This window comes from Juglans microcarpa x Juglans regia, chromosome 5D (genome assembly GCF_004785595.1).
Source record: "Juglans microcarpa x Juglans regia isolate MS1-56 chromosome 5D, Jm3101_v1.0, whole genome shotgun sequence".
NCBI classification, from domain to species: Eukaryota; Viridiplantae; Streptophyta; class Magnoliopsida; order Fagales; family Juglandaceae; genus Juglans; species Juglans microcarpa x Juglans regia.
This window is the reverse complement of record NC_054602.1, coordinates 21,760,170-21,902,712: the sequence shown is the minus strand read 5'-3', so window position 1 is coordinate 21,902,712 and position 142,543 is coordinate 21,760,170. Positions and strand designations below refer to the sequence as shown.

The 142,543-nt window shown below is 35.8% G+C and overlaps 4 protein-coding genes, 1 long non-coding RNA gene and 1 other non-coding gene across 14 annotated transcripts; 2 read left to right on the top strand and 4 right to left on the bottom strand.

The window, feature by feature from the left end:
• Nucleotides 1-9,328: 9,328 nt before the first annotated feature.
• On the bottom strand, nt 9,329-10,413 carry LOC121265553 (inactive protein RESTRICTED TEV MOVEMENT 2-like). The gene is made up of 2 exons (XM_041169217.1): nt 10,284-10,413; nt 9,329-9,665 (listed from the first exon to the last, which is right to left on the bottom strand). Exons 1-2 carry the CDS (start codon nt 10,375-10,377, stop codon nt 9,358-9,360), a joined length of 402 nt encoding a protein of 133 aa, XP_041025151.1. The 5' UTR covers nt 10,378-10,413; the 3' UTR covers nt 9,329-9,357.
• Nucleotides 10,414-32,643: 22,230 nt separating this feature from the next.
• Nucleotides 32,644-32,749, bottom strand: LOC121266664. The gene has a single exon (XR_005940885.1). It is a non-coding gene; the product is annotated as a small nucleolar RNA R71 (small nucleolar RNA).
• A 3,477-nt stretch (nt 32,750-36,226) lies between these two features.
• LOC121264913 (double-stranded RNA-binding protein 1-like) lies at nt 36,227-50,117 on the top strand. Of its 3 annotated transcripts, none has more exons than XM_041168275.1 (6): nt 36,227-36,422; nt 37,108-37,449; nt 41,641-41,778; nt 42,248-42,483; nt 42,667-42,886; nt 49,638-50,117. In XM_041168275.1, exons 2-6 carry the CDS (start codon nt 37,161-37,163, stop codon nt 49,982-49,984), a joined length of 1,230 nt encoding a protein of 409 aa, XP_041024209.1. In that variant the 5' UTR covers nt 36,227-36,422; nt 37,108-37,160; the 3' UTR covers nt 49,985-50,117. The 3 variants fall into 3 exon arrangements, with proteins under 3 accessions (XP_041024209.1, XP_041024210.1, XP_041024208.1); XM_041168276.1 differs by having other exon boundaries at nt 36,227-36,500; XM_041168274.1 differs by having other exon boundaries at nt 36,420-37,449.
• Nucleotides 50,118-60,617: 10,500 nt separating this feature from the next.
• On the top strand, nt 60,618-71,929 carry LOC121266022 (protein DETOXIFICATION 24-like). Of its 2 annotated transcripts, none has more exons than XM_041169713.1 (9): nt 60,618-60,641; nt 68,199-68,448; nt 68,920-69,461; nt 70,474-70,560; nt 70,653-70,709; nt 70,816-71,054; nt 71,153-71,271; nt 71,494-71,580; nt 71,679-71,929. In XM_041169713.1, exons 2-9 carry the CDS (start codon nt 68,203-68,205, stop codon nt 71,739-71,741), a joined length of 1,440 nt encoding a protein of 479 aa, XP_041025647.1. In that variant the 5' UTR covers nt 60,618-60,641; nt 68,199-68,202; the 3' UTR covers nt 71,742-71,929. The 2 variants fall into 2 exon arrangements, with proteins under 2 accessions (XP_041025647.1, XP_041025646.1); XM_041169712.1 differs by lacking the exon at nt 60,618-60,641 and adding an exon at nt 65,214-65,376 and having other exon boundaries at nt 68,200-68,448.
• Nucleotides 71,930-76,708: 4,779 nt separating this feature from the next.
• Nucleotides 76,709-100,032, bottom strand: LOC121264856 (nucleolar MIF4G domain-containing protein 1). Of its 6 annotated transcripts, XM_041168170.1 has the most exons (16): nt 99,838-100,032; nt 99,648-99,736; nt 99,476-99,540; nt 87,359-87,394; nt 87,126-87,226; nt 86,192-87,032; nt 86,021-86,088; nt 85,475-85,557; nt 83,894-83,993; nt 83,705-83,790; nt 82,823-82,905; nt 82,222-82,349; nt 82,027-82,128; nt 80,262-80,555; nt 80,063-80,185; nt 76,709-77,291 (listed from the first exon to the last, which is right to left on the bottom strand). In XM_041168170.1, exons 4-16 carry the CDS (start codon nt 87,360-87,362, stop codon nt 76,908-76,910), a joined length of 2,397 nt encoding a protein of 798 aa, XP_041024104.1. In that variant the 5' UTR covers nt 87,363-87,394; nt 99,476-99,540; nt 99,648-99,736; nt 99,838-100,032; the 3' UTR covers nt 76,709-76,907. The 6 variants fall into 6 exon arrangements, with proteins under 6 accessions (XP_041024104.1, XP_041024103.1, XP_041024108.1 ...); XM_041168169.1 differs by having other exon boundaries at nt 99,648-100,032; XM_041168174.1 differs by lacking the exon at nt 82,027-82,128 and having other exon boundaries at nt 99,648-100,032.
• A 20,765-nt stretch (nt 100,033-120,797) lies between these two features.
• Nucleotides 120,798-139,192, bottom strand: LOC121265966. The gene is made up of 3 exons (XR_005940715.1): nt 139,182-139,192; nt 126,217-126,220; nt 120,798-121,265 (listed from the first exon to the last, which is right to left on the bottom strand). It is a non-coding gene; the product is annotated as an uncharacterized LOC121265966 (long non-coding RNA).
• Between the last annotated feature and the right edge of the window lie 3,351 nt (nt 139,193-142,543).

The window sequence follows — 142,543 nt, the reverse complement described above, 5'->3', positions numbered from 1 at the left end:
CCTAGGCAACTCCACACCGCTAGGGCTTGGGGCTGGTTTCTACTGCTCGTTTGTTTTCAGAGATGAAATGAGATGAGATAAGATGAGTTTAGATTAAAGTTAAAAATTTGAATAAAATATTGTTAGAATATATTTTTTAATATTATTTTTGTTTTGGGATTTGAAAAAATTGAATTGTTTATTTTATTTTGTATGAGGTTTTTTGAAAATTGTAATGATAAGGTGAGATGAGATGAGATGAAATAAGATGTTTTTTGAAAACGAACAAGGCCTAAGATGAAGAATGGTGAGCTTGGGGTCCGTTGTACCTCCGATGCTCAAGTCAGTTTCTATGAGGGAGAATATTAAGAGAGAATATCTTAAGGAGAATGATAATAAGAGTGTATATCAGTGTTAACCCCTCATTGGTTGTGGGAGGAGGTTATTTATACCGCAGATCACTCAGGCCTGATGGCGATTGTTCCTGACACCAAGATTCATGTTGTGGTGTACCGAGCCCCGAGACGCATTAAATGCAGCGTGGCTTCTTGGAACAACCCGATCCTATATTATTAGGGATAAATTATGGATAATTTTATTAGGCTCAATAAATGAGTTAAAGCCCATAAGAGAGTTATCAGATAAGTTATATTTATTTTAACCTAGAGTTAAGCCTACATTATTTTTCTTCTTTAAAAAACTTCAAGCTCGTGAGTTAGAGTCCAAACATTATTATCATTCTTCTTTCCTTTTCATAATAAAACTCCTAACTACCGGATTTCCTTCTATGAATTACAACCACGCACGAAATGTAGTTCCACTCCCATGCACGTACGTCTTTTTTTTCCTTCATCACTAGGGTTTTTCATTGGTCTATATATAGAGGCTCAGTACGTCCAACCCACTGCCCCTCTTCTCTCCCTCTATTGTGAACCACCATAGAAACCAGATCCACGCACCCAGCCACTGCACACCACCCTCACCGAGAGTTCCTCCACATTGAGACCTCGCAGAAACGGCCATGCATCATGTTGCCATGCACATGCCCCTCCAGCACGAAGCCTTTCCCTTCACTACAACACCTCAGCATGTGGGCGACCCTAAGTCCAAATCGTACCCCATGTGCAACCTTCCACCACCCATGACCTCCTCTGTGATGACCACTGAAAGCCACAACCAACCCCGATTCATGCCAACCCCGTATGTTCAAGCCATCCAAACAACCAAAGACTGCACCTTTCAGCCATCTCCAGTGTTGTCCCTACACCACCACCGTAATAGCCCACTGCTCAGCCATCGCAGCCAACTCTTAAGAGAGCCGCTAGATCATCCTTAAGCAAACGGAAAACCAGAAACAGCCAACAGCCATCGTACCTCTGTTTCTATCCACCCAAAACATAGCATTTTACTCAACTAACCCACCGCCCGTTAGCCACTGCCCCACATGTTGCCGCAGCCACAAACAACACTACTGAAAGCAGACGACGCCGGAGGACAAGCCTCCACCACTTGCCGCTGCCCAACCACCTGCCGCTGCCCAACCACCTTATTGCCTCCGCGTTGCTGCCCTCTCAATGAGTATCCCATGCGGTCTCTCTCACTCTCACGGCTTACTCTCTTTCTCTCTCACTCTTTCTCTTTCTTGTGCCACACCACTGCCCATAGAAGCCCAACAGGATGCCAACCACTCCTAGCCACCGTGAAACTTGGCTAGCCACCACAACCCTTTGTCGCACTCAGCCTCTCTCTCAGTGAGCATCGCACAAGCTAGTCCTATCCCATAAGTTGCTTTTCTCCTTCTTCTTTTTTTTTTTTTTTGTGTTTTATATTAGACTTTCCCAAAAGGCCCTTTAAATAACTTTGTAATTACATGTATGCCCTTTTGACCCTTGTTGCGTAACCCCTAAATCTCTAATTCCTTGCCCCATTTTTTTAAACTATAATGGGCCCTTGGGCCTTAAGCCCACGCGAGAGATTCCCAAATACATGAAATGCGAATTTTAGGTGGGTTTGTTAAATTACAAAAATGCTCCTGTTTTTTAAGAGATTAATAGTTGAGAATAATTTAGTGTTTGGAAGATTTTAGGTTTAGAAAATATTGGATATTTTAGTAGTTTAGATTTTAAGTAAAATCACATGTCTAATTAGAAATTTATGCAAATTACGTATTTATTTTTAGAGGCGACTGATTATGCGCCAAAAATAGTGGATTAGCACTGCAAGGTAAGTAGCATGATCATACACTTACACGTATGTACGGTAAACTTCTTGTCTTTTACAAAAATATTATGCATATACGCCCTCCATTGGAAGCCCCTTTTTACGTACCCAAGACATGATAAAATTATGAAAATCCATGATTTTATGTGAAAAATTATGCATTAAGTTATTTATGAAAATTCATGATTTTATGAAATGAGTTATGCATCAAAAGATATATGAAAAGTTATGATTTTATATGAGAGTTATGCATTAAAATATTTTATGAAAAACCATGCAAGATTTTATGTGAAGATTTATACAATAAAATATTCATGAAAAATCATGATTTTATGGAAGGAAATATGTATCACAGAAATTATGAAGGAATGTGATTTCATTTAACATCTATGATATGATATGATAAGATATGACAAGTATGCATGCGATTTCTTTTGAAATCTATGATATGACAAGTAGGCAAGTATGATTATGATCAGATATGTAATGACCTATGTTTTGCTATGAATACGGTACCTATGTTATGAGCATATTGCATTGTCAGGTCGTACATGCTTGTAGTGCATCTATTATGTCTTCCTTATGTATGGATTCCACAATCCGCGGCCACGGACTGAATCAGAATCTACTTAGATTCACTAACCCTAACTCACGGGGGTTAACAATGGGTATCGGCCTATGATAAGTGAAATATAAGTTCATGTTCATGTTATTTACGTATGTATTTATGAGTATGCACATTTTTTTAGAAACCTTATGTTTACTGTATGATGTGTTGTTTATTTAGTATTCGACTCATTTTTGTATATTTTTATGTTTTTAAACCACCCCAGGTGATGATATTTATGAGGATGAGACTGTAGGACAAGACTTGACCCCGGGAGGCGAGGCAGAGGCCTAGATAGATTATGTTATGATTAGTTTTATGGTTTAAGGTTTAAATAAATTATTCTGATAAACACATGAGACTTTCTTATTTTTTTAAAAAAGTGATTCCACAGACTCTATTTGGGATTTTAAATATTTATTAAATTTCGTTTTATTTATAGAATCTTTTGTATCTCACTCGTTGTTAAAAAGAAAGTTTTTAAGTTCAAGTTTAGTAGCAAATTGGCTCCCTAAAAATTCTAAAATGTCTTTATTGGGAAGCAGGGTGTTATACTTCTCTTCAAGGTTTTCTCTGTCTCATTAATACAGCGTGGCCTCAACCAAACATCCCCACTTCTCTGACATGTCTGGGCACCGAGGTTCAAAGTCAGGGGATGTCCGTGCTTGTCGGCCAATGAGGGTGTCAGACTATCCCTCCTGTTACCCTTTTCTGAGTGTACCCTGCCTAATCATTCCTTTTCTTGGGCTTCCTAGGCTGGGCTATATCCATGGTCTTGGACCCAGAGCCGGGCCTAGGCCTACCCTCCGAGCTCGACCCTGGGGAATTATTCAGTCACAATATGAGTTTAAATGTATTTATGGGAAGTTGAAAAATGATGTGGGTCCCACATGTAAAAATGTATTGAGTTGAAAAATATTATGGGCCTCACGTGTAAAAAAATCTTGAGTTGAGTGATGCTTAATGATTTGGGAGTCGTGTGTTTGGATATTGGGCTAGGCTTAAATTTGAACTCAACTCAGATGAGCTCAGTTGTTTCCATGTTCCAAACGTAGCTTCAAGATTGTAGTAATGGGTCATAAAGAGTTTTGCTACTGATCATCCTCACACACCACACATCACACTTATTTTTATTTTTATTTCGTTTTATTCTTCTTAGACAAAGGCTACGTTTGGATGTTAAGCTGAGCTGAGCTGAACTCAGTTCTTTATAAATAATAGTGAGTTGAGATAGTAGAGTGAGTTATGTGGGACTCATCTAAGATGAGTTTAGATGTGTTTGGATGTTAAGATGAGTTTAGTATTAGTTATGATAAATTGAAAAAGGTATGGGACCCACCAATGATTGTAAAGTTGTTGTAATGATTGAATAATTAATTTGTTAAATCCTTTATTCATAAATAACATAAATCAAACATAAATTTCCTCAATGCAAGTAAAAAAAAAATTACAAAAAAAGAAAAACAAAATATTCCCAACTCTATAAACACAAAATTTTCATATTCTAAATTTATAAAAATAAAATAAAATAATTATTAATAAAATTACAATAGTATCATGCCCACATTTTATTCTATTATTTATTTATATATGATTTAATTAGCAGGAAAAAATACATGTAATGCAGAAGAATTTTTTTTTTTTTTTGAGTCGCTAGCAAATAGACTCACTCGATTCAACACTAGAGACATTTGTCTCCCGCTTAAGCGAGCTCTCCGTCGCTCGAGAATCGAGCTAGATAAATTTTTCTCCCTCTTGAACGGGCGCTCAGTTGCTCGAGAATCGAGCTGAAATGCCTTTTTGGTCTGCTAATTGGGGAAAGAGAAATAGAGAGAGGAATTGAGAGAGTGAAAGTTAGTGGGTCCCACAAATTACTTTTTGAAGAGAAATCGAGAGAGAAATAGAGAGAGAAAGTCAGTGAGTCCTATTACTTTTTGAGGGGAAAGAGAAATAAGCAGAGAAAGTCAGAATTTTTTTGGTTCTTTTGTCAGTGGGTCCCACAAATTCTCAAATTGAAATGGTCTAACTGAAGACTCAAAGTATGTTTGGATGTCAGACGAAGTCTAAAATTGAGCTGAGTTGAGCTGCTTTTGACATCCAAATGAGCCCTAATTGATTTCTTCTACTTTTTATCCATACACCACATATTTGGTAAGATAGAAAAAAAAATTATATTAGGTGTATAATATGAGGATGATGAGTATAATTTTTTATAAATTATTCGAAGGCCTAATTGCCGGTGATAATACAAGTTCGGCTTCGTTTGATTTTATTTCGGCTCAAGCATTTATTTAGAGGATATTGATGTTTAGTTTATAATTTGGGGTTCTAAGAATTTATAAGGCCCGAGCCTAGTCTCCTAAGGTCGGATGAGAGAATTGAATTCCATACAAAGCCCACTAGATAATGGTATTGGATAAGTGGATCCGAATTTTTTAAGGATTTGAGGAAGGGTTTTAATTGAGGATTGTATTAATGGGCCATAGATTATTCAAAGGCCCCATTGATGGTGATGGGCTTCGTTTGATATCATTTAGGCTCAAGAATTTTTTTTTTTTTAGAGTATGTTGATGTTTAGTTTCTAGTTTTATCTTATAAAAAAAATTTATAATTTGGGGTTCTAGGGATTTATATGGCCCGGGCCCAATCTCCTAAGGTCAGATGAGAGAATTGAATTCCATACAAACCCACTAGACAATCAGTGCCGCACAGCAAAGCCAAGTTGTTTAAAAAAAATAAAAAGGACGGTATCCCAATTTTATTGATAGACTTCACTTGTGGCGGAGGAAAACTGTGAGTACAACCGGACACCAAGGTGATACAATTAAAAAAAAAAAAAAAAAGAAACAAACAAACCCAGGCATCAAAAAAACCATAGCAACTCCAACCAAAATACAATATTTCCATCAAGTTCAGAACACAAAAACTAAAACAAGAAATAACACATGAACATGAACCGCAAGAAAACGAGAAACAAAAAACCCAATGCAAGTAAAAATATCAATACCAGAAAAAGCCAAAAACGTACCTGGGACAACTTTAGAGATGAGCAGATAAAGAAGACCAATTCTATTCATTCTAAGAAGACCAAGTAACCGACGAGGCAAATCACAGTCCTCAGACCAATCCATATTTAAACCCTCAGCACCCCTCTTGGAAAGAAAATCAACCACAACATTTCCTTCACAATAAAAATGGCTAACTCGGTACTCCATACAAGCAAAATAACAAAATAAATCGTCCCAATAATCCTCCAGGTACCAAATATTACAATCACCTTTAATAATCTAGTTAACAAGAATCTGAGAATCCGTCTCAATCTCAACCCTAGAAAAACCCATCTGATAGCACCTTCGAACCCCCCACCAATAGACTTCTCATTTCAGCAAAATTGTTAGAGCCTTGAGCTAAATGAACAGAAAAAGCTAGCCGAAGCCTACCACAGTTATCACGAATAACGCCCCTCGCACCAGCCTGCCTAGGATTACCCAAATTACTACTATCCGTATTGAATTTCACCCAATCTTGACCAAGTTTCAGCACAAAGCCAAGTTGTTGTTTCCAATCATCTGCAATCGAGAACAACAACATGAATTAAGCAAGCAAGACCAAACTAAAGCCAGACATCAGCCTTTGTGTTTCTTGGAATTCATGCCATCACCCTTTGTTTCTCTTTCCACTTTGCGTCTCATCGTCACTGATCTCTACCCTTCCTCTAGCTGCCAATGAGATCAAAGCCAGCTCAAACTCATGTGACCCTTTATCCATCTCTACACCAATGCTCAAAGCTACATCATCATGAACAAGCCTAAGTCCACCTATAGGTTGCATCTTGAAGTCAAGCTACCAGTTGTCATGAAAGAAAGCCTTAAGTTGCACAAAACACGTCACATGTGGTACAACCCAGTTCTTCCTCATGACAGTCAATTCTTTCTCCCTCACAATTTTTATGACAAATTTCCTATCATTACAGATCGACCAAAAGGTCGTTAAAATCCTTAAGGCTAGCTAACCCATTCTACCCTGTTGATGCGGGAAAAAATTACACAACAGGCTAGAAAGAGAGAAAGAGTAATTCCTGATCCACTGAACGACTTGGGCCTTGATCGGTGTTGTTTGGAGCCTCTGACAGTGTTTCGATGCGGTTGCACGGTATCAATGCGTACGTCCATGACGGTGAATGAAAAAAAAATGCAGAGATAATAAGAAAAAGGGACACATAAATTTACATGGTTCGGCATGTTGCCTACGTCCAAGAGCGTTTGGAGAGGGGGAATCTACTATAATATACTTGTTTACATTCTCTCATGGTCTCTCATTTATCACTGTACAAAAAAAGCTGGAGATCTTCTTGCTGAAAAAGATGTCTCCCTCGAGAGGTTAAAGAAGAAGAGAGTCACGTTGGTCATTTGGTCCCTAGCTTGCTTTTATCTTAACTCCATTATGCATGTCAGCCTGCCATGATGTGACTGGTCCCTTTGCGTATCTATCAACAGAGGTGAGGTCTAACCCTTGGCATGTGTCAGCATCCCTTCCTTTTCTCCCTCTCTTCTGACCCCTCCTCTTATACCTCCTGCACTTATGGTCACTTCTTGTCTCACACTCCCTTCATCTCTATTTTGTCCTCTAGTATGACTTGGTGGATTGGGTCTAGTGTTCAACAGGTCGGATATTTTATCCTCCACATACCCAGCTTTCCTTTTCTTGTTGGAAGTTTGGTCTCACTCTCAATATTTTTGTCCTATATATATTCTACTTGAAAAAATTTACTCGGATCCTAGCCCTCGGCTCTGATCATGAGGTTTAGGTTGGATATATAAACTATGGCTGGTAAACGTACAAAATATATAGCATGCAAGGGACACCGAAGATTCTATTCTACTTTACCATTATTAATGTCTCACTTAGTTACACAGATGAGATAAAATAAGATGAAAAATTTATAAATAATAGTGAGATAATTTATTAATAGTAATGAAATAGTTTAAATTAAGATTTTTATGGAGTTTTAAGAAATGAGAGAGAAAATATTGAATAAAAAAATTATAAAATTAAAAATTGTAGTGTATGGAGATTATGTGAATAGTAAGGGGTTGTGTAGATTTTTTTTTAAAGTAAAAGTATGTAAAAACGAGAAAAGGAAATTGGTTTGAAAGAAAAAGAAAGAACTGAAATAAAGAAGTTATGGTTTATCAAATGAATGTTTATTGATAAAGTTTATGAAATGAATGTGATTATAAATAAAGAATATGATAAAGTTTAGAGTTGATTTATTGATCAATACTTATCATGACCATGCATGCTTTTTACGATCAATTTTGAAGTACTCTATTTACTTCTTAACATAAATGCATATTTTATTTATTTTTATATGTTTAAACTCAAAAGTGTAAAAATCCATGACAATCACACGTCTAATTTATAAAATTTGAATATTGAGATGTAAATCTCACCATAATGGTCTACTTGTAGTTTTAGTATTTATCGGTAGGAAAATACTAATCTTTCCGTTGGGATTTTTTTATTATTATTTTTACTTCGTAATTAAGGAAGTATTTTTTAATGATGTTGTGAATTTTTTTATTTATTTTTAAAAATATTTAAAAGTGTTAAAAAAAATATGTAAAAAAAGCAAAAAATAATAATAAAAAAATACACTAACCGGAGCTCCCAGCAGCAATGGTAGAGCCACCCTTATCGGTAATGCATCTGCAGATTTTATAGAGGAATAGTGAATCTCACACTAAAGGAGGAGGCTGATAACAAGGATGACTAGGAAGTACAGAGTCACTTATGTAATTATGTAAAAAAATGTTGTATAATAATGTAACAATGTTAGTTGTACTCGTGTTAAAAACAATTGTGTATTTATATTGGAAATTATGGGAACTCCACAGTGACAAAGGTAGTTTTGTAGATTAATGGGGTGAAGGGTATGTTGCACATATTTGATGGTTTCTAGTATTTATCTTTGAGTACTGCTGTTTTAAGGCGACATTTATATCACATATTATTTATATGATATAATTTAATTTAAAAGTTAAATTTTAAAATTTAAATTTTACAAATCAAATCTTATCATTTAAGTGATCTGGATACACACTCTATGATAATAGAATAATAATTTTTTTATTGACACCATGTGTCTGAGAACATCTCAACTACTCTTGCACTGCACAAATTCATAAAAATTATTTGTACTCAAAGAGATTTGAACTTTAGACCTAAGATAAGCATACCCCCAAGTCGGGCCCGTTTGGATAACGAGATGAGATGAGTTGAAATAATTTATGAATAATAGTGAAATTATTAGTTAAAATTAGATGAGATTGTTTCATCTCACCTCTGTATCCAAATGAGGCCTTAAGATTTTTACCAATACTCTAGAGATTACTTACCTTACAAATATTAAATTTTGAGAGCAAAAGTCAGTAAAATACAAATAATTATCAATCAAATAGATCCATGTTGCTTCACAAGGTCATCCTTTTATATATTGTTTGTGATACAACAAACACTTCCTTTCCTCTAAAAATATTCATTTAATATTTTTATACGTAGCAGCGGCCACAAGCAATACTGACTCCCAAAGCAAACCATATAATGATTTCCACATTTATCTTTGACCCAAGCAGATCAAATTTGGCAGCCAAAGAAGATTTCTTGGGCATCATTATCCTAACAGTGCCTTTTTCATACTTAGTTTTGATTGCATTTGCCTGGTAAATGTTCGAGACTTTGACCTCTTTTCTAAATTTCTTCCATCTGGTACGGTATCCATCCAAAGGCCGTTCTCCAGTAATTGTTAAAATCCCGCCATTACTCTTGGGGCTGATCTTTACTTGTTCTTCTACAAAACCTGCATAGATTAAAGGAAATAATTACTAATCAAAAGAATAAGGACGCCCTAAATAAAGAGAAGTACTGATTTGACTTTCTAGTCCTAGTTTATTTTTACAGATGAGATGAGATGAATTGAATTGAGATAAAAATTGAAAGTTAAATAAAATATTGTTAAAATATATTTTTTTAATATTATTTTTGTTTTGAAATTTGAAAAAGTTAAATTATTTATTTTATTTTGTATGAAAATTTAAAAAATTCGTAATAATTAGATGAAATGAAATGAGTTAAGAAATTTCTTAAAAACAAACGAGATCTTAAAATTTTACTATTGATCTCTAGTGAGAAGAGTATTAGGTAGCCTCGAAGTATTAATGAAATTGTAGTTTCATTCTATCACAAAATACTATGACACTAAATTAAATTGTTTACCTAAATACTAATTTTTAACGATATGACGATATAACATCACGTGATAAGATGAGAGTATAGCGTATTCATATTTAGAATTTTCGAGCCATTATTATTTCATTTTAAACTATATATTAAAATAACAATGCATGTAAAATTCTCAAATGAAAATAAATGTGAAAAGATCTCTCACGCTCTCCAGTTAAGGGATACGAGAAAATACCGTGAAGATGGACCACAAGAATGTCACACTTTTCCCCATATTGCCACTTGCAATAGGGTTCGAGGTCTTCTTGATCAAAACACTTGGTTTCCATGGAAGATTCTTACCACTAATTAAGGTTCATTGAGCATGCATGTTTGTCTCTTATTTTATAGAGAGCTCTTTCGATTCCAATAAAATAATAATAATAATAATAAATAAATAAAGCCTTTGAGTTTACTTTAGGAAAAGAATTATTCATGTTTGATGTTTGTTTACGAAGGTTTTTACATTCTTCCTTTTTTGGGCAGTCATTCTTAACCTTTTCTTGAGAAACAGTACTTGCACTAGATTCAATGCTTTGTGACAAAATATTCATTTATACCTAGCTTTATAAAATATATTTACTTCGACTCAAATCCACCAAGCTTTTTATCAATAAGATATTATTAATTTTTTTTTCTTAAAAAAATAAAAGATATAGTTCTAATATTTAATATGATATCCGAGAGAAAACGAAAGTGTAATTGAGTAGAATGAATGAAAAGCATAGGAAAATCTGATAAGATAAATTTTTTAAGGAGTTTTAAATTCACTAATGTGTAAAATTAAACAATAATAATAATAATGAATAATGTAAATTAAAATACATAATCTTTTAGAAAAAAAATGAATGACATAGCACCACGATGACATAACTCTAGACGGCCACAAGCTGCTGCCATCTGGCAGCTAAAATGAAGCAAGGGAGCTTCACCTACCTACTTCTTCCTAATTTCACTTCATCTAGGTCTATAATCTCGAGAACAAAATTATAAATAGGTTGTGCAGTTATGATAAGGCCGTTAATAAAAAGATAATAATACTATTGGAGAGACAATAAAAACTATTCATATAAATACTGGAAGAATATGTAGGTGTATGAGAGGTATCAGCCTCTCTCGTTGCAACTATGAGTATTCCACAAAACTTGACGAGGAATCACCCTCTCGGTGAAAACACACACACATATATAACCATTGGCGATGAATCACCCTCTCAGGACGTAGCCCTTTCTTTATAAAAATTAGATGAAAACTCAATAGTACTATTATGACAATGGGTTACTCATCTTATATAATAGAAAGCTTGTAAAAACAAGTATTGAGTCAAGTATGATCCTTCGTTGCTCATAGGTGCACACATTTGCTCATAGGCACACACTTGCTCATAGGCACACACTGAAACTTATTGTCCCGAGGATGCTACTCTACTCGACTGAAACCAACTTGAAAACACCAGCACATGATATACTAGGGATTCTACATCCTGACTATCAAGTGAGATCAAATACGACATTTTTCCACCATACTCACCACGAGGCATTCTCCTTCTCGTGTGATGTACGTGGTAACACTTCGTGGGATGTTCCAGGGGTAGTCTTTGTCCCGTACTATGATTCTAAACTCTCGCTGACTCCACAGACACTTACATGCACACACTTACACACACTGGCATCTAGAGTTCTCATCCATAATATCGCATCAGAAGTAGAAAACAATTAAAACATTGAAAACATCGTAAGCATAAAAAATCATTGAGTAAATTTAGCTAAAAACATAGTGTTAGAAATATTTATTCATGCTTATAAAAAATGGAAGAAGATTACAAAACTAATGCAATGTCTCTCATACACAATATCCATCCCACATTACCAAATACTGTCTTAGAAGCCGACCTATCTTCCTATGTCGAAAGTCCTCTTGTTGCTTTCCTACTCCTTGATTTTTGCAATTGTCACATTCTTGAACTCTTCAGCTAATAAAATCTCAAAAGTGAGTTCTTGTGCTGCGTCTAGATCCTTTAAATAGAGTGAGAATGTCAAATGTCTTTTATGACGTATCACTAACTCCAAATATGCTTGGATATGAGTATTCATCCTTATCCTGTCATACTGCAGGATGACAGAGACAGGTAATCGAGGATCGAGGTATGGTCCGCACACCCTATGGTCTGTCAACTCCTCAGTTCTACTTTGAACGAGGATCCTCCACATGGCATATACTTCTGGGTCTTGGCAACACGACTTGTCCAGCCTTCACCTTTAATAGCAAAGCCACTTCATATGAGACCTCTCAAATGGAGTGTGGACTTCTGCACGTGTTACTGACACTTCTCCGAACTCTTCCATGTTATCCCAAAAAGCTGCCATGAATAATTGTGTTAGTTGTTGTTCGTAATTCCTCTTTAGCAAGTGATCATTTCTCACCTTGGATGGGTAGCTTGTAACTTGCCTGAGCTCATCAGTCCCTTCAGCTTCTCGTTCTCATCCCCACAGGAGACGACTTTTCTAGCTTGTTTTCCATGTTCAAGTTCCTCATCTCTAGCTCACTCTGGGACATGTCAGCCAGATTCTTATGTGGTGCCTACTCGCCTAGATGTTAGACTAGCTGCACCCGATGTGTCCTACTGCTGGTTCATAAGACCATAGGAATACTCTTCGTCTTTGCATTTCCTTCAACTCCACGAATTGTCTATCTCCTTTCGCGTTCGGTAGAACCCTCACATCCCTTGTACACAAACACATTATTTAAATTTTAGAATACAAATACCTAAAACTCGTTGCAAGAGAAGGTAGAAGGTATTGGGAGCCCTTAATTTAGCAAATTTAAGTAACTTTTTTTTCTAAACTCTTGATTAATATAAAAAGAGTAATGCTAGCTAAATATAGTCATAAGTTGTGCAAAGTGTTGCACACTCCTTTTGAAAAAGAATGTATTTCACTATTAAAAAATTAGTTTTTTCATGTGCGTCCCATGTTTACTCATTTTTTTTCAAAATGAGTGTGTGACGCTTGCACACTTTATAATTGCAAATATCAATTCTCATATAAAAATTGACATTTAAATTGCTTAATATTTGAGTTAATTAAGGTTATAAGTTGAGTTGATGATAAAATCTAGAGGCGTTACCATACCAGATCCCTAGAATCAAGCCCTTAGAGGCAAGATCCCTATAATCAAGCCTTCAAGGCGTCACCATATCAAAACCCTGGAATCCAACTCTCAGAGGGGAAATTCCATATTGAAAATACATCGAAAGATACGCTTTGAAAACTCTTTGAGAACTGAATCATCCATAACAATATTATCTTTTCTAACTTAATCATCGGAGGTTTCCCTTTCAGGTCCCCGAGTCTTTGTTCGTGGAGGAATATGCAAAAATTTCACGACAAAAGTCACTTGTATGACTAATTAAGTCCATGAGTTTGTTGACACTAATTTTTAACTAGAGAAAATAATGATGAAATGGTATATTTTATATATGTTATGATGAATTAGGGTCTATGTAGTGAAGGGTGAAATGGGATTTAAAATGAATTATAAGATGGGTAACTTTCTGTCATGGTTGGGTAATTGTAACCCGTCATGTGTTTTTAGGTGAAAATGAGAGTGAAATGGAAAAAAAATGATAACAATAAGTGTGCTGGGTTATGTTGAGGTGATCTCAACTGATTAGTAATCTGAGTTGAGCTAGAAATAGTAGTATTTTGTGAGTCTTATTGAGATATGTTTGAATGTAAATATGTTGATATATGTATTTGAATGTATGAAGTAGATTGAGATGGGTTTAACTTTTTATGTGAAGTCGAAAAATTAGTAGGTCCCATCAATAATTGGTTTGAGATGGCTGAAGATGATCTTGACATCTAAACATAGTCTAAATAGATGAGTTTCGTGCATTATAGGATTTAAAGGGTTAAAATGCTTTTAAATAAAAATAGACATAAAATGGGTAAGAAACGGATAAAAAAAAATAAAGAATAAAAAAGAAGTATAAAATGTTTTTAAATAAAAATGGTTGAAAACAAGGTCAAAACATAACCTTATAAAGTATTAGGACTAAAAATGTAGATAACAAAAACTGAAGGGAAATATTATAAACAATCATAAGTTAAAGGGCATAATCAAAGATGAGTTGAAATGGGTTGAGATGGTTTGTGAATAGTAGAATAAAAGTTGAATTATTTATTATATTTTGTGTGAGGATTTGAGAATGTTGTTTTGGGATTTAAAAAAGTTGAATTGTTCATTATATTTTGTATGAGAATTTGAAAAAGTTGTAATGATGAGTTGAGATGAATTGAAGTGGGTTTTAAATGCAAACAAGGCCTAAACAAATGAAATTGAATCTAAGCAAAAAGCGAGGAACATGCATTCCTGTAAATGAAGATAATTGGTAAGTGTCTCTTGTGACTTGAATGAGCTTTTATGATAAACATTATTCATTTGTTTTTAGAGGGACGTTACTCATCATCTAACACCACACATTTTATTTATTTTAAAATTATTATTTTATTTTATTTTATTCTTATTAAATTAATTGAGTTGTTCTACTTATCATCCGTACATCACATACTTATTATAAGAAAGATGAAAAAAAATTAAAATAGATGTGATGTGTAGTGTATAAAGATAATAAGTAGAATTATTCTTATTTTTATAGTCAATTGCAGATGGTATATTTTCACGCAATAATGCCTTTATCAAAGAAATATGTTTTAATATTGTCATGAACAAGTGTAAAATAATTGGACGTGGTAAATCTACAAGAAAGTCAAGAATCACAACGTAAAGTTAAAAGATGGGAAATGGAATAAGAATGAATGGTGATATGATTGTCGATGATTGATTCTTTTATAACTATTATATAATGCTCAGAAATGCTACGTACAGTCTCTATTTGGAGATTGTTCATGTAAGCTTAGTTAATTTTATCTTTAAAATTTTTTAAAATTACAATAATGTCATTCTCAAAATGATATTTTTTTCTATTTAATGAAGAGTTTGCATGTGCAATCCTGAGTAGAGACTACAAATAGAATTTTTCTATAATGATTAACTATGAATGTATATTTTATGTGATGCCCTCAATTTTCGATTGTGGTTGGGTGGTAGCCACGACATTAGAACGTGCACCACACGGGTCACATCCCTCATTGTGTAGTGGTTTGTATGCTCAATATATGAGGGCATAAAAAGTTTTCACAACAGAAAGAGAAGGATATGGAACAAAATTATAAATGTGAGTGCCAAAAAATTTAAGAACATCAAACTTAAATAAATATCCATTAAAATCCATCATAAATCTCCAAGTTATCTAAACTATTTCATGCCAGAAATTGTTCATCAAATCTTTAGAACTTAAACAAATATATATCTAAAGAGTCTGACTAAAATGGGAACAAGCCCTCGCCTCATTCCTCGGGTAGGCCTAGGTCTTCATGCTCATACTCGTCCTGATCGCCTACATCTATACCAAAGTCTACTATTCCCAGGGATAGAGTCGTAGTGGTCCACCATGGTGAGATTTCAAAAAATCTCAATAAGTAAGGGTCATACTAATAGTTATAAAATAAGAGAGATGACTAAAATATGCTAGATAAATAACACTCGAGAGACCACCGGGTAATGGGCTCTACTTATCGAGGAAAAGGGTTGAGCAACCAAAACTAGCGTCGGGGAATGCAACACCCTAAGCAGCAAAAGGAAATCTCATATGTGCACTTTTAAAATTTGAACAAGGAAAGGAAACCGAAAAATGATATTCATAACTCATAATTAAGAATTTGAAAATCAAGCATCAAAGTTAATACCATCTTGAAAATCCTAAGCAAATATTAGTAATACTATTTTAATGCAATAAAGCCATCCAAGCATCCCGAATTCAATGATAAATCTAAAGTTTCATAAAATTTGAGAAACTTTAGTTCTCCATTTAACCATAATTCACTCTGAGGACCGTAGATCCGTCAACTCATCCATCTTTAAAACACTCATTTTTAACATATGCGCCACACTCTTCCTTATACTATTGTGCACACATCCTGGTTCTTTTCGTCACACCACGGGTAACAATAAGTGAGGGACCTTTTCACAAGCAACGCCTGGCTTCACGTCCAATTCCTTGATCACAACATTCTCTAGCCTCTACTAGCAAAGAGGCAATGACTACGGTATGAGAGCTTTACCTTCCCATCCGAGCCCATCGTCGACCCAAGAGATGTCACTCCATCATTACATGTTCCTAAGTGACCAGGAGAGTTTCACCGAGATAATGGTCAATCTTGACTTGGGATCGTGAGACACACACGCACACACACCCAGTAAAACAATCTACATCATTCTTGTAAAAATTTAATAGAAATCTCAGATATAATATTTTTAGGAAATCTAAGTAAAAATCTCTTTCATAGGAAAAGTTATGAAAAACGCTTAAACAAATCTTTGTATGAATGACACATGAGTAAGATTGCATTCTAATCAAAGATATGGTATGAGGAATTGCTAGGTAATGAAGACTATCCTTAACAGACACGTTGGGCTCATATGCGACATCATCATTGTGGCACCCCGTCCCTCGGTAAAAGACATAGTGATGAAGATCCGTGGTGCCAAGGGTGTTAGCTAATCAGTAACACCCAAGGCTCAATCGGGTTATGCATGCAATATTCACTAGGAAATGTACATATAAGGAAGTAGATATCTGATTTGCAGTAGAATAGTAAACCATTTAGTCTAAAGGCTAAACGTTATAGTACCAAAAGTCTAAAACCATAAGTACATTCTCATAATATTTACAAGTCACTTCATTCCTTAAATAATTATACACATGTCTAGCGAATTGGTTCGAATCCCCAAAATGAGGCTGGCTGAACACATATGGTCACCTCCCTAGTAATTATAAGTACAACCCTTAAAATGGACAAGCTCTATATCAGGAAGGAAGTCTACTCACCTATTGCTCGGGTTAGGTTGCCTTTTCCTCCTTGGTTATCACTCACAGGTCTATTTTTGCATCAAAATCTATGGTTCTGATACAAAAATCATAGAAAGATTAGATAGATATGACAAGACCGCTAATGAGAAACAATACTCGTGAATATGCAATGAACAGTTTCATGTGTAATAATGAGAGAATGCATGTATTAGTGCGTGGCGAGGAATCAACCTCTCAAGCAAAAACATATGTATTATAAACATGGTGAGGAATCACCCTCTCAGTAAAACATTTCTAGATAAGTATGGCGAGATATCACCCTCTGGGAACTACCCTCTACACAAAACTCAATATATATAAATATATATATATATATATATATATATATATATGTGATTGTACATGTTGTCAAGGCGAGGAATCACCCCATTCTCCAACACATAAAACTCGTAATACCAATCACGTAGCAGTTTACAATTATCTCCTTTGAAGTCATTTGCTTTTTTGAAGAATCTAAAACCAATGGCTCTCATATGTTTTACATTCTCAAAAGTTACATTTTGGATTTTATCGTAAGTCTTTTATAGCACGAGTTCATAAGGTGTCCTTCTAACGTCCTTTTGACTCTAGGCATGCTCTAATAGGTGTCCTTTAGTCTCGATCGTCCCATTGTAGGATGATAGAGATAGACTGGCAGGGCATAGTTCGCATGTCCTTGTGGCTTGCCTTAAGTATGATTCTCTAACTCTTTTCGAGTGAGAATCTCCCATGTGACATTGGACATACCTCTGACTTCAAAAGATATGTTATGCCAAGTTGTAATCCTTTTTGCATACCCATTCCGAATGTGACTCTTCAAATGGAGTGTGGGCTTTTACGTATGACACTTCTACCTTAGGAGTGTTTTTGTGTAATCCTAGAAAGCTCATACTTCCGTTGGATTAGCTGCACTTTATAGACCACTGCTACCTCGTTCTCCACCATGTCAAGGGAAGATCATCTTTGCCTTCCACTTGACAAGAAAATGCTCTCTTATTCGCTTTCTTTTTTGCTCCTGTATGGCGGTCTGCCCTCTTTCATTGTTGCTGTCCTCACATCCTCCCCTCCTTAGAAGGAATTTTGGTAAGGATTCTCCCTTAACCTCACCATCATGGACTAGCATTTTTGCTATTAGAGTTCTTGCCCTTCGAGAACTCTCTTCGTCTTGGCAGCGCTCCTCCTCTGCTCGTCAGTGTTCGGCCTCCAATCTTGCTACTACACATCGTTCTTCCAAGAACTGTCACATTATTTTGGGTAGTACAGCTACCTTTCATGCTGTTATTTTCTCTTGCACCATGGTTAATGGTTTGAAGGCTTTAAGTGTTATGGTCCAAATGGGTAAACTACAGGTTTAGTTCTAGTTATTCAGACCCTTGATTTGACTAATTTACCCTAGTCTCGAGCGTACAATGCACTCATTATGGCTCAAATAAATATGAGAATTATCCTTGCATGACCCGTTACTTTTCCAAGGTTTCCATCATCTCCCCATTACACTTTCACCAAAGGTACAACTTTAGATTGCAATACCTACTCCTTCCAGTTTATGACTCCTATTGGTCTTTCCAAATAAGTGAGATTCGGTTGTAGTGGAAGTAGATCCGAACTAATTACTTGGGTTGCTGATACATGAAACTTTTTCTTAACTAGAAAATGTGGAATTCGTCGTGAATCCCTTCGTGTTTCGTTGGTAGCACGACTCAATACTCTACTGGGCCTAATTTTTCCATCACTTGGTACGGTCCAACATACCATGGGTTTAATTTCCCCTTTAGCCCAAATCTTTTAACTCCCTTCATAGGTGATACCTTGAGGTACACCCAGTTACCTTCCTCAAAGGTGAACTCCCTCCTCCTCACATCAGCATAGTTTTTCTGCTTACTCTAAGCTTTAACCATCATTGTTCATATGAGTTTGACCCATTCTATCATCTCCTAGACAATCTCTGGTCCAATAACTCTAGCTTCTCCTACTTCATCCCAACATATACACGACCTACATTTTCTCCCGTACAGTGCCTCCTAAGTGGTCATTTGGATGGTTGCCTGGTAACTATTATTATATGCAAACTCGATGAATAAGATGTGGCTTTTCCAAGGTCCCATAAAACCCAATACACATGCCCTTAGCATGTTCTTCAACATTTGAATGACCCTTTTCGATTACCTGTCGGTTTGGGGATGACAAAAACTACTGGATTTTAGCTTAGTGCCTATCACTGCTAGTACATTCTTTAGAAAATGAGATGTAAATCGTGGGTCTCAATCTGATACTATAATCACAGGCACTTCGTGTAACCTGACTCTATCTCTTACATGCAACCGAGTGATTTGCTCAGAGTGTCCGTAGTATTGATCGGTAAAAGTGGGTACTCTTAGACAATCGATCTATAACTACCCATATGGTATCCTTACCACTGGGGGTTCGAGGTAACCCAACCACAAAACCCTTGGCGATGTCTTCTTATTTCCATTCTAGAATAGACAGGGATTGTATATTCCTAGCCGGTCTTTGATGCTCAGCCTTCACTATATGACATGTAGTGCATATTTCAATGAAGTGGGTGATGTCCCGAGAATCCTCTCTTAAGATCTCGGTGCATCTTTGTACCTCTAAGGTGTATTGAGTATGGCGAGGAATGCGTTTTTGCTAGTATTCATTCTAACGTTTCTAAATTAGTCGAAACTACTTTCCATCATCCATACAATAAGGTTACATCCTTGCCTAAATTGAAATGCGCAAGTCCCCTACCTCTACGAACTCTTCGATGAATCTCAAGCAATTTTGGGTCATTCCTCTGATGTTGCTACAACTCATTAAATTTGTTTCTTCTCAACTGCTGCATGGCGGTGAGAATCTCCTCCTATGGTAAATCCTTTAGTAATAGGTGTCTCATTCCCTCCAAACGTGACTCTACCATCGTGGAATCTTTCACTCTTTGAGTTTGACTTGCAACTTAGTATATCGAAGACTAGATCAATAGTCACTGATGGTTGCCAACCATCTCCATTCCCTCATTTGAGATTCCTTTGGGTGAAGAGGTGTTTCAAACTATTATAGTCTGTGTACACCTCGTACTCTTCACTATATAGGTAGTATCACCAAATCTTCAGAGCAAACACTACAACTACTAGTTCCAAATCGTGGGTAGGATAATTCTTCTTGTGGTCCTTCAATTGCCTAAATTAAGAAGCCACTAATATTGCTTCTTGCATTAGGACAACCTAATCCTTACTTTGATGTGTCGCTAAACCCCACAAATGGTTTCTGACGTTCGGGCAAAGCAAAATAGGGATTGTGGTTATGCTCCTCTTTAGTTCTTCAAACCTCCACTAACACTTGTCTGTCTAGGCGAATTTAACATTCTTCCTAGTTAACTCAATGAGAGGATTTGACAATCTAAAAAATCCTTCCATGAACCTCCAATTGTAACCAGCTAAACAAGAAACTCCTTATCTCATGTACCGAGGTGGGTCATTCCCATCCCACTACCACCTCAATCTTATTTGGGTCAACCGTGACTCCTTCCTTTGGCTATCACATGACCAAAGAATCTCAATTCCTCTATCCAAAACTCACACTTGTTGAGTTTGGCGAAAAATTGATGGTCCTTTAGTTGTCCACTACTAATCTCCAATGGTCATCATGTCCTCTACATTCTTGAATACATTAGTATATCATCTATGAATACTATCACAAACAAGTCTAGGAATGGTCAGAATACCCTATTTATAATATCCATAAAAGTTGTTGGCGGTATTAGCTAACCCGAAAGGCGTCATCGTAAACTCAAAATGGCCATACCTTGTTTGAAAAGCTGTATTTGGTACTTGTCTTCCTTAATCCTCAATTGGTAAAATCCTTACCTAAGATCAATCTTAGAGAATACCTCTACTCCTTGTAGTTGATCATACAAATTGTCTATCCTCAATAACGGATACCTATTCATTATGGTTACCTTATTCAATTCTCTATAATTGATACACATCATAAGGGTTTCTCCTTCTTCTTAACGAATAACACTGGTACTCCTCAAGGTGAGATACTAGGTCTATTAAACCCCTTCGCCAACTACTACTGTAATTGGCTCTTCAATTCTCTCAACTCAGTTGGAGTCATTTTATAGTGTGCCTTATGCACTAGAACTGTCCTTGGTTCCAACTCAATTGAGAACTTGACTTTTCTAGGAGGGAGTAGTCCTGGTAATTCTCCAAACACCTTCGAGAATTCTCTTATTACGGGTATACTCTCTATCTCCATAGGTTCCTTCTCTTTAAGTACAAAAATGCACTAAGTAGGTTTCAACCCCGCCAACCAACTCTTTCTTGGCTTGCAACGAGGTAATCATTCCCGACATTGACTTCAACTTACTTCCTCGAAAATCCTATCCTCCATTCCAGGCACACAGAATGTTACCATCTTCTACATACAATCTATACTCACAAAGTACCTAAACAATCAGTTCATGCCTAAAATGACATCAAATCCCAACAAATCAAATACCATTAGATCCACTTCCATATAATTCCATCTATTTCTAAAGGGCATTATATAATGATCTTCGTGCCATTTCTTCATCAGGTAACGTTATCGAGACTCCTTATCGCATCAACCTCATTCACAGAATAACCATCCTAGCGAATGTAGCGAACACAAATGACTGGGACACATCCGATTCAAATAGTGCACTCACGTAAAAGTGCAATAATCTAACTCACCCTAAAATGAACAACTAACTTACCACTTAATCTACGCTCTTACGAATGCAACTTAATCAATTGCAGGTTGAAGTCACATACATGTGATGATGCCTGCTTCCTTAGTCTCTAGAGCGTCTTCATCAACTTCTACAAGAGTGAGGGTCTGTTTGTGATTTTCACGTCCTCCATCATGACCTGCTCGCTACATTGGTATTGCCTAGGGGGCAATCCTTGGCATAGAAACCAGCCCGCTTACGACGATAACACAAGGTTGGGGTCTGATGGCATTCTCCCTCATAAGCCTTATGACAACTACCGCATACTGGTGTTCTCTCCCTCATATGTGCTTCGCGGGTATTTGGTGGTCGTCCTCCTATTCTAAGTATAAACTTCTAAGGGGCACCCGAATTGCTTCCCTCGCCAATAATCGTTCTCCTTTTAAGACTCGCGAGGACTACCAATGAAATGCATTGTTCTCGCTCAACTATGGAGGCCACGTGCACCAGTTCTTGAAAATCCTTAATCTTTAGGCACTCTACTTGAGCCCCAATTCACTTTTGAAGCCCATCCTAAAATCTTTCTGCTCTCATGCTCTCAGGAAACAAGGTGTGGGGCAAACCTCCTTAATTCCATAAATTTAGTAAAATACTACTCCACGAGCATGCTCCCCTGAACCAAGTTAGCAAAGTCCTTCAACTTCTATTGTCTCACAATAGGGAAAAGTAACACTATCAAATTCCTTTTTAAATCTTTTCCATTCCATGGCTCCTAGTTCCATGGTAAGGAGTTGACTTGGCACCTCACCATAGTGCGGCTTCACCTTGGAGCAAATAGCTCGCATACAAAACCTTCTAACTTTTAGTGTATGAACTCATCTCGAAAGTCATTTTAATATCAGTGATCCAACTTTTGCCCTCATCGGACCCTCATTACCACAAAATCTCAGCTAACGGTAAGCCAAAAATTGCGTGTATCAACAGCCCCTATCCTCTTCCTTAGGATAATTAACTTGCTAAATTTCCATATGTCGGGCATAGAGTTCGTGTTGTTACTGCAGTAGGTCCGAAATATGATTGAGCACTCTTGCTAATTTGCTTTCTCTTCCTTCCCCTGATGACTCTCCCTCGCGACTACCTATCGGCAGCTTGCCACACAGAACTCTCGATCGGACCATGCTCGAACCCTAAAACAAAACCCAAACCTATCACATTCTGACTTAACTACTACTCGTTAAACAGTTTAAACCTATCATGCTCTAAGACTCAAGCCAATGATGCTAACAATCAATTCCTATATTTCTAGTACCCTTCCAATGTGACAATGTAAGTTTACCCAGAGTTGAAGGCCCATATAAACATGCTCTATCCAACCGACTTAACATCCTATAAATATCTCTCATTCTCCTTCACAATCCACTTTCCAAGTTTTCAGTCATTTTACATCATTCTACTTCTTTTTCCCACTCATCATTATGTTGACAAAATTTGTGGATCTCGGCTCAACCTTGTAAGAATGAACAACATTACAAGGCTATGAAAGTTGTGAGAAGTCACCTTGCTCAAACGTTTCTAAGACCTCATTCGTATGCCGTTCACGGATCTCTAGTAAAGTCCATTTAGTCATGGTAGTGCACATTCTTCCGCGTTTAACACGCCTACGAATCACATTTTTTCACACTTTCTTTTGTCAACCAAAAATAGAGGAAGACAAAGGCTGTTGTGACATACATTTCCTATATTAAATTGCTACAATCGTGCAGTTAAAGGCCACTGACCACTACTCGACCCTCCAAACAAGGAAAAGTAGGAACAAAGGCCTTTGTATCTTAACCCCGTAATCATATGCGTTATTGTTAGTAAGTTTCCTTGCATTCTTTCTAAAATCATGTATTCTCTCATTTTGCATAAAAACATGTAGACTGACTTTTGGACCTAGGGTTAGAGGTTGGAAGAGTAGTGAAATAAAGAAAAGATGATGTAATGGATATGCATAAAGGCAGTGTTGTAAGAATAGGGGACCTAAGTTTATGTGTGTTTTGGAGTAATGTAAGTTTTGGATGTTAATTGAGGAAAAACAATAAAGAGTTAGGTGAAAAAAGGCACAAAAAGAACTAGGCAAGGAAAGATTTGGGTATAAAGTAAAGGCAAAAGAATTAGTTGAGCAATGTAAACTAGGTGAGGAAAAGAGAAAAAACCATCTTGAGACTTCATAAATGTTATGTGTAACGTATGATGATTGAGAATACTTACGACACTGTTTAAGTTATTACAGGTACAGTTTAAAGCTTGGAGGTATGCACTGTTAACATAACTCAAGGACTAAGATAAGTAACTGTGATCATGTTCTTCTACACATAACTTTATGTAAACTATAAGGTCTCTTTGCAACTTACTTATGTAGTAAATATTTATGAGAGTATCTATACATATGAGTCTTGTTGGCAGCCCATTTTTATGAACCTTAATTATGATGAAGGTAATTGAAAATAATTCTAAAGTCTGCATGAATGATGATGTGACTGAATCTTATATAGTATGAATATATATTTTAAAGAATGAAATGCGAGGTTGGTATGGTTAAAGAAAAAAAATGGTATGACTATATGTATTTGATGAGGTAAATAAATGGACCATATGAGGATGATACCATGAGGTTAGGGCAGGTTGCAACGCCGAATGCATCACTAGCAGTGTACAATTAATGACCCATTCCTAAGGTTCAATTCTTATCCATTGGCTACAAGAAGAACCATTGATCGCAAGGGTCACTAACCCTAATACACAGGTGTTAACAATGTGTAATGGCCATAAAGAATGTGATTAAAATAAATGGATGATTAATGCTTAAGCATGAGGAAAGAAAGTTTTCTGAAATTCATTGTGGTAAAAGTATTTTTTTTTTAATGCTCCAAGGTAAATGTCTTATGCTCTAAGGTAATATTTCTCAATAATGTTAATGTTAACTAAACCCTATAATTTTTATATTTACTGCATTGTGTGATTCTTACCGAGTATTTAGCTCATTTTAATTTGTTTTTATGTTTTCTCCACCCCACCTGAGGGAGATTACGAGGGATGCTATGGGTGGAGATGCTATTTTGAGGAATGACAATGACGTTGAGGCTTAAGTAACCAAGCAATGAACTTTATGTCATTATTGATTTTAAGTGAAATCATAGTACTAAACATTTTATTGTTTATTACGTCTTTTCGAACAAAGTCACTGTTTAAGGGTGGGGGCTAGAGTGCTAAACTCGAGGACTACCCTATTCCACACCTTGGTAGTCACAATGTGGCAACCCATGTGCTAGTCTCAAGGGTTACCTCGTCGCAAACTTTAATTTTTGCAAAGAGCGAGGGCCTGAGTGTTATACCTTAGGGTTGCTCCGCCACGCATCTTTTCTTTTGTAAGGTGTTGAAGCTTGAGTGTTAGACTTGAGGGTTACCCCACTACATGCTTCATATTCTATAAGAGAGTGAGTCCAAGAGTTAGGCTCGATGGCCATCCTACCACATGCTTAGGTAGAAGTCGTGCGAGGATTGACGTGTTGGTCTTGAATGCCTTATGCTTCATCTTCTTGTTGAAGTACTCCACAGTATCGCCTTGATACATCACAAAAATCACCTTGGCCTTTTTCATTTTTCTCTTAAAAAGTCATAGCTTCCTTCCAAGCCCTAGTCATTTGTCTCTTGGCTAAAATACTTCACATGATAGCTAGGGATGTTAATCTCAACGGAAATGACCACCTTGGTGCAGAAAGCCAAGGTGAAAGGTGTCTCGCCTGTTGGGGTTTGACTGGTTGTCTTGTATGCCCACAGTACTTACTCTAAGAGCTCATCTTTCAAGGATCCCTTGTGATTTTCCATCTTCATAATAATGCAGAATATGGTCTTGGTGGCCACCTCTACTTGCCCATTTGCTTGTGAGTGAAAGGGAATGAATAACGAACCCTAATTCCCAACTTTGAGCAACAATCCATGTATGTGTGTCACAATCAAATTGCCAGCCATTGTTTGTGACAAGGGAATGGGTTATCTCGAATCAACACACAATGAATTTTCCAGAAGAATTTGACAATGTGGTTCATGGTAATCGTTTCCAATGCCTCTTCCTTTGCCCACTTTGTGAAGTTATATATGGCTAAGACAATGAATTCACTCCTCCTTTCTCGAGCGGCATGAATCCAATAATATCCACTCCTAATCTTGCAAAGGACCAAGGTGCGGACATAGTTATCAGCTCTTCTACTAGGCTTCAGGGTAAATTAACACGTGCTTGACACTTCTTGGGTAAATTAACATGTGCTTGACACTTCTTAAACTTCCTCACGAACTCTTTCATATCCCTCTACGCATTAGGCCAGTAATACCCTGCTCATAATGGTTTTAGCTCTATGGCTCTGCCCCTATAGTGGTTATTGTAAATTCCCTCATGGATCTCCACCATCACGTACTGCACTTCCTCCTTTGACACACATCTTAGGAGTGGTAGTGCGAACCCCCTCCTATATATTAGGCTATCTACTATCGTGAACACGGTTGCCTTGAACTTTACTTTTCTTGCTCTTTTTGCTCCTCTAGCAAGTCCCTTGTGGTTAGGTACCTCAAAATTGACTGTGCCAACTCCAAGGTAGCTATCCTCACTTCCAAGGCTTCAATCTTAATTAACTGAGTTTAAGACATGCATTATGATGTTCTATGGGGGAGGGCATTCTTCCACCCCCACCAATATGTGCTAGTTTTTCCACCCACCAATTCTCCTCTCGATGTATTTGCTTAATGCTAAAATATCTCACCACTCCCATGCTCGCTATAGGTACTACTTTAGCTTGTCGCCTTTTGCCATTTACCTTCCTGCCACTTGAGTTTCCACTAGTTGTGAGTCTGCATGTAGTTGAACTTCACTCGCCCACTCTTTGCCATAACGAGTCTTTCTAGTAGTGCCTCATATCCTACCTCATTGTTGGTTACTTTGAATGCCAATATGATGTAGCTAACTTCTTCCCCCTTTGCTGTCATGAGCTGTCAACGTATACCCATCATGGGTTCCTTCTTGGCACTTTGGGGAGCTACTCTGGGAAGTTGTTGAGTTCGAGGATGAAGTTTGCAAAACTTATCCATTCACTGCATTCCTCAGTTGGTAGTCTAAGTTGAACTTGTTAAGCTCAATTAACCAGTTGACGAGCTGGTCTGAGGTGTCGTGTTGGCACAGGGCTTTATGCAATGGTGCCTTAGTCAATACCTTTACAATGTGTGACTGAAAATATAGCCTCAGTTTGCAGGCAGCCACCACCAACACAAAGTGAATAATTTGATTCATTGATATCAAGTCTCTACTCCTTTCAACACTTTGCTCGCATAGTACATAGGCTTTTGACTCTTGTCTTCTTCCCTCACAAATGTGGTATTGATTGCCTCCGATGTGACTGATAGGTAGAAAGGTAGAGTGTTTCGCTAGGTTTAGTTTGGCTAAGGAGGGGTGGGCTTGACAAGTAAGTTTTCAACTGTTCGAATGACTACTTATGCTCTGTCCCATTTTTGGGTCTTTCAAAGTATGCGAAACAAAGGAAGGCATTTATCGATCGACTTTGATACGAATATATTTAGCATCATTATCTTACCTGTAAGCTTTTGCACCTCATGCAAGCTCTTCAATTACTTCATTTCCATTATCACTCTAGTTTTCTCCGGGTTGGTCTCTATCCCTCTTTTGGAAATCATAAAGCCCAAAAACATTCATAATTCAACACCAAAAGCGCATTTTACCAAGCTGAGCTTCATGTTATACTTTCTTAACACGGTAAAGGCCTCCCTTGGATCCTAAAGGTGTTGATTACTTTAACTTATCTTGATTAGCAAGTCATCGACATACACCTTTATCTTATTCCCAATTTGCTTTTTGAACATGAGATTGACCAGTTGTTGATACGTCACCCACACGTTCTTTAGACCAACGGTAGGACTCAATAATAATAGAGTCCTTTGTCTGTGATAAATGATGTATTTTCTTGGTCACTCTTACAGAGCTTGATCTGGTTATATTCCGAGTAAGCATTCATAAAAGTGAGCATCTGATGTCTTGCAATCGAGCCCAATATCAAAATTATATGTGGTAATGGGAAACTATCTTTACATCAGCCTTTATTTAAGGTTGTGAAGTCTACGCACATGTGTCACTTCCTTCTACACCAACACAATGTTTGACAAACATTCAAGGTAATGCCATTCCCCTATAAACCCATCTTCGAGCAGGCAATCAACCTCTATCTCCATGGCTATATATTTCTCAAGGTTGAAACTTCTTTGCTTCTGCCAAACCTTATTCGTCACGGGGTCAACATAGAGACAATGCTCAATTATAGTCGGGTCTATCCCAGGCATGTCTTCATGGCTCCATGCGAAGATTTTCATATATTCGATTAGGAGCTGCATCAATCGCTCCCTGAGTTCCAGGGGCTTATAGGTTCCTATCCTTGCTATCACCTTTGGTTATACGGGATATAGGGTGACTAGCTCCAAATGTTCTATGGCCTTGCCTTGCTTAAATTTCTTCTTGTCCCGGGCTCAATCGATCTATCCGCTCTTCTCCCTAACATTTCCTCGACAATACATGTTCGCTCACACCTCTTATAAATCTACTTCAGTTGGAAATTTCATTTTCAAATGGTAGGTTGACGTGACTGCCCTTATCTTGTTCAGCGCAAGGCGCCCAATAATGGCATTGTACGATAAGGTGTCACATACCACAAGAAAGTTTGTTACTACGGTAGTGGTGAAAGGTCTAGCCCCGTGGTGACCAATGAAGTTATTACACCTAAGGGTTTTACCATCTCTTCTGTAAAGCTCTTCATAGGGTAGGAGCTAGCCACAATTGTTCTTCTTTGACTCTCATTCTTTTGAAGACGTCTAATATAAGACCTTTGTCGAACTCTCGTTGTCAATGAAGATTCTGTGAAGGTTGTAGTTTTCCACAAGCAGCATGATTACTAGAGCGTCATCCCAAAGGATATAGGTGTCTCCTCAACCTTTGCCAACTGCAACTTTCATCCCACTGTGTACACCTTTTTATACCTCGCCCATCGGGCATGCGCCTTCCTTATAGTTGATATGGTGCCTCCACCAACAAGACCCCCCGTTATGGTGCGAATCCCTCATTAGGGCTCTTGCTATCTGGTCAGGCTACGCTAGGGTGGGGAGCCTTCTCCCCTTGTTTCCTTATCTCTCCTCAAGTTTCCACCCCATCTCACATGTGCTCCTTGTGATCTCTCCCTTTGCTTGTAGTCCTTCATTTTGGCAGCATTTGGTGTTTGGCGACAAACATTATAGTTCCTTACTTTTCCGCATCTCTTTAATTATGTTCTTGAGGGTACAATAGTCCTTTGTGTTTTGGATCTGTGTTTTGTGGTAGACGCAGCAATTTCTTGATCTTTGTGCATGTGTTTCTTTCCTCACCTACCCTCTTCTGGGGCTTTTCCTCGGTTTGTACATTGTACATTCATACTTGTGTGTATGGTTCTCACATTTCGAGTGAAAGTCTGTGAAGTATTCTCTCACCCCCAATCACCTCGCACATCACTTCTCCTCCTATCCTCCTTCGGCCACCAATCGTTTTCTCACATTGATGCCTGCTTTCCTTTCTTCTCAACCTTTCGGACCTCCTCCCTCTGCCTTCGGTTTATCTTGGCATTGATAAAGTCATTGGCCCGCCCCATGAATTTCGCAAGGTCATCGGTGTTTCGCAGGTTAGCTCTGACATGAAAGAACTCCTGGACCATACCCTCCCTCGTCGAGTACATTGACCAATATGATTTTTTCGTCCTAAGTATTGGTTGTCAGACACTCTTTGTTAAATCAAGTCATGTACTCATCAAGGTCTCATACTCTTGTTGCTTCATGATAATAAGGTAGGTAGCTGGCCTCCTCCTTCTGCTGGTCATGAACTACATGAATAATTGTGAGCTTATTTTGTTAAAACTCATGATCGACCCTATTTCTCAGGCTTTCGAACCACCTTTTGGTAGTTCCCTTAGTGGTTAAGGGAAATGCTCGGCATGCTATCTCTCCTGAGAACCCATGTAACATCATGTGAGCCTTGAAAGTTTCTAGATGTTCAATTGGAATTTGGATTGATTATAGAGGTCCATTTGAGGTACCTTGAATTTTTTAGTGGGAGGGAGACCATCATTATCTCTCTACTATACGACATATCTGTGTTATTGAGCATGATGTTTACCGACAATGGCGTCCTTACCCATTTTACCATCTTTTCATATTTCTCCATTACATCTTTGATGCTATTTTGTATCTTCTTCTCCTCGCACTCGTTTTGGTCTAGTCTCCATTCACTTTGGGATTCTTTGTCATTCTGCTGGTCATGTTTGTGTTCTTTGCTTCCCTTTTACTCCAGTGTTTTTATTTTCCAAATCTTGCTTAAACTCCTTGTTCTCCCTCTTGAGCGCTTCCATGGCTAGGGTCATTTGACGTAGTTTTTCCTCTATTTTTGAGAACCTATGTTTTGCTCTGTTGGCCATTTGTGCTTCTACTGCAACTGTGTCCGGATCGCAGTAGGTATGGGAAACGAGTTGTTCCTATAGACAACGCCAATTGTTGAGGCGATTTCCAGTTGGTTTGGCAATGTAAAAAACTTCAGCAGTGTCCACCTGCAATAATGGAGAAAAAACACCATGTGACCCTAGTGGAAAAACTTCTAATGCCTAAGTTATATAGTAGGAAGATAGAATCCTTAAGGAAAATATCTCAAAGTTAGGTAGCATTTACTTGGGGAATATTTATAGGATACAAACGATGTCACATGGAGTTATCCCATTGGTATGCACTTCTATGTGAATTGTCCATGATGACTTACATAATTTAGTATATTTTATCATTCTTAATTTTTAAACTTTAGTCTAATTTTATTTATTTTTATTGATTTTAGGCTTCATTGTTGTCATTTAAATTTATTTCAGATTTGAAGAAAAAAGGAGATCGTTTCCTTGTTATTTATGGAGCTGGACTCTTGAACGCGGGGGCCTCTTTCAGTTTTACTTGGCTTTATACGTTAGAATGAAATACGGGCCAGTTCATGTAGAAGGTGCGCGAAACAGAAAGGGAGCAATTGGCTAGCCTTGGGCTCTTGGCGTCTGCACGCACGAATGAAAAAAAGAAAAAAAAAATTGAATTCTGGTTTCCAAGAAAGAGAGAACGATGTAACAGAGGGAATAAAAAAAAAAAAAAAGAATGAGTCGGGGACGCAACGGAAGAAATTGGAGTCTTTTGGTTTGACTTGGTCCTTGGGAAGATTTGCTTTATCTTGTACAAGCTGGAACAGATTGGAAGGAATTCAAAATTTAATTTACTTTTTGCACGTTTGGACGAAAAGGCACGCACGGACGGAGAGGATTTTTTTTCTTTTTTCATGGGAAGACGTTGCGACCTCTCTTTTCTTCTTGGATGCTGCGACTGAGAGGTGGACTGATAGGAGTATTTTTTTTCAGTGTTCATTTTCTTTCATGCTTCTCAGAAAAATTATGGTGAATCCGTTTATGTTAAATTTAATTTTTAGCATGAATTAAATTTTCTTTATTCTAGAAAAACGATGTAATCTAGTTCTGAATTATGCTTGCTTTTGTATGCTAATTTGAAGTAATTCTCTTTCATGTTTGTCTGATTTATTTTGAACTTATCGTTTCTAATTAACTGGTCATTAATTAGATGATTTTGATCTTGTGATTTGCTGCCGAAAGAGGGAATTATATGATAGATCTTGGATATTTCGGCATAGGTAAATATAGATATTGAAAGACTTATATGAATCTATGTAGTATTAAAATCATTGGTCTTAATACTTTCTTGTGTTATTAATTTGCATACTCTTGTGTAAAATGATGAACAAGAATAATTTCTAATTGACTATCGAAAGAGACTTTTGGATGTTTGTGGAGATTTGCTAACAAACAGAGAGAATTAAATTCAATTAGTTAGATGAGTAAAATATAGTGAGAGATTAGGTGAAATCGATTTCCTATAAGTCTTCTTTCCCATTGATTTGATCTTTGAACAACATCTTTCTTTTCCTTTGAGTATTTTCTTTTCTTTGATTTTATTTTAAATTACAATTACAAAAATTTTAGTGACTTTTCTAAATAAAGTCAAGATTAGTATAATTTCGGTATTTATAAAAAATAAGTTACCAATCCCTAAGGATGATACTCTTCTCATCAATTTACTATAAAACTACAATACTATACACTTGCAGTTTTGCACCGATCAAGTTTTTGGCGCCGTTGCCGGGAATTGATTTCTTTTTAGTTTTGCCAATATCGATACAAAGTAATCTTGGTTTTAATTTAGAATTTTATTTTATTTTATTTTCTCTCAAGATGTGTTTTTGATGTTGGATGCGCCGTGCTAGAACTCGTGACATTACTCCATTTGATCCGGAAATTGAAAGAAGTCTTAGATCACAAAGAAAAAAGAAAATACTAGCCATAGCTGACAGACAATATGATGCATATCCACGCACCTTGAAGGATTATATACGGCCAGTGGTGAATGACAACCACTCGAGTATAAGATATCAGACCATTAATGCCAACAATTTTGAGCTCAAACTAGCCTCGATCAGCATGGTGCAACAAGCCTAATTTAGCAGATCGCTACTTGATGATCCCAATATTCATTTGGTGATGTTCTTGGAGATTTGTGATACTGTAAAGATCAATGGTGTTACTGAAGACACCATTAGACTGAGATTATTTTCTTTTTTTTTAAGGGACAAAACAAGAGGTTGGCTACAATCTCTACAATCGGGAAGTATCACTAGTTGGCAAGATATGGCTGAAAAGTTTCTTACTAAATTCTTTCCACCTGTAAAAACAGCCCAACTCAAGAGTGAGATTGGTCAATTCAAGCAAAATGATTTCGAGTCATGCTATGAAGCATGTGAAGGATATAAAGATTTGATTTGACGCTGTCCTTAACATGAATTGTCGGACTGGTTGCAAGTTTAGATATTCTATAATGGGTTAAATGTGCAAACTCGAACTATAGTTTATGCTGCTTTTGGTGGAACTTTGATGTCAAAAACAGCTGAATGTGCTACCTGTCTTTTGGAAGAAATGGTCTCAAACAACTATCAATGACCAACTGAAAGAACTATGGCTAAAAAAGTTGCTGGGATTCATGAATTGGAGCCATTAGCAGCCCTTTCAGCTCAATTTGTTTCTCTATTATCATATTTCAACTTTAACAACTCAAAGGATACCACAAAGTGCAAAATATGTTGCAGTTACAAGTATGACAGTTTCGAGTAATGAAGCGAGTCAAGAACAAGTTCAATACATCAACAATCGGAACTACAACTATCATGGTAATCCTATGTCAAATTACTACCATCCAGGATTTCAAAATCATGAGAATTTATCTTATGGAAATACAAAGAATGTGTTGCAACCTCCTCCAGAATTTGATAGTCAACCAAGCGAGAAGAAGATGTCACTTGAGAATGCCATGATTTCCTTTCTTGAGGAGACAAATGTAAGGTTTAAAAATACTGATTCACGGTTAGACAACATTGAGACTCATTGTAGCAACATGGGAGTTGCTATAAAGAATATTGAAGTGCAAATTGGGCAACTAGCCACAACCATCAATGCCCAGCAAAGAGGAATTTTTCCTAGCAACAAGAAGTGAATCCAAAAGAACAATGCAAGGTTATCACACTTAGGAGTGGAAGAGAAATTGAGAGGTCACATCAAATGAAACCAAGTCCACCCTTACAACTGAAAACAATGGCCAAAGCAAGAATAAAGTTAAAGAAGAAGAGATTGTTGATGATACATTAAAAGAGATTGACATGCCTCTAGCAATTTCATTTCTAGACAATCCTCTTATTCTCCCTACTCCACTTCCTTATCCTCAATGTTTTAAAAAACAAAAATTAGATAAGCAATTTTCTAAATTTTTGGATATTTTTAAGAAAATTTACATAAATATTCTTTTTACAGATGCCTTGGAACAAATACCAAATTATATCAAATTCCTGAAGGATATCATTTCCAAGAAGAGAAGGTTGGAGGAGTTCGAAACAGTGAAACTTTCAAAAGAAATTGCCTCAAAAATTAAAAGATTCAGAGAGTTTCACTTTGCCTTACACTATTGGAAATTCATTTTTTGATAAAGTTTTATGTGCTCTTGGTGCTAGCATTAATCTTATGCCACTTTCTGTTTGTAGGAAATTAGGACTTGAAGAGATGAAACAAATAATCATTTCTTTGTAACTAGCAGACCGATCTATCAAGTATCCACGTGGAATCATAGAAGATGTATTGGTAAAGGTGGAAAATTTTATTTTTCTTGCTGATTTTGTGATGTTAGATATGGAGGAAGATGAAGAAGTCCCACTAATTCTTGGCCGACCATTCTTGGCTACGGGAAGAGTTATAATTGATGTTTAAAAGAGTGAGTTAACATTGAGACTAAACAAGAAAGATGTTATGTTCAACATCTACCAAGCCATGAGAATTCTAGAAAAGGCAAGTACTTGTTTTAGGGTAGATGTCATTAAGCAATATGTAGAAGAAGCCTTTCAAGAAAATGCACCAGCCAATTACCCAGAACGAGCCTTGCAGCAGTATACATCACTTAGCAATGAAGTGGACAGGAACTGTATACTTATTCCTCTTGGAGATCCTGATTGATGAAGATTGAAAAGTCTGGCTGTAGACTTTAAAACAAGTGCTTATGGGAGGCAGCCCATAGAATTTTTTTCATTTATTTATATTTATTTATTTGAATAATTTAGATTTTGATGCAGGTTTATTTAGCATGAATAAAGAGCTGAAAATTATAAACTATGACTGATTCATCATGAAATCAGGGAAGTTCCTTTCATTTCTTTAGTCTTTCTCACTTTTGAATTATAATGACATTGTTTAGTTTAAGTTTGAAGGTGTAAACTCTTATAGTCATTTGGTCTCCTTGATTGCTATTTATTTTATTTTACTTGTGATTCTAGATGTCTTGAATTGTTAGATTCTAGATGTCTTGAGTTGTTGGATTTTTTCATCATAAAATGATGAGAAAATTAATGATAAATAGATTTTTTTCTTAAAAATAAAGTATACTCAATTGAGTTGTGCATCCAAACGAGACCTAAACAATTTTATTTAGAAAAATGATATTATGCTCCACGATTTTGTACTCTTATTTTGGCCGTTGATATATATTTATTTGTTTTTAAATTTATTTTGCTTGATACGGCGGCAACCCCCCCCCCCCCCCCCCCCCCCCCCCCCCCCCCCCCCCCCCCCCCCCCCCCAAAAAAATGGCTCTCTCTATCCTCTCTCTGTCTCGCGCCTAAACCCTAGCGCCGGTCTCCCTCTGCGATCTCGAGTCTACGCCGCCGTTCCCCGACGCCTGTGCTGCCGAGAAGCCTGGCCTGTCTCTCCCTCTCCGAAGGACCGAAACCCTAGCCTCTCTGAAATCTCGAGCCTCCGCCACCGTTTCTCTCTCACCGGACGTTTCGGTAACTTTCTCTCTCCAGTTTATCTCTCGTCGGCACAGAATATTTGAATAGGGATCTTCCTTTACTATTTTGGTTGAATGAAATGAGACTAACTTTAGAGTCGGACCTACTTGAATGAAACCACGTAGATGCGTGCATCGATAAATATTTTGTTCTTGTTTCTCCTTTTTTGGTCTGTTATGCGTATTTCCTGAATGAAATCATGTAACTTTTTGTCTGAAGGAACTCGGATAGTCTAACTTTGAACATACCGAATACTCATTGAGCACTTCTTTTAAGTTTTAAGAGACACCAGTAGGCTTAAATATGCGGGTGTTCAGTCATTTTCATGAAAATATGCTTTCAATTTTCATTTGAGTTACCTATTTACTTAAAAAAAAAAAATTGAATTACCTATTCAAATGGAACCCACTCTCTGTTAGATGTTGAAAATAATTCACAAATCAGTAGATAAATATGCGGGTTTTCAGTGATTTTCATTAACCCCTTCCCCACTTCAGTTTTCCTTTTTGATGAGTGAATTCGGGCGATAAATATGCTACAGCAGTTATTGAGATTGATCAAAATGCTATATATATGTGTCCTGCTCAAACATTCAAATGAGATTTGTTTGAGATTTCAGAATTTCATAGAACTTAGTTTGAAATTTGTTTGTTACCCTCTATGTTTTTTGCCTTCTCTCCTACCAAGAAGTTTTATCAGATTAACATTAACACTTTGAAAGGCCTTTCCCATAGTCGTGGATGATGAGTGTCTGACTTGCTATTTTTGTGGATGCATCTGGGTGTTATTCTTTTTATAAATCTCAGAGCTGTTCATGTGAAAATAGAGTAATAGTCTCATCCTCATTAAGACTTGGGGCCTATGAGAAGGGAACTATGATCAGAAACCTAGAAGAAGCAGAACGTGTTAGTTCATGTGTTATGATATTCCATACATGAACGACGCAAGACTCGGAGGGTAACTTCATTGTGGTTGGGGGATGCATTCTTGGATTCACTGCAAAAGGAAGAGATCTTGAAGAGGCACGGGATCAAGCTTACCAGGCTATTGATGAAATTAACTGGTCAGGAGGATTTTGCAGGCAGGATATTGGTTGGAGAGTTCTTCCCCATAAACAATTTGCTACAAAAGGGTGAATCAAATGCTTTGTGAATATTTTAATTGCTCATTATATGAATTAATATCATCTTTAAAAGAGAGGAGAGAAACGGTGAGTTCTCTTGTGGGCCTTGACCGTATTAGCTACTTACTGATCTTCCATGTCATGAGACCTCCATCTGCTTTGTATCCATGGATTGAATGACATTTTAGTTCAGGATTTCTCTTGTCCAAAATGAAAGAGACGTGTAAGCCAAAAACAAGGGAAAAAAAAAGGATGCAGCATGTTTGATTGTTTGTTGTGATTTTAGTCTTTTTAATTGTTTGACGTGGTTGGTAGTATAGGCGTGATGGTCTGAATGGTGATTGTTATTTTTGAAAGAAAAGAAAGTCATGAGAAGAGGAACGATGATATAATGAAGTTTAACGTACGTATGTTTCCCTTGCACAATGATTAGAGGAAAATATATATGAGAAGAATAGAGAAGTGAATCCTATAAAAAAAAGCTTTTACAAAATTCAGGTACAACCTGGGTACCCAGATTTCGGGTTTCAAAAACACGGATTATTCCGAGTACTGGCCCGAGTCATAACCTGGGTTAACTGGGGCTGGTAATTGGATTCAGGTCCGGGTATACCCGAGTTCCTGGACTTGGATCCGGATGAACAATCCTAGTCTTTTTTTTTTTTTCATGTTTTTAATTAATCTACGTGGTTAGGTGTGTTAAAATTGAAGGCTGTGTGGATGAACTGATAAACAAATAGGAGAGAGATGTACAAGTCAAGGCTGCAAGAGCTCTGCCACAAACGATCATGGAGTGTACCGGTTTACACAACCATAAAGGATGGCCCCGACCACAACCCTCGCTTCACAGCCACTGTGACTGTCAATGATGGATTTTTTCACACGCAGAACCCTTGTAGAACATCTAAAGAGGCTCAAAACGATGCTGCTTCCGTTGCCTTCCACCACCTTACTAACCCTAATCCTCCCCCGGCTCAGGCTTCCATTGTCTCATCTTTCGGTCATTTCCCACAGCCTTCACTTCCCTCTGCACCAGGTAAAAGTCTTTATAAAAATTGCTATTTTTTTGTTTCTATAGGTTCCATAAAATTTGTAATTTGTCTATTTGGATGCTGAGTAAATGAGGAAATTGATTATATGATTTGATTTTCAATTTTGTTTTTGTTTTACTTTTTTTCAATGGTACTTAAGCTTGATTTGGCTCAGGTTTTTTACTTCATGATGTTCATGGTGTCATATTCATACGCGGTGTTGTTTTAACGTACATAAATATGGTTATCATGATATGGCATCCATTTATGAAAATTAATAATCATAACATATGTGAGTGATTTTCATGACATGGCATCCATTCCATAGAATAGGTAAACAACACTTTTTTTTTATGCAAAATAAACTAATTACAGCACACATAGGCTATAATAATGTCTCTTACGTTATCTCCTCAGCCTTGAGAATCAACTAAGCACGTCAATCAAGCACCTATTAAGTTATATACATATCCACGTCAATCTCTACTCAGAACTCATACATTTTGACTAAGATATGAACCTAAACTCCATAGTGTTGCTTGCTGTCTACCTAGTGACAGTGAGTTGAGTAAAAGCTAACTTTGGGTCACGTATTCACTATATGCTGTGTATGTATGTGTAGACATGCTATTTGGCCCACTTCAGCAAACACTTTTTGATGTATTATAAGAGATTCATGAACTTTTGGTAAAAACAGAGGCTAATATGCTCAAATTTGACTCCCTAGAGTCATTTGGGGTTGTTAACAGCAACCCTTTTTAAAACTTTAGAGATTTCAAAGAATTATTATGCATGTCACATGTCGAGCATCACATAGGGTTTCAAAACCTCTATTTTCTGGTCTCTTCTTGCTGTGTATATCATACAACAGCTGCTAAATCAAATATTAACATGTCAAATATGCAGGAAATTTTGGTTTGAGGAATTTTTGTTCAGTCTTATGCTCCGTATGCTAAATTTTTACCTTTCAGAAAATCTGTGTTTTTAGTTATGAATATACACTTAAAAACATGTACATGCTGAGTGTGGGTGATATACATGTGATTTAGGTGTGCCCCTTAGATCTAGACACGTCAAGCATGAGAAATCATGGTTTAACGGCATGCTGCTGTGATGCTCCTGACAGCATGTGTTTTGCATATGTCCTGCTTTTGGTGGTATAGTAGCATGTATAGTGATCTCCTGTGCATGCTTTTGACTAAGGCTATGTCTCATAGAAGCGAGTTTAGACTCCTTGGACTACATGGATTTGTAATTACACGACTCACTGCATATAGGAATTTAGTAGTATTATGACATGAACCATGCAAGAAAGTTCATGAGATTGAGAGCACACTCACCTAGGGCTTTCAGCCACACTTAGGGCAGCAATCAAGCACCCTAAATTTAGCCCCTTGATACTGTAAAACATAGAGAGCAGTATTCCTTAGGAGGCATAATCAAATAGCTCGTAATTCACCCAAGGAGTGCATAAGTTTCTGAGAATTACTTACTTTAGAGTTGCTGTAATATTGGGTGAATCACAGAAGATCGAACTCTTCTATTCTCAACCTGGACAGCTGAACTATGGGCAGATTTAGGGTGCGTTTGGTTACCAAACTCACCTCAGCTCATCTCAACTCATTATTACAACTTTTTCAAATCCCAATACAAAATATAATAAACAATTCAACTTTTTCAAATTTCAAAATAATAATAATATTAAAAAATAATATTCTAACAATATTTTATCATCACAACTCAACTCAACTCAACTCACTTCAACATCCACACACACCCTTAGTGCATTAATCTGACACATAACACAAAGAATAGGAAGGAAACGTTTATCTAGTTTATTCCTCACCTTGGTTGCAGTAGTGTTTTAGGAGAATCCTTCCAATCTCTTAGCAATTAAACTCAAGAGTTTGGCTTGAATGGGGCAGTACAGAGGAGGATTAGTGGCAGCAGGCTCCTATGCACTTAAACTAGAAAACTTGGGTGAATAGAGGGGAGTGGCTGCACTGATTTCTGGCTGCTCAATTCTTTTGGCTTCCCTTGGGAGTGTAGATGGGTTAAGAACAGAAGTAGGGATATCGAGGAATTTCTTGAAGGCTGGTGGCACAAGCAGGAACTAGTGTTTTATTGCTGAAGGTTTTATGCTTTGTGTGTTTCTCGTTTTTAGGAAATGGCAGCAGCTTTTATCTAAGGTTAAATCTAATTGGGAGGGGTGGCACATGTGCATGCGGCTGCTTTTGTTTTGCTGGCAGCCCCTTTTTGGTTTCTGAAAATCTGGTTAGGGTCTCATCCCATCAAAGCGGCGACGATGGTGCTGGATTTCCTGTCTTGACTTATTTCCTCTAGGCTTTCCGTGGGTGTTCTCTTCCTTGTACAATTAGGTTTCCCAAAATTCCAGAGAGTCGGCAGCCACTTATTCAGGGCTTTTCTTGGACTTGGAAGCCTGCGTCTTGGGGGGTTTCTTGCTTAAAATTAAAGGAAACTCTCTTAAATTAGTTCTATGGTGCAGCAAGGTCAAAATATGGGCAGATATCTCTTTTAGTATTCTTCCCGTTGGCATGAATGGCAATTAAGTCTGGGCACTAAGCTGGCACCAGAAGGGAACTTTTGGGACTGGCAGTAGGTCTCAGACGGGCGACATTAGGGGCTGACTGGCTTTTATTGCTGGCTGTACAGCTCTGCCTAGAAGATTTCTAGAGTCAAATCTCTTTCCTAATTAATCCAAATATCTTGGCAGCCTCTTAATGGGGAATTTCCTGGCTGTGCGAGCTTGCTGTCAAGTCAACTTCTGCTATAAAGAAAAAGAAACTTTCCTTATGTATTACTATGTGTTAATGAGTGAAAAACTTGCCTAATATGCTCAGAAATTTCAATGTTCTGCTGCCCAACAGATTGCAAAACTTCCCATCTGTCCCAAGTCCTATTCCCGGTAAGAGAAATTTTATTTGCAGTCCGGAGTGGGGGACTGCGTTAGCAGTCCCATTGATGAATGTGGGTAAAAGGGAAAAAAGTATCATTTTAAAAATGATATTATTGTAATTTAAAATTTTTTTTAAACATAATTACATTGGCTTGCATGAGCAATTCCCATTTGGGGACTGTATGTAGACTAACTCTCCTGGTAATCAAACCACCTAATACCTTCCTTATTTAATTAACAGAAGTCTTTGAAGCTTATGGCTGTCAGCAGCCCTATGAAATATTCGCAAAAACTTGGCTTTTGTGTGGGGAAAATATTCAATTTATATAAGTCAACGATTTTAAACTACTTGGGCGCCAAGCTGGCACCACAAGCTTTCCAGTTGACTGGACAGCAAGCCCACTATCATAAACCACTTACTACCATGTGAAATAAAAGCCCAAAACCCACTCCATCAAACAATAACAAAATATAAAAAGTACATATCAAAAAATTATATATATAAATTAAATCATAGAATTTTAATCCAATAAGACAAATCTGGCCCATGGGCCCTAGTTGAAGTTCGCCCAAACTCAGAATCCAATGCTTAGGGATGACATTTATGGTTCTTAAACGTCAATATAATTTTCAGCATGTCTGCCTTTACACACTCTAAGGTTGAGTTTGGTTAGCAAGCCTACCTTAATCCATCTCAAATCAATCATTGATGGGATCAACTACTTTTTCAACTTCCTATAGAAAAGCTAAACTTATCTCAACCTACTTCATATATTTAAACACAAAACTCAACATATTTACATTCAAGCACATCTCAATGGGACCCACAAAACACTACTATTTATAAATCAACTCAGATTGTTTGAGATCACCTCAACATCCAAACGCAGCCTAAATCTTCTCAATGTGAGTATCAAATTTATTTTTCAAGTTCTTTATATTATCACCAAGGATGAGTCGTTTTTGTTGTCTTCGAAGTCCTAGAGTTTTTTTAACAAATTGTGTATATCAATAATATTTGCTACTTTTCATATAGTTAATTTATGTCTAACTCTCAGTTGATTCATTCTTTTGGCTAACGTTTCATTCTTGCACTCTACTGCTATGTGATTTGCTAGTTTACTTGCCAATTATCTAGGATTTTTTTTTTCCTTCATAGGAATTAGTTTGTTATGATATATTTATCTCGAAGTTCCAAATTTTGCAATCTATATGCGTGAGCAATTTTCATACATTAATATTGGGTTCTCAAAAAAAAAAAAAAAAAATATTCCTGCAGGTTCTTTAAGTGAAAGTACTGATTTGGATGTTGTACTCACTACTGAGCACACATTGCAACCAAAGATAGAAGAAATATGCCAAACTCCTCAAGTCAATGGCACTGCCTTACATGTCAATGATGATAATAGATCTAGAGGTAAGAAAAATTTTAGTGGTTCAGAAATCTGAGCCTAAGTACCTTAGTTGCAGAAATAAAATTCGTTGTGTATCATACGCAAAGGTTATAAGGAGTCAGTAGATCTTCTATTGCATAATCTTGTTCCTTGTATACTCCTTGACGCTCATTTAGGCCCCATTTGGATACGGAAACACTCTCAACCTATCTCATCTCATCATTACAACTTTTCCAAATTCCCATGCAAAAAATAATAAACAATTCAACTTATAAGAAATTACTTGGCTGTTGCCTTCATTTGGAAAAATATTATTTTGGTTTTCTAATAAAAAAATCATCTACTACTGTATCTTGGGTTCTGGTTACTGATATTTCTTAAATTGGTTTGTCTCACTTAAGGACTGAACTTATATTTTAAACATACTATTCTTTGTTTCATGATGATTTATTGTATAAACTTACAGCTTTCAATTTCTTTCTTGGGTCATAGATATGCAACATTTGTACAAGAACCAGCTACAAACCTATGCTCAAAAAAGAAATCTAATTCTACCTGTCTACTCTTGTGAATGTGAGGGCCCTCCTCATGCTAGACGCTTCAAGTGTAATGTCACAATTGATGGACAGACCTATGAAAGTCCAGAGTTCTTTTCCAGTATTAAGGATGCTGAACATGCAGCTGCAAAATTTGCCTTAACATCTTTGTCGCCAGATGGAGTTAGAAAGGCTAGTCTTCTACATCATCTGCCCTTTTATATTACTTCTTTTTGTATTGTGTTTTTGTTAGGTCACTTCTTTTTGTATGTTTATTAAATCAGTATTGCACTGCATCTGCAATCTCTCTCTCGGGGGGTGGGGTTATATTCCTTTTTTCTTTTTTTGTTTTAAAATTTTCTGTCAATATTTCAGGATGATTCTGGACTCTACAAGAATCTTCTACAAGAGTTTGTTCAGAAAGAAGGGTTGGGTTTACCTGTTTATGATACAATCAAATCCGGTGAACCTCATGCACCAATTTTTGTTTCGACAGTGGAGATAGATGGAAAGGTTTTTAAAGGACAAGAAACAAGGAACAAAAAGCAGGCAGAGATGAGTGCGGCAAAGGTTGCTTTCACTACTATGAAAGAATGTAAGTGTATTTTTCTTCCAACGCTATTATCTACAAAGATTGATGTTAACATTTTTCCTTTTATTGCTTTTATATATATATATATATATATATATATATATAACATATATCATACCAGCCAAGCCTGGCAAGTGGTTTCCAGTTTTAGGAAGTATTAGATTGCATATAGATTTTTCAAGTAATATTCATAATGCTAAATTCCAATACCTAGTCTTATGAAATCGAGTGAGAATTATATTCTTATGGATGGTTTGAGAATTAGATTTTTGTGCTTTTTGCATGACCAAACGAACAAGCTAGATATAATTAATGCAGAAGCTGATAATTTGAGGTTTTATATGCTGAAGTTCAAAATAAAGCCTTTCCTTGAATAGGGGATCTTTTTTCTATTTATATATTTATTTTAATGATAAAATCAGAAATATGTTGCCCTGGTGTTGTCTGATGCACATAATAGACTAACACATGCACCGTTGTTCTTTTTACACAGAAATTCCAGTAACAGTTGTCTTCATCTTTTCCAAATATATACTGATCCCGTAATCTAAACTTCTCAGGATTTTGAAATATAGTGATGCCGGACAGAATTAGAATTATTTTGGCGGCTAGTTTTTTAATCAATAGGAACTGTAAGATTGAGGTTGAAAACAGACGTAGAAACAGATTGGAAACTCTGAAAGAGATTCAAAAATCAAGTTCTAAAGCCCATAAGCCTGGCTCAAATTGTTATAGAAACCCGAAATTTTGAGAATTTTTGCAGAAAAGGCAAAATTCTAATTATTGCTAAAAATTAAATGCATGACAAAATAAGAATTCTGAAACTGGAATCAAAATCACTTTTAAAAGCCAAAAAGAAATGTTTCCTTACAGAGCAGAAAGCAACGTAAATCGATGATTTGAAGGGGAAAACAAGTAATTTTGGGGTCGAAGCGTGGACCACCAGGCTTAGCACGGTGAACATGACGTGCACGCCGAAAAAAGATTACCAAGTTGGGGTTTTATGCACAAATTCTACATTGATAGCGCTCGACTACCTTATGTGGGCAGATCATCGCAAATATGGCAAGATATGGTGAAGATTCCTCATATTGGGGAATTATTGCACATGTATAAGTATTTTGGCCATAACTTTGTCTACAAGGACAAAAATCGCTCATAATACCCCAATTCGGAAGTTCTTTTCGAATTGGCCATAGGCTCTTTTCAAATGCATCTCCAGGCTGTATTTTGCCAAAAATTGGCTAAAATCAGTATCAAAATCACCTCTAAAAGTCAAATGAAATGTTTCTTTAAAAGGGAAAAAAACAACGTAAATTGATAATTTGAGGGGGAATTAGTTGATTTTGGGGTCAAGATGTGAAATACTAGGTGTAGTGTGGTAACCATGGCGTGCGTGTCGAAAAGAGTTTTCCGAAATTGGGTCTTATGCATGATTTTAATACTTGTCGCCAAAGTTATGGCTAAAATACTGACACGTGCAATAATACCCCAATTTGAGGAATCTTCACCCTTTTTTCCCATATTTGTGTTGATCTACCTTCTCAAGGTAGTCCAGCGCTATCAACGTATAATTAACAATTCTGCATCACCAGAGCCAAATCTCCCTGCATCACATAGTTTCTTTTCCACTCTTGAATTTTGAAACTATTGAGGTGGTCGGTTTATGTTGCACAATCTTAGAAAGTGTATAAAAAATCATGTCTTCAAAGAAAGTGTTAATTGTGCTACTACAATGTCCATGCTAAACTACAAAACTTCTTAACAGTTTAATTTAAGATTTACTTGCAATGTACAATTCATGGTCCAAATTGTGTTCAAGCTAACAAGTTTATGGGTTAGGATGGAGGGATTTTTCAAATTTGTTCCCACTAATATGTTCATTTTTTTTACAAGTAAGAAATTTATTGAAACCATGTAATTAGGCATAGCCCAAGTACACAGGAAGTATACAAGAGAAAAAACACCTAATTACATGCTATAGCTGAAAAGCAGCACAAATTTGAAAAAAAATGAATAGGGCTAATCCCATCCATTACAATAACCAAAGCCCAAAGCAACAAAGTATGAAAAAAGAAAGCTCTAATCCCATCCACCAAGCGTCCCCTATTATCGAAACAGCGACCATTTCTCTCATTCCAAATACACCACGTAAGATAAATTGGAACCATCTTCCAAACAAGCTGCTATTTGACAATTTCCTTGAATCCCTCTCCAACAGGCCAAAAGATTCACCACACTATTGGGCATCACCCAAGCAATGCCAAGCTTAGTAAAAACCTCATCCCACAAAGCGTTCGACACATCACAATGAAGAAGAAGGTGATCCGCTGATTCTCCACACTTTTTGCACATTAAGCACCAATCTATTGCAACAATACCACTCTTTCTCAGCTTATCAATAGTAAGGATTTTCCTGTGAGAAGCCAACCATCCAAAGAATGTCACCTTGAGAGGCACTTTGCATCTCCAAATATATTTCCAAGGGAAACAATCAGTTAAAGGATGTGACACCAAGACCTTGTACAAAGATCTAACCAAGAATTTCTTATTACCATGGTGATTCCAGATTAATCTATCCTCCCCTCCAGATTTTTTTTTTTTTTTTGATAAGTAATAAGTAAGTTTCATTGATATGAATGAAAATAGGCATAGCCCATGTACACAGAGTATACAGAAGAAAAAACCTAAATACATTCTAAAAGTGCTAAATTAAAGATAATAAATCATGCACTTTGTTTCTATTAAGGACAATGGCTGAAAACCACAGGAGTAAAGTGTGTAGGAAAAAATTTGGAAGCTCTGCCATTTGTTCTTACCCTATCTTTGAAGCACCGCGCATTGCTTTTCATACATGTACACCACATAATGCACAATGGGATCATCTTCCATGCTGCTGCCACCTGGGGACAGCCTTGGATACCCTTCCAGCAAGCAAGCGGGTCAGCCACCTTTGACGGCATAACCCAAGCGGCATCCACTCTACTAAATATCCCATTCCACAACTCTCTTGCCACCTCACAATGCAATAATAGATGGTCCACTGATTCTCCATGTTTTTTGCACAGATAACACCAATCCATCACAATGAGACCCCTCTTCCTTAAGTTGTCCGTGGTTAGAATACTCCCAAGAGCCGTAGTCCACACAAAGAAAGCCACTTTGGAAGGTACGCGAGACCTCCATATGCGTTTCCACGAGAAAGAAACATTACCTTGTGAAGCCAGTATTTTATAATATTCCACGAGAAAGAAACATTACCTTGTGAAGCCAGTATTTTATAATATGCCTTAATTGTGAACTTCTTGATGCCACTGGACCTCCACTGTATCCTATCACCCTGTGCCGTTCTACTTCCTGAGGAGTATATCAAGCTGAAAAATTCTGAAATGGTAGACAATTTCCTCCAGTCATGGTTTTCCTGAGTGAATAGGATATTCTACTGTTGAGAACCATGGGCAAACACAAGCAAATCCGCCACCGAAGCCTCCCTATTAGCTGCAATACCATAGGGAGCTGGGAAGACCCTCTCCAAAGAGCGCTCTCCACACCAAACATCCTGCCAAAACCTGATTCTAATGCCCTGCCCAACCACAAAACGGATATTATTTTCGAAACACTGCCAGCCCCCTAATATATCTCCACAAACCCACACCATACCCCCCCCCCCCCCCCTTTCACTACATTGGTACACCAACCACCCCAAGCACCTCCATGTCTAGAGTCAACAACTTCCTTCCACAATGACTCCCCCTCCAAGTGATACCTCCATAGCCATTTCCCCAATAACGTTTTATTGAAGGTCCCCTCCAGAATTAAATTTAAAGCATAGAGTAAGTTGTAAAAATCAGTGATGTACCCACCTCCCAATCGTGGGCATCTCTAATAAATCTTACCGACCACTAAATAAAATCAGCAGTGTTGTCCATGTAATCAGCCACGAAAGTGCCTTTATCCAAGGCAATTCTAAAGAGGGATGGAAATGCAATCTTCAAGGCCACGTCTCCACACCATAAATCATGCCAAAAACTGACTGGTTATCCCTACCCACTTCAAATCTGAAATTTCTGAGGAACTCCCCCCATCTATTATGAATGATTTTCCACACCCCCACTCCGTAAGCCCCTCTTAACTTCGTTTGAGCACCAACCATCCCGAATTCTCCCATATTTGGCATCAATAACAATCCTCCAAAGAGCATCCCCTTCTTCATGATACCACCACAACCATTTTCCTAAGAGTTCTCTGTTGAAAGTTCTCAACTTTCTAATCCCAAACCTCCCAAATATAAAGGAGAGCAAATCTTATCCCACTTAAGCAAGTGGAATTTCTACTCATCCTCCAATCCACCCCACAAGAAAGAGCGGAATATCCTTTCCATTCTATTAGCCACTATACAGGCAAAGAAATAGAGATAGAAAATAGGTTGGGATTTTAGATAAGGTGCTCTTGATTAAGGTGATTCTACTGCCTTTGGACAAATAGATCCTTTTCCAGCCTACCAATCTACATTCCATCTTCTCTAAAATCTCATCCCAAATTGCCTTCGATTTAAAAGGTGCTCCTAAGGGAAGGCCCAGATACTTAATAGGCAAAGTTGAAACCTTACAGCCCAATATATCAGCCAAATCCCCTAAATTATTGACAGAACTCATGGGAACCATTCCAGATTTAGACAAATTGACTTTTAAACCAGATACAGCTTCAAAACATAGCAAAAGTGCCCATAATGAGCGGATCTGATCAGAATTTGGCTCACAAAGGATCAAAGTGTCATCCGCAGAGTAAATGAGAAATATTAATGCTGCCATGTGAGGAACTGCCCACTGAGAAGCCCGAGACAAAACCCCTATCCACCACCACCTTCAGCATTCTACTTGGCACATCTATGACTAAAACAAAGAGAAAAGGGGACAAATGATCCCCTTGTCTCAGTCCCCGGGAGCTGTTAAAAAAAACAGCTGGAGTGCCATTAACCAAGACTGAAAATCTAGCTGAAGATATGCAATGCTTCATCCACTTACACCATTTCTCCCCAAAAGCATACCTACCAAGGATATATACCAAAAAATTCCAATTGACATGGTCAAAAGCCTTCTCCATATCCAATTTGCAAAGGATGCCTGGAACACCGCCTCTAATTCTACTCTCCAAGCATTCATTAGCAATGAGAATGCTGTCAAGTATTTGTCTTCCCTGACAAAGGCATTTGAGACTTTGTGATGATCTTCTCCATAACCACACTCAAACGGTTGGCAAGCACCTTCGAGATGATCTTGTACACACCACTAACAAGACTGATGGGTCGAAAATCCTTCACCTCCAAGGGCTAGATCATGCCCTCCTGTTCAACCAAGTGAAATCTCCCCCTGCCAATGGTAAATCAACCAAGCCCATATCAAAGATTAAATCAGAAAAAATAAACCATGGCCGGACTGATACGAGAATCCCTCGACATTTCACTCTGAAACCGAGTAATGTTAAAATCCCCACCAATACACCACGGGCCTCCCACCAACTGCACAAACCAGCAATCTCATCCCAAAGGAATCTTCTATCACTGTCAACATGGGGTCCAACTGGACTACCTTGATAAATTATAAGAATCTATATTTATCAGGAATGTTTAGACTTCCTCTTCCAAATTATTTTTAATACCTGTGTTCTGGTTTTGAATCTCTTTTAAAGCTGCTGGTTATAGTAATTTAGATCTTGAAGTAGTCACTGCTTACTGTTTTGTAATTATCATAAACAGACATCCTACGTGAAATTAATCAATCAATGATGATTTGATGTCAACTTAACCGCATCAGAGAAAAAGGAGAAGGAAAAACAATTTAAAATGGGGATTACGTACAATCATGCACCCCTGCCTTTCCTTTGAAATACAGTTCTTCATAATATTTTGTAAGATACTATGCCTTCCTCTTAGGTAAGTCAGGTCAGAGCCCTTTGAAATTTTCGCCTGCTCAGCAACAGTGGAAAACACTTGAGTTTTCATCTTCTAGCCTACAACCAAATTTTTGTTCGACCCAAAGCCCCTTGGAGTATCAATCTATGCACTATTAATGAGGGACAAGCCAAGGAACATAGAGGTAAATATAACCCCCTGAGATTATGAATCTTGCTTTTGTTTGGGGTATGCTCCCCCTAGGTCTTAGGTTCAAACCCTTGACTGCAAACAATATCTAGAGGCCACGTCCTAGCAGTGAAAAGCAGATTATTTACCTGGCTCATATGATGTGGGCGTATTACACAGATCTGGTATTGAACGTGCAAAAGACAAGGTGAGTTTGCACTTTTTTCAAAATTCCTTGTCAAAAAATCATTCTTTGTATCAGATTTGGTTTACATTTTAATAAATTTTCCTTTTATCCAGTTGATGGGCTCATGCTATTTTCAGGAATTGCATTTGAGATGAATGTAATTGCCTGCTGTGGCAAACCTCATGAGCAAAACTACCAGATCCAAATGAACATAAATTGGGGTCTTTAAATTAAAATTAATGTCTATAACCTAATTTATATAAAATAAATAAAAATTTACAAAAACTAAATAATTCTACCTCTTGAAATGCTGCCACTAATTAATGCTAGTATGGTTTTGTCAAGCACATGTTTGTTCACATGCGAGATTCATTAGATTTGCATGTCACTCATCTGTTGGTAAAATGGCATCCATATTGGTACTAACATCAATGGTGTTTGTTAATGGAATTTATGTCTCTAAAGCCTTCTCATCTGATTGATAACAGTTAGTGCTGAAGTCAACTGTTATCCGTCCATTGTATCTTCTGGACCCGATACCGTTACATCGAGTGACAGAGCTTCATTGTCATCTGACTCTTCACATGGCTGTGCACCGGAAACATCCTTTTCTGCCCCATTCATGCCTAAAACTGGCCTACCTTCACATTCTTCTTCATCTTCAAACTGCTCAACTGATTTTGATATGGAAAGTCTCGTGACGCCAGTGGGAATGAGGTCCTCATCCTGTAAAACGATATATGTTTTCCCACGGATGCCAAACATGACAACTCCTAAAGGCTGCACCGTGTTGCCCATGAGTGATGATAAATGGGTTGCTTTCTCCCCTGAGTAGCTAAGTTGGTTGGTTGACCATCCTTTATAGAAGTCTGTCACATAGATACTATTAATGAACTGTCGAATTGTGTATTGCACATATGTAAATATGTGAATGCTGGATCTATACAAGAAAGCTATATTTTCAATCACAGGATGGATTTGATGATAACCTGCTGTTCCGTATGAATCTTTCTTCTAGAGATTAAGCATGTTGGCAACTGGAATATTTACCTTCTAACTGCTACCCTGATTTGGTTATAGAAGGTCTCTTGTCGCTAGCTGGAATGAGTGCCCCATGCTGTAAAAGGGTATATGTTCTAGCTCGTGGTTTGTGTATCGGTTACATTCTTCTCTGCAAGTTAGCTTTCTAAATTTGTCCCATCTTTATGTTCTTCATCTTCTAATTATACACTGATTTGGTGGGAAATTATTATGCTGCTAGCTGGAATGAGTTCCTAACGTTGTAAAAAGAATTCTTCTCTGCCCTTTGCATGTGTGAAATTGTCCTATCTTCACTTTCTTCAACTGATACACATGAAAAGTCTTGTGCCGCTGACTGGAATGAGTACGTCATGTTGTAAATGAGGATCCCGTCATTCTCAGGATGTTATAGCATGTAGATTTAAGGTTTTTTTTTTTTATTTTCCCCCAAATATTTGGGATTTTGTCACTTCCGCATTGACCACCTTTAAAATGTGCTAAATATACATCACATTTCGATGAAATCTGTGGGGAAGATTAGCAATAGGCCCACTGAACTTGTACGAAGCCCAAGAAGACCATTTTGGAGACTTGCCATCAGGCCATAGGCCTTAGGCAAGAGAGAATATATGTTTACTCTTCTTAAATTGCAAGAACTTTGTCATCGGTACACATGATGTGGACTATATCTAAGCATATAATCCTCACATCTAAACTCAAGTTGAACGTAAATGGCAGAGCCTCGGCTAAGAATAACTCACCCTTCACACACAAATGGGCCAGGGTTTGGCAAGCTCGGTGACACAGAGAGAGAGGAGAGAGAAACAAGTGTGCAAAATAGTAGTGGCACCCCGGCTTCCAATTCCCTATCTAATTGGGTCGTTGAGACTTTGGATGCATAACATGTATTTATGGTCATTGTGTACTATTAAATCTTATGAAAGGTGTGAACTATTCTTTAATAAATATAAGTTGCAGAAGAAGCATTGAATTAACTAGAGAAAAGTAAACTAATAACCTTCAGATAGTACAACATTCATCCACAACTATTAAAATTTTAATAAAAAAATCTATGTCCAACTTGAGCCAGCCAACATAGGCTCCCTACTATCCAATACATATAATATATCCTACACTCCATTTGTAAAAGCCTAAAATGTACAGTGATAAAAATATTTACAATACAACATTGTTTAAACAGACAATTTACGTAACGGTATGAATTTTATAAGAAAAATTATTCTCATCAGTCACTATTTATTACTCCACACTCCACATCCTATGAAAAAAAAAGTTATAAGTGTGAAATGTGAAAGTGAATACTAGCCGATGCATAGAATTCTTCATTTTTTAAACACTTACATTTTTGCAACTACAAGGCTTTAGTCCTCATGGTCGGCCTTATTTTGGTTGGAAAATAATAAGGTTATTACCCTCCTATTATCCATTTATTACTCTTTTTGTATATGATTTTTTTTAATTTTTAATTTTACTTAATGGTTAAGAAAGTGACTATTAGTAAAATTATATATATTTTTTATTTTTTCTTAATGATTAAAAATATTAAAAAAATACTTAAAAGAAAATGATAAAAAAATAAATATACTGTAAGTAGTAAATAGGTAGTAAATGAGTAATATATCACTATCCATTTTCGTTACCCACTTCCACGGTTGGGTCAATCGTACCGGCATTAATATCTATGATTTCGTTTACTGGCACCACAGATTAACTTCTACAATGATATTTACATTTTACATTTGAATTGTGTTTTGTACTTGCCAAGATTTCAAACATAAACATTAAATTAAATAGATAAAAAGTTCACTGAGAAAAACGCAACCTTATCAAAATGAACATGAAGTAATCATTAACTCACATAACAGCATATTCTTTCATTTTGAAACCTCACTATTATAAATTTCATTTCTTTCTTCCCTTTCTTCCTCTTTTGTACTTTTGTATTAACCCACATTGCCATGACTCTCATACTATTTACATGTCTTGGTTCTGTCTATTAATCCTCACCGAAAATCATTTTACTTTGGTTCTCGGCCCCACAAGAACACCATGGCTACCACCAACAAGAGGGTAAGCCCGAGGCTCGTAAGCTACACCCAATGTCGTTGATTGTATGCCATCAACTCGAGATATACCACTTTATTTTTACTCACTCTAAAATAGTTAGGGGAGTTGCACTAAAATTTCCTCTTATCGGCACGCAGGGTTATGATAGAACTTCATTATTTCATTTTCGCAATTCGTCATACATTTATTTCAGGAAAATACTTTAAACACAAAAAAGTTAGACAAAAGTAAACCCACAAACTGATATTGTTTGATATGGTACGTCCAATTATAAAACTAATTTTATTGTAAAGTAAATCTAACGAATACCATGAAACTACATCAGCTTGTGAATTTATTTTTGTGTATGTAGTACTTGTAACACCCGGACCCAGTCAAGTCCGCTTTACAAAATTTTTGAGTTTATAGGTAAGAAAAGCCCACTTTGGATTAATGAGTATTTTTTTTATAAGGGCCTCGAGCCTGGATTTTTTTTGTGGGCTGAGAAAATTTATAAGAAAAGTTGTAGTGTTTTTTTTTTTTTTTTTTTTTTTTTTTTTGAGTTTGAGTCGAGGCCAATTCACGAGAGAAGCCCAAGCCCATGTTACCTTATTTTTCCACGTACTACCCGGTTTCATGTCTTTTTTTTTCCTCTTCATGCACGCATCTTTCTCTCATCTCTAGGATTTTATTTTTGGTCTTTCAACTACCTATATATTCACATCTTTCGTACATGATGAAAACCCAAAATAGTGTTGTTGTCTCCTTTCTCCCATCTCCCTCGTGCGCAACATAGCCACACACGGAGTCATTTTTGCTCCCCAGTTTTTCGTCCAACCCCCCCCCCCCCCACAGCGCATCCCTATACCACCACCGTGATAGCCACTGCTCAGCCATCGCAGTCGCCTTCCCAACGAACTTGGTCTGCACCTCCATAAGCCGCCTTGACCCATTCAGCCGTCAACCGCTGCACTTTGACGTACGAATCGAGAGGAAGCCACGTCTAGCGTGTGTACCGTAACACTCCCACTTAGCACTGCCCACGCCCCTTCCATAAACCGCAGCAACCCACTTACATGGCCTCACCACCACAAGCCGCCAGTCCCATCCGTTGATCCATATCCCTCAGCCGTTCAACACAGAAGCGCAGCCTCACCAACGCCGAAGGACCTCTATTTTTGCTTCCCGAAATAGAGCCACCCAGCCATCCCCAGCTCTTTCTCGCTGTCATCAACCACGATAAGTGTATACAGAAACTGTCGACGAAGACTTCCCGTCACCCCAGTCCGTTGCACATCGCCTCAGGCCCAGGTAAGCTCAAGCCGTTTCTTTTTATTTTTTTTATCTTTTCTCTCAGTTTCTCTCTATCCCTCCCTCACTTTCTCATCGTGTGCTTCTCTCGTTCATCTCTCTCTCCCTCTCTATCATTTTCAATTGCCCAGGCGCCACCCTCACCGCCGTTAACCTCAGCCAGTTCCCTACGCCATCACACGGTCCCTTCTCGGTGAGTATCTCGTACCCCTGCCTCACCGACTATTGTACCACGTAAACGCATGAAAACGTTTTCTTAAGAGGCTACGTAAATTTAGTTTTATATATTATTTGGATATGAAATTACAATATTGCCCTTATTATTGGATGGTTTCAATTTGGAATTATGTTTATATTAAATCTATTTTTATGTGGTCTTTGTGGGAAGTATAAGAAATCGTACATAAAATAAATAGGATTTTTAAATTGTACTATTGGTAGCAAATTATTTTTATAGTAAGTGTGTAATTTTATTTTGAACATTTTAAATATGATTAAACCTATTTTTTTTATTTAATGAAATTCTTACTAGTACTTATCTTAAATGTTAATTGATATCAAGGAAATTTAGAGAATGAAGATATTTTAAGGTTATGAGAATTTTTAGGTATTGAAGAATTAAAATAGATATAGTAGAAGCTTAGGCTTAAATGATGTAAATTTGTGATTGATTGGAAATATACAGAATTACGTGATTATTTTATATGTGACAATTTATGTTGACTCGACATTTTTTTGTAGGAAAATTCTGAAAAGTTAAGAAGTCTAAGTAAGCGGAGTTCCTATACTAGATTTTGCATAAAATAAAAATGAACTAAGATTGATTTACGAAAATGTGCATCATATGTTTTGAAAAGAAATGTGAAAATAACCTCAGTTATTTATTCTTTATTACTCATTGTACTCTGATGAAAGAGAGAGCATTTTTGTTATGATTGGTGTATATATGAGATTATTTTTGACATTCTATTTCTGACCTATGCAAAAAGAGCGAATATGAAAATTTATGCATAATTATGTAAATATGCTTTGGATCTGCTTTGATTACGAAGATGATATGATTTTATTTAGTACTCTGTTTGGATAAGATGTAATTTCTGAAAATCTTTGGCATGACTCTCTGATTCTGAATTTGATTCCGTTTCCGTTCTGTTCAGTTACGCCCCTACCACGGGTAATAATAGTGACATAAGGCCCAACCACGGGTTATAATAGTGGATACGGCCCAACCAAGAGTAATAATAATGAATACGGCCCAACCACGAGTTATAATACTGGATACAACCCAATCACAAGTAATGATAGTGGATACGGCCCAACCACGGGTTATAATAGTGGATATGGCCCTGCCACGGGTTATAGTAGTAGTCTCTGTTTTGAGTGCACACCTTGGTGACATAATGATTTATGTTCTGCTTGACTATCCCCAGATGCACAACCCTACCACGAGGGTTATACATGGCCTCTATTCTGATATGATGTTCTGATGATGATCATCATCATTTATGCTATGCCAAATGATATTTTTGAATGAATTTATTTCTGAATTTTCGCTCTGATATTTTGATAACATGTTCTGCTTTCGCACTTTGAAAATGGAAATATTTTGTTCTACATTCTAATTTCTGTAAATGCTCATGTTTACACACTAGTATATGTTCTCTGCTTACTGAGTTGTTGATAACTCACCCTTTATGTGAGATTCCTAATTTTCATGTATTTTTAATTCCTTATTACTTTATTTAATTGTGTTATTTTATTTATGTTATTTTAATTTTTATTAGTGTATTTTCGGATTGGGCCTTTGTTTTTGTAGTGTTCTTATTCTTGGTGGGCTCTGTGTGTGTTTTTAATTGTGTTGTGTGTGATGAGAGGCCCAACCCGTGTGATTTGAACCCAAACCAACCTCTGTATGTGTTGTGTTTGACCCAGCCCGAGTGTAGTAAGCCTAACCCTTGTGCAAACAAAGCCCGAAGCCCAGCCCGTAGCCCAACCCGTGCATTTTAACCCAACCCCTCCCACTATCTGAAACGGCGCCGGTTTGATGGAGTCTAGAGCTCCATCTCTTTTCTCCTTGCGCCACACTGCACTTCTTCTTCCTCCTCCTTATTTTCTTCTTCTTTCTTCTACATTCTTCTTCTTCTTCCTTCGAACTTCTTCCTCCACGTAGCTGTTGCCATCATCGGTTGGACCCTAGTCATGCCTTTCAGCCGCAAGCCGCAAGCCGCCACCTCCTTCTCCCACTTTCTTCTCGGTGTCGTGCGGCAAAGGGACTCTGAAATGCTTGTTGTCGAGCTGTCGCTCCTTGCGGCCACCTCCTTCCACCATGAGCAGCTTCGTGTCGACCGGTAGTGAGTTCCATGTTGCACTGTCAGCTGCCGCGCCATTCGTCCGCACGAAATCGCTTCTCTTCTCCACGGCTTTCACAGCCATTTTCTCTTCTTTTACCCGTGTGACACACAGGTACCTGCCACAGCCATTCTTGGTCTATTTATAGTCCACGGGTTCCTCAAATTAATTCTTCCCAGTCACTCATCTTCTCTCTAGCTTAAGCTTTTCACATCTCTTAGTGTTTTGAGATTTGTTCTGTATTTTTGTTGGTGAATCCGTGAGCTTGTGTTGTTCTGCCGAGCTCTATTTGTTCTAAAATTTGTATATTTCACTCGGTTTCTTGGTGAAATTACTGATTTGTAGTGAGTTGAGTTGATTTTCTATCCATTTGTAATTTTACCCAAATCCGTGAGTTGAAAGCCTTTTTGGCATTGCTCCGCCGTGAGCTCCGCCGTGTGCCGCCGCTGTGCCGTCACCTTTGGCAACATTTCATTTCGTTTGATCTTTCAGAAATACCCATTTTCGTGTGTATGTAATTTTTATTATGACTCGAGTGATTTAATTTGACATTGTGAACTGTTGTTTATTTGATCTATTGGTTTGATTGGAAATTGGGCCTTGGGCCGCTGAAGTATTGGGTTGTAATTGTTAATTGGAGTTGTTGGAATTGGGTCTTGGGCCGGATTGGAGGACGGGATTACGCGTGTAGTTGGTTGTAAACTGTATTTTTGTAATTATTGAGAAATTGTAATGAGTTATTTAAATGTATTCAAATAAACTGTTGTAATGCATATTTATCGTCTTTAATAAATTGTGTTATTGATGTCACGCTGTCTGTTTGTAAATGAGACTGAATATGTGGGTGCGTGTGTATCACGACCCCAAGCCGAGATGTGGGATTATCTCAATGGAGTTCCTCTGGTCACTCGGGAGAGTAACAGACTGACGTGACATCCCCTGAGTTGTCGCAGGGTGATGACAAGAACGGATGAGACGGTAACGCTCTCGTACCGATTCCGTGACCTTTTGGCTGGCGAGGTTAGAGGATGCTTGGCCATGTAAGCGCTGGGTGCGGAACTGGGCATTGCTCGTTACGAAGTCTCATGCACGGATGTTACCCTTGATGTGACGATGAGAGCCAGGGTGTGCGGATGGTCCATAGGGGAGACCGTGATGCATGCGTAATTTTGTAATAATTATGATCGGGGCCAAAAATGTGATTTTTGGTGAGTATTAAAAGTGTATTTTTGGAAAAAATGAATGTGGGTTATTATTCTGCATATTTGTCCATATGGGAACGCGTGAATTTATTAATATATTTTAAATCTCCTGAATGTTGTTTTGATTAATTACTTGCTGAGATGTCATAATCTCATTGTGGTGTTTTACCTTACGATTCCGTCTTATGGTGCCGTAGAGTCTAACGCAGAGCTCGAGTATGAACCCGAGGGATCAGCTCCGCCGGAGGTCTGAGTTGCTGAGCTATTGTTCAACGTTATGGGATTTGTTTCTCTTATGTTATTTCCTGTTTTTAATTTATCTGTCGGATGACTGTATAATCCTTGTAAAGTTATTTTACTATTTTTGAACAAATTCTGGTACTTAATAAAGAAAGAACTTTTCATTTCTCTGTTGCGAATATTATTTTGTACACTTATTGTATATTGTACACACTCTAAGCATTGGTCGTTGGGGTTCGTGATCCGTGTGGTCAACATCCCGGTGTCACAAACTCCACAAAAATAACACGTGAGGGTCGAGGGCGCCACACCTTATCTCCAAATATTTTTCAGATAATTTTGATGGTTCAGCTAAATGACAAAAGTATGAAGTTTTAGTAAGGTGATGATTATAATGGAATAAATGCCTAAAGGTACAAGTTTATTGGAGAGTCTTATTTGATAGGTTTATGATTTTATGTTAATTGATATTTGGAGTCCTAGATATTTCTATATATTTATGGAGTTTTTTTTTTTTAAATTATCTCATTGAGGTATTTTTTGGTGTCCTAGTAGAAAACATATAATTTGGTTTGAATAAATAGATTTGTACTTTTTGAAAATATTGGAGTATTTTAAATATGTTATGGAAGTTAGATTTAGGTTACAAGAACTAACTCTCCGGTCCTCCAAGAACGAGACGTTACAGTACTTCTCTTTATTCAAATATATCATAACATGCTTCAAATACATCATTTTATAACTCATTAGAAGATTAAATTTCAAAAGCAATCAACTACTTCGATCAAAAGCATGCGAGTTTAGTTTAGGGATTTTATTTAATGGTGTCTTTAGATTTCCATTAATCCTTCGGCCTCCTTGTTTTCTGTGTAGTCGATATAAAAACTATTAGTTTACAATTTAACTTTGCAAAACTTTTCTAAACTTTATAAGTTATGAAATTTCAAAATTTCCCTTTACTTTCTATCTATTTATGGTTTTGCCATTAATTTATAATTTGCATTTTGGCCACCAAAACTTTACTAAACTTGCATTTTAACCCCTATTTTCATCACTTTTCTTACTAACTCTCTTTATATTTCTTACCTATTCTTATACTTATTTTTATCACAAATTAATGCTAACACCTTAAAAACCAAAGGGGTCTATACTATATTTTTAAATTTTTGTTGCACTTTGAGTTTCCTAAATTTTATACTTTAATTTAAGTTGAGCCTCACTATGGGATTAAATTTAATTATCATTTCAATTTGCAAAACTTAAGCAAAACCCTAAATTCTCTAATCCCCAACTAAAAATCCTAATCTTTTGGTGTCTCCAATTTCATCCCAAATCATATTTTATGTTCAAAATTAATAAACCTCTAATCCTATAGTTTATTCACTTAATTGCATAGTTTATTAACTGAAAGTTACAAACACTCTACATCTTAGCCAAAAACCTAAGTATTTGATCCTTCTCAAAGTTTCAACCTCAAACCGTGATCAAATACCCAAATTTACACAACCGAAGCTCTACATCAAAATTTCTCCAAAATCTTCCTCGTCAATTTATCACATGATCTACTCAACTACAATCAAGTATTAGTACTATCAACTAAAAATTTGCAAAATCTTGAAAATGTAGAACACTTTTACTAAATGGTTTTTAATCTTCAAACTCATCAGCAAACCTACTGTGGAGTTAATTTTAGTATATGTTGGTTGCAAGCTCTAACTACATTAAAATAACTTGTAACGAGTTGGGATGAGGAGGCAATAGAGGGCTGGAAAGTGGAGAACAGAAGCCAAAAATCAAAACAAGGCTGGGCATCGGTATGGGTGGATAAGAAAGAAAAGAAGAATCTATGGGGTTGGTCCAAGTGGTAAAGGTCTTGATCTTGGATATTACTTCTTTCAAAATTTAAAGTTTAACTTCTCATAGGTGCAAATAATCATTTGAAACCACACTCCCTATTGAAAAGTTAACGATTTAATCAGTTTCGTGTAAAAAATTTTTAATAGTGTGGTTGACGAGATCAAAGTTTAATGTATAGAGGTAGGTCCGAAGAATCTGCCTTCTAGAGGTTCAACGACACAAAAAAAAAAAAAAAAAAATCAAATCAAGATCAAAGTCCTCTCACATTACACGCCAGACATCTAGTCATACTTTGCCCACTCACAATGATCTAAGGGTGTTAATTAATTTTTAAATCTGACGAAATTCAGACCATTACTTGGTCTATTCTGATTACAAGTGGATGCCACGTGGCATGCTATCATGTCACCCACTTTTTATAAATAAATTTTTAATATTTTAATTAAGAATAATTCAATTTTTAATATTTTAATTGGATCCATTTATTGAACCGGTTTTAAAGCACTCTCAATGATTTCTTCATCCTATTCTTTAAAATACATTATCAAAAATCATTTTTTTCTATTTTACAAACTAATTTTTACAATATACCATACATTAACTAATCTATTTTTTTTCTTGATATCATTTAAATATTGTATTTTTTAATCTTTTTTATTCATTTCAAATATTTTCTCTAACTATTAATAATATCCTCATATCTTTTGATATTTGCAATACTTCCCTATATACAATGTCATATAATTATACTATTTTAAATTAATCTAAATTTATAAGCTAAATTAAAATATAAATTGATTTAAAAATAAAAAAAAATTATATAATGAAAATATTCTTGTTTTATTTTGTTTTGTAGTCAAACCCAATTGAATAATTATAGTTAGGTACATCACAAATGAGAACCTTTGGATCTCTTTAAAACGTAAGGGTGGACATGAATATTTCCAACATGCTAATATACTTAGGAGGAGGAGTGAGAAATTAATTAAATATATTTACATTGATGAATAGAATCCTATACATCTAGCAATGTCCTGTAATAAAATGGCTTTAAAATAAAAATTCTAATAGAAAGTGTTTTGAGAGTATTTCTTTATATTTTAAAAAAAATATATATTATACAACATCCGTTGGAAGTGCTCTTACTTCCGTTTATGCTTTTCATTTTAGGTGTAAAAGCTACGTGGCTTTTAAATTTTTTTTTTTTTTTTTATTCTTTTCTTCTCACCGTGATCCCTCCCCTACCCTTTTTTATTTTTTCTCTTACCAGCCCCTCGACCCCTCCCCTCTTCTTTTCTTTCTTTTCTTTGTTAACTCCTTGCAGCACAATTGCTTCTTCTAGCTCTCCAAAATTGAAAGCAGATCTTTCTTGATTGCTAAACAAGAAAACAACTAAATGACCTCTGTCAGACATGATGAGCAGAGAAGCAAACAAAGCCAAATCAAGTTTTTGCTGAGAAAAGAAGTGATTTTGTTTAGCAAATAATTTAAGATTTTGCATTACTAAATAAGATTTTGATGGAAAACAATGAAGAAAATTGTTCTTATACATGAAACTTGAGGAAGGAGCATTAAATCCATGAAAAACTGCATAAGGGGGACATGGTGATTTGAAGGTCCTGAGTCCGATAACCCGGTCTCTCCAACTCTATGGCTCGCCATGCAAGACCACCTCAGACTATTTTAATTTGGAAGGAACTGAAAGGGAACATGTTTGCATAAACAAAAACTATAAGAAAAACAGAAAAACAGACTATTTTCATTTGAAAGTGTTTTTTTTTTTAGTGATGTTGTAATTTTTTTTTTGAAAAAAAAATTATTTAAGAATATAAAAAAAATGAATGAAAAAAATTCAAAAAAAAAAATTTCTTCTCAAAACCGGTCTTGTGCACTACTCTTAAATCATTTATATTTATCTAAATATTTTTTTTATTAAAGTATAGACCCAGGACCATATCTTCTATCAATAAGTGTGTTCAATATATAAAATATTTAATTAAATAAGATAGAACGTAAAGTCAAGATTCGAACTGAAGACCTTTATTATAATATCATATGAAATCATTAATTTTTTTAGATATTTAAATTAATAAAAAAAATAGTTTTAATTATTTATATGTATCTTAACATTTCATAAAAATTCTATTCACAATATTTAAAATTAAGCCGACTTGGCTAAAAAGATTTGAGTGATTGACATTTTTATATAATTTAAAAAGGGGTAAAGATCAATTTAGAAAACAGTGAGAATATCCTTCAATGTGAGGGCAAATTCCCAATCTATATATATATATAGATTCATTGACTTCTTACCTGATATTCAAACACAAAGCAACGACATTAGTCGATACCACTTGCCAGTCAAACTTCCACATTTGTACGACAACTTCATTTTAGGGTAAAAAACGACGGAATCATGATCAGCCAATTAATAATACGTGGCACTGCCGTTGGCTACGTGTCTTCTGCATGAACAGTCGTAAGAGAGACCTAACAATGAAGAGCCGTTGGACGTATTAACACGAGACCTTTCTGAGTCCCCCCATAAATGCCTTTTAATTCAGTACTAAATTAATATATAAAAAGAGAGAGAGAGAAAGAAATTAAGCAGTGAATGGGGTCCATTATTAATTCTAAAAGCAAAGAAAGTCCATTGTCATAATTAAAAGCTTTTCCAGCTTACAAACATACATTACATACAAGGAACGATCTCAAATTCTGACCACTTTAATTATAATAATAATACAATTTATTATTCGTTGACGGATTCTGGCCGGTTCTCCCATTTTCTGTTGACCATCTAGTTTTTGTGCCATATAACTACTATTTTAGGTAAGTATTTTATTCCGAATGAATAATGATAGGCGTGTTACTTTTTATTATTTATTTATTATTTTATAATATATTTAAAAATTTTATTTTTTTAAGTCTTTTTTTAATATTCTTAATTATTAAAAAAAATTTAAAAAATATATAAATATATTAATAATCACTTTTTTAATTATTAAATAAAAATAATAATAAGTAATACTAAGATAAAAAACCTATCATTATCTTTTAAAATAAATCACAGGCACAATTTTCTAAACATCTTTGCTCGCCAGCAAATTAAAAATTCAGGTAGCAATTGGAAAATGGCTTCAGTGAGCTGAGCCGATCGCATATATACTAGTACACATGTACCATGGGGATTCTGCTGTCTTGTGAAGAAGTTATTGGAGGTCTTAAATTGGGAGTTTTGAGAAGTGTGAGAGGTCTAGGGTTAGGTGCGCTCTGTGGAACACTGGAATATAGCAGAATTGTTTGTTAGAATTCAAGACTGTGACATGCAGCTACTTGTCTTGAAGTAATTATTATTTATATTTTATTTAGAAATACTATCTCCTTTTTCGTAAAATAATTTATTAAATAAAAAAGGGAAATAATGGATGTTTCTCTTTGTTGTCGATTATCACAAATTCACAATTACCACCATATCACAATTATGATCACCATTTGTCAATACCACTTTTTTTTTCTTTTCTCTAAACAAGCATATTATATAATATTTAACATTTATAAGATACAAGAGTTTAAAAGGTGGGAGGCTCTAATATTCATGTAATTCTTTTTAAAATATATGATATGTACTTCTTTCATTTTAAATGAATTAATTAATCAAACAATTCATGTAACGAGTGCTCAATTCATTCATAAAATTATAGGTATAATCAGTCTGGTTCGGTCTAATTTTAGATATATTTTAGAACCGAATTAATATACACTGATCTTGAGATTTAAAAAATCAATTATGCGTTAGTTACACCCCTAAACCAGTACTTTCGATTTTTCCGATATATTATATATATAGTATATAATAATATAGTTATATATATTATAGTATATTATAGTATATTATAATATATAATGATATTGTATTAGTATAACTACTAAGAGTTCCTCTTTGGACCGGTGACACCGATAAGCAGCTATTATCGGAGACGAATAGGGAACTGCCACATAAGGGTTCCTCAGGAAAACATGAAACATGCAAAGCAGGGGATCACTTTCTCTCACCCCTTCCCGCTCGAACTCCATACGTCTCCTTCTCCTTCTTGAGTCTCTCTCTCTCTCTCCTTCCCTCTCCCTAACCTGATCTTCATAATCTCTCAAAACAAATATTGAGATTTTATCAAAATGACAGACTTCTTGTGCGCTATTAATACCTGTTCTTTCACTTATATTATATTTTCACTTTTTTTGTTCGTTTATTGTATTAAATGCTAATCTATATGATGAAAACTGCCAATGAGGTTGAAGGCAAAATTGTCATCGACTCTGGAGAAGATGTTTAGCTACTTTACCATTGGTACTCTCTAAAAGTCGTTCTTTCTTTTTAAAAAGTTAATAAATGCATTTTCATTTCTCCTCCAACATGGCCTACAACCCCTTTCTTTCAATGATGTGGGACCTCAGCAGGACCTTTTAGACCCACTTCTAGAGAGAAAAATCCCAGATACACGATTCCATCGGCATGAACTGTATATAAAGTCATCCTGGGAAACTCAGGATTTCTAATAACTCCATTTTGTCATACTAAGGACTGTAGCAAATGAACTATTGGTAATGATCTATAATAAAATTGAAGACAAAACCCATGAAAGCTCTGCATTTTTTATTGCTTATATGTGATTTCCATTTTTTTAGGTGTGATTTTTCTGTTTGCTTGAGAGAGAGAGAGAGAGAGAGAGAGAGAGAAGACAGGTATTTGTATGTTATATTAGAAGAGTGTTTGTTCAAGATTGCATGATGACATATTTTATGCAGAAGGGTATTTATTCATATCCTGAATGACCGTGATCCAGAGCAGTGCAGTTCTCGTGGACTTTGAGGGTGGGATGGCCTAAACGAGAGTTGTTTCTTACAGGTTTCATGGCACTTGCAGGTCTCGGAGGTCACTCCCAAGTCACGAGAAGGAAGGAATCAGAGATGGAGTGAATGATCTCGACAGGCAGCGTGAGGGAGGGTGTTCGCCCTTCGGTTCAAGAGAGAGAGAGAGAGTGAGAGAGCAGAGAGGAAAGAAAGAGTGAGAGAGCAGAGAGTAAAAATCAAAATCAGAGAGTGAGAGATCAGCTTTCTTTTCGCCTTTCGAGATCGAGAGAGAGAGAGAGGGAGAATTTTCGCCAGAGGGAGGAAGGGTTTTCATTTAAGGTCTGATTCCCTGTTTGTGCACCTCTATTATTCCTTCATGTACTGCACACGTGGCCAGTTGCCATTGGTCTCTGATATATGAGGGTTGTAGGAGACACTTGCAAGAAGTTTTATAATATATAGTATTTATATAGGATTTTCAAATTTAATGTTATCTTAATTAGTAATTTAGCATATAATACAAGATTATTTTATGTATAATTTATATATTAAATATAAAAATTATATATAATATAAAAAATCATATAAAAATATTTTATATAATATAAAAAATTAAAAAAATATATATTTATATGAACCAGTCTGGGTCCAATGTTAAAAAGAGGAAAATCATAATCGAATCTATTTCGACCACTTTTAAAAAATTGAAACCAGTATAAGATACAATCGAGATTTAGAATCAGATTCAACTCATCGGTTCGATCCGGTTTGCTCCGGTTTTTTTTTTTTTTAACCCCTACATAAAATTAATAAACCAATTGAAAATAGAAATTGTAGACGAATCCATAACCCCTTTTGTGTTGGAATGAAATATAAAGAGAGTTTAAACATTTATAATATAATATTCGATTTGACTTGACTCTGATTATCTCAGACAGATTAGGGGAGAATGGAAATCGATAAGGAGAAATGTAAAAGTAAACTAAATAATAAAAAATATAAAAAATAGTATTCGGCCAAAAGCGTGCCCTACTCCTGGCCACTATTTGTTCGACTAGTCAAACACGCACGCAAACGCACTGTGCGTCAGCCACTCCCTCGCGACGCATGATATCTATCTTTTAATTAGCCTCTCGGCATTGCTAGCATATATACCGAAAGGTTTTCCTCCAGCGACCAGTTTATAAATATAACCAAGTATTACTGTCATTCCTCATTCCTCTCTCTCTCTCTCTCTCTCTCTGCGTCCGTCTCCAAGGAGCGTTTACAGGACGGGCTCCTGATACGAAAGTCGGTTCATTCAGAGAAGCATATACAAGGGCTAATCAAGGTAAGTATATATATATATATATATATATATATTGATTTCCTTTTCATGTAAAACAATAGCTGTTGCTATCTATCTTTAGTTCAGTTCAGATTAATGTTGCAGTACTTGTTTGTGTTTCTGGAGTTTTAAGTGCATATACGAACACTCATGAGTAAGCCAGGGAACCCTGTTCTCATAACCAGTTATATATATATAGAGAGAGAGCCAATGCTACGAAAGTAACTCTAAAAATTATATCGATCAACGTGCCTCGTCTCAAAAACTTGAAAAAAAAAAAAAAGACGAGTTCTTGGGTTTAAGAGGAACTCTCTTGGTTTTATTCCACATGATCTTGATAACCGGCCTGTTTAAACCTCCGATCATAATACGGGTCTGCACAGTATGAATCAACAAAGAAGTAGACCAAGACGATGTTCATGTTTTTTGTCTGCATCATGTTGATCACTTCGCAACTACAAGTTTGTTTGTCTGCACTCGCTCAACGAATGGTAGCTGCAATTATTTCTTGTGTTGTTTCTTTGTTTTCTTTGTTTTCCCCCGCTTTTTTATTTTATTTTAATTATTTGTTATTTGGTCATGATCACTTTTTTGGGTAGGTAGGCCGTAGGTACCCAAAAAAAATGGAATAAGCAAGATTGCCACGTTTCTAGCATAAAAAATTAATTAAGACATGGAAAGAAATATGAAACGAACCAGGATGGCAGGCCGGGGAAAAAAGTAAAAGAAATTAAATATAAAATTCTTCTACACTATCTCATACTTTTTACATTTTATAAAAAATATCCTTATATTTTATAAAAAATATTTTCATATATTATAAAAAAATTATAGATGTAAAATGTGATAGTTAATAATGACTAATAGATAATAAATCACAAAATAAAAATAAGAAAGGAAAAGGATATTTAAGGAAGAGAAAAAAATGTGCATTAAATTGACTATTTTCTAGACTGTAAAGCGCGCGCCTTGTGGTCTCTTCTCATTAATTTTCCAATTCCGGCCAATAAAAATGTCGGTAGTTCACCTTTTTTTATTACTTAACGATTGCACTAATTAAGGGCACCCACCCATTAACAAACCCCATAAAGACATTAATTTTGCCAAAAAAGAAACCATTATTTAAAGAACTAATGATTATATTTATGAAATAATACTTTTAAGAAAAATGCTTATTATATGTTACAAAAACGACTATTTCTTACGAAAATGAATTTATTCTCATCTACGAATAATTGATTACAAATATTTATTTATTCATCATAAATATTCGTTTTTAATGCTTGAAATCTTCATGCTATTTTTGTTTTTGTTTTGTTATCTCCACTTTTCGAATCTTTTATTGCACTCCATTAATTCGTTGTCTCTTAGTTCAATGAGTACGTACGTACCTAACTTTGAATTAATTAACTGATAAAAATTTTCAAAATTATTTTTAAATTATTTATAATTTTTAAATCTATTTAGTTTTTCGATTTAGAAATTTCATTATCAGGGGAATTTATGTAATTAAATTTCTCGACTGAAAGGTTTTAGTGTAAGAGTGGGTTCCGCTAGGCGTACCGTCTAGTAATTTTTTTTTTATTTTTTTAATACATTTAAATATTTTTAAAAAATAAAAAAAATACATTATCAATACACTTAAAATCACTTTCTTAATTATTAAGTAAAAAAAAATTTGACCAACAGTAAGTGTGGGGCAGCAAACTAATTTTTCCCTTCAGTGTAATCTCATGGTATTCTACTATTTTTGGAGTAATTGCCATATTTTATATATAGCTAGATTATTAATTGAGTAATAATTCTAAGGGGATTTATTTTTTCGTGCTCGTTTCCTTGTATTATTGAGAGAGTATGTTGTGAAATACATTAGAAAGGAAAGAAAAAGGGTGACCATTCTAGGACAATTCCAAGGAGAGCACCATATTTTGGATTTTCTTTTTTTTCTTGGGGGGGGGGGGGGGGGGGGGGGGGGGGGGGGGGAACGGGGTGGGTCGGAGATATAAAGGGGTTTTGTCACGAGGAATGATTCTTTACAAAATGAGATTGTTAAAATAAATTTATAAATTGATATATCACATTAAACAACGCAAATGAGTTTACATTATCGAATAGACAAATAATATTTGTAATGGTGAAGTACGCAAGCGTCCCGTAATTCTTTAAAAAAAAAAGTAAGTAAATACAGGATTTATATGAAAAGAAAAAAATTAATTTTTTAATAGTATATTTCATTCTTTTTTAAAAGGATTGCGTGGTGCTTACACACTCTACGACTGTATCTAGTATTGCTCAAACTTTAGATATGGTGTGTACTAATAAAGAATTTATAATAAAAAAGAAATTAGCTAAAACTAATATTTATTATATTGGTGACGTGTCAACCATTTACACCAAGTTTGTTTTATTTTTATCTTACAATTCTTCTTAATGTGTTAGAAGTTCACTAATAGTATTATGGCAAATAGTACTTGGATTGTATTTTATTATTAAAGAAATAAAATTCATGATTCTCCAAATTCATTATATTCAATTTAGATTAAAAACAAAAACCGAATTGTTCTTTATATATAGATTGAGCATTGTAAACATATATCGTTCCATGGAATCATTGAACAGGGGCGAGGCCACGGGATCAGAGGCCTTGGCCCCGAAGGCTGCGGGAAGCCTTTGTTCATGACTCAGTATTTGTGCTTTTGTTCATGACTCAGTCGGGACGAGCAAGCATTTTTTTGCTACAAGTTTTATGAGATAATGTCATTCCCTTGAGACCTTTAAAACCCAAGTCTATAAATGTAAGACTTGATTTCCATGGTCTTTTGCAGAAGAATGGTTAATACAGGGGAGGAGAGGCTTCTTGGGTTAGAAGCACAAGAGCAAGTTGGTCTGAAAACCAGGATTTGGGTGGAATCAAAGCTTATATGGAGGATAGCATTTCCTGCCATGTTGGCTAGAGTAACTTCTTTTGGAATGTATGTGGTGACACAGCTTTTTGTTGGCCATGTTAATGAACTGGATCTGGCTGCATACGCAATTGTACAAAGTATTCTTGCACGTTTCGTGAATGGGATACTGGTAAGCTGTTTCTTATCTATTTCATTCTGTCAACCTTTTCAGTGTCAAGAAATATCAATAGCTCTTCAAATGAAAATTTCTTATTTTCTGTCAACCTTATCTGTTTCTTGAATAATAATTTCCATGCAAAAATATATTTTCATTACCACTTGTTGGATGTACACTAAGAGCTGGATTCACATTTCTCTTATTTAGGATCTACCATTGTGTTAATTAATAGAGAAAAAATATTTGTAACCGTAAATTGTGTAACGGCCGTGTAATCTCTTTGAAAAAAGTGAATAAAACATGGGATCCATAAGAAAAAAATTAATTTTTTAATAGTGGACCCACTCTTTTTCAAAACGATTAGGCGGCATTTATGCACTTCACGGTTGTATGTAGAATTACTCTAATTAATATTACCAATGTTAAATGAATTCACACATTTTATCTAACTTTTCTTTTTTATTTATTATTTATCATTTGAAGTTGGGCATGTCAAGTGCAACAGAGACATTATGTGGTCAAGCATTTGGAGCGGGACAGTACAACATGATGGGCATTTACTTGCAACGATCATGGATCGTTGATGCAGTTACAGCAACAATACTGCTCCCGCTATTCATCTTTGCCGCTCCCATCTTTAAACTACTACAAGAGGAAGACGCGATAGCAGATGCATCAGAAGCCATCTCTTTATGGTTCATTCCTATATTATACTCGTTTGTTTTTGGCTTAACCATCCAAATGTTCCTTCAAGCACAACTCAAAAACATGGTTATTGGATGGCTCTCTGCGGGGTCGTTTGTAATCCATGTACTTTTGTCTTGGATCTTCGTGAACATACTCAACTGGGGGGTTTCTGGTGCCATGGGTGCCTTCAACATCTCTAGTTGGTTAGTTGTCATTGGAGAGTTCATCTACGTCTTTGGAGGTTGGTGCCCAAATTCATGGAAAGGATTCTCCACAGCTGCCTTCAAAGATATCTGGCCTGTTGTTAAGCTGTCTGTTTCCTCTGGTGTGATGCTTTGGTAATTCCAGCTTCTTTTCTTTTATTTTTTTCTGAGCCTTTTTTCATATTTTCTTTCACTATACTATATGATTTGTCTTGGTTACTAGAAAGAGATTCTCTTAGGCACAGAAGTCTCACGTACTATATGGTTTGTCTTAGCTACTGATATTAAAAAAACATAAGCTTTTTTTGTTTCTAGAGCTACCATGAAACATACCAATTAGAAGAAGTTTGACTCAATATGTGATACCCTAATTTCAAGTATCTCCAGATTTTGATGATGTGCCAAATAGAGTGGATGACTGTGAAGACATTTTATCCTTTAGATTAAAAAATTGGATGCGGTTAACGCTTTCCCGGATTGTGACTATATTAGGATGTGTTTGTAGCATTACTCTTTCTTACACTTCACATCAACTATAACATGGCCATCACATGATATCATACAGAAACAACATTTTACTAAACTCTGTTATAATCTACTCTGCTTCTCCATTCTTTAAGATAATCTACAAAGCATGCCTTTGAAATATAAGTACAGTAGCTAAATATTGCTCCTAGTGATCAACTCTCCAAGAATTACATGTCTTCTTGAATCTTCCCCCAAATTTGAATTTGACCAACTCTTGTTACCCTAAAACATAAGAGTACAGACTACAAGGAGCTTCTACTGGCATGGAACATGCCGACAGATCATAACAAAACAATTCATTTTTATACAAATCAACAATAAGAAAGCACAGAGCAATAAAAGTAAAAGAAAAATATTATGCATATAGACACACAGGTCTTGAGTCACACAAAATTGCCCACTTTACTCAATGACTTTTCCTTCATCCCATTTGCATCCTTGTGAGAGAATTGAACTCGCTACACAACTCGATTGGTAGTAGGAAATGACTCTTTATAATATATGTTCAAATCCATCTGATGCTGCTCAATTTTGGTCAAAACCTCCTAATTACTTTTCTTTGTTAGTAAGTTATGTTGGGACTATAAAGAGAGTTGATTTTTGGTTTTCTACTTGACAGTTTAGAGCTGTGGTACAATGCTATCCTAGTTTTGTTAGCTGGATATATGAAAAATGCAACGGTTTCCATCTCTGCCTTCTCCATCTGGTATGAGTTTTACCTATTTTCCATATTGATTTCTTCTTTTTACCATTTCAATTTACTTGAGGAATACTCCAACTTTTAACTTCTTTTTGCAGCCTCAATATCTGTGCATGGGAATTTATGATATGCCTTGGATTCCTAACTGCTGCATGGTAAGGCTTTCGTCAATAAGGACTTCTCTCCTTTACACACACAAAATTGTGAAATCTCCACTTGTCTTTGTCGAAACTCATTCCCCTTGTAATGTAATTTGTACAGTGTGCGTGTAGCCAATGAGATCGGGAAAGGAAATTCTAAAGCTGCAATATTTTCCATTAAAGTTATCCTCAGTACTTCGGTTGGTCTTGGTGTGATTTTCTCCATCTTGTGTTTTGCTTTTGGGAATAAAATTTCCTACTTGTTTACAAGTGATGAAGAGGTGGCGGAAGCTGTTTCAAGTATCTCTGCTCTTCTCTCTCTCTCAATCTTGCTAAATAGTGTTCAACCAGTTCTTACTGGTGAGTTTTAGGGACAACAGTATCATCTTCTGTTATATATTTACATAGCTGAATTGCTTATCAATATGTAGCTAATCTTTAGTTTTCTTTTAATTTAGGTGTGGCCATAGGTTCTGGTTTACAAGGCATTGTGGCAATTATTAACATTGGCTGCTATTATGTGATTGGCATCCCCATAGGACTTGTGCTTTGTTATGTGGTCGATCTTGAAGTGAAGGTAAGAGCTCACATTAACATATTACATTCACACTAACATTAGTTGACATCATAAACATCCGCGGTCTGAATTAACTATAAATTTTATTATATTTTGAATTCAAACCCATCAAAATCCAAACAAAATTCAAGTAAATTAGAAAAATAATAATATTTTAGGGTTTGTTTTCATATATGCATGCTCAAGTTCTTTTAATTTACTTCATTTAACATGTATGTATAGGGTTTGTGGATCGGAATGTTAATTGGAGTGTTGATGCAAACATTAGTGCTTTCCTTCCTGATATGGAGACTGAATTGGAAGGACCAAGTAAGTACAGCTGGAAATAGCTAAATGATACCTTCAGTTACCATTTTTGTACACATTTTCACCATCATCAGCATTTGCATTATTCCTTTTTATTGCAGGTTGAAAAGGCATCTGAGCGTCTCCACCGATGGCTTCTAGATCCCTCACAAGAGTCTAAATAGATCGAGCTCCTACTACATTCTCCATATAAATTAGGTGTATCAACCAACAACTTCTAATCCATTTTTTTTTGGCACATTGGTGCCTCTTTTGGGTCAACACCACTCAGCCTAATTCAAGACTTTGCTGTGTTTTGAAAACTATGTCCTTCATCTTCAATGAATCGATTCAAGAGACAAATGACGGCCTATGATATTGGTTATTTTAGCTTTAATATAAGAGCTTCACTACTCATCATCCCCACACACCACACACCAAACTTTCTTTTATTTATTTTTATTTTTTAAAAATTTATATTTATATTTTATTTTATTCTTCTTAAACTTATTGAATTATTTTACTCAACATTCATATACCACACATTTTGTAAGAGAAGAAAATGAAAAAAAAAAAAAAGTGTAGTGTGTGGTGTGTGGGGATAATGAATAGAAGCATGTTGTGAACATGAATAAATTGCAAGACATGATAGAGATATTAAAAATATTTCAAATTAATGGACTTATATAGATAATAATAAATTATTCATAATTTTTTGCATAATTGTAGGTTTGGATAATGTTCGTAAAACCCAATAAGTGTGATCAATAAAATGACATAACTCGATTATTGACACATGTCTAGATGTTCATGATTTTGGTCAAATAATGAGTATTAAAGTGGTCCGAGCCTAATTATTATGTAGAGACCAATTAAAGACTCATATGCTTCCATTATTTTATAATGGACAAAATTAGAATTCGGATATTATATATAGGTTATGGTCATCACTTTAAATTCGTTTTTAACGCTACGCATCCCATTGCTGTAAGTTTTTTTAGAGATCTTGGACATGGAAGACCGAATTGCCGCGCTTTTCTCTCTAATGGCTACATGTACACTCTCTTTAATAAATTTTTACAATAGTTTAATAATAAATTTTGGCATTTTCAGATTTTCCAAATATAACAAGTGGTATAGAGACTCCTTGTTAGATTGTTGTAGAAATACAGTTTCGTATTTGTAAACTAACGCTTCTATTATTTGTAACTATTTCGTATTTGTCCAAAACTGCCACTTATGGTGGGCAAAATTATTTTTTCGATTTTATATTCTTTTTAAAAAAAAAAAAAAAAAAAAAAGCAGCCAGAGGCACGGGAGGACGCCGAAAAATGTCCTCATCGATTTCCACCTGTCGATTTCCACCTAAAAAGTGGCGGCAACTGATTTATGCTATCAATAATTCTATTTATTATCTCTATACACCACACACTAACTTATTTTAATTTTATTTTTTATTTTTTTAAAAAAAATATGTGGTGTATAGGTGATAAGTAAAACAACTCAATTAGTTTAATGAAAAAAGATATTTACAATTGTAAATTATACAACTACTGCGTAATCACTTTGAAATAAATAAATAAAACATGAGACCCACATAAAAAAATTAATTTTTTAATAATAAACTCTATTCTTTTTTAAAATATATGTGCCGTTTACATATTTTATAATTATATGTAAAATTACTTCAGATGATGAATAACATCCCTATAGTAAACTGGGTTGCACTTTATATTTTTCGGGTTGTGTCATTTAATTCGGGTAGGATTTCCTTTTATTTGAATTGGTCTTGTAAGGCCTGGACTTGTTGCATTAGTGGGCCCAATTCTGGGTTAAGCATTAATAAGGATTTAAGGTGAATTGGGATTATATAAGAACTGGGCTTGAAGTAATGGTATGACCCCATATATTGGGTCCAATCTTTGAAACCTTTGGATTTAAGTTCATTAGGCTGAATCATATAACAAGACCCATATCCATGGGTTGACCCGGTACGGTTTGACCATTTACCTTGACTTGCTTGACCAGTTGACCCGACCCGTTTTACTCACTTGGTTGATAGGGTCGCTAAATCTGACTTGATTCAGATCCGATAAAATAAAATAAAAATATTTTTTCAAAAAAAAAAAGAAATTAAAAATTTATTTCTCTTAATATCTCTATAATAGACATCATTTAATATTTTCTTATTTATATACATAATTATTTTTTTAGATATTCGATTCAATTCATACATATGGCTTATGTGATACGTCGCTTAGGTGACTTCTATCATGGAAATTTTCTCATTGGCATAAAAAGGTAAAATTTAATGAATTACATCTAGTTACATCTAAATCCATGTGAATAACAATTTGCCCAAAGGAAGATTGTTACGGGTCATAGATGATATAAGGCAGCTAACTGTAAATTGTGTAATTTTTGGGATTATCCTGTCCAAAAACTTGATTGCAATGATGCACTAGGTTAAGGGCTCATTTTTATAAAATTATAAAATTTTATCTCAATTTTATGTCATGTGATTGATTTTGTTGTTCAATTAGACTAAAGTTTGCATGATGATAATTATGGGTCAATACATTAAAATTGTGGGATGCTTATTCAGTGTGAGTTTATTTTGTTTCACTTATAGTGAATGTATATATGATATCTACCAATTTGAATAATATTCAAATTTCTAACGGATCTAATCTGGCAAAATAGAAAGAGTATGTTATTATTATTCTTGAGTGTATGGATCTAGGCTATGCGCCATGAGTTAATGAGCCTCCCAAATCTACTAATCAGAATTCTACTGATTAGAGGACAGCTTATGAGGAATGGGAGTGCTATAATCGCATAAGTCTTGAGATAATAAAGCATTATATCCCTGATTCTATTCGAGGTGCAATGCTTGAAAAGAAAAATACTAAGATGTACCTGAGCCAAATAGCTAACTAACTCGTTACATTGGAAAAGGTAGAGACAAGTACGCTTCCTAACAAACTTGTCTCGATACGTTATAATAGAAAAGAGAATATAAGGGAGTATATTATGAAATGTCAAATCTTGTTATTAGATTAAGAGCACTAAAGTTAGAATTTTCTTATGAAATTATTGTGCATCTCATTCTGATTTCCTTTCCTGTATATTTTGATCCCTTTAAGATTAATTATAATACTTAAAGAGAGAAATTGACTCTTAATGAGCTCAATGCTCATTGTGTGCAAGAGGAAGAGTGGTTGAAACAAGTTTGCTAGCCATACGTGGTGTCATGAGTGCTAGCCATACGACAACACCCAAAATTTGAATCGGGTTAGGTGTGCAACGTTCGATAGGGCACGTGCAAGGAAAAGACATGGTTTGTAGCGGAAAAGACATGGTTTGTACCAGAAATTTAATAAAACTCATAAATGTATTTCCACAATATCCACATGATACTTCATTCCTTAAATAATTATACACATGTCTAATTGCTTGATTTGTAAACCCCAAATAAAGTCAATCGAATACACTTGGTCGTCTAACTGCTATTTATAAGTACAACTTCCATAGGTAGACAAGTCCTACAACAAAAAACAAGCCTACTCGCCTATTGCTCAGGCTGGGTTGGACATGGCCCAAGGAAAATATATCGAAGTCTATGCATGTTTTTATGTAACATATGTATTGTAAAAGGACTTTGTAATTTTATTTAAATGATTATAGCTGCAAACACTCTTTTAGTTTTCAAAACATGCTGGAGTTTTAATTAGGGGTTTAATCCAGACCGATAGTCTTATTGGTCGGTTTCGGGGTATGTTTTCTTTTTACTGGATCGAGACCGACTAAATGCATATATATTTTTTAATATTATATATATAATATATTATTTATATAGTAGTTGTCTAAGTTAATTATTTAATATTCATGAACTATATATAAAATGTTAAAGAGATTACTTAATTTTAATTTTACTAATTTAATTAATTTTTTGTATTAATTTTTCTATTAAAAAAAGAGAAAAGAGGAAAAAAAAATGTTCATGGCCTAAATCGGACCAAATGAACCGACTGGACCAATAGCTAACGGTTCAATCCAGCAAAAATGATAGACCAAAGTTTTCGGTCCATGACCCGTCCCGGACCAATTACACCCTTAATTTTAATTTTAAAATCTTTTATTCTGGGAAGAAAAAGAAACATTTTATATATGTCAGTAATTCTCATTTTATTTTCTAAAAGTATCTTTTAAACCCGTTAAATGCCACCACAACGACGAGTATTACATACTTGCAACACAACGTCTTTAGGGTCAACATCCGAATGCTCGTGGCTAGCATCCAGAAGTTTGACATGGCTTGCTTTGAGGTGAGTGTTGAGTCAACGTTCAAACTTATTGTCCTTAGGGTGTAGACATGATAACTCATATCTAACTTAGTTTTCATTTTAACAGAAGATTTTTGTATTCTTAAGTTTTGACTTGTCTATAAGGTTCTTAATTATACGTTTTATACATTGAAGTATTACTAGATCTAGCTTTCAAAGAAAAAGAAAAAAAAAATATGCCTCATCCCTTGACATTCGTAAACATCATGGTAACTCTCATTCAGAGAGGAGAGAGCTCACATGATGAGAGGAAGAGGATGAGGAGGGATAGAGATTAGCGTGAGTTAGGCAGCTTTTGTTGTTTTTCATCTTGTTTTTCTTTTCCTCCTCTTTTGTATGTTTTTTGCTAGGATACCCTTGCTTTATTCTACGTTATTGTTCATTGAAATGTTAGAGAAGTACAAATTGGAATCCGAAAGAGGAAGGAGACTCTACCCTACAACAGAGAGGGTGATTTCTCAGACTCTAGCTGTTGTAATATTGCATAGGTTCAAACCATTCAGGGTAATTCTGCTATAATGGCTTTTTGTTTTGTTTTTTTCCCCTTTTTCATTGTGGCTTCGCACCAAATTAGAAAAGAGGGAAGAGATCTAACGAAATCAGTTTTTTTTTTCGTTTTGTGAGAAATGGGTCTTAACCTAATGCACCATCCCTCCCTGGAATCAGTGTAATCAGACCATTCCATAAGTCATCATTGAAGTTTATCAGAGTATAATATTAAATTTGACACACAAGATTCAATTGGGTGGCAACTGTAGAGCTCACTCAACAAATGAGAATGAGCATAAGCATCTTTGAGAGTGGAGTAAATACAAAAAATTTTATATACCATGCTTAGCCAAAGAAAAAGGAAAGAAAACCATCTGCATAATACTCCTATCCTTCTAAATAATTCAACTTTCGTACACAAAAAGGTCGGTATATTCCAAAATTTGGTGCGGCGATAAAATTAGAATGTAGTAAGTACACTTTAACCTACAAAATTGGTAAGGTGAGAATGGAGACTCACATGAGGATTCCTTCAGCATTATTAAGGGCTCTCTTCACAACCCTAAATTTTTCTGTCATGGCTTTATTGGATTTCACAACGTACTCCTTGATGAAAAACTCAATGCCATGTCTAAGACTTTCGAGGTCAGGGGTGACAGCCACACGGGTGAATATGTTCCATATGAGCTTATCAGGATACTCAAAAAGGGCCTCAAATAGCATTCGGAAGTGCATAATCCGTCTTGGGGTGAGCTGCCTGATATCACCCAATTCTACAGACTTTAAAACTGCTAGGGAGAGGGTGAAAGAAGCAAGCATCTCTGCTGCAAATTTTGCCAGGTGCAATGACCTAGTATGCTGCATCGACTCCAGCTCTTTGAAGTGGTCCCAAAGGCAAAACTGAGAAATTACAGCAGGTAAAAGCAAGATTAAAAAAATTATTTTAGGAAAAAGAATATAGAAAGGGCACTGCATTTTCAAAATGATAAAGAAATAAACAAACCACAGGAAAAAAAAAAAAAAAAAAAATTATAGTTATGGAACTTTTAAAACAGCTCAATACAAATCAATGCAAGTTTATCAAAAACAATCATATGTCAGACTTCAAAAATAAAAATTGAGGTCATAGCAAAACGTTCATCATTTTTTCTTTTTATATACATTGTGCAGATAAAAGAGAGAACATTGTAATCGAAGCCAAAGGTATAGAGCTTCCATTGGAGTGGGCAATGTTGGCCCACATGAACATCAATCATTACCAGAAATTTGGCATCGTATGGAAATCTGAATGCTCTCATTTATTTGTGGTTATCTTGGATTGTGGGAATTTCTTCCAGCCAATAGATAAAATATGAATCTATAGAAGGGGTATGAGATTCTAGGTGTATGAGATGAGTGACCGAAAATATTCGATGGTTCTTTAAGTAATAACAAGAAATAACAGAATCAAATATAAGAGCAAAGTGATGGCCTCAAGAGGGGTCTACACCCTTCGCATTGCAAGGGGTGAGGAGGATAGCAATGGGGGATATCCCCCTGGCATAATCTATAGAAGGGTATGAGATTCTAGGTGTATGAGATGAGTGACTGAAAATATTCGATGGTTCTTTAAGTAATAACAAGAAATAACAGTATCAAATATAAGAGTAAAGTGATGGCCTCAAGAGGGGTCTACACCCTTCGCATTGCAAGGGGTGAGGAGGATAGCAATGGGGGAGATCCCCCTGGCATGCAAGGCAGAGCACCCTGCAAGCGAGGTGGGAATGTCCCCCACCACAAGATGGAGTGCCCCCCCCCCCCCCCCCTGTATTGATGGAAGTAGCAACATCGCAAGGAGTGGCTTGAGCAATCCCTTGCAAGGGGCTTATCTCTTAAAGGTCTCACCTCCCTCTCCCTCTACAAATCTCCTTCCACCTTGGGAACTGTGGAAGACCCACCCCCAATACCCTATCACCCAGCCAAAAGGGTCGTGCAAGAAGGTCTCCCTCCACCCCACTCTTGGTGAGGGGGCCTGCCACAGGGAAGGGGCAACCCTCCCTCTGCATTTTTCTTTCTTTTTCAATTTCAATCACTTATTATTTTTATTTTTTTTAATCGGTAATCATTATTTTTAAATTTTAGTTTTAAGAAGTTTAATTTTGATTGTTTTAAATTTTTCTTGCTAAGCAATGTTCTTTTCCCAACAGGAAAGGAATATCTATTGCTTCTAGTTTGTTGTTATTCCACATGAATACCTATTTGCTTCTAGGCTCTACTCTGCAGGCCAAACGTGCCCTAGGTTATAAGTAATATTCCTCACCCCTTAAACTTGTCCTCCCCAGGAGAAATAACAAAACCTTAGTCGATGTTCCTCCAAAGTCCTCTAAGAAAAGAACCAACTTAGTGTCCAGTTTGCTGCATCCCACATATCAACACTAAAAGGAAGGCCAATAACATCACTCTTTTAAAATGCAAGGTTTTCTTGTGATTTAGAAATGACAATTCCAGCTACATCATTTACTTCGATGACGTATGCAATAAATCAGAGTAATGTAGAAGTCCTAATGGAAGAGAATGGTATTGACATCTATCTACTCGTTATTCAGCTAAAACTAACAAATTAAATGAAATTCAAACAAATAATATCCAAATATCCACCAAGCTACTCTCCATTTGTGTGTTTTTGTGTGTGATAAAAGTTGAAGCCAGATTCAGATGCAATAAAACCAAATTGACTCATAATACTTGCCCTGCCCTGTCCTAAAAAGCCCCTCCCCTGCACTGCCATGTAAATTCAAGCTGACGATTTAATTATCTACTACCATTAAAAAATTTCAGCATCCTCTTTGACAATAATACTCAATCCTTCATCCAAGGCAAAAGAAATATACAAGGACTATAACCAACATTTCTCCATAGATATCCATGCGGTGTGTAAATGTGGTTGACCATAGGCATGAGCTTCCAGTAACATAATCAGAGTGTTCAACGAGGTAATAGATCCAACTACTTCAGTCCTAGGAAGCATTTTTCGACCTCGGTTGCATTGCTCAGAAACATATATACCAAAATAATTAAGTATTCATTGTACTTTTGCAATTGCATTGCACATAATAACCCTTGAGTCTATAAGATGATTGTCACTTAAAGCAAGGACCAAAAATCACTTAGACATGCTATAACCCCAACCAAAAATTCTGCAGTATCTCATCATCTCTACAAGTAGACAGAAGCTATTTTTGTCACACATAAAGGCCAGCAATCTCCAATTCAAACCTAGTTCAAACTCAAATTCCAGGGTTGATGCCACAACCAGGCAAAGTCTCCCAAGAAATATTATTACTCAAATAAAATCACTGAATAAAAACAATGGTAGTCTTTAGAAGATCGCAAAGTGTATAACAAACTGCGATTTAACAATGAAACAAAAATAAGAAAAAACCAAAAGGTCAAATGAATGGCCCGATATTTTCACAAGATTATGTAATTGTCAAAATCCGCTGATATAATAATTTTCAATTAATTATCAAAAAATCAGAAAGAAAGCATACCTAAGGTATGGAACATGTGAATTTACATAACAAACCATGTGTCTGAATTTAAAAAACAAAATTTCTGGCCATGCTTTACCGAAAATTTCATTCTAAAGTCACCAAAATAAATAAAAAATAAAAAAAGGAGAGAGAGAACACCTGTAAAGTGAACTTGTGGTTTTTGTCATGCTCACACAACTTGGAAGCGAGAACAGTGTAATACTTATTAAATACTTTCTCCTGTAAACAGCATTCTACAAGAACACGCATGATCTCTCTGTCCTGTGAATATAAGTGAAAATTAACAATCAGAAAATTAAATACAGTTGCCAAAATAAGGAGACCACAAGGCACCCACCTGCTTTCCATGTAAATCCAACCTTAGAAGCTTCTCAAATGTATCAATGTAGTCCTCCCCACTCATTACTATACAAAAGATTGCCCGTCTGGCATCTGTATTCATCCTCTGTGCAGCAGCAAGCTGCAGCATTTTTTGGGCTTCAAGAACCTCTTTGTCTATATTGCTGGCAACTTCTTTAACATTGTCCACTGTGGAAGCCATGTCACCAGACAACCACCATTGGCCCTTCTTCTCAGGATCGACAAGCTTGCTCCATTTGAGCCCTCTAATCAAAACATCTTCTACCCTTAACTGAAAATAAAGAATAACCAAGGACTCAATGTCATACAAAAAGATAATGGAAAATTGAATTGTCTTCCTAAATCAAATCAGACACTCATTATTTCGGAAAGCAAAATGTTAAAATAAATTTAGATTATCTTGAGTTTCCATGAGCTATCCTTATTCCTAGTCATACTTTCACGCCTAGAGCTATGATACACTTTTTTTTTGGTACTGGGCATCCAGGTACAAAGTCCCGACTAATCCCAAGGGTGCACAGGCTCTTGATGAGGAGTTTACTGCAAGTGCACCTCGGGCAATTAGAATTCTATTCGATGGCCCCTAGAAATTGTTTGAACCCAAGAGTTCAAATCTTAGACCTGGAGGAAGCATATCACCAAGACCAAGGCTCTTACCACTTGAGCTAACCCCTCAGGGTTGAGTAACGATACACTAACAACCCATTTACAACTAATTTTTACAACTTTTTTTTTTTTATTGGCACCTGGTGTCCGAGAACAAAACGTCACCGTAAAGAAAAATTGTCACTTTTCATTGAAAAGTTTTGGGTGCCCTGTGCACCCCGGAGATTAGTCAGAACGCTGTTCTTGAACACCCAGTGCCAAAAAAAAAAAAATTGGGTGTATGGAGATAAGTTTTTTTGTGTCAGGAAAAGGTAAACCTCAAGATGAGACCATATAACTCACAATTTACATTGGCGTGCAAAACCGAAGTTTCAAAGAGAGAGCAACCTCATGGATTTTAAGGAGAGACAATGATCATGGCGAAGAGGCAAAAACATTTTTTATGTACCAAGTAAAACATGGCAGCTATGACTAATGTAATGACAAATTGGTCAATGTTAAATATTAATCAGAAGCAAAAAAAAGAAGAAAAGTACCAAGAAACAAAAAAAAGAGAGAGAATTATAAATTAAAATTCCTAGCTAAACTGAGACAGAATGACACTATTAGCACAAAGAAATTTGATGATAAGATGCGTATTTAAGTAGAGGAAAAACAAAAAACAAAACATTTCAAAATACCCAACGCATACAAACTCCCATCTTACCATATAGCATTCCATGAATCAAAAGGAGAATCCACCACAATTTCTTTGGTAGATCCCAACACATTTGTTTTCCAAATTATGTGCACAATGAAGTTCATAATCATTCATAAGGTTTCGATACCAAGCTATTCTAGTCAATGTATGAACCAAAACATGTTCACTGTTGTATTGAAACTACAATGTATATTACTTGGGCGCTTCTCTTCAAAACAATGTCTTAAAATGAGTAATAAATAGGATGCACCCCTTATTGCGCTTTAGAGACAATCTCCCACCGCAACACCAGTGGTAGCCCCTTAAAAGTCAAGCCTCCTCAAACCAAAGCCTATCCTCCCAAGTCCCATTACAAAAATAACAAAGTGTAATAAAACATTCTAAAAAAATATGCTGAACTAAATGTTAAAAGATTGAAACTATTAACTAGAAAGACCTTTTGTAGCCATTTCTTTATCCGGGTGTGATGAGCGGGATCCTCTTTAGGCCTTTTCTTGTTGTTCTTGATGTCACATATGGTTTCAAGCATGAATTCCATCTGCAAGCATCACCAATTACAATCTTTGCAATTATGAAACAGAAAAAAAAGGTGAAAAATTCATAATAATGTCAAAACGTTTAATAAACTTACTCTCTTGCTATTTATATTTTGTTGGCCATCTCCAGAAGAAGCTTTCAAGTCATTCACCCTATTCTGAATACTGAGAATAAAATTTTTCATTGCAGAAGGATCATCACTCCTTATTTTCATTCCACAGCCTGTGCAGTTAATAGTAGTTCAAATCAGACGAGTTGCTGATGACATCCACGCAGTTAATAGTAGTTCAAATCAAACGTGTTGCTGATGCCATCACGCAATTACAAAAGATAGAACAATAATTTCATGCTATCATAAAATATAGAATGCAAACACTATAGCATGCAAACAAAAATACCTGGTTATTGGATATATATCATTATGTATTTTAAGCACAAAAACGATATATATAAAATGTGTGACATGCAAGCACTTGCCAAAAAATGGATCCCATTTGCAAGCAATAACTAGTTTGGAAATATACATGATGCTGATTTTAAGCACAAAAACACTAAATAAAGCGCTTGATATGCAAGACTTACTAAAAATGGACCCCCCTTGAAGCTTAAAGTTGATAGAATTCTGATAACAAGGTATAAAAGCCAAAAAATCCACATATGCAAAGACCGAATATCAAAAGTTTAAAGAGGCTTACATTGCAAAGTTGTCAAGATGGTTGAGACATCTATCTCTGTTAATCGCTTGCTCAACATTATCAAAAAGTCATATATCAACTCACTGTGACGAATCATCAGAAATAAAGCTATTAGAAAGGATTGTTACATACTGTACAAAAATTTATGGCACACTAACTGAAACAGAGTGAAACTTCTGCACAAGGACACATCACTCATCAAGCAACTACTACAATTTAGATAGCTCAAGTTAGGGATTCAATCACTCATGTTGTTCCTTGTAACGCCCCAATGGAAGGCCCAAACCATATGGCCTATACTCCAAAAGGACTAGTCAATGATACAATTGGAGCCCCATTGAAATATTATAAAGAGCAAGAACTTCTCATTTCCAAGCAATGTAGGATACCATACACCACCTACCCTTATCCTTCTCATATGGCGTATCACACTCCTAATGCATATGCCCAAAACATGGACAAATCATGCCATAATATCATAAAGAAAACTGCTTTCATTTCAACAAAAACACAATCTCCCAATACACTCTTTTCTTTTGAAGGGAGTTGAAGCAATTTCAGAGCTGTCATAGAATACATAGCCTCATTCCTTACAACAAATTAGTAATTTAATGAATGTAAAGGGACTGATGTTTACAGTATGTACATCACATCTGTGCATGTGTTCATCACAGGATTAACTCTGCCTTCAAATTGAAGCATGTATCTTCACATGTACTAGAGCTTGATGAGCAGAAATTTGACCATGCCAAAAGATATTGTCATCCAGCAACCTAAATCAATGTGTCATGACATATGCTTTTGAAGTCCTTGATTTTTTTTACCTCTTGCCGTGATAATTTTACAGAGTAAGAGTCCAGGTTAACAGAAGTTATTATTTACCTTGAGCAAACTCCAAATATGTACAAATAGGATAGCAGAAGAGAGAGATTTCGCAAAGAAAGAGTGTCTTCTTTGTGGTATTCATCCTGGGTAAAAAAACATAATTTTTCTCAGTACAATTTTCTAATTTTTTTTGTAAGTAGTCAAAGAATTTTGTAGCTAACAACTAGCAATACGGTGTGATCACACCTCAAAACATAGAGCAAGAGAAGCCATAAGCTTTGCACTGAAGTCAATTCCAACCAAACATGCCATCCCTGCAACAAAAGCACCAAAAACAGCAGCATACCTACACAAAGAGCAGAGCAGATAGGGAGTTACTAAGAAAATTAAATAATAATAATAATAATAAAAGAAGGGGGAAAATAATATAGGGTCCAGTTTATATATATATATATATAATATACTTATGGAATAAACTAATGTTCAAATAAAAAAAGCTCCATCTTGTGACATTCAACAAGTTTTATGGATTCACAATTTTTTTTTTTATAAGTTATGGATTCACATAATCCACGGACCCCAAAAAGAAAAGAAAAAAAACAACTTTTGATAAGAAAATAATCATTATCCATCAAAACTCCCTTGTATATGGAATTTTGGTCCTTGGATGAACAAAGCTGACAAAGTATATAAATGGAATAATGAGCCAACATTAATTAATTAAAATTTCCGAAATAAAATTTAGAAGCAAAGCCATCTATAGAGTAAGGAACAGAAAAGTTTTGATTTTTCTTTTCAACATTACTGCCAAATCTAACGAAAACAATTCAACTCTCGAAGTTCTATTTGCAAAAGACAAAAGAGGTGTTTGGGGACTCTTTCATAGATACGAAAGATCTATAACAAACAAATAACAGTAAATAAATAAATTGTACGAAAAATATATTCGAGGATTTCTTTAGATAGATAACATATTCACTACATATAAAATGCAGTTTTCAAAATTAAATTGTTCACCACCTAAATTGGACTCATGTTCTTAGAGCTCTTATGCTTCATTCAAAAGGATATATTTTTCGTTTGTTTTGATGAGTTAAACTTCATTAATCACACAAGATATCTTGAAAGTTTATCAAACATGAAATATTTTCACCAATGGAACCTTTTCATCTTTTCCAATTTTTTTTTTTTTTTTATCAGTAAATAAGAATTTTATTAAAATAGGCAAAGCCAAGCACAAGGGACTTATACAAGAGCGACATCTTTTCCAAAATTAAATTGTTCACCATAGGAAATGGACTCGACATTCTTAGAGCTTCCATTTTTCAGTCATAAGGACTTTTCTCTTTATAAGTTATACTTCATTAATTCTGCAGAATATCTTGAAATTTTTATCAAATTCAACCAAAACCAAAATGATCTTTCTCCAATACTCAGAATGACGGAACATGAGATGATATTGAATTGAAACACTAAGTGCCACCCCCCCCCCCCCCCCCCCTCTTTGGGCCCCCTCTTTCTTGCTTCGTACAGATAAATTAATAAGGGGCACATTTGCACACAAAGCAGAGCCTTCACAATGCTGTTCAATGGATTTGTTCCCAAAACAGGACGTTTAAAAAATAATAGAAAAAGAAGTGTTAAATTTTCATGTGGAGGAAGTAGGCTGAGGAAGCCACAGCTAAGAAACAGAAATGAAGTAGAAGAAATGAATAACCTCCATAAAGAGATTTGTACGCAGTAATTGTCATATTGTATTGGACCATAGGCTTTTATAAGAGGAAGGGAAAAGAGACTTGAGATGAAATAAACCAATACACACTTAACTGTTCATTGCCACGAGGACCGCCAGAACAAGATGCCAAAACCTCCTCACTGATTATCTGGGAAGCAGTACCACGAGCAATAGACTGCAGATGGATTGAATAAAAAATGTAAAAGACAATTCTGGACCAGCAACTTCATAATATTCTCCTCGACAAAACTATGATAGAAACAGGTGAGAACTAAAACATTTGAGAAAATGAAGACTCGACTCCCAAGGACACTGTTGCACCAGGACAGGTCTCCTGGGTAAAAAAGAAAATGTATAAAATCTAAATCTGTTTTAGTCAGATATGTATCTTATCATTTTTGTTGGTGAAACTAGAACCTAATTCCACCCCCCAACCATTACCAACTGTGTCAGATACATCCCACACTAAAAGGTGCTGGGGTGGTATCTGTGGGCTGGGAATATCCAGATTCCAGGAATATACAGCATATGACCATCTCAAAAGAATCTATAGAAGCATTAATATATATGAAAGTCACATAACTTATAAAAAATAAATAAATAAATAAATAAATAAAAGATATATGAAAGTCACATACAAGAAGGATTCTAGAGATCTCCCCCGTAATTGATTCCACGTTAGATTCAGACAATCTATTCAGAAGACCTGTGGCAAGTTAAGGATTTGAAACTTAGAAAGCAAGTAGCAGTTCAGCATAAAGGGCAGGGCACAGAAGGCCTTGTTATACTTAAAAGCACAAATTTCACACCTCGTATATGTCTGCGTATTTGGGGATACTGCTCTGATTCCTTTTGTGAACAAGCTCTTGAATGAGGAGCAACATATTTTCCATCTCCCTTACCCGCAGGTGCCTTGCCAGGAACTTCTTCCAACACCCCTTCTGCAGCACAAGACACAACTGGCTTGGATGCACTAACATTTGTATCACCCACCACATCACCATTTTTTCCTTGCTCTAACAACTTTCTTTTCCGATGCTTCTTCCTCAAAGGTGCATCAGCAGGAACATCTTCCGACATTAATGCATCACATGTTTCAATGGATTTAGAAGATCTAACACGAGGGTCACCTAAAATGTCACTTTCTGGCCCTTCTTCCAACAACTTTTTCTTCCTAAGTTTCTTACTTTTAGAGCTCTTTTCAGGAAATTCCTCAGCAATTGGGAGTTCTTCCCCTAAAGAATCAATGATAGATGGGAACCCTTCCAATAACAAATTGACATCATCATCCTCTCCTCTCAATTTTCCACTCTTCACCTTTAGTTTCTTTGCAAGTTTCCTTTCCAGTTCCAAATCCTCCTCTGCAGATGCAGCAGTACTCTGCATCCCCATCTCAAGATACTCTTCAAACTTTGTCTTTTTCAAATTTCCTTTAGAACCCTTCTTTCTTTCCACCACCTTTGATGATCTAGAACCATTAAGTCCCACAGACAGAGGCTTGTTAGAAGTCTCTGAGTTCTGATGTCTCTCAGGCTTACCCTTTGATTGTAAAATTTCTTTCTTCTGTACATTTTGTTCTAACAAATTATTCAATTTGCTCACCTTTTTTGAGTTTGAATTCCCAGGTTTTTTCCGAAGATTTCGATATTCCTGTTGGCATGAAATTCACATTATACAAAAGAATAACCAAAAAGTTTTTTCCAGAGTCCAAAAGAAAAAATAAAAACATAAAATTTATTTTACCTGATGTTGGAGCCAAGCTTGATGCTTTTGCGCTTTCTTTCCAAATCGTGCTTCTTTTCGCTTTTCTCGGCGTGATTTCTCGTCTGAATTTTTTTCTTTAACTGATTAAACCAAAAAAATAAAAGATTTAAGATGTCTTTGTATCTAAAACCAAAGGAAGGTTGAAATTCAAATCAAACTTAATGATCTGAACTATAAGCTTAAAAAAATAAAATAAAATAAAAGATGCTCACCCATGCCTCCTGATTAAGCTTCCCAAACTTAATGAACTGCCAAGAAAAATACAAACATGTTACATGAACATCCCAACCCAAGACGGATAGAGTTCCTACTAAAACTTTTGACTTTTCCCCCATTTACAAAACTTCAAATACAAGATATCCAAAATAATTTTCAACAGTCCCATTAGTTCAACCAGAATTCAGAGCATATATCAAGTAGAATAACAGCATAACCAAATGGTGCAAACAAAACTAACCAAAAATTACATCTACACCTAGAAGTAGGGGTGTGTAAGGTTTTCGGTCCAGACCAAAAAACCCGACCCGACAGAACGATTTCAGTCGGACCGGACGATAACCTTTCCGGTCGGTCTTAGTCCTGAAAATTCCAAGTTTCCGGTTCGGTCTCGGAGTAGGCTTTTTTCACCCCCGACCGAACTAAATATATATGTTTCAAAATAATTTTTTAAATAGTATTACATATAGTAGTATAACTTAATTATCTAATTTTCACCCAAGCTATGACCATATAAATGTTATATATACTATTAACTAATATGTTATTAACATTTGGCTACGTTTGGGTACCAAGAGTACCTCAAGTACTCTCACTACTATTCTTTACTTTATTATTACTTTTTACATATTTTTTTACTATTCATTACTTTTTACCTACTATTCATTATTCTATTATTACTTTTTCACTATTTTTTCACTACTATTCACAAACATTCTCAACACTTCTCAGGTATTCTCACTACCCAAACGTACCCACCTATCAAAAAAAACAGTTAACTAATATATTATATGTTTAATCATAATATTATACGCAATGATACATACTCTAGTATCTACACCTAATTAAAACACTTAGGTACATTTTTTGTAAGATACCAAAGTTGCAAGTATGAAGTATCCATGGACAATGACAAGTATTTGTTAAACCTTATATAAAATATTAAAATTTTAAGATAGGTCATTATGCGTTAACTATCATAATTCATACACAAACCATTAACTATTGAGTACTAAGTTAATAGCTATTAACATCATTAATATATTAATGAGTTAGTTAGATAATCCACATTAAAGAACTCAATTAATTTGATTTTACTATTTTATATAATTTTTATCTATTAATTTATTTGCCAAAAAAAATATTTTTGGTAGTTAATTTTGGTAAGTTGGGCCTTTAACAAAAAAAAGGCCCATTTTGTACAAGCCCAACCCAAATGGACCAATCAGACTAATAAAGGCTAATAACCAATATATTGCAAGGCATATCGTCACCTATACATTTTGTTTACATAAAATATCAAGGAAGGTATGATCATAGTTACTTACCTTGAACTTTATGCAGTCAATCACATTCACATCAATAGGCACCTATACATAAGCATATTGTCACACCAACTTCTACTTTGAGTGCATCATTAATTTTAAAGACTAAAACTCCACTTAATGAGGCTATCCGTGAGTTTCAACCCGCAATAATTATCCAACTTATAAGCTCCAAAATTACCTTCCACGTTTTTGTAATCCAAACAAATATTCATAATAATATATAATTGAATCCCAGAATAATTTCTCTTTTAAAACCAGGCAACCCATAACCATCAATCGAACCATATATACATCCAACTCATAATATACATGTTATCCGCAACTCTAAATATGTCTCATATAGTTAAACTCGTCACACTTGTTTGATCCATATCACCTAAGATGTTTTCCTCCTTAAACTAATTTGTCAAAACCCTCACAATATATTAACCTCAAATGTATCTGTCATGACCATATTAATCCATACATATAACCTAGCCTGTGATCACAAATTCATTCAACCCATAGCCGTCTTACTACTCCAACTTGTAACTTAAACAACATGTAGCATAAATATGGACCCATCTCCTTAAATGCGTGAAAGAGAAAAACCCTTGTTGTAAAGCCCCTTCTTGTAGGTCAGGAATATTACGTACATTCGTAACATAATGCTCGGTAAAGAAATTCAATCACATAAATTACCTTATCTATTGGGTCATAAAACTAACTTAGCATGACAGTCTTTCATTACATAAAAGCTAGAACATAAAGAAATGATCTAAACTAGTTTTCTGTGATACTAACACTGCTTAAGTGTCTAATCATACACACAGTCTTTGGAAATTTATTCTACTCCTGGCACTCCTGCTCTAAAATCCACGAAATCATCATCTAGGACATTAAAACATAAAATAGAGAAACAAGCAAATGAGTCAAAGACTCAGTAATAGCGCATCATACTATAAACTTAACTTAGTTTAACATTAGGCGTAATTTTGAAAACTTACATATATCGTCACAATATACACATAACATATAGATCATTCTTTAGCAACATATGCAAAATCAAACATAATCATGGAAATACATGTAACATGGATGCATGAATGACTAACTCCATGCATTTCCTATCATTCGTACATGACTTATTCCTCGTCTTTCACTTATTTCGTGGCCATCATAACATGTGTGCATTGGTCCAATTATCGTTGACCGTATATAACATATCATAACATAGGGTGAACCACACTTGGGTCTATGGCACTGTATAACGTATCATAACATGTAGTAAAACACGCTTGGGTCCGTGTTATCACATATCATTTTTTTTTATAAGTAAAATAAGTATTTATTAAACCACCAACTGTCAATTACAAAGGTAGAAACAGCCCTAATTATGTAGGCACATTAGAAACTAAGAAATCATGAAGGTCCATGCCATTAAAATCCACCGCAATGGCCCAAGTACAAAGAGTCCTAAAAAATAATAGTTTTAGCTCTGCCAAGGATCTTTCTTTGTCTTCAAACGTCCTCCCATTACGCTCTTGCCATAGACACCACATAATACAGATAGGGATCATCTTCCAAACCGCTCTAATCTGTCTCACACCTTGAATTAATTGAGATCCAGCAAGCCAATACATCCAAAACAGTTTCCGGCATAACCCATGCTAAGTCCATTCTTTTAAACACCTCATCCCAAAGAGTCCTGGCTACCTCGCAGTGTAAAAGTAAATGATCCACCGACTCACCCCAGCTTTTACACATACAACACTAATATGCAATGATTATCATCCTTTTTCTCAGATTATCCGTGGTGAGAATCTTGCCCAAAGACGTTGTCCACACAAAGAAAGAAGCTTTGGGAGGAGCCTTATTGCGCTAAAGCCTTCTCCATGGAAACTGTATCTCAGGAACTCTTGTGAGGACCTTATAGAAGGAACGAACAGTTAACACTCCTTTTCCTGCAGGACTCCACCACAAATCATCTTCATGCTGAATATTTGGACGACAAGAGTACAAGAGACTATAAAAATCTTCAAAACTCCCCATCTCCCAATCCTGTGCTGCTCGATTGAAATTAATGTTCCAATGAATGCTCCTACCTGAGACTTCCATGACCTCCGCCACTGTAGCATCTTTGGCACTTGCAATCAAAAAAAGAGTAGGAAACAGATCTTGTAGAACATTGGTATTACACCAAACATCCTTCCAAAATCTGATCTTGGAACCTGTCCCCAATTGCAATCTAGTGTGTCGATGGAAAACCTCCCATCCTCTTCTAATATGTTTCCATAGCCCAATTCCAGAGGCCCTTCTAACTTCTCTAGTACACCATCCCTCTCCTAAAACACCATATTTGTTCTCAATCACAATCTTCCATAGAGTGTCTGGTTCCTTGGTATATCGCCACAACCATTTCCCAAGTAACGCCCGATTGAACGACCTCTAATCATCAGAGTGCTTTCATTCCTGGTCGTTTAATTACTGATAATGTGTTGGCGGCCTATGAAACAATCCATACTATGAATTATGGTTTAAAAGGGAAAGAGGGGTTCATGGCTGTGAAACTTGATATGAGTAAGGCTTATGATAGGGTTGAATGGAGTTTTTTTAAGCTAGTCATGGAAAAATTGGGCTTTGGGCAAAGATGGGGGTAAGTTTGATTATGGAATGTGTCACTTCTGTTAATTATTCAGTTTTAATGAATGGTGAACCACAACAAAATTTCCAGCCTTCAAGGGGTCTTAGATAGGGGGATCCCTTATCTCCATACTTATTTATTCTCTGTGCTGAGGTGTTCAATGGTCTCATCTCACATGCTCATATGCATGGTTCTCTCACTGGTGTGCCAATTGCAAGAGGGATGGTTCAAGTTTCACATCTATTCTTTGCTGATGATTGTTTACTCTTTATTAAAGCTTCTTCATTAGAATGGAGTAGTTTACAAGATCTTCTTCTGTGTTATGAGAGAATTTCTGGACAGCAATTGAACAGGGATAAGACTTCTTTATATTTTAGCAAAAATACAGCATGGGCAGTGAGGCAAAATATCAAGGAGATATCTGGGCTAGAATCAACTGGATGTTTTGAGAAAAACCTTGGATTACCATAGATGGTTGGTAAAAACAAAACTACTTCTTTCAAAGGGATAGTTGATAGAATATGGGGAAAGCTTAACAGCTGGAAATCAAAGTTTTTGTCCCAGGCTGGAAAAGAAGTCTTACTCAAAGCAGTAATACAAGCTCTTCCAACTTATTGTATGGGCTTATTTTGATTACCAAAGACTCTTCGCTGTCAGATTAATCAAATGATGCAGCAATTTCTTTTTTTTTTTTTGGGTCATCAGGACAATGATCATAAGATCCATTGGTTGAGTTGGAAAAGAATGAGTACTTTAAAAAGAACTGGGGTTTGGGGTTTCGGGATTTAGAGGCTTTCAACACAGCTATGTTAGCAAAGCAATTATGGAGAATATTACAACAACCTTCATCCTTATCTACTGAGATTTGTAAAGCAGAGTATTTTCCTAATTCATCCATTTTTGAAGCTGTGTTACCAACAAATGCTTCCTATGCTTGGAAAAGTATTTTTTCAGCAAGGAACTTATTGAATGCAGGTCTGTGGTGGAGGGTTGGGAATGATAATAGTATTCGAATCTGAAAAGATAAATGGCTGCCAAAACCTATTACTTATAAGGTTCAATCCCCAATTACTGTGCTTGGTGAATATGATTTGGTTTCAGCACTTATTATTCCTGATACAACTATTTGGAATAAATCTTTGGTGTAATCTATTTTTAGTGAAGATGAAGCTGATATGATTCTTAATATGTGCATTAGTCCTATGTCAAGAAAAGATAGAATGGTATGGGGGTGTAGTAATTATGGGAAATTTTCAGTTAAAAGTGCATATTATCTTCAACTTGATTTAAATTCAAGCATTTCACGCTCATCTTCTCAAGCTACTGATTTTGATAAAATTTGGCAGAAAGTTTGGACCTCTAATACACCACCAGTGGTGAAATTTTTTATTTGGCAGGCTTGCCGTGACATACTACCAACTCGAAGTAATCTTAAACTGAATCATGTGCTGCAGGAGGATCTATGTCCTATTTGTGAAACTGAAGTGGAAACTGTGACACATGTTCTTTGGGACTGTCCTTCTGCTAAGGATGTGTGGGCTCTTTGTTGTAAAAAGCTTCAAAAGTTACTGATCTTAATTTTATGCACCTGGCTCTCAAAATGGTAAGAGTACTTAGACAATGCAGATTTTGAATTATTCTTGGTTATAGCTAGACTCTTATGGCTGAGACAAAATAAACTTTGTATGATGGCTTGTTCCAGCATCCCTCTCAACTGTTTCAGATGGCTAATGTCTCTTTGGAAGAGTTTCAGTTAACTATTCAATCTTCACTTCTAAACACAATGCAAGAGCAAGTTCCTGTCCAGGTTTGGCAGCCTCCATTTTCAGGTTTCATAAAAGCAAACTGGGATATTGCTATGATCTATCAAAGTAAGTTGGTGGGTATTGGAATTATTCTAAGGGATGAAAAGGGGAGTGTTATTGCTACAAAGCAGATCTGTAAGTTTGGAAATCCAACACCTCAAATTGCAGAGACTTTTGGAGCTTTCTTAACTGCTGCTTTTTGTATGGAGCTGGGATTTGACAAAGTGATTTTTGAGGGAGATATCAAGAATGTTGTGAATTTTATTAAAGCTTCTACTGGTTTATATTCCCCTCTTGTGGTCATCTTATACAAGATGTTCTTGCTTTGCTGTCTGCCTTCTCGGGTTGGGACTTCTATTATGTTCCAAGAGATGTTCACCATATGGCTCATCTCTTAGCTAAATCTGCTATTTATTTATCTAGTGAATCTATATTTCTGGATAAGGTTCCAGATTGTATTAAACATCTTGTAATGTCCTATGCAAATTTATAAAAGCATAGTATGTTAGATGATACAGGACAAAATAAGCTACAGGTCATTTAGTTTCAATTGTAAAGCTGTCGTTTTCCTTTTTATACATTTCTTTTCTGTTTTATTTCAAATGTACAGATCTCATTATATTCTTAGCTTGGTTTGTTAGTCAGTTAGAATATTTTTGGTGTACATAATCGCCCAGGTCACTGTCTTGAGGATATTCTAGAAAAGAGAAATTCCTCCTTCTTCACCATCGACTCTGCCTCTCTTTCTTCTTGTCTCATTGTGCTCTATTTTAATCATTTGTTGATGTGCAAAGCTCTCTGATTCTTTTTCTTACATGGTATCACAAGCAAGTGAGAGGTAATTTCAATGGCAGAAATCAACCCCAACCAGCTGACTCCACCCATTTCGCCTAGCCCTAACCCTCCACCAAATTGCCTAAACCCAACCACAATGACACCCTTTCCATGTCTCGCTACCTCAACCTCTCTGACCCCTCCAACCCTTTTCATTTAGAACGTGGAGACAGCCCAGCCATTACTCTTGTTCCCGAACTTCTCACTTCCGATAATTACGCCACATGATCTTGTGCCATGCATCGTGCTCTCCGTGCCAAGAACAAGCTGGGCTTCATCACTGGTTCTTTGCAGCAAACTACCGATCTCTTGGACCCCTTACTAAATCTATGGGAGCAGTGTAATGATATGGTGGTCTCATGGATTCAAAATTCCATTAGTCCATCTATCAAGACCAATGTGGTGTTTGTCGATAATGCTCAAGCCATCTGGAAGGACCTGGAGGAATGCTTCTCACATCAGGACGGCCCACACATTTTTCAACTTAAGAAGGCACTCTCCAGTCTTCTTCAAGAGCACGACTTTGTAAGTACCTACTATGGCAAGCTTAAGACACTTTGGGATGAACTTTCTCTTTATGATCCCTTACTTGCCTGTACTTGTGGAAACATGAAAATCCTTTCAAACCGATACCAAAGGATTGTGTCCTACAATTTTTAATGGGCCTCCATGACTCATATTCCCCATTCGTGACCAGATTATGTTAATGGACCCTATCCCATCTGTTACCAAAGTTTTCTCACTGATTCAACAACAAGAAATGCATCATCAGATGCTATCCAATGTACCCTCCCCTGAAACAATGGCCATGGCCGTTGAGAAACCCTATTTCCCTCCCAAATTAAACCAATCTTCTAAGAAGGACCGCCCATATTGCAAACACTGCAAGATCTCTAGTCATTCCTTGGAAAACTGTTTCAAACTTGGCAATGTCGTTGCCCCTACTTGTTCACATTGCCATTTAGCTAGTCATTCAGTTGACAAGTGTTACAAGTTGATTGGCTATCTCCCTGGTCACAAATTTCATTCCAAACAGCAACCCCCTTCTGGAATGAGTGCACATATGGCTTCTTATTCATTGGCTCCTGATTCTCAAGTTGCTAGTGACAACGGGATTGGTTTGACCAAGCTTCAATATTAGTAGCTTCTGTCCTTGATCTAGCCACAGGATCCTTCAACTGCGGCTGTTATCAACTACTCGGCAGTTTCCTCTCAACCCTCTTCTTCTTCCATTCATACATAAAAAATGTCTGGTATACACACTTGTCTTTCTACACACACACAGAGCACCTCACATCATGTTCCTTCTAGTTGGATACTCGACACAGGGGCTACAGACCATATGGTCTGTAATCCCTCACTTTTTACATCAATTAAATCCGTTGTTGCTTATTCTGTTAAACTTCCTAATGGGAATTCTGCTCTTGTTACTCACATTGGTGACATTCAATTAACTAATACACTCATCTTACGGGATGTTCTTTGTGTCCCTTCATTTTGTTTCAACTTAATTTCAGCGGCTAAGTTGACTCATTCTCTAACTTGCTGCATTTTGTTTTTTTCTCATTACTATTTCATTCAGGACCTGTTTTCTTGGAAGACGATTGAGAAGGGTGAGCTCAAACATGGATTATACCACTTGGTTTGCTCAGAAATTTCATCATCAGCCCTTGCACAATCTTTGTCAGATCATACATCTCATACTTACAAAATTTCCAATACCTTTTCTCCCTTTGTTAGCACAGTTACTCACCATGATCTATGGCACTATCGCCTAGGTCACTTATCTGTTCCTAGGCTTAGAATGATTGCAGATCCCATTGTAAGCAAACAAATATCTTCCATTAATGAAAATCCTTGCAATTTTTGTCCATTAGCCAAATTCCATACATTACCTTTTAATGACAACACTCATCTTTTCTCAAGAATCTTTGAACTTATTCAATGTGACTTATGGGTCCTAGCCCTACCATTGCACATGATGGGTCAAGATATATTTCTTGACCATAGTGGATGATTTTTCTCGATCCACCTGGCTCTATTTGTTGGCACATAAGTCTGAAACTAGAACCTGCATTAAATCATTTCACAATTTGGTGGAAACTCAATTTGGACTCAAGATAAAAATCCTAAGTAATAATGGTGCTGAATTTTCCATGACTGAATTTTTCAATAGTAAGGGCATCATCCACCATAGAAGTCGTGTGCAAACCCCTCAACAAAATGGCATTGTTGAAAGGAAGCACCAGCACATACTCAATATAGCTCAAGCTTTTCAATTTCAATCCAATTTACCTTGGACATATTGGAGTGACCGTGTACTCACAGCCACTTACATAACAAACAGGCTGCTCGCCCCTCTTTTACAAAATGAATCTCCATATGAGCTCCTTTTTAAAATACCACCTTCTTATGCCCATATGAGAGTTTTTGGCTCTCTATGTTTTGCAGCCACCTTGTCACATCCTAGACAAAAATTTGATCCTAGGGGTCAAAGATGTGTGTTCCTTGGATATCCCTTTGGGACCAAAGGCTACAAACTTTTAGATCTCACCACTAACACCATTTTTATTTCCCGGGATGTTATTTTTCATGAGTCCATTTTTCCTTTCAACAATCCACATCTTCTCCACCTTCCTCCACAGAATCCCCACTACCAGTTTTTTCATCCACTCCTATTTCCAGCTTTGGATCATTTCCTTCAACTGATTCCACCCTACCACATAATCCCAATCCTGAGCAAACCACTGGCAGCACTTCTTCTCCCTCACTGCCCACAATTTCTTCACCATCCTCTCCACGTCTTATCACTCCACATCAATCCCTTAGAAGGTCCACTAGACTCAGAAAAGCTCCAGAATACCTCAAAGATTTTCATTGTCACCATGCTTTGCAGCTTCCCCTTGAACAGTCGGCTTCCAAGGATGCACTTGTTTTAAATGGTAAGGTTTTCCCTCTAAGAGTATTGGCATTGGCTTCATCAAAGTTATCTCTAAAATTTGATGAAAAGTACATGATTTCTATAAATCTAAAACTTCTCTAGTCATAACTTCACATTGAATTAGCTATTGAATTCATCAAAATAATAATATAATATTATTTTTTAATAAAAATATTTTTATTTTTTTTCATATTTTACAATTACACTAATCATATGTTGATTAATAATTTAATTTGATTCTTACATTATTATTACAAGACGGCTGGAGATTAAATGTGAATAAAAAAGACCTTTGGAGATTAAAAGTGAATAAAAAATAGATTGATGAATGAATAGTAGACCTTCAAATTTGAAGAAACTTATAGATTTACTGTAGCTCAAAGTTTCACATTTATCTATTTGACTAATCCAATGCAGCCCTATTTTGATGAAATTCATCAAATTTTACATTTGGCTAGGCTTTTGATGAAGCCAATGCCAAAGCTCTAAGTCATTATTTATCTTATAGCAAATTTAATCCCTCATTTCAAGCCTTCACATCCTCCATTTCTCTCTACACCGAGCCTACATCTTACAAACAAGCTTTGAAGGATCTTGGCTGGTGTCAAGCTATGGAGGCTGAGCTTGAGGCTTGGAACACAATCAAACCTGAACACTCACAGACTTACATTAGGGCAAAGAAGCTATTGCTTGTAAGTATGTTTACAAAACTAAATTTAAGTCTGATGGAATTGTGGAAAGACTTAAAGCTAGATTAGTAGCCAAGGGCTACACACAACAAGAAGGCATAGATTTTCATGAGACCTTTTCCCATGTTGCTAAACTTGTTACTGTCAGATGCCTTCTTGCTATTGCTGCCACTAAAGGCTGGTATTTACATCATTTTGATTTAAATAATGTCTTTTTAAATGGTGATTTGAATGAGAAAATTTATATGAGAAAGCCACCTGGTTACACTAAAGGTCAGCCCCACCAAGTTTGCAAGTTGCTCAAGAGCATTTATGGGCTTAATCAAGCCTCGAGACAGTGGAATTTCAAACTTACTTCATCCTTGCTAGAGTTTGGTTTTATTCAGTCCAAATCTGACTATAGCTTATTTACTAAGCATGATGGACACTCATTTCTTGCTTTATTATTCTATGTTGATGATATCCTTGTGGCTAGCAATTCTCAAGCCTTAGTTGATTCCACTCGGTCCTTTCTTCATTGTAAATTCAAAATTAAGGATATTTGCTGCCTACGCTATTTTTTAGGTTTAGAAATTGCTAGATCATCTAAGGAAATTCATATTTCCCAAAGGAAATTCATATTTCCCAAAGGAAATGTGCCTTGGATATATTGGCTGATGCTGGCATGTTGGGTTGTAAACTCCTAAAACTTCCTCTTGATCAGAATTTTAAAATTAGCAAGGATGAAGGAACTCCCCTTTTTGATCCAAGCATTTATAGAAGACTTATTGGGAGGCTCTTGTACCTTACCATCTCTCGGCCAAATCTATGTTTTCCTGTACAATTACTAAGTCAGTTCATGGCCAGCCCATCCTCTTCTCACCTGGCAACCACATACAGACTTCTAAGGTATATCAAAGCAGCTCCAAGTCAAGGAATTCTCCTCCCTTCTTCGTCTACATTCCAACTCAAAGCCTATTGTGATTCAGATTGGGCCTCTTGCCCAAATTCGCTCAACTACAGGATATTGAATATTTCTTGGTAATTCCTTGGAATCTTGGAAATCCAAGAAACAAACCGTTGTTTCTCTCCTCAGCTGAAGCTGAGTATAGAAGTATGGCTGCCACATGCACGAAATTAACTAGGCTTCATTATCTTCTTCAAGATCTTGGCATTTCCCATAAACAAGCTATCTTTCTCTTTTGTGACAATCAGGTAGCACTTCATATTGCTGCAAACCCAGTTTTTCACGAGAGGACAAAGCATATTGAGCTCGACTGCCACTTGATTAGAGACCAAATTCAAGCAGAACAGATTACTACTGCACATGTCTCCTCCAACAACCAAGTGGCTGACATCTTTACTAAAGCTTTGCCCTCTTATCTTCTCCACTCACATCTCTCCAAGATGGGAATAGTAAATTAATATTCTCCATCTTGCGGGGGGTGTTAGATGATACAAGACAAAATAAGCTACAGGTCGTTTAGTTTCAATTGTAAAGCTGTCGTTTTCCTTTTTATACATTTCTTTTCTGTTTTATTTCAAATGTACAGATCTCATTATATTATTAGCTTGGTTTGTTAGTCAGTTAGAATATTTTTGGTGTATATAATCGCACCAGGTCACTGTATTGAGGATATTCCAGAAAAGGGAAATTCCTCCTTCTTTACTATCGACTCTGCCTCTCCTTCTTCTTGTCTCATTGTGCTCTGTTTTAATCATTTGTTGTTGTGCAAAGCTCTCTGATTCTTTTTCTTACATAGTATGACTTTTTCTCTCAAAAACGAAAAAGAAAGAGGCGTTGGAAAACATCATAAATGGGCATGGGCATTTTGGGAAGGCTGAAAACAAAACAATAAAAAGCACAGAGGCTTACGGAAGAGGAGCATCGTGTGACGGGGATTTGGGACTCACCGAGAGAGAAGGAGAGGTGCGGCGATGGAGGTGAGTTGAGTTCGACGGCGGCAACTGGAGGATCCCTCTGAACATGATGGTGCGACACAGAGAGAGAGAGAGAGTTTAGAGAGAGAAACTGTCAAACCGAAAGCAACAGAGAGAAAAGAAGAAGATTCCGGCATGGGCTCACCGGAATGGCGCGAGGTGGCAGGGGTTCCTGGTCGGCGAGTTCTGAGCAGCCCGGGTGGTGTTCCGACGTTCCCTGTGGTCGACGGTGGGCTGAGCAAAAACACACGGGCTGTTTGGTTATTGACAGCGGAGAGAGAACGACGGAGAGGGGTTCGGGGGTCGACGCACGTCGTGGAGGAAGGAGGGCTTACCGTCGGCGTTCTCTGTGGTGGTTTCCGGCGAGGTAGGTGCTTGGTTGCTACGGGAAAGGCTACGTGGGTTTGTCGAGGGTGTAGTTCTGTTGTGTAGAAGAAGAATTTTGGTTTCACGTGGGTGGGAAGGTTTCCGGCCGTGAGAATTCTGTTTGATGGAGGGACTTGTGGGAAGTGGATTGATACTAGGGTTTTTGTGAATTCGTTGCCAATTAAGAAATTATTCAAATTTGGGAAATGAATTAGAGGGTCTGTACGTAGTGGAAGAAACCTAATTAAATAAAATCGCTATTTTAAAATAGATTTTAAAAATAATAAAAATATTAATAATAACAATTATAAAAATAATAATTCTAAACTTTAATTTAGAATCCGTATAATTTAAAGGTACAATTCTTTTAACATGGTTTTTAAAAAATTTTCGTTTGTTTTTGTAAATAATATGGAATAAAATGATAAGAGATAAAAATTAAAAAATAAATAAAATATTATTAGAATATATTTTTTTAATATTATTTTTATTTTATAATTTAAAAATATTAAATTATTTATTTTCTTTATAAAAAATTAAAAAAATTAGCGTGTCCCAAATATAAAATAATAAGGTATTAGTAGAATATAATGTATTATTAAGAATTAAAGGCGGTAAGACCGGCCATATGCATGATAGCAAAGTAGGCAGGCGGTATAACCGACTATATGCATGAGGAAAATTAAAGAAAAGATATATGAAATAAACTTTTTTATTAAAAATATAATACTTACAAGGAGATTAATTCTCAAAGGAGTTGGGAACTGAAGACATGAGGGAAGGATGATTGAGGATTTACAAAGAGAGGAGGACAGGACTTGGACTGGAGAGGTTTGGGCGAGAGAGGAAGGGATATCAGATTAGAATTCTGAATGCCCTTCTTGCCTCGTGAACCCCCCTTTTATAGACACTAAAACAGTAACTTTAATAATACATGAATAGTACCGGCCGTTATAATAACAGTATTAGCCGACGCTAAAGACAAACACAGTACCGGCCGACATTAAAGACAAGAACAGTGTCAGCCGACGCTAAAAACAAACATAGTACATAACACGTAATCTAGTACAGAATTATTTGTCGCTTTGCTGGGCAATAATCTGTCGCGAATAACTTTTTAGAGGGATAATTCTGCATGTCATGCTGGTTAGTCAGATAATAATTTTTTGTAGTCACAAATTCTGAGGATCATAATTTGCTAATTCCAGTTCAAACGGGTCTTGAGAATCCATCAGTTGTACCGGATGGTAAGGTGAATAATTTTGAGAAGGAGATGCAGCTTGGTTGCCTTGAAATTGAGAGGCCTGTTGAGAAGGAGAGGCCTGATGGGCTGGTGATAATGCGGGTTGCTGTGGTGGAGTTAATCTGGGTTGTGCTTCTTCTTCATCGTCACTGTCTGATATTTGTGACATTACTTCAGCTAATTTTTTCAAATCCTTTTTGTTTGTAATGGATGCCAATTGTGCTTGGAATCTGCTTCGCTGGACTAGGACTTCCGGAGCTTTGGTAACTTTTGAAAACATCTTCAGTACATGATCATAATTGTATTTTTCCCACCATTTGATGGAAACTTGACAGGCTAGGAACATAATGGTTTTGAGAGAGGGATGAGGTTTGATAACGTATTCCCATTTCATAATCCAATTTAATTTTGTTTTGAGAAAGAAGAGCAAGAGGGGTGAGCAATGGTTTAATGCTGGTGGGCTGTCATTTTGTGAGATGAAATTTTGGAGACTTTCCTGAAGGGGAAGAGGAAGGAGAAGAGGTTCAGGTCCATAATATTCCCACCATAGTGAGAACCATTTCGGGAGTGTTTTAATTTCCTGTAGTTTATCAAAATGAAGGAACCATGAATGACGCAAATTTTTGTTTTGTTTTAAAAACATTTTTGTCCATGCTTGCTGGTAATCGTAATAATCATAATAAGGAGGATCATAGGGATGAGAGAATTTTCTTGTCAAGTAGGGATTTTTTCCCCATTGTTCCAGGGTGAGAACTTGCTTAATAGTAACTTTATGAAAGGCAATAATTGGAGACGCTGGTGGAGAAGGTTGAGTTTGAAGGGAACAAGGAATTTCTGAGAGAATAATTGAGTCAGTATCTACTAATATAAATTCATAAAAATGATGGGTTTTCTTAATGTTTTGTGGAACATAATGCCAGTCCGGTAGGAGAAAGGCATCAAGTAATTTCTGAGGGTCAGACAGATGTTGTATTTCAGATTCAATAGGAAAGACCGGATGCCAATGAGATTTGATAATAATAGGAGACGAAGAAGGTTGAGATAATAATGGAGGATTAATAATTTGGGAAGGAGAAGGAGGAGAAACAGCTTTGGAATAGGTTGGTAATTTTGGAGAGGCTAATGGTGAAAATGGATTGTAAGAGGGTCTAATATTTTGTGGTAATGATCCCAATACCGTATAAGGTCTTGGAGTTGCAGAAGGACAAGGTGAAGGATAGGGAGGAGATGGCGGCCGTGCGTATGAAGATTTGGACTTTATTTTGGACTTTGAAGATGACATGATTTTCCCTGTAAGAATTCTCAGGATAGAAAATCAGGAAGAGAATTAGATTCTCCTTTAATATGCTCAATATCAAAATCAAAAATACTTAATATAGCTTGCCATCTGGCAAATATTTGTTTTGCAGCCAGGTTTTTCACATCTTCAATTAAAACTTCCTTGGCTGATTTGCAATCTATTCTAAGCAAAAACTTTTGATTCAACAAATCATCTTGAAATTTAGAAATACATAATACAATAGCTAAAATTTCTTTTTTAATAGTACTATAATTCTTTTGAGTAGGATTCCAGCATCCTGAATGGAATCGAACTATTTGTTCTGAGTTGGATGATAATTTTTGTTTCATAATTCCTCCGTAACCTATATCAGAGGCATCTGTTTCAACAATTTTAAAAGTATGAGGAGATGGAAGCCCTAAACATGGTAATTTCTTAATATGAGCTTTAATCTGTCTTATAATACTAGTATGTTTTTCTGTCCAAGGAGGTGGATTCTTTTTTAATCTTTTAAATAATGGTTTGCATAATAGTCTGAGAGATTGGTAAAAATCTGCAACATAGTTGAGACTTCCTAGAAATCTCTGTAATTGATTTTTATCTTTTATTTCATCTGAAAATTTATCAGCAAATTCTATTGCTCTACTAATTGGTGTAATAGTTCCTTGATAAATTTCATGTTCAAGGAATCTAATTTTCTCTTGGAATAGTTTTATTTTTGATGAGGAGACAACTAATCCATTTTGTTTGATAACTTGAACAAAGATATTTAAATGTTTCCAATGTTGTTCAATAGATGAAGAAAATATTAATACATCATCTATATATACTATTGAAAAATGAGTGAATGGAGTAAAAATTTCGTTCATAATATTTTGAAATTCACTAGGGGCGTTTTTTAATCCAAAAGGCATAACATTCCATTCAAAATGTCCAAAGGGGACTGTGAAAGCTGTTTTATACCAATCTTTTTCAGCGATTTGGATTTGCCAAAACTCGCTTTTCATGTCGAATTTTGAAAATATTGTAGCATTATATAATCGGGATAATAAATCTTTTTTTTTAGGAATTGGGTATCTAATCCATTGTAATACCTTATTTAAAGGTTTATAATTTATTACTAAACGAGGAACTCCTCTTTCTAATTATGCCTGTTTTTGGACATAAAAGGCAGCACAACTCCATGGTGATTTACTTTTCCTTATTAATCCTTTTGGTTTTAAATCATTAATTTCTTTTTTACAATATTCTAGTAATTCGTTATTCATTTGGATAGGTCTAGCCTTAGTTGGAATGTTTTTCTCAGAAAATTTTTTTTCATAGGGTAATTCAACTATGTGTTGTTTTCTATTCCAGAAGGCATTGGGTAGGTTAGCACATATTTCATTTTCAATTGTAATTTTGAAATTATCAATTTTTTGGGTTAATAATGGGTCTTTTAACTGTTCTCGAATTCTTTTATATTTTAATTCTTGTTTTAAGAAGTTTATTTGGTTTTCCTTTCTTCTAATTTTATTTTTTGTTAAGAAATTAATTTCTCTGGTTAATGAAATTTTCTTTAAAGAGTTAATTTCTTTTGGTACTGGGGGAAATATGAACTTAAATTGTATTTCTTGTCCAAGAATTTTAGTAGAGATTCCTTCTTCTGTTACAGAGAAAGGGTAAAGTAGTGCAAGAAAGAGATTTCCTAAGATTACTTTGGTATTAATATTTTTTACTAAGATGAATGTTGTTTTAAAGCAAAGTCCATTATTACATATATGTGCATTGGATAATTTATAATTTATATTTAATTTTGTTCCATTGGCTTGGGATAATGTTTCTCTTGTTTTTTCAAAATATTTAGAAGGTATTAATCCCTCTTGTATACAATTTAAGTCTGCTCCTGTATCTAATAGGGCAATTGTAGTAAAAGAGAATTCTTGATTAATTGAAACTGTTACTTCAACATACCATTTTTGAAAATTTATCTTATTGAGAATATTAATGAAATTGTCCGTTTCATCTAATGTTGAACATTCTCCCTGTTCAATATTATGTTTTTCTTCATGGAAGTTTTTTCCATTTTTCTCTATTTTTAATAATATAATTTCTTGTAATAGTTGTTCGTTTGAAACTTCTAATTTAAGATTAGATGTTTTTAAATTTCTGATTTCCTGTTTTATCTCATTGATTTCTTGCTGTATATCTTGAATCGTAATTTTCTGTTTGTCAGTTTTAAATCTACTTATTATTTCTGAAAAATTGTAAGGTGTTGAGGATGAAGTTATTGTAGTATTTTGATTATTAAATGTATCTTTTAATTTTTCTAAATAATCTTTTCTTTCTTGAGGGTTATTGATTTTGTCTATTAATTCTAATATAATGTCTTCTTGTTTTGAAAGTACATTAATGGTTTTGTTACAGATACAATTATCCTTACTTAGACAATTACAGATATGTACTTCATCTTCTTCTAATTCACTATCGGAAGATTGTTCTGAAAAGCTTGATTCTTTTAATTGATAAATTTCTTCTTCTTCTGAAGAACTAACCTCATCTTCACTTGATTTTATTATAAAAATGTCTATTAATTTATCTTTTAATGTTTCGGGTATATCTAATTCATTAATTTGTTGTTTAACTTTACAGTTTGATTTGTAATGTCCTATTTTTCCGCATTTATAACAAACAATCTGCTTTTTCTTTTTATTAGTCTTTTTAGGATTTTTTAGTGGCTTATTATATATTTGTTTATCTTTTGTCTTTTTATAAGGTTTTCTGTATTTTCGTTTTTTATTGGAATAATTGTTATAAACTCTTTTTCCCTTTTTGTGTCTTCTTGAGGGGGCTAATAAAGGAGTGTAACCAAATTGTTCACAAAAAGTACCTAATTCTTTTCTAGCAAACTTCTTTTCTTTCTCCATTTGCTTTTTTAATCTTAAATCATTGCACATAGTTAATCCAGTTCTATTAATCTTACTTATTATATCACCATATGTAAGATTATGAAAATCAATAGTACCGTCTGATCTTAATAATGATTCTCGTACCTTTTGGGCGAAGTAATATGGAAGTCCGGCTATGAAAAATTTTATAAAAATAAACGAGGGAGGAACAAAGGAAACTAGATGGAAGGCTTGAGAGACGGAGGGAGAGAGTGACCGAGAAGAGGGTGGCTGGGTGGTTCACGGGTGTGCAGGAACAACATATGATCCAAATGGTGCGAGAAACAAAGCCTAGGCCACAATTATCACTAATGTATTAATAATTTACACCAACATAAAACAAACTTTTAAATAACATAACTTTATAATTCGGACCACGGCTTCATAAGAAATAAGTCACGAGCCGCCAATATACGATCTATTCAATATTTAGGCGTATTTAGATGTTGAGATAGTCTCAATCCATCTCATATTATCTCAATATCTAACTATTACTTAAACACAAATATTTTTTATTTTTAAATTTTTCAAATTTTAAAACAAAAATATTATTAAAAAATTATAGTTTAATAATATTTTAACTTTATAATATTTTTATTCAATTTTTTCTCTTTTCTTTCCTAAATTCTATAAAACATCTTAACACGAATCATTTCACTGCTATTCATAAATTATTTTATTATTATTTATTGATTTTTTATCTCATTTTATCTTATCTTATCTCTACATCTAAACGAGGCATTAATCCGCTTGGTACCTCAAGTTTATAATAGCTCAAGTACAATGTGTCCCAAAGATACCACTCCACCAATAGTCTACCCAACTTCCTTGAATTTCACTTAAACTCCATTACAAACTGAAATCATGTTTTGCATTCACAACCCCATCATTTCGGAACATCAATCCCTAGATTACTCATTGCCACCTCGGACCATGACATCAGAATCAACTTTCAAGAACTTATCATATACATAATAAAAGCCACGAAATCACCCCATTCCAAATCAAGCACACAATCCTAAATCATCCTGATTTCTACTAAAGCATCAACCATTTGAGCCACGAAATTATAGGGTAGTTTCTTAGGCAGTAAGAGAGTATCTTACCCAACCAGATTCTAAGGTGAAGTGGCACTGCAAGAGATGTTTAGTGGAGCTCTGTGACAATGAAACAATAGCAATCTAAGTTTAAGAAAGAGACGAGCACAGAGAGAGAAACTAGAGAGAGAGTCAGACCGTAGAGGTGAGAGAGAGAGAGGTAAGGTGAGAAAGAGGGAGAGAGCTAGAGAAAGGGACTTACCGACGCCGGCATCTAGCCAGAATGGAGTATCAGCATGTCGTGAGACTTGAGGCGTGAGGAAGGGAAGAGTTATGGGGAGCTGGGAGAATAGAAGAGGAAGAAGAGGTTTTGACAAACCATTGTGTATTGTATCTACGGGTGTAAGGAGTTCGGTTTGGACCGGAGAAATTTATTGAACCGAAAAAATCTACTGGACCAAATGGTCGATCCAATCCTGAGTAGGATTTTTTCACCCTAGACCAAACTAGACAAGACCGAATTCACATATACATATTTTTAAATATTTTATGTATATTATTTTATATAATAATTGTATGATAAATTATGTAATTTTTATCTAACCTGTGACCGTTGATAATATAAAATGTTAAATATATAATAATACAATTACTACTATGTTATCAATTAACTAATGTATTATATCAATTAACTAACACATCACCATTAACTAATTATTATCTAGTATCTACATCTAATTAAAGTAATTATGTAAATTTTTTTGTAAACATCTAAGTTGCAAATAAGTATGAAGTATATATGTTCAATAACAATTATTCATTAATCATATACAAAATATTACAATTTTCATATAGCCAGATTAACTATCATAATACATTTACATACACTACATTAGTAACAAATTAACAATTAACATCATAAATATTATTAGAATTAATTATTTTTTAATGAGTTTGTTATAAAATCCTCAATTCACAATAAGGACTCAATTAATTTTAATTTTAGTACTTTAAATAATCTTTTTATTAATTTTTATGCCCAAAAAAACACAAGAAAACATGTTCTCATCTGAAATGGAAATGGTGCCGTCTAGAATGAAATTGGATCTAGATGGCAACGTTTAGATCCAATTGACGACGAAAGATGAAAATCGAGTTGAGTGAAACGGCATCGTTTCACACAACTCAGTTTTTTTTTTTTTAAATATCTCTGTACTAAAACGACGCCGATTGGATTAAAAAGCTCGGTGCCTCAGGTTTTATAATAGCCCAAGTACAAAATATGTCCCAAGGATGCTACTCCACCAACAGTCCTGCACCCAACTTCCTTGAATTTCGCTTAAACTCCATTACAATATGAAATCATGATTTGAATTCACAATTCCAGCATTTTGAGAACAACAACCCCAAATTATAACTCGTTGCCTCCTCGAACCATGACATTACAATCAACTTTCAAGAACTTATCATATGCATAAGCCAAGCCATGAAGTCACCCCATTCCAAATCAAGCACACAATCATAAATCATCCTGGTTTCTGGTAGAGCATCAACCAATTGAGCCACAAAATTATAGGGTAATTTCATGGGTATAGAGCAAGAAAGTATCTTATCCAAATCAAAGTGGTGGTCAGTCAAATTCGGGGGTGAAGTGGCGCTGCAAGAGATGTTTAGTGGTGCTTTGTGACAATGAAAAAATGGCAATCTAACTTTAAGAAAGAGAAGAGCACAGAGAGAGACACTAGAGAGAGAGTCAAACCGTCGAGATGAGAGAGAAGGATAGAGCCAGGAGAGAGGGACTTACCGGAGCCGGCATCTAGCCAAAATGGAGCGTGCAGCATGTCATAAGGCCTGAGCCATGAGGAAGGGAAGAGGTATGGGGGAGCTGGGAGAATAAAAGAGGAAAAAGAGGCTTTGACAAAATGTTGTGTATTGTATCTAGGGGTGTAAGGAGTTCGATCTAGATTGGAAAAACTGACCAGACTGAATGGTTTGGAGTAGGATTTTTTCTCCCTAAACTGGATCGGACAAAACCGAATTCACATATACATATTTTTAAATATTTTATGTATATTATTTTATATAACAATTACATAATAAATTATGTAATTTTCATCCAAACTATGGCCATTGACAATATAAAAGTTAAATATACAATAATACAATTACTACTATGCTATCAATTAACTAATGTATTATATCAATTAACTAACACATCACCATTAACTAATTACTATATAGTATCTACATCTAATGAAAGTAATTAGGCAATTTTTTTTTTTAAACATCTAAGTTGCAAATAAGTATGAAATATATATGTTCAATGACAATTATTAATTAATCCTATACAAAATTTTACAATTTCCATATAGCCAGCTATGCATTAACTATCATAATACATTTATATACACTACATTAGTAACAAATTAACAATTAATATCATAAATATTATTAGAATTAATTATTTTTTAATGAGTTAGTTATATAATCCACAATTCACAACAATGACTTACTTAATTTTAATTTTAGTACTTTAAATAATTTTTTTTATTAATTTTAATGAAAAAAACATAAGAAAGTATGTTTCCATTTGAAATGAAAACGACACTGTTTAGAATGAAATTGGATCTAGACGGCGCTGGATTTGAATTTAAAGCAAAAAGGCTATAACATAAGAAATATTAAGACAGTACAGATAGTAGTACACTGTGGTTATCTTCACCATGAAATAAGGCAGCATAAGGACAATAGCAAGGATTGATACGTGGAAAGAACCTTTTTGCACTTGGCGCTAAATTTTTCCGTAGATAGCGTTGTATGATGAAAAGAGATTTATTGAGTCAATTTCAAGTAGTTGCTTCTTACTCGATGAAAAGGGTTCATGATATACAGGCGTCAAAATTCTTCTCTCTTTTCTCTCTAGAGAAGAGGTGAAGTGCGAGGGGTGCGCGAGTGGCACGTAAAGACGGTTATAACAGATTTTGGCCTTTAGAGGGACCACGGCGAGGGGTTTTTTAGTGGAAACAGAGACAAAAGGAAAAGGACACTGCTGGTGCACGACGGTGGCTACGGAGGTAGAAGAACTTTTCGGTGAGCTTTTGGAAGGTGTGAGAGTGAAAAATTTTTACGGGTTCCGCATGGAGGGGTTGGAGGAAAAATGGAAGGGATTCAGGTTGATGGAGGAAGAGCAAGTTGACATTGAACTTGAGGAGGACCCCTTGGCAGAGCTGGTGAGTAAAGAACAGAAGAGTTTGCTGGGAAAGATTTGTTCCTCAAAGCCAATCAGTAATGAGGTGATCGGGTCGATATTTGCAAAGGTTTGGCGAATCAGTAAGGCAGCGAAGTTTATTAAGGTACGATAGAATGTTTTTACTATTATTTTTGAGACCTTAGCTGATAAAATGAGAGTGTGGTCTGGAAGGCCTTGGTTGTTTGACAACCAAGGTGCTGGTTCTTAAGGAGTTCGAGGGCTATATTCCCCTTCATAGAATAAATTTTGATACAGAGAGTTTTTGGCTGCGTATTCACGAGCTGCCTCTCTCTTGTATGACAAAAACCATAGCTGAACAAATAGGAGGTACAGTGGGAAAGGTGGAGCATGTAGAAGTTCAGGAAGATGGGGAGTGGGTGGGGAAGATTTCTGAGAGTGCAGGTTTATTTGAATATGTCCCAACCTTTAGCTAGAGGGAGAACTATGAAATTAAGAGGTTGTAGTCTCTGGGTTCCTTTTACTTATGAGAAGATGCCCAAGATTTGTTTTTCATGTGGTTGCATAGTGCATGGAGTGGAGGGTTGCAGTAGTGACAAGACCAGTGGTGAGGGGTCTGAAGAACAACATGGTTCTTAGTTGAGGGCAAAACTGTTGCAAAACCTAAGGGGTACAATGGTGGTACGTGGAGAAAAGAGAAGGGTAGTAATGGGAGAAGAGATGAAGAAAAGGTGAATCAAAATGGAGGGGAAAATAATGACAGTGAGTTTAATATTGAGAGAGAAGCTAGTTGGGTAGTGAAAGATGTTTCGGGTGAAAAGATTGGGGAGGTGAATAACAGGGAGAATGTGGCGTTGAAGGAGAGTAGAGGGAAGGAGGTGAGGAAGGAAAACAGTAAGGATGAAGGGGAAAAATATACAAATGTGGAGGGGAAAGGGATGGGAAGACCTATTCCAGAGAAGGAGCAGGTGTGTGAGCTGAGCGTTGAAGTTGCTATTGATAAGAAGAGAGTGGAGAGTGATAGGAAGGATGGGATGAGGGAGGAACAGACAAAAAAGAAGGGAGAGTGGAAGAGGAAGGCTAGAGCTAAAGGAAAGCAAATTGGGCTTTGTCTCTCTGGAATCTATCCAGAAGAAAATAGAGGGTGATGATCATGTGGAAGAGGAGAGGGAAAGCTCAAGAAAAAAAAGGAGATGGGTCAGGGAAGGAGTCTTAGATGTTGGGGCGGTGGCTGAGTCTCAGCCCCGCCAATCATTATGAAAATTTTTAGTTGAAACTGTCAAGGGTTGGGAAACTCTCGAACAGTTCAAGATCTCTGCAATATGGCAGAGAAAAATAAATCCAACTTAGTTTTTATAATGGAAACTAAGTCTATGAAAAACAGATTGGATTCTATAAAAAGAAGGTTACATATGGATGGTTGTTTTGTTGTTGAAGCAGTGGGGAAAGGAGAGGGATTGGTTCTGTTTTGGGACTCAAAGGTGAGGGTGGAATTAGCAAATTACTCACAAAGACACATTAATGTGAGGATAGATGATGAAGGGGAGAAAGGATGGTTGTTAACTTGTTTCTATGGGCATCCTGAAACTACAAAAAGAAAGGATTCATGGCAGCTACTAAAATCTTTTAAACTAGTAGGTGATGGAGGGTGGTGTATAGTGGGGGACTTCAATGAAATTCTTACTAATGATGAGAAATGGGGGGGAAGAGAAAGGCCAGAAAATCAAATGGAGCAATTCAAGTCAATCATGCATGAAGGTAATTTGTATGATTTGGGTTGGAAAGGGGAAAATTTACATGGAGTAATTCCCATGGGGATGCTTCTTTCACCAAGGAAAGACTAGATAGGGCAATGGCTAATTTAGTTTGGTCCAATCGTTACAAAGATACATGGGTGGAGGTGTTGGCAGCAAGAACATCAGATCATAAACCCTTATTTATGCACATCCTGAAGCTGAAAGGAAAAATGTGGGAAAGGAAGAGAGGGTTCAAGTATCAGGCAGGTTAGGCACTAGAAGAAGAATGTGAGAGGATCATAAAGGAAGTATGGGAGAAGAAAGTAACAGCAGCCCCTCAAGCAAGCTCTGTGATGTGTTTACTACAGAAAAGTGATGTAGCTCTACAGAGATGGAAAAAAAAGATTAGGCTAGGAGGTGATAAGGAGATAGAAGTTAATACTAAATTGCTATAGAGATTACAAAGTGAGGAAAATGGCACTAACATCAGTGAGATAAGAAGGGTAAAAGAAAAGCTTAACCTACTTTTGGAAATGGAAGACCTTAAATGGAAACAAAGGGCTAAATGCAATTGGTATAAGCATGGCGATAAGAATACAAAATATTTCCATACTTGTGCCAACCAAAGAAGGAAAAATAATTTTATTAGCTTAGTGTATGATGAAGACAATGGAAGAATGGAGGGTTTTTCAGATGTTGAAGCAACTTTTAGATGTTATTTTGAAAGCTTGTTTCAGTCCTCAGCACCTAGCACGGAAGACATAGAGGAATGTTTGGTTGGAATGGAAGCAAAGGTTTCAGCTAAAATGAATAACTCATTGATGAAAAGTTTCTCTAGAGTAGAGGTGGAAGAGGCTTTAATGCAAATGGCACCTTTAAAAGCTCCTGGTCCTGATGGTTTTGGACCATGTTTTTATCAGAATCACTGGGAAGTTGTTTCTGAGGAAGTGTGTTGAGCCGCTCTATCAATCCTAAATGGTAATTCCATGGATCCCTCTATAAACTATACCCATATAGCCTTAATTCCAAAGTGCAAAGAGCCTAAAAAAGTAAGTGAGTATAGACCAATAAGGCTTTACAACGTAATGTATAAAATAGTTTCTAAAACTATTTGCAATAGGCTTAAAAAGGTGCATTCTGTTATAATTTCTCCTACTCAAAGTGCATTTCTGCCAGGAAGATTGATTAATGACAATATTATGGTGGCTTATGAATTGTTACATTCTATGAAATCCAGAAAGAGGGGGAAGGTGGGTAACATGGCTATTAAGTTAGACATGTCAAAAGCATATGATTGAGTAGAATGTGTCTTTTTAGAGGCTGTAATGAAGAGAATGGGGTTCAATGAGAAATATGGGAGTTGATAATGGGATGTGTGAAGTCTGTTTCCTTCTTAGTGCTCATTAATGGTCTTCATGGTCATAAATTCTAGCCTAAAAGGGGTCTAAGACAGGGTGACCATTTGTTACCTTATCTCTTCATTATTTGTGCTGAAGGTTTGAGTAACCTTATGAACTTTTATGAAAACCAGAAGCTTACAAGGGGAGTGCAAGTGACTAAAGGGGGTAGTAGCATAAACCACTTGTTATTTACAGATGACTGCATCATTTTTGGAAGAGCTAAGTTAGAAGAGTGGCATAGGATTCAAAAGGTGTTAAAAAAGTATGAGAAAACCTCAGAGCAATTCCTCAATAAGGATAAGACTTCTTTATTCTTTAGCAGCAACATTAAGGAAGGGGATAGAAAGGGGATTGTGGAAGCTGGAAATTCTATAGCCTGTGGCAGCTATGAGAAGTACTTAGGTCTTCCTACCCTTGTGGGAAGATCAAAATTCAACACATTCAGATTTTTAAAGGAGAGAATATGGTAGAAAATTTCAAGTTGGAAAAACAATTTCCTTTCCCAGCCTTTCCCAGGCTGGGAAAGAAATTCTGATTAAAGCTGTTCTCCAGGCCATTCCAACATATACTATGTCAATTTTTAAACTCCCTAAAAAGCTTTGCCTTGATATTAACATGCTGTCTTCAAGATTCTGGTGGGGTAAACAGCAGGGAGATAGTAGTATTTGTTGGAGGAAATGGGAAAAGATGGGGGAGCAGAAGAGTAAGGGGGCTTTAGGCTTCAGGGATTTTGAATCTTTTAACATGGCTCTCTTAGCCAAGCAAGGATGGAGGTTGATTAGGAAACCTTTGTCATTAGCAGCTGTAGTCTTTAAAGAGAAATATTATAGACAGACAAGCTTCTTGGATGCAAAGCTGAATTCCTAGCCATCTTTGATTTGGAGGAGTATTTGGCAGGCCAGGGAGTTGGTGAAGGATGGTATAAGGTGGAAAGTGGGTGATGGTAGCAATATTAAAATATGGGGTGAGAAATGGTTACCCTCTCCCTCATGCTGCCTTATTTCATGGTGAGAAGTAGTTCTTCCACTTTTGCAGGCTAAGGCAAAAGTGGAAGAACTAATTGACAAACAAAATGGAGAATGGAAGGAAGGCTTGATTTGTATAATTTTCTCTTCCAATGAAGCTGAGCAAATTTTGAGTAACCCTTTGAGTAGAGGCTTGGTACAAGACAAGCAGTTTTGGGGCCCTTCCAAAAAAGGGGAGTTCTCTGTGGGCAGTGCATACTTCCTACAGTTAGACAGATTAAAGAGCTTTCAAGGTGAAAGTTCAAAGGAAGAGTTTGTGGATGAAGGATGGAGCAACATTTGGAATCTTACAGTGCCTAGTACAGCAAAAATTTTTCTTTGGAAAGCTGGGAACAACTTATTGCCAACAAAGGAAAATTTGTTCAGAAGAAGGATAGTGACAGAAAAATCCTGCCCAATCTGTTTTGCAGAATCTGAAACTACTATGCATGTTCTTTGGGAATGTCTAGCAGCTAATGATATCTGGGCAGATACAAGATGTGGAGTTCAAAAATGGAATAGAGTAGAAGCTAACTTTATGCTACTATGGGAGAAGATGATAAACAAGTTGAGTAAGGAACAACTAGAATTTGTGGCAGTTTTGTTCAGAAGACAGTGGCTAAGAAGAAATCTGTTTGTGTTCGAAATGAAGATAGCTTGCCCCAAAGTATTGCTGCAGAAGGCAAGTGAATCTTTATTTGGCTATAAGGCTGCTCAAGCCCTTCTGAAACAAACAAAACAAGGCCAAGTGGGTGGAAGGGGTGTATTGAAATGGAAAAAACCAACTACTGGTTTAGTAAAGATGAATTGGGATGCTTCTTTGGATGTGAAGGGTAGAAGAATGGGAGTGGGAATTATCATTAGGGATGAGGAAGGGGAAGCTCAAGTTGCTGTTTGTGATCAAAAGGAACATGTGGATAACCCTATGGTGGCAGAGAGTTATGCTTTGAGGTTGGCTCTAGGACTATGTGGTGAACTTAATATTCAAAGGGCAATTTTCGAAGGGGATGCAAAATCAGTGATTATGGCAGTCCAAAGGGAAGCTGAGGAGCTGTCTATGGTGGGTTCTATAGTGGAAGATATTAAGTTTTCTTTTCACAAGAGGCCTGATTGGCAATTATCTTTTGTTTTTAGAGAGAAAAATACTATAGCACACATGTTAGCTAAAAAAGCTTTGAGTTTTAAAGAAAAAATAGTTTGGATAGAAGAGATGCCAGAATTTATTATAGATGATCTGGTGAGAGACAGAATTTGTACTTCTTGACTTTATTAATGAAATATTGAGGTTTATTTTCAGAAAAAAAAAGTAGTTGTTTCTTGCTTTGGGAACTAGAGCAGCACACATTTTCCTATCTGGCTAGAAATTATTAACCACCACCCATGCGGAGGTGGCAGTCTCCGGGTCACCGTCACATAGTGCCACTGCATATAAGGGTGGGGCCATGTCGGGTCTTTCGGATTGATCAGATCAAGCCATTTTATGCACAGACCTATATTACATAGTCCACAAATACATACAGTATGGGAAATTAATCCAAGTGGGGAAATGGGGGTTTTGTGAATTGGAGTTTGGGTTATGTGATAATTGTTATTGAAGACGTGATGAGCTTCTCTGTGGCTGTGGGTGTGTTAGCTTAAATTCATGTTATATATTCTAGTATGATTAACATAAAATCTATTTACAGAATCCCTATGATTATATATTCTATAAACAGCTTTTTTCTATAGACTTTCAATGAGCCGGTAATGCTAGCTTGAACTGTATGACCTAGGTTTACTCCTCTCTCTCTCTCTAAACCCTCTCTTTTCTCTCTAAACTCCCACAAACTTTAGAATCAGCTCAAGGGGGTGGGAGCTTAGATTCCTTCCCTCCCCCTCTCTGTTTTCTTGTTGTGTAGTGTTTAGGTTTTATTTTTGTTTTTGTTTTAGGCCAAATAAAGGGAGAATCGCCGATTGAGACTATTCAGCACCTAATAGCCAACATGCGCCCCACCAGGAGGTTGCCCAGACGTCGATCTACACGACCACCAAATGCGTCCCCAACCGGAGTGGAGAGTAGCCCGCACGTGTGGATCAAAAAATTCGGAGCTAGCCGGCGTGTGGCCCTCACGCGCTATCTGCCGCTGCAATGCTCGATTGCTCTAGAATCGGCGACTTTGGATCTCCGAAGATCGACTGTTGGTTTTCCCTTCAACAGTCTTTTGTGCACTGTTTTTTCCTTTTTACAGTATTTTCACAATGTAGTTTATTTTATGCCGTCTTTATTTTCAAGAAAACAAAAACCCAAAAAGTAGTGCCTTCGGACTGAGGTCTGAAGGGTGTTGTCCCCCTTCCGCTTAGGCGGTGATGATGGGGCTAGTTTTTCTCCATACTCCGATTAGTCGGGTTTGGAGTTTTGTTACTTGGTTACTGCAACCTCTGTCGTGGATAGAGTTGTGCTATCTCTTAGATTTCGGTCTTTATAGATTTATCGTCTGGACTAGATCATGTTAGTCATGAAAGTGTACTGAAAAACTACTAATGTTTATAATTGGCTTGTTTTTTAAGTCAACTTTGTATGTCTTCCTTTAATGAATGGAATGAGATCCGTTGTAATAAAAATATATATATTCTGTAAACAAATGTTATTTGGTGATTATAATAGTGTCCTTCCAAATAGATGTTATTTTTAGTGAGTACTGGGTAGGGATTCATGTTATATATTTTCATGTTATATATTCTATAAACAGGTTCAATGCTTATCAATAGTGTAATAATAGATGTTATTGACATTAAGAAACCCGAAATTGGGTTAGACCTAGATCAAGATTCCAACATGTCTGGCAACAGCAAACATCAGTCACAAATAATAAACAAACCAAAACCAAACCTTAAAGCAAATAAATTAGATAAGGTGCATGGTAATTATTTGGGGATGCTACTATATATATATATATATATATATTTGGAGGGATAAAATGTTAAAGCCCTTTTTAAGGCCTAGCCACGTTAGGGGACTAGATAAAGAGATGGGAGTGGAGGGACAACGAAAGACATGTAGCAAGCAGGTGGCAGGGACTTCAGAGCAAGTAAGAGAGAGAGTGAGAAGAGAAGGCATCTTGACACACTCAAAGGGAGGTCCGATCTCATCACTGTAGACGGGTACATGCAACAAAAAGATGTATAAAAAGCTTTCATCCGGATGACCAATAGGGCTGAAAAACTTTGTCTTCTTCCTCTTCTTCTTCCCGAGAAAGGAGCGCACCAGTGAGATTTTCTTCTCCAACAAGTGGATGTCCAACTTTCTTTGTACAGTGAGATGTGAGGGACCATGAGTGACTGTAAACAAATATATTATAGTGGAAACTCCCCTCCCTAAACCCTTGTGGATGTAGGTCTAGTGCTTAACTACGTAAATCTTTGTGTCTCTCTCTTTATTTTTTCCATACACTTATCTTCCATGGACGTACGCATTGTCATTATATAGCTGCACCGAAACACTGCCGGGGGCCCCAAACAACATCAATCAAGGCCCAACCGACCCAGTGGGCCGGGAATGACTCTTTCTTTCCTTCCGGCATGTTGTAAAATTTTTACAGCACCAACGTTGGCGCCGTCTGTGAGATTTGTTTCACTTTCTAAGCCGGAGGTTAGAGAATAAAGATTTTCTGACATGCTAAATAAATTGTCGGACGAGTAGATAACATCCTCCTAGATAAGTATTCTTAGCTTTTTAAAATTTTACATTTACAAAAAATGCTGCTGCAGAGACTGGATCAGTAAATCTTTTCTTGCCCAGGCAAGGAACTGGACTCCTCACTGTTGTTGCAGCTCAAGGGATCAGACCACTCATCTTTCCGATCCTAGAAATGTATATCATGCAAAGAACACATGCACTTGATACATATACTGGCGGACAAGTACACGAGGCATTGTGCATCGATGTGCACAGTACCATGCACAAAGACAAGTCACGTACGTTGGCACCATGCATCCAGGAGCCTCGTGGCAGCAATCCGCGAGGTACAGTGACCCACCGGTAGCAACTAGGTGGGCCATCAGCGGTTTCTGTCCAATGCACGGAGGCCACCCCCTGTGGGGCCACGTCTGGCAGATGACCAGTGCACCACGGCACAAGCTGCCAAGCACGAAGAGACCTCGCAGCAAGTGAACTGCTGGAAGTTTCTGACCAACTCCCAATGGCCCCCACCAAAGGGGCCAATGGTCAGTCCGCTCCCCACAACGCATGCCAACGGCCCACAGAGGAGCCACGACCCTGTTGTGGCCTAGCTAGGGGGTTGCGTCGACAGTCGCCATGCGAACCGTCGATGACGTCTGTCTCCTCAGAAATGAACCATGACCACCTGGCCATGGCCGGGGACTCACCGTGCGGCCACATGCATGAGAATGCATGTGGCCGAAAATTCCTCAGTCAGTCCCGCCATAGCATGGCAAAGCCACCAGTAGCAACCCATTGGACCTCCGGCATTGTCTGGTCGCCCCCCTCCCCCTAGGTGTGGTTCCCGACCACCTCAGCCGCAAACAGTGATGGTGAGCTGAATGCACGAAGTGTGCATCAAAGCACACGACATGCTCACAGCACTGTCGTGAGCCCCATGCCTTTGCCGGCGGTCACCAGTTGAATCGTCAGCATTCTTTGCCACCCTCAAGGTGGCCCCCAGCCACCGTAGCAAGCAGAGGTGGGTCTCATGCCTGAAACCACACCACACAGGGCCCTCCACAACCCTCCTCAGCTTGGGCAACACCTCCACTGCACGGGACTGACCTCCACGGCCAGCTTAGCTCGGGCAACACCTCCACCGCAAGGGACTGACCTACCCTCCTCAGCTCTGGAAATGGACTGACTTGCACCAAGCCTTCCTTAGCTAGGGCAACACCTCTACCGAGCAAGACACACTTGAGGCTGAGCTCCCCCTCAACTCAGGCAACCACCTTAGTTGCATGTGACTCGAATGCCACTGTGTGGGACTCTAACTCCACCACACAAGGCTTAGAAACAATGACACATCTCCAACCTTCACCACGCTCCAACGGAGTAATTCAGCATAGACAAATGCTTCACTCTGCAAGCCCAGTCCCTTGGCTGGCCACGATGCATTGGCTAAGAGCCAAAACCTCTCGAGCTTACCCCTTCACAACTAGTAGGACATAAGTCCCTCGACTCGCCAACCTTCGCGCACCACAAGCCCAGTCATTTGGTTAGCCGCAATGCAGTGGCTAAGGGCCTCTCAAGCTCTACCCCTTCACAACCAGTTAGGCACAAGTCCTTCGACTGTTCGACTTTCGTGTTATAAGCTGAGTCTCTAGACTCACCGTGAGACATTACCGCTGCCAGCAGGTTACCTTTGGGAATGAGCCTTCAGAGTTAACAGGCCTCCGAGCTCCACAACCGCCTAGCGAGGGTTATGTTCGAAAATGCACTAACGGGCTCAGTAACAGCCTAAAGTGGACCCAGGGGGTCGACATGCCCACTGACCGCTTTGCGTAGGTTACTTCATACAAACTCCAACACTAACAAAAAATAAAAAACAAAGGCATCAAATGAACATACACTTTACAGATAACAACAAACATCCGAGCTCCATGCTCACACCTTATGCGGTTGAGCTTCGCACTCACACCTCCCGCCACATTCGAGCTTCGCGCTCACACCTTATGCAGTCAAATACACCTTCCGCCTGAATTCACCCCTGGAGGCGTTTATTATTTAACACAAGTGGATTATTTTATTTTCTTGTTGATGACTCTATGCTACATATTTTATTCTAAAGATTCTCAATGACTTTTGTTAGAACAAGTTGCCCTTAATCGCGGACTTTCGTGGAGGGATAAAATGTTAAAACCCATTATAAGACCTAGCCACGGGCCATGTAATGGGACTAGATAAAGGAATGGGAGTGGGAGACAAGGAAAGACATGTAGCAGACAAGTGGCATGGGGATTCAGAGCATGTCAGAAGAAAATGGGAAGAGAAGGCATCCTAATGCACGCAAAGGGAGGTTCATCACTGCAGATAGGCACACGCAACAAAAAGATGTATAAAAAGCCTTCAACCAGATGACCAAGGGAAAAACTTCGTCTTCTTCCTCTTCTTCTCGGGAAAGGAGCGCATCAGTGAGATTTTCTTCTTCAACAAGTGGATCTCTAGTTTTCTTTATACAGTGAGATGTGAAGGACCATGAGTGACTGTAAACAAATATATTATAGTGGAAACTTTCCTCCTCAAACTCCTGTGGACGTAGGCCTAGTGTCAAACCACGTAAATCTTTGTGACTCTCTCTTTATTTTCCCTACACTTATATTTCATGGATGTATACACCGTCATCGTACAGCTGCGTCGGAATACTACTTGGGGCGCCAAAAAATACCAATCAAGACCCAGTCGATCCAGTCGGTCGGGAATGACTCTTTCTCTCCTTTCAGCATGTTGTACGATTTTTACAACATCAACATTATGTATATGGTTAACGCTAATTACAAAGAAGAATGTTAAAAAAAAGTTTAAGAAACAAATGAAGAAAAATCATGGGTAAAAGATAAAATATAACAACAAAGAACATTTTTTGGAGAGGACTTCAAAAAGAATACGCGCCATGATTTTTTTTTTATATGTAGTATTTTACTTTTCAACAATTTTTAGAGCCAAAACCTTAATTTTTTAAGAAAAAATCAAAATTTTGTTGCATTTTAGATTAGCTTGTAACAAAAAAAAAAAAAAATTAAATTAAATTGATCTATTCTTAACATTTTCCTTAAAAATAAAATTATTTTAAATATAATGAAGATATTTTGAAATTCTTTCAGAAAAGGATCAGCTTTTTTATTTTTTTATTTTGTAAACTTTTAAAACTAGAGCCAACAAAGAATTCATCTCTGGTTTGATTATAAAGTTTTGGGTTGGATTTGCGTTGAAATCTTGATTTCTGTTGATGCTTATGATACCTGACCACTCACATAAATTGGAACATTGAAATTGGTTTTGGGGTGATTCTTTCGATGGGATGCGTTTCTTTTTAATTATGCGTATTTTGTTTGCTGAAATCTTAAATACAAAAATATATAGTTTATATCTATCTACTTATATATAAAGTGCAAATCCAAGAGGAACAGTGTTTTTGTCTAACACTTTTTTTCCCATTTTACCCTTGCTTTGTATACATTATTACATTTTTGCCGTTTCCTTTTGCTTTTAAACCAGCAAAAATCTCTTTATCATTTCTCTCGTCTCTCTCTCTCTCTCACTCAACCGACAACCTTCCCTCGATTTCTTTCTCCATTTGCCATAACCCTTTCTTTTTCATTTATCTATAGTCATCATCGTCCTCCACAAAAGTAAACATAAAACCCATCAAAAGCATCTTAACAAATCCAACCATAGGACAATTTCGCAATCAGAAACAGCTCAAGACTCGATTCCACTCCCACAGTCGGATCCGTGCACATTGAGAGAGAGAGAGAAGAAAAAAAGTACCTTTTTGGAGTTCGAGTACACGAAGAAGAAGAAAATAAAGAGGACCCGGAAGAGTACGAGGAGGCACTGCGGTTAGACCAAAACCAAGATCACTCGAGACATCATTTTGGGATTCTCGGTCTCTGTAACTCAGATCAATAACTATGTCCACTGGTTTCTTGGTCCTCCATGAATTATAAACACAAAGTTCACTATATCTCTCTAGACTAGAAGGGACCAACCAAAATGCACCACTCTCAATTGTCTCTTAGGAAGAGAGTGCAAAACTGCTTTTACCCGATTGCTATTGCAAAGTACTGCAGAATGGAGAAAAATTTTCCCTTTGTATTTTTAATTATCAAAAGAGTCTCTAAACAGACTGTGGGCCTAGCCTGGAAGAGATACTAGACGAGACTTTTTATGGAAATTGGTTTTGTTAATAATTATTTTAAAGTACAATGATTTTATATTAAAAAACACCCATAGCATATGATTCATTATTTTTATCTTTAAAATTTAATGAAAAATATAATTTTTTCATAAATTCAAAATCTTCCTATCCATAACTTTACATTGGTTAATCATTGAATTTATCAAAATAATAATATTATATTATTTTTTTAATAATAATATTTTTTATTTATATTTTTCATACTTTACAATTACACTAATTATATGTTAATTAATAATTTAATTTGATAATTAAATTTTTTTTTTCCAACTTAAATATATTGTGGCTCAAAATTGGAAAATAATAATTTAAGTAAATAAAATAATAGTTATAGAGTGTGAATAATGAGTTTTTAAATTTAAAGATGAATTGAAATCTATTGTAGTTCAAAATTTTAAATTTTAATATTTAATAAATTTAATGCAATAATTTTAAACATAAATTTATCAAATTTAAAAAATTTAACTCATTTTAAGGAGTCTAATACCAATGCTTAAGGCTTAGTTTGGATAGCCAAGATACCTCAACACTTTTTAAGTATTCTCGTACTATTGGAAATACTCCACATGCCAAAAGCAATGAATCATCTTCATATCAAAATCTTTCCAAAAATCACTATAATATTAATCACTATTATATATAAATAAAAATAAAAATCTATAATATTTATCACTATTAAATAAAAATAAAAAATAAAATCACTATAATATTTATCACTATTATATATAAATAAAAAATAAAATCAGTATATTATTTATCACTATTATATATAAAAATAAATAAAATCACTATAATATTTATCACTATTAAATATAAATAAAAAATAAAATCACTATAATATTTATCACTATTAAATAAAAATAAAAACTAAAATCACTAAATATATATCACTATTAAATATAAATAAAAAATAAAATCACTATAATATTTATCACTATTATATATATAAAAATAAAATAAAATCACTATAATATTTATCACTATTAAATATAAATAAAAAATAAAATCATTATAATATTTATCACTATTAAATATAAATAAAAAATAAAATCACTATAATATTTATCACTATTAAATATAAATAAAAAGTAAAATCACTATAATATTTATCACTATTAAATATAAATAAAAAATAAAATCACTATAATATTTATTACTATTATATATAAATAAAAATAAAATCACTATAATAATTATTACTATTATATACAAAATAAAATAAAATCACTATAATATTTATCACTATTAAATATAGATAAAAAATAAAATCACTATAATATTTATCACTGTTAAATATAAATAAAAAATAAAATCACTATAATATTTATTACTATTATATATAAATAAAAATATAAATATAAATAAAAAATGAAATCACTATAATATTTATTACTATTATATATAAATAAAAATAAAATCACTATAATATTTATCACTATTAAATATAAATAAAAAATAAAATCACTATAATATTTATTTCTATTATATATAAATAAAAAATAAATATAAATAAAAAATGAAATCACTATAATATTTGTTACTATTATATATAAAATAAAATAAAATCACTATAATATTTATCACTATTAAATATTAATAAAAAATAAAATCACTATAATATGTATCACTATTAAATATAAATAAAAAATAAATCACTATAATATTTATCACTATTATATATAAATAAAAATAAAATCACTATAGTATTTATCACTATTAAATATAAATAAAAAATAAAATCACTATAATATTTATTACTATTATATATAAAATAAAATAAAATCACTATAATATTTATCACTATTAAATATAAATAAAAAATAAAATCACTATAATATTTGTTACTATTATATATAAATAAAAAATAAAATCACTATAATAGTTATCACTATTATATATAAATAAAATCATCATTAAAAAATAATAATTATTGATGAGACCCACACCTTTTTCAATTATCTATTCAAAAGTCAACAACTTAATATGCTTCATACATCCAAACACTCAAAATACTCTCAATGGGACCCACAAACCCACTTTAATCTCTACTCATAACTTTTCATAACTATTCTCAACACTTCTCAGATATTCTCACTATCCAAACGTAGCCTAAGGCATCGTTCAATAAATGAGGTGGGTTGATGGGTTGTAGCATCGGGAGAAGAGAAAAAGGGATGCATGCTTGTTACTTCGGTGGGTTATTTTAAAGCATTTACGTTTGATTACTAGACACCTCCTGTACCCAATACTTAAAAACATTTCTTTAATTTTAGAGTGAATTTCGGGGTATTGTTTTTTTTTTTAATTTACCAACTTTTCAATAAAATGGATCGAATAAAGATAAATAAAGACAGTAATTTTTTATTTAATTATATCTTGATCTACTTTAATAATTTACTGACCAATAATAATGGTAATAATAATAGTTAAGACTACAATTTTTTGAGCTGACTGCACTTTCTTAAGAAACGAAATTAATAGTGTAAGAAATCATTTAAGAATCATTGTCATTTACTATTTTATACTATTTTTAATTTTTTTTTTATATTTATCAACTGGGCATACATGCAGCGCACGTTGCCCTTACTATATATATATATATTGATATTGTCCAGATCAATTATATAATCAGATCATATCTAGCTAGCTAAGACGTGGGTATACAAGAAATGGTTGTCTTACAGTTAGAAGTGCTTATCATCTATGTAAGCTGAGGAAAGATTAGAAAAAAGGGGAAAGTTCAACACAAGGAGTGCACAAAGAATTATAGAAGCAAATCTGGCAGATGAACACAAAAAATGCTGTTAAAATGTTTATGTGGCGTGCTTGTACTGATGCTCTACCCACAAAGCAAAATCTGTGCAAGAAGAAAGTGATAAATGACCCTTTTTGTCCAATCTGTTAGCAGGTAGAAGAAACTCCAGCTCATGTTCTGTGGGATTGCCCTTCTGCACAGGATGTGTGGATGTTAGGAAGTAAGAAGTTTTAGAAAGCTGCATTTACTCATCAAGAGTTTGGTGAAATTTTTATGCACATGTTTCAGAGACTAGGTAATTCAGAAATCTCCTTATTTGCAAAAATAGCAAGAATGTTATGGATGAGAAAGAACAAGTTGATTTTTGAAGATAGCTTCACAACCCCTTCCATTCTGATGATGAGAGCAACACAGGAGTTCAATGATTTTCAGCAACTATGTACTAAACAACTCAACTCCAGAAACCATGATAGAATGGCCCAAATAAATTTTGTTTATTGGCAAGCTCCAGAGACAGATTGGATAAAAATAAATTGGGATGTTGCTGTCAGAGAAAGAGGAAACAGACTTGGAGTTGGAATAGTAGTTAGAGACTCGAAGGGAGATATTCTGGCTTCATACATGCAACCATTACATTTTTGCCCACAAGCTGAAATAGCAGAAGCCAGAAGGTTAATTTCAGCTGTCAAGTTGTGTAAGGAGCTGAGTCTGCAAAGAGTAATCTTTGAAGGGGATTCATTGCAGGTTGTCAATGCTATGAAACAGAATGCTCAGAGTTATGGTATGATGCAATGTCTCGTGAATGATGTGTATTTGATCTTGGCTGGTATTACTTGGAAGATTTCACATGTAAAAAGGGATGCAAATCAAGTGGCTCATTTGCTAGCACAGAAAGCACTTATGCAGAGTTGTGAGCTTATTGATGTTGATTGTATAAACCCTGATATCACTGATCTGGTTTTGGCTGAGAAGCATAGAGCAAGTTTTGGTACAAGTGGGATTGCAGTAGCACATGTTATAAACTCTTATCATGCACAGTTAGTTTCTAATCTTGCACTTTTAGATCTTAATGTTGTAAATTATGGTAGTGGAGAGTATGCTCCTGACTTTTTTACTGTAATGGATGAGGGTCATAGTGTTAGTTGAATGAAATTTCGAGGGTGCTTTTGAATATATAATTCCATGGCCAACTGATTGATCTTAATTAGCTCTTTCTTAGAACTATTAAATTCAAAACACACGCGCTTATATATATAATATAGCTGTTAATTTTCACTTTTCAGTCTGGCTGCCGGTTTGATTTACGTACGTTTAAAAATTAATTATATGAATTTTCTTGCAGGAAGTTTATGCCTCTGTACGAATTGCAACCCATGCATTAATCCAACTTAGTTTTACGACTCATCATCTCTACAAATCATGTATCATACTTATTTTTAATTTTTATATATTTTTTTTAATTTCTTTTATTTTATTTTTCGTAAACTAATCAAATTCTTCTATTCATCATCTAACACCACACTATATTTGATAAGAGAAAAAACTAAAAATTAAAAAATTAAATGTGATGTGTAGTATGAGGATGACGAGTAAAATTTTTCAATGCAATAACACTAGTATATATATAAGAATATAAAATGAAACACATACAAAGTAGTTCAATTACAATGCAACATCTAATAATACTCTATACATAATAAAATCTAAACATTGATGTTACTATTAAACTGTATCTTCTACTAGTCTAGCATAATGAGCAAGCAAATAAGCAGTTTCATTATCCTATTGACCAATCATGAACAACCTCATTGTCCTAACAATTTGAAATCTTCTTGTGAGGGAGTATAAGTAAAGATACTGGCCTTGGGCCCAGTAGCAAACAAGGGGCAAGGAGGCACGCAGAGAGTACTAAAAGCAAGGGCTAGGTGACAATAGGGGACAGTAGGGACATGTCAAGGGGTAAGCGGTCAAAAGGGTCATGGGGGATAACACGCCAGCGGGGTCAGAAGGGTCATGGGAGACAAGAGCGCATGAGATGTTAGGGAGGGGGACGCACGTAGGAAAAGGGTTTAAGATAAATAGAGGGAAATGTTCTCCTTCTCCAGTGGCCTTCTTCTTCGTCTTCAGTTCTCCTTCTTCTTCTTCTTCGACCTCTCCTTCAACCAGAGAATAGAGAGAGCTCCAGCGAATGCCTTTCTCCAGTAAATTTACATTCAACATCACCATTGTACAGAGAGATATGAGAGACCATGAGAGACTGTAAACAAGAATATTATAATAGATTTCTCCCCCTCAAACGTCTGTGGACGTAGGCATTATGTTGAACCACATAAATCTATGTGAGGCATTATGTTGAACCACATAAATCTATGTGCTTATCTTTTTATTTTCCTGCACTTATGTTTTTCATTCACCGCCATAGACATATGCACATCAGCCGTACATCTGCACTGGAACACTGTCGGGGGCTCCAAACAACACCGAACGAGGCCCAGTGGGCCGGGAATGACTCTTTCTTCCCTTCTGACCTGTTGAGCGATTTTTATTGCATCAACACTTCTAAATAGGAACTGAATTTTCATAATTATCACTATAGAGTTAATTTAGAGGCAATTAGATTTTATTAACTGACATTTTCGGACCATTTACAGCCCAGGCCCAAGACCCGAAGATAATAAAACCCAGCCCGCTCTGTTAAAAAAAAATATAGATACAACTAGGGGTGAATTCGGTTTTGTCCGGTCGGTCTATAGGGTATTTTTGGGATAGGACCGAACCCGTTTGGTCCAAGGTTTTCCCGACCAAACTAAACACATATAAGAATTAGACCGGACTAGTAGATTTCAATTTGATCCAGTTGGTTCGGCCAGTACCAGATGGGCCAATTCTATAGCTTTTCGGCCCAAGTTGCCTAACTTAAAATTCTAGTCAATTTTCAACCCAATGACATTTTATCCCATTTTCAAAAAAACAATACCAATAAAGAACTTGAAAAATATACAATATGCTAATAACATCCAAGCTCAAAATAAAAGGAAAATATACAAAAAATTAAAAAATTAAAATTAAAATTGTCTATATCCATCCAAACGACTAACAGGTTATCAATCATACTAATAAAATTAAAAAAAATAGAGATAAAGAAATTAAAAATATATATATATTTGTAATCATGAATTGTGTAACTGTTGCGTATTCGTTTTGAAAAAAATAAATAAAACATGGGACCTACATGAAAAAAATTAATTTTTTATTTTCTTGAAAAATTAACTTTCCTCCAAGAGGGTTTGGGACGAAAGTTTTCATTATAATATATTTGTTTATGACTACTCATGGTCCCTCACATCTCATTGTACAAAGAAAGCTGGAGATCCATTTGTTGGAGAAGAAAATTCCACTGGTGTGCTCCTTTCCTAGGAAGAAGAAGAGGAAAAAGATGAAGTTCTTCCCTTGGTCATCTGGTTGAAGGTTTTTTATACATCTCTTTGTTGCATATGCTAGTCTGTAGTGATGGTACTGGACCTCCCTTTGCGTGTGTTAGGATGCTTTCTCTTTCCATTTTCCTTCTGACCTGCTCTGAAGCCCCTGCCTCCTGCCTGCTCCATGTTCTTCCTTGTCCCCCACTCCCATCCCTTTATCTAGTCTCCTAACATGGTCCCGTGGCTGGGCCTTATAATGGGTTTTAACATTTTATCTCTCCACACATAGTTTTTTAAAATCGAAAAACTTTTATCTTTGGTTATTATAAATATGTTTCATATATCTTTATATCGATAAATAAATTTCTTTTTTGTTTCTTTTTTGCATCTTGAGTCATTTAATAATGACTTTGTATTATAATAATACAATATATACTATGAAAAATAAATAAATAAAAATTAATTATTTCTTTTGATTCGCCTTTGTTGGAGATTCAAACCAATATTCCGAAATTAAAGTTTCAAATTATGACACCCCCCCGCTTGGGATTTGGCGACTCAACTTGCTGGATGTCCGCTTGGGATTTGGTAATGACTTGGAGCATCGGGACATGCAACAATGAGTTACATACTCCCGTACATGGTGATTATCATGCACTGCACCTAACATGCATTCTAGCAATATGAAGTAATCGCAGCGAAATAAGTCATTTCATAAAATTTTGTACCAGAATAAACTAATATCCCAACTTTATTCATAACTTTAAATCATACCATACTTGTTCCAAGTTCATCAAATAAGGCATAAACCTAATTATACATCATAGTAATTGAGTATCAAATTCCTAGGTAGTACACATCAATGGAATATATGTTGTCTTCAAAAGCCTTTAACCAAAAACGAATTATTAAAGTATCTTTCTAATTTCTGCTATCTCAAAGTAAGTCATGACTAAATCCATTCTTTTTTCTGGGTCAAGCTCATCCTTAGCATTGATCATCATCCGGACTAGTTACTCTCGACCCTGCTAAAAGTTCTACCATTCCGGAGGGAATGGTAGTGGAAACTACCAAAGTGAGATTTTAAGAAATCTCAGTAAGTTAAATAAAAAACATACACAAAGATAATATAAGCATGTATATGATACACCATGAGCATGAATGCATGATCATGTACTTTGACCAAAAATACATTTTTGTCCCATCTATATTCCTCCTTTTAAAAAATACTGAACTTGTAACTATGTATCAAAGTAACAATGTAACCATATAACAAAGCCTAATTTCTTATTAATCTCTTGTAATCTTTTCAATATAACAATGTGGGTGGATATCTCACGGCTCCCCTAAACACGTGGGTTCTCTACTAGTTACTGCATCATATTATTGACCCTCTTGATCAGGTGTGAGTACATCAGAGTCCATATGATGCGACAATTCACAATTCTCCTTCACCACATTTACAATATGATACGGCAGTTCACAAATCTTCTTCACCGTATTTTCAACGTGTTGTACCCACTAGCATTAGGCTCAACTTTACTTCGGAATCCTTTTAAAGAAATTCATTTAAAATCCGTTGACTGTACATCGTCAACCCAAGGGTCACCACTCCAATTTAGGCACTCCATAATGGACAAAAGAGTTCCACTAGGATATTCTCTTACTCTAGCATTTTAGGTCGTGACAAAACCTTTATTCTTTTTAATGCACAACTTGAAAATATATGACATGTGACTTGTGACGATGAATAACTTTCATGCAACAATGTCATGTACATGTGCTATATACAGAGAATGCATCACGTGTATAGCTTGAAATAATTAGAACATGCCGGAAACATATACATGGATATAACATATGAATGTTCAACAAGGCATATTTCATTTCTCAAAACTTCCGAACATGACATTTAAACCAACAACTTTAGCAAGCATCATTTGAGCATAGCATGCACATATAAGATATGAATTATGGCATGTAACAAGTAGCAATTCCATAATCCAATTTGAGCAATCAAAATGCAAATTTTACATGTAAACATAATTACATTATTCAAAAGTAAGTTAGAGACTAACTTACAAACTTTTCTTTACTTACGAAGAGTATAATCTCTATAGGCTGAAATAAAAGCGTATTAATGTTAGAGAGATCCTCGATTGAAATGTAAAGAATTACAAAACCCTAAACTTATAAAACCTAGCGAGAGTTTCGCTTTAATCTCTCAACTCTCGAAGATTGTCAAATATTACTGTATAGGTCGACCGACATATTCAGTCTCTTCGTGCATCAGTAGAGGACACTATGTCCTCAATAGGCCATTGTTTAGATAACCTAAAAGAAAAGGTCAACATGTTGTTAAAAGAATTTCATACATATTTAAACAACATGTAACCGTAACTCTACTTATCCATTTTTTAGTTTTGTGTTTATTATTTCATGTTATTTTTTGTTATCTTTTTATAAAGATCAATATCAGTTAATATATGTCGTGTTTATGTATTTCAGTTCTTAACGATCTTTTAATTTACAATTTCCGATTTAATATTGTAAAATTTATTTTTGTTTGGATATCTAAATTTACAAATTTAAATTCCAATATACAAACGTTCAAACCTTAAGCATATACGTTCAAACATTAGTGCATATTGTTCGCACGAGAAGACATTACATTCAAACTATATAGCAGTAACGTTCGCATCTCTAGATTAACATTTGAACGTAATTCATCCAGACAATATAAATTTAATTTTAAAACAATAAGTTCGCACGTAAATATTTTAATGTTTGAATAAACTACAAAATCCTTCGTAGGTATAACTATATTTTCGAATGTATTGTCTACGTTCGCATGTCTAATGATATACGTTCAAACGTATTGATCTAAAAAATGACAACATATTTTTAATGTTCGGACGTTTAACTCTTAGTATTCGAATGTTGGTCAATTTGTCTTTCAACTTTAGTGATAGTTTGAAGCAACCGTCACTAAAAGTTATATTTAGTTACAGTTTATTGACCGTCACAAATTTTAAAGCGACACAAAAACTCAAAGTTGTTGTAGTGCATATTTATGCATATTCTACGTTCAAGATTAAGAAACTAATATATATGTTTCAACCACAATCACAAGAGCCGTAGCAAAATAATGTGTTTAAATCTTTTAAATACATACCATGAAACAAAACCATTCCACAACTTCTAATAAAGTGTAGCAAGAATACCATTTAACATTTAAGATACAAGCTAAAAAAACAAATATATGCATCAACTTCATATAATAAGTTTACAATCAAGATCATAGAAGTCACAAACATCATGTCCAGATTTATTAAAAAAACGGAAGGCCTAAAATGAGAAGTAAAAGGCGTAATCGAGATGCAACACCAAATGAGTACATATCCTATTTATAACAAACAACGAGAAAAATGTAAAATAAGTAAACACAAAACTTGTTAATTAATTAGTGCTCCTCAATAAGCAAGATCCAATCTAACACTTGTTTAATATGAGAAATTCTTAGTTTTTTCAATAATTTGACATTTGCAATAATGTGGAGGAACATATGTGCTTTGGGCAGGAGCCGACGTAATACCTACGCCCCACGTAGTAAGCATATAATGACTCATGAGTAGTTGCATTCTTAATAAGTGAATGGCAAAGTTTGTAGCGACTTCCCATTATTTTTTGTATTGGTAACCAAGAAGTTCAATTCATAAAAATAGGTAAAGTTCAAGTACATAAGGAGTATATATAAGAAGTACCTAACTAGAGTTTATAACTGACAGTAAAAAGTCATGGATATTTAGTCCGTTACAAACAATGGCCCCGACCCAAAAGATTCTAATTACAATGTTTTAAAGAAGAAAACTTGAAACTCCTCCATTGTTCTCTCATGGTTTTTGAAACTTCTATCATTTAGCTCTTGCCAAATACACCGACACATACATATATGAACCATTTTTCAAATTACTACAACTTGTGAATTACCTTGGAGGCTTCTCCATCTTGTTAGCAAATACACCAATCTAAGAGGCATGACCCATGATAATCCAGTTCATGCAAAAAAATCATCTCACATGGTCTTGACCACCTTGCAATGTAGAAGCAGATGATCTACTGATTTACCATTCTTCTTACACATGCAATGCCAGTCCAATACTATTACCCGACGTTTCCTTCAATATCTGTGGTGAGAATTGAGAATTTTGTCCAAACAAAAAAAACTGCTTTTCAATGAGATTTCATTTGCCAAATACTCTTCCATGGGAATGTAGGCATGTCTGGCTCGTTAAAACTTTGTTAAATGATTTGACCTTGAATTTACCTTTCTTGGAATGACTCCAGGTCATCTTATCTATGGTATCTTTAGTTATACTTCCAGAATACAGTACTCCATAGAACTCTGTAATAGCCTCCAACTTCCAGTCTTGGGTTGCCCTAGTGAAATCAACATTCCACTAAGAGGAGCCATGTGATGCCCCCAATCCCCGCTTGGGATGGAACGGAGACTTAGAGCATCGAGACATGCAACACAAGATTACATACTCCCGTTCATGTTCAAAATACTAAAGTAGCATAGACTTATATACAAAGTTATATCATTTTCTTCATGCGATCTAAAGCATAAAAGACTTGGGTTATGAACATCAAAATTAAGTCCAACTTCCTCTCCAGATCCAGCTCCTCTTCAATCATGCGAATCCAGTGCTCCATCAATCTCGCCCTGGTCGATCCCTGACACAACTTCTATCATTCCGAGTAGTGGTCCCCAAAAAGGATGAGATTTTCTCGAAATCTCAGTAAGTTAATAACTAACTAACACAAAAATAAATCAATCATGAAAGATGATAAATATGCAATGCATGAGATGCATAAAATCAGTATGGATGTCTCCATCCAGATTCCTCAACATCTCATAAAAATATGGAGACACGAGCTTTTACTCAGTAAATAATTTCGTCATCATTTTTTAAAAGACATAACTTCTTCATAAAAATTTCATCATAAACTTTCATCATCAAAGACTTATATCGTTATCTTAATTAACAAGATAACGTGTGGTAATGTCACAGTTCCCTATATACACTGTGAGTACTTACCGGTGACCGTAGTATAACTTACGTTGAAACTACGTTGTCTATAGACTCGTTCTCAATGCATTAGTAAATAATATAACATCATAAAAATCATAACGTGTACACCCATTAGCGTTAAGTGTCATATCATGTTGATTTCGCTCCGGTGTTCTTTAAAAAGAACCTATTCGAAGCCTGTTGACTATTTTTCGTCAACCCGGGAATTGCCACTCCATTATTAAACACTCCAGAGTGGACATAGGAGTTCTTTCACTAGGATAATTCCCTATCCTAGCTTTTGGGGTCTTGGTAAAATGATTTTCATGCAATATTTTGAAACATATTTTTCATGACATGTACATATGTAGCAAGTTTCGTGAAAAATGACATTTATATGCAATATACTAAAAATGGTGAAAATATCACATATCCTGTAAGTATGCACTCAATATATCATATAACATGATATTTTATGCTTACAATAATAATTGAAATATATGAATGAATATTTATCAATAATTCATAAATAATTTATCAAGGTGTAAGTTAGAGGCCAACTTACAAACTTCTAGGAAATTCAAAATTAGCATTGTAGCTATGTAAATCGTGTGTATACTAAGTTAGGGTTAATACTCTTATGGATAGGTTCAAAATCAAAGTCTTCAAAAATTAAATATTTACAAAAATACCCTTAGACTTTCAAAAATTGTCATTTAAGTCATAAATTTTCACTAATTACAAACGAACTCCAAATTTAACCAAATTTCATGGACTTAATATTTTTGACATTCTAAAACCATTTATGCCCTTGTATTTTTAAAATTCAAAGTGAAATTTGTTCAATTAATCCCAACCCGTGGCATACATCCTAGTTGATGCCTATGTGTATTTTAAACTAATGATTCCTATGAATGCATGCATATGAGATTTTCTTTAATCATTAATGATCACTAATATCTTTAGGGACATTATGAATTCTAATTCTTGAGTAGCCAAGTTCATCCCAACACTTAATTAAAACTAAGAAATCTTTAATCACCAATATGCTTAAAATCGATTTATGCCTGATAATCAAATCAAGATAGATTTAAAACCTATCATGAAATGATTCTAATCACAAATTTAACCTTCCATAATCATGTTAGGACAATGTTAGATCATATAAAATCATGCTTAAGACATACCATAGCTAAATTTCCAATTAAAAACATTCAATCATTCAAAATCTTCTTTTAATTGACCCGGTTTTGCATCAAGCATCATAACCTTCTCAAAACTCAACTAAATTTTGTAACAACACTTGGAAACAAAACTTGACAAGCTAGGTAAGATAACAAAAAAAGAAAAATTTGTGGTCTTCCAAGTTCTCTAGACTGCCTTACACAAGAACACTCAATAACTCACCAAAACTTACTCGGTTTGCACTCTTTTGATCTCTAAGAGGGGAAATGCTCTCAAGGTTCAAGAATGTAAATATAATTTATGCTTGGCTAAAATTAGATGCGTATGCTGTTAGGAATAAATGTAATCTAATTGGACTCTAGGACTATAATGATCTGATAAGGATAAGTATTTAAATTATAGCTCTTATCAAATCTTATTTATGTTATAAGATAAGAGTCAACAAGAGTCCTTTGTATGCTTCAAGTCTAAAGAGTCAGTTGAATAGATAAGTATACAAACTTTATTGAAGAAACTAAAACAGACTTGAAACAGAAGAAGTGATCTAGTCCAAGATGTTCGCAGACAGTTAGCAACATATCTGACTGAAACACTGGATAAACCTGTTAGCAGAATCCTTCTCCAAATCAATGATTGTATTATCTATTAAAAGGAGTCGGCTAAGGGTTTACAAAGGGCTTGAACAACACGTATTCACAGGCATTTTCAGAGCTTGAAGATCTGGGTAGAACTTCAAGAGATCGTGCGAGGAAAAAACTCAAGAGTAGTTGTTTTCCGAAAAGACTCAATTCGTGAGATTGAGTGAGAGCATATTCCAAGGGAGAGTTGCTGTGTTCAAGTTTAACCACTGGAGGTTCCAATAGGAAAGACAAAGATTGGAGAGTGTCAGAAGTTCTAACTACCTACTGCGGTAGAAGACAAACAGGTTGTGTGTTTTGGGTAAATGTGTCGAGTTACAATGGTTTTGTAAACATTTTACTTATAAAACTCTCAATCAATAAAATTGGCTTTCCTGAGTTTGGTTGCCCTGTAGGTTTTTACCTTTGAAGAGTTCTTCAAAGGGTTTCCATTCGTAACTAAATTATCATGTTAATACTCTTAATATTATATTTTGGTTACTAATCCGTGCTAACATTTTCTGTTGATTGTGAACTTATATAATTAGGGGTACTTAAATAATTTCAATTGGCATCAGAGAGTGGTTCACTCAAATTGAGTGAGATTCGTTCCCCTAAGATCATGGCGTCACTATCATCACCACCAAATTTCGATGGTGATAACTACTCCTACTAGAAGGTAAGAATGAGAGCATTTATAAAATCACTTGATGAGAAAGTAAGGCTAACTGTGGAGTCAGGATGGATAAGACCCACAACACCTGCAGAGGAGTGGACCAAATAACAATCGAGCAGCTGTAATTGGAACCATTTTCATAGCAATATCTCCTGATGAATTCAAGAGAATCTCCATGTGTGAGACATCCAAGGATGCTTGGGACATTTTGGAAACCACACATGAATAAATCAAAATGGTGAAAAATTCTAAATTATATATATTAACCTCAAAGTTTGAGGAAATAAAAATGCTAGAAAATGAGACTTTCAATGAATTTTATGCTAAACTAAATGACATTATTAATTCCAAGTACAATCTTGGAGAGAGGGTAGAGGAGGCACGAGTTGTAAGGAAGATTTTGAGATCTCTACCTGAAAGGTTTCGACTAAAGGTGACAGTCATAGAAAAAAGTAAGGATTTAGACACAATTCCAATAGAAGAATTGGTAGGTTCTTTACAAACCTATGAATCTACCCTTCCATAACAGAAGAAAGGTAAGTCCATTGCACTCAAACTTATTAAGTAAGAAAAACAGTCTGATGATGAAGATGTATGTAATGATGATCTAGCAGTTGTGGCCAGAAAATTAATAGAATTTTTGTTTAATAAAAAGAATTCTGGAAAATGGAAAAAGGATTGGACTTTCACTAAAAAGAATGAATTTGAAAAATGGAATAAAGACAAAATCGAGTTTAAAGAAAAAGTTCAATATCATGAATGTTCTGGTTTTGGCCACATAAAAATTGTATGTCCAAATTTTAAAAGGAAAGCAAAAGTTTTGAATACTACTCTAAGTGATTATTCTTAATCTAAAAGTTCAGATACATCCTTTAATAATGAAATTGCCTTTATTGCGTTTTCTTCTTCTGCTACTAATTATGATGACATGAGCAAACTATATACTGACGATAGTGTGTTTGTTTATGACACTGACTCTGATGTTGCTACATGTCTAGTAGCTCACACAAGACTTAGAGCCATGGACACTAGCATGTGCTATCTTAACAGTGCCTGTTCTAGGCACATGACAAGAGATAAATGGTTGTTTAAAAAGATTGAGACAATCAGTGGAGAATCTGTAACGTTTGGAGATGTAAGTTCAGAAACAGTAGAAGGAAAAGGAAGTGTAGATATCCCTGGTTTACCATCTTTCTGTGCAGTTCTCAAAAGATGAATGCAAAGTCTACAATAAAGATGGAAAATAGATCTTAAAGGGCACCAGGACTATTGAAAACTGCTATGGAGTCCCTTTAATGAAAACAATGCAATGTCACAAAGTAGAGCTAGATGAATCTGAGTTGTGGCACTACTGTCTAGGACATATCAACTATAGGGATATGCAAAAAATATTTAAGAAAGAAGTTGTACGTGGACTACCAAAAATTTTTAAAAACAAGAAAATGGTATGCGGAACCTGTTGGAAGGGAAGCAGACCAAGGTACAACACAAGAAGATAGTTGATATTCTGACTTCTAGCCCACTTGAGTTGTTACACATGGATTTGATGGGTCCTACTCAAACTGAGAGTCTCGGTGGAAAGAAGTACATAATGGTCATCGTGGATGACTACTCTAGATATACATGGATCACATTGTTAAGAGACAAAACATAAACTTTCGATCTTGCAAAGAAACTGTTCAGACAATTACAAACAGAGAAGAATTTTTCTATCTCCTGTATTCGTAGTGATCATGGGAAATAATTTGAAAATATTAATTTCTTATTTTTTTGTGATGAACGTAGAATACAACAAGAATTCTCAGCACTAATCACTCCACAACAGAACGAGATTGTCGAGAGGAAAAATAAAGCAATAAAAGAGATGGCTCGCACCATGCTAAAAAAAAAATGGCATTATACTTCTGGGGAGAAGCTATCAACACTGCTAGACATATCTTGAACTGTGTAGTTTTTCGTCCAGGCACCAAACTCACTCCATATGAGTTATGGAATGAAAAGAAACCTACGGTAAAATATTTTAAAGTGTTTGGGAGTACATGCTACATTCTAAGAGACAGAGAAAATGCCCACAAATTTGACAGCAAGAGTAATAAAGGAATATTTCTTGGGTATTCATAAGATCGCATAGCATACAGAGTGTACAATCTACGAACTAAAATAGTTATGGAGTCAATCAATGTAGTTGTGGATGACGACTCTAAGGAAACAACAGAGGAGGAACTTAACAACCTTATCAGAAAACTAAAGAAGACTCTATCGATCTAGAAGACTCAGATCCAGCGAAGCCCGCGACACCATTCTCAACTTTACCCCAGGAAAAAGAACCTTCTACAAGGATCAGCCACAATCATCCTAAGGAGGACATCCATGGAGAATTGGATGAAGGTATGAGATTAAGAAGACATGTTTTAAATCAAATCTCATATGTGTGCTATTTATCTTAGGTTGAACCTAAAAAGGTAAAAGAAGCCTTACAAGATGAAAACTAGGTCAAAGCCATGCACGAGGAATTACACCAATTCACACGAAATCAAGTATGGGAACTAGTTCCAAGATCTAAAGATTACAACATAATTGGAGCAAAGTGGATATTCAAGAATAAGTCAGATGAACATGGAACCATTGTTCAAAACAAGGCCAGACTAGTAGTACAAGGATACACCCAAGTTGAAGGAATTGATTTTGATCAGACCTTTGCACCAATAGCTCGTTTGGAATCCGTTTGCATACTACTAGAAATTGCAAGCCATTTAAATTTTAAATTTTACTAAATGGATGTTAAAAGTGCTTTTTTAAATGGCATACTTAATGAAGAAGTATATGTAAAACAACCAAATAGATCATCTAATCAATTGTTTCCTGACCATGTTTACAGGTAGAAGAAAACACTTTATGGATTAAAGCAAGCACCTCGAGCATGGTATGAAAGACTCACAAAATACTTGCTTGATAATGACTTTGTAAGAGGTCCAGCTGATAGAACATTGTTTTTAAAAAAATCTGATAAGTATCTGCTAGTAGCTCAGATATATATATACGATATTATGTTCGGATCTACTCTTGATAAATTTTCACATGAGTTTTCCGACGAAATGAAAAATGAGTTTGAAGTGAGTATGATTGGGGAATTAAATTTCTTTCTTGGAATTCAAATTAAACAAACTAAAGAAGGAATTTTTATTTCACAATCTAAATATGCTAAAGATCTTGTTAAGAAATTTGGTATGGAAGAGAAGACACATGCTCGTACTTCGATGAGCACCTCAATTAAAATATGCTCAGATTCTATAGATAAGAGCATTGATCCTACTCTATATAGAAGCATGATAGGAAGTCTTCTTTACATTACTACTAGCAGACCTGATATTGCTTTCAATGTAGGTGTATGTGCACGATTTCAGGCAAATCCTAAAGAATTACATTTCACAGCAGTAAAAAGAATACTGACATACCTGAGTGTTATTGTTGACTATGGCATTTGGTATTCCAGAGATTCAAATCTAAGTCTGGTTGGCTATTATGATGCTGATTGGGCTAGGAATGCTAACGACAGAAAAAGCACAACTGGTGGTTTTTTTATGTCAGCAGCAATCTGATAGCATGGATGAGTAAGAAGCAAAATTCTATCTCCCTATCCACTGCTGAAGCCGAGTACATTGCGACTGACAGTTGTTGAACTCGCTTCTTTGGATGAAAAGGATGCTTGAGGACTATGGGTTCTCCCAAGATACTATGACCATCTATTGCGACAATACAAGTGTAATCAGTATCTCAAAGAACCCTGTGCAACACTCACGAACCAAGCACATAGATATAAGGCATCATTTCATACGAGACTTGGTTGAAACAAAAGTAGTCTCATTAGAACATATTGATACCGAACACCAACTGGCAGATTTGTTTACTAAACCTCTAGATGGTCTAAGGTTCAAATTTCTAAGGAAGGTCATTGGTGTGTGTTACATGCCCTGAATTTCGCTTTAATTTTCTTTATAAAAAAAAAAGAAAAAAGGATAATAAAAAAAATGTATAAAATAATATATAAATAAAAAAGGGGGGGTTGTTTATTTTCTTCTTCCAAAATCTTTATGTTGCTATCATGTGCAAGGTACAGGTTTTCTGAGTATACCGAGTTCGTGAGTTTTGTGACTTCACTAATTCATTTTGTTGGGATTAAGGTAGATCTTTTCTTGTATGTGTTCTTACTTTAGATGCACAACTCTTAAGAAAGATCACTCAAGAATTTGATTCTCTGCACTGTGAGGTGTTAAATCTGATCTCTTAAATAGTTGGTAACAATATACATCTCCTCATATAATGTACCAAGAAAGGGGCAGTCTATGCCTTTGAATTGACTAAAACTAGTTGAACCTATTGCCCAAACAGACAAAGGTTTCCTCTTGCCATGCACACATGTCGATCCTTATAGAAAAAGTTGAGTGTTCAAAAGTCATTATGGAAAGAGATGAACACTCATGCATGGGTCTAAGTTCTAATTGTCCTTGTAAGAAAAAATCATTGCCTTATTCATTATGGAAATAGATGAGCAATACAAAATGGACATATAGGCCTATGACTTGGTGCTTGGAGGGAAGTACTTTTTCAGGTATATAGGCCATAGCATAAAGTTTGACTTTCAAGGAAAGTCCTCCCATATTGGAACATTTTAACGAATGAGGGAGTGAGAAAAAAGGAGAAGGAAATAATAACCGTGGAAAGATTTATTTGCCTGACACACACATACACACAAATTCTTGGGGGGTCATCTATTAAGAATAAATGCTAAATGGTGAAAACTGACCAGTTAAGAAATAGTTCTCCTAAATAAATGAAAAAGTGTTGAGTGGAAAAAAGGTTAGGACAAAGAAATTACTCAAAAAGGCTCGAACCTTGTGGATAGAATTTTTTTTTTCTTCTTTCTAGGTTCTTTAAAAAGTATTTTTTAAAAAGAAAATAAATGTGGAGCATGAATAACTGAAATGAATATTGAGAGTTGCCTCTAAGGCATACTCTACGTGTTGAGAAAAAAGAGGGGCCCGCGTGCATAGCACGTTCAAGGCCTTGAGCGAGAAATAAGAAATAAAGCTGCTCTGCAGCATTAACTGCATGCCATCACCACTAATCCATCATTAAGGCCCCTTTCTCATTCCAAATCACTCTATTGCCTTCTTTGCTACTCTTTGAGAGAGAAAAACCCTAAAATCATTCCGTGCATCTCAAAGAAAGGTGTGTTGATCTTTTTACACAACCTCAAGGTAAGTTTTCTTTTTCGAATACATTCTCTGAAATTTTTTTTATGTTATCTAAAAACTGTACTTAGGGTTTTCTTGTCCTTGAGTCCTTCAAAGTTCTCTAAAATACGTGAAGTTTTTAGAAATCTAGTTGGCTTAGGATTTGAAAATTTGTTGGAAGGAGTTAGATACTACTTTGAAAAACATGCATGGTGATCTTTGGTTGAAGATGATGCTTAGAAATATTTTTTTTTGCATGTGAGTTTGTTCGGTTAGTATCAATACTATTATTCTCCACTCTGTATTGTAATAACTATGTGGCTAAGGCTAGATATTTTTCTCATCTAATAAAACTTTGTTGGCCATATATGTGATCTCTGAAAATCTACTAAAAATACGTATATGATTGGATTGATTTTGTGGAGGTATTATTTCATCTTGAGCTCTAGTTACGCTATTATGTGTGGAGAAAAGTGAATTTGGGTATCTTAATACACTGTGTGTTTACCATATGCAGAAAAGTTTTTCTTTTTGTAGATGAAATTCAAAACAATTGCAAAGAAAGCTAAATTTGACCGCAAAGCACCTCCGAAAACTTCTTCTAGTAAGGGGAAATCTGAGTCACTTGAGAAAACACCAAAGAAGTCTAAGGTGACAGACAAAAGGTCAGCTTCTAATAAGGGAGTAGGGAGTACCTCAAATCCTTCCTCCAAAGGCTCAAAACCACCCAAGTTCATTAATGAGGAAGCTGAGACTGCATATAAAACTATGTTCTTCAAGAGGAATGTACTTGGAGAAAGAGAGGTAACTTTAAATGATCTAAATGACCCTGTGTTTGAATTTATTGCTCATATTTTTACTAACAGAGGATGGGAGAAGATCACTTAGGGAGCTCTTGCTCCCTATGTTGAAATTGTTAGGGAGTTTTATAACAATGCTTTAATAAGTGTTGATAACAATTTCATTACATCTGTTGTTAGGGGAGTTGACATGATTATCACTCCAAAGATCATTAGAGAGTTTTATGAACTCTCGAGTGTGGAAAACCCAGGTTTTCCATATAAGGGCATGGGGACCCCATAAAAAACCCAAATGAAAGATCTGTTTGTTGGGCCCAGTGCACCAGCATGGCCCCAAAATATTAATAGGTTCTCTATGAAATCAATGCTCCCCGAATATAGGTTCCTTGCCAAAGTAGTTTTGACAAATCTTTGGCCCATCTCTAGGCATACTGAGCTGATAGTTGAGAAAGCCCAATTTATGTATGCTCTACTGAAAGGTGTACCTATAGATCTCCCCTCCTACATTGTTGATGTGATTTCAAAGGCCAGGACTGACAAGGCAGACAAGGAAAGTCTGCCATTTGGAGGTCTTATCACAAAGTTGGCCAGAATAATTAAAGTTCCTTTAAGAAGCACTGAGGCCACAGTCAAAATGTATGGGAAGATCTCCTCCAAAACTATCACCAAGTCAGAAGCAGTAGTTGCTGGAAAGAAAAGGAGCCATGCTGAGGCATCCACATTCTCTCATCCTCCCTCAAAACAATCCACTGAAGTAGTTGAACAACTTCAAATTTTGCAATCAAAATTTGACTCGTTTGTGGACAAATGGGAAGAAAAGATGGGGAAGATTGACCAAATGCTCGCAAACCAGCAGGATGAATCAGAAAAGATGAATGACGGGTTGCAACAAATTGTATTGGATGTGGATCAAAATCTTAAAACAGTCACTCCACCTGAGGATGAGGACAAATCTAATTCTGACTGATGCTGGCAAACATAAGGGGAGAAGGGATGAAGAGCAGGCAGAGAGAACTGAGGGAGCTACTGACAAAATGCAACCACCACCACCACCATATGTGATTTTGTTTTATTTCAGTCTGGTTTGTATATTAAACAATGATTTGCGTGTTTTTATTTTGCATACTACGTTAAACTGAAATATGCGTGGTTAGGTTTAGACGTATTATTACTTCACAT

Excerpts from the sequence above, each read along its gene's own strand:
- LOC121265553 (XM_041169217.1), bottom strand. The coding sequence starts at position 10,377 with ATGGAAACCAAGTGTTTTGATCAAGAAGACCTCGAACCCTATTGCAAG. Across the intron at positions 9,666-10,283 it reads TCTTGTGGTCCATCTTCACG|GTTTTGTAGAAGAACAAGTA; the intron begins GTATTTTCTCGT and ends TAATCTATGCAG.
- LOC121264913 (XM_041168275.1), top strand. The coding sequence starts at position 37,161 with ATGTACAAGTCAAGGCTGCAAGAGCTCTGCCACAAACGATCATGGAGT. Across the intron at positions 41,779-42,247 it reads TGATGATAATAGATCTAGAG|ATATGCAACATTTGTACAAG; the intron begins GTAAGAAAAATT and ends CTTGGGTCATAG. Across the intron at positions 42,887-49,637 it reads TTTCACTACTATGAAAGAAT|TTAGTGCTGAAGTCAACTGT; the intron begins GTAAGTGTATTT and ends GATTGATAACAG.
- LOC121266022 (XM_041169713.1), top strand. The coding sequence starts at position 68,203 with ATGGTTAATACAGGGGAGGAGAGGCTTCTTGGGTTAGAAGCACAAGAG. Across the intron at positions 71,055-71,152 it reads TGTTCAACCAGTTCTTACTG|GTGTGGCCATAGGTTCTGGT; the intron begins GTGAGTTTTAGG and ends CTTTTAATTTAG. Across the intron at positions 71,581-71,678 it reads GACTGAATTGGAAGGACCAA|GTTGAAAAGGCATCTGAGCG; the intron begins GTAAGTACAGCT and ends TTTTTATTGCAG.
- LOC121264856 (XM_041168169.1), bottom strand. Across the intron at positions 82,129-82,221 it reads AAAATATAAATAGCAAGAGA|ATGGAATTCATGCTTGAAAC; the intron begins GTAAGTTTATTA and ends TGATGCTTGCAG. Across the intron at positions 77,292-80,062 it reads ACCACAAGTTCACTTTACAG|TTTTGCCTTTGGGACCACTT; the intron begins GTGTTCTCTCTC and ends GTAATTTCTCAG.